Genomic DNA, 144,179 nt, shown 5'->3' with positions numbered 1-144,179 from the left:
AATAATAATAATAATATAAAAGTATATAATTTATTACATAAATTTTTGAATTGAAACTGGATCAATAGTCATCTTATTGATTGAAACCTTATTATGTCTCCTAATATATTACACAGTAATAATTAAAAGTATAAAATATTATTACTCGGAAAAGTAAAATAAGGGCACCTCCAATGCATCCCGTGTGTGGAGGCCATCCGGATTAGATGGAAAGACACATATGACCCGATGGCGGACGAAGCCGCATTGTGGTCATGACGTCCAGCAGTGAAATCTGGCTGTGTAGACGAGCTTTGGATGAGTTTTGAGGGAGAGGGGGTGGTGACATGGTGGTGTGTCGATGTCCAAGCAACGACAATGCTCTAAGAAAAAGCTCTCGATAGTAGATATACAACATTAACATTTTTTATGCAAACATATTGATTTGTGCGTGAGAAGATCAAAGTTAAAAATTTCTATTTATTAAAAAGCCTTAATGAATACCATTTTTACTCAAAACCCGAGCCAACCACTAAACTAGGTCACCGGTTATCAAAACCAGTCGATCTAACCGGTACCAGTTCAACCTATGTCGAGTTTAATTAATTAAACATAAAAAGGACAAAAAAAGAAAAAAAAATGAGTCATGATATATAATAAAGTATATGAGTATATAATTATTAATTATATATAATCATTAAATTGCAGTACACCATGTCCAATTTGTATTCTTGCTATTATTTTTAGACGTTTCTTTCGCTTTCAGCAAAAGTTACAAATATTCATCAACGTATGCATGCATCATAATAATCCATAATTCATAAAACAAAAATAAATAGAAAAAAAAAATTAACGACTGCGTTATTGACTGACTGGCATTTAAGGTTGATATTTATCTTAAACACTAACACTGCATTTCTGAGCAAGCTGGTACTTAACTCCAGTAACAACTCCGGCAATCCCAGAGTTCTTATTCCCAAATGGAATATACGCCGGACACGTGACGTGGAGGTGGTACCTACGTGAAATAAAGCTGCCAACTTTCCATCTGACCCGTCCATTGATCTTTATCACAAGAGAGATTGCACCGTTGGATTGATCTTGTGATAGGGCCACCCCATTGTACGGAGCCACAGGGACGTTGGTTCCGTACACAAAGGGTGACCATATGTTGGTGTCCTTGTGTCCTTGATAGGTAGGTTGAATGATTGTGAAGTAGGTTATTTGTTGGCTATGGTAGGTGGCAAAGACGTCAAGTTTGTCGTAGTAAATACCTATTTTGCTATTGGGGTTTCGGGCGGAGACAGTGACTTGGAAGTTGGAGGAGAGGAGGACGGGGGCGGAGACGTTGAAGCCGTAGATAGTGGCGTCTTGGAGGACGAAGCGCGGCTTTTTGGGCTGCAGGATGGCCCAGGTGATTAGGAAGATGAGAAGGACTAAGGCAGTAAAGATTCCAAGTCCAATGAGGACTCGCTTTATTATTTTCTTCTTTTTGTCTTTATGGTGGCCACAGTCTTTGATCGACATGGTGACAATGGTGGTGGCGACGACGACGGTGATATAGAAATGGAGAGGAGGGAGGTGGGTAGAAGTGTGGAAAATGAAGGGAGTCTTTTGGTTTTATGGATACAAGAGTGTGTAGTCACAAATTTGAAATATAAGTTATTGTTTTGAAAATAAAATAAAATATATTATATTATATGTTAAACTAATAAATTCATGTTTTAATAATATTTCGATGGATAAAAAGCTAACGGCTTTTTTGGGTGTTATTTCTATAACAAGTTGTAGTTATACTTTTTATCATATTTTTTTTGCATTTATTAAAACAATTAAAATTAAATAAAGTTTTAACACCTTTTCATCATTGGGACGTAGAGTAAACGCATAGATCCATAAATATGCCACGAAATTCTGAAATGAACTTTTTTCTTCTTATTATTATTATAGTAAATAAAGATTATAGTTGGCACGGATATATAGAATTATAGATAGTCAACCATTTAAAAAGTGTAAATATGTAATTTTGTAGTGAATTTAAAAGTTGGTTTTATTGTGATAGAAGCAGGAAATAAGTATAAATAGTAACTATAGTAATTTCATTGATATTTTATAGTTTTAAACTAAAATAATTACATCATAAAAATGAAGTAGAGTAAAATAAGTAGTCTAGTTCAAAACTTTTACTAATAACAAATAGTCTAGTGTTATCATAATTAGTGTATTTATTTATACGTTTGTTCCTAACACCTATGTAATACGTTTGCATTTTATCCGAACACCTATGTAATATGCTTTTAGCTTTATACTCATTTAAACATTAAATTACGCTAATGGTCCTTTCTAATTACTCTGTTTAACATTTTAAGAAATTCTCTATATTACTTTTTTCTTTAACGTTATTCTTTTTATTCTTATAATAAATGATGGACAGCCTTTCTTGTTAAATATTTAAAGATGTCATTCTTTAAAAAGAAACTTGACGACCCTCGGCTTCTTCTTCTCCGAAGAGGTTTGTGTTATCCTTGAAACCGACAAATAAAACTAGACAGAACAAAACAAAATTAAAAACTCGTTTATCATTTTCTTCAATACTCCCCACTATATACTCGTGTAACCTGCACCTGATTCACATTTTGTGTGCAAAATAAATGGTAACGTCGGTGCAGTTTTAAACTATTTTAAAAGCACACTTGGAATTTTAAGAAACAAATTTCAAGAATAAATATTTGAGTATGAATTTGAGATCCCATGTTGTTCGAATTGTGTGTACAGATCTGATTGCCTATTTAATAACACGCTAAAAAAGTGTGTGCGAAATTAATTAAGTTGATTTTTAGATTAATAAAATAGACTTTATCAATTTCCTTTCCTTAATTTGAAGTTTACTTTTTAACTCAATTTATTTATTGATAGATTAATGAGGCAAGACAAATAACTTTAATTTCTTCGAAGTACGGAACTCCTTTTTTTATTTATAATTTTACTTTTTTTAAAGGACATTATTATTATTTTATTATAAATAATAATTAGGAAGTTTGGTGCCGCTAATGCCGATTGGGCCATTTGGCGGCATCGCATTTATATAGTTCCAGTACCGTAACGAACGTAAGGGATTGAATTTGCATAGACTCGCAACCATAACGACCGTAACCGACAACGTTCGGGTTTTAACAATGTCCAAGTTTACCGATCGACGCCATCCATTGGTCCATCTCAATTTTTATATTTTTATCATTTTTGTTGCTTCGGTACCGTAACGAAAATAACCTAAACCGGCCGAATTCGTATTGAGTTACCGTTTCCAGGCCCTGGACCGACAACGCTTGGGTTTTACCAATGCCCGAGTTTACGGACAAATAAACATCGAATATTTTATTTTATATGTTAATTTGACAAATTTATTTTTTTTGGTTAAATGTGTAGGTTTTACAAACAATGTCTTATGTCTACATCTTAACGACTAATAACGAACATAATCGATAATGGCTGAATTCACGTCGACTTACCGATTTACCATTGTAACACGTGAGGTATTACAATACCTAGGTTTCAACGCTGGGGTTTTACCAGCTATCCCGACGCAACGCGCTGGGTAAACACTAGTTAATGATAATATAATTTTAAAGTTATTTTATGATATTTGGCTTTTCTTAAATCTATATTAGTTATAAATTTTAAGACTATAGCCACCTTTTACGACTTGGATATTATAAGCTATACGAGTAGACGACAAACTATACATTAAACACAAAGGTACAATATTATATGTATGCTTGAAGTCCGAAACACGTTAAGATTGAAATAGTCGGTAAAATACATCGTAGAAAAACTTGCACATGTAAACCGAACAAAAATGAACAAATGTTTGTGTGTGAAGAAACACTAATTGACCCCGGGCAGATTACGGATAATCTGGGGGTTAAATAGATGCTTCCCACGAGGGGTTAGATCCGGCAAAGATGGTTCTTCAGATGACCTGCAAAACAGACACCGTGAGCTCGTCACTGAGAAGGGGGGGTACCTCCTTGTGACCACCCTCCGGCGTGAGAATCAGACTAGATTGCTCTTGAATATGTGTATATTAAGAGAAATGACTAGAGCAGATATGATGGTATGAGATGAGATCATAATACCGTTCCAAGGTGTTGGAGTATTTATAGTCGAAGGTAGGTTTCCAAGAAGGTACAGCCGGCTGAATAGTATTCTTGTTCTGCCAACTGTGGGCTACGCACATGCCATGCTAGTGGTTGGTGGGTAGGCAGCGGCTGATAGTGACCAGGCCGGCTGTGTACTATTCCTGTTCCACCAACTGCAGGCTATGCACGTCCTCCGACAGGTTGGTGAGTAGGCAGCGGCTGATAGTGACATACAGTACAAGAGCGTGCTGCTCGTCATACTGTTGTCAGTGAGCTGTCGTATCTTTGGTCAGATCTTTTGTCCGTACCTCGTCAGGTACAGTACAAAAGATCCTCCAGTATCGTACGGACTGGCCCATTTGAGCGGGAGTTTTCCCGGCTTTGTGCGGGAGTATTCTCGGCTTGCTCACTCCTTCTTCAGGTGACATTACTGAATTATTTAAGAGTTAAGTGCCTTGTGCGTGTAGCCTTGCTGCGCAGGTAGCCTTCCCTGATGGCTTGTATCCGCAGCTGCGGGAACAGGCGGGGTACTTCACCATTGGGAGGCTTTTCCTGCGGGAACAGCTTGCGTACTGCGCGTAAGGACGTCACGTCTCTGAGCATGGTGGGTCCTGCGGATCCAGTTGGTTTCCGCGCAGACGTCTCTCTTCAAGATGAGTCTTGCGAGTTTAGCCTTTGCGCAGACGTCCCTGTTGAAGGTGAGTCTTGCGGGTTCAACTGCGCAGACGTCCCTCTTTGAGGTGAGTCTTGCGGGTCCAACTGGGCTCTGCTGGGACCTACCTCTTCAAGTCCCCCCAGTCCAATGTTCTTCTCATGAATTGTTAATAAGTGAGGTGAACTTTTGGACTTAAGCAAAGGGTTTTGAAAAGGGTTTAGTTTTAAGGTTTTCCATGGGGATTCTTCCCGCGGAAGTCCTAATGTCACGTGCAGAAATTCCCGACTTTTCTGCTTGATCTTTGGTTATGATGCGGGTAGGTCTGTAACCTCCTCGCAAGTCAGGAGCGTTGAGTTCCACTTGTATAGATTCTCCATGAGGTTTCGGTAGTTTTGAACATAGTGATCAATTATGTTAAAACAACCAATTCCATCTTGGAGCTTCCAACAATCTAGTTCTCGACGTTCCCGCTATGCGGGGATGTTATTCCCGTTTCCGCAAGCATGGCCCAGAAGATCCTTCTTGGTTTCAATTCCCTGCGGAGTGCTAGGTATGTGAAGGGTTTCGCCTTGACACTGTACCCGCACCCGTCTTATAGTTACTTGGTTGCCGAGGTATTCTTGGCTTCAATTCCCTGCAGGTGCTAAGTATGTGAAGGGTTTTGCCTTAACACTGTACTCGCACCTGTCTTATAGTTACTTGGTTGCCAAGGTAAGGGGTATAGTCCCGCTTACTTTTGAATCTTTTTTGAATCTTTTTGAATCTTTTTGAAATTTGAAGAGTTGGTGAAAGGATAAGAACAGTCCAGACTGTTGAAACGTCGTCCGACGGTTTCTTCTGACAGTGTCAGGACGTGCAGGAAGTTATGGCGACGTGACAGTATATGGTCATTCCATACGCTTTTTCAGGCGCGTGGGCGTGAGTTTTCGGGCGCGTGGCCGCGAAGTTTACGGCACGCGTCCTGTCAACAGCTGTTGCCAGCTTGCTTTATCCACGTGTCATAGTTTCATTGCACCAGCGTTTTCCTCTCTCTTCCGCATTAAATTCATCGCATTCATTGCGATGAATATATAAAGGGAGGAGAGGTTGCATCTCAACTCACAGTTTCACCTCTCTTCTTCTTCTAAACGATTTCCGGCGAATACTCTAACTTTTCAGTCGAGCATTCTCCTGAAATCGTTCTTGTTTACATTCAAAACATGTCTTCTCATGATCTTGAAGTTACTACTGAAGAGTCGGACGTGTATTCTGAGAACCCGACGTCCACTTCTGATAGGGACGATAAGAGTACTGCTAGCGAGTGCCAGTGTGCTCTTCCCGTCGACCAGTATCAGTACATCGTCAGGAAGTTCATGCTCGAGCCTTTCGAGCCTGAGTTTCCTGAGCCACACCAGACGGTGTACGATGCCCCCAAGGGCAAAATAGGGGTGTATGCTGCATTCTTCATCTATGGGAATCTCAGGTTCCCATTGACGAAGTTTGTATACCGTGTTTTGGAGAGACATGGTGTGCACCTGACGGAGGTACACCTAATGGCGATCGCAAAGATCCGCCATTTTGAATGGGTGTGCCTCATTTTGGGCGTGGAGCCCCATGTCGACTTCCTGATGACCTTCTATTCCTGGAGGTGCATCCAGGGGTGGTATACCTTGGTCACTCGGATCAAGGGTTTGAAGATCTGCGCTACCGAGCGCAGTCTTCGGTCTTGGAAGCGGGAGTTCTTCTATATCTCCGCTCGCGTCGTCCCCATAGCGATGACGTTCAAGAATGGGAGAGCTCTCCCGAACCTTCACGCCTTCAACTACGAGGAGGCGGAATGGTTCTCCAAGATTTCCCGGGTCCAGTCTCCGGTTTACCGCTTTGCGGAGTCCGGGATGGTGATGCTCGGGATGAGCCGGGTGTGGAAAGATGCTGGGGCGGAGGCGCCACAGATCCCCATCGTCCTTGAATACGGTTTGAACTCTATCCCTTACGGTATGCTCCGTCTTCTTTGCTGACTTAAAGTTTTCTTCTAACTGTTTTTCTTTTGTTTTCAGAGGGAAACGACTTAAACGGAATAGGTATTAGTTTGGTAATGGTTGGAGCAGCAAACTCGGATTCGGCAAGAATCTCACTTTTTGGTAGTACGAAGGGGGAATTGGCCCAAAAATTGGATAGGGGTCAAGCGAACGTGAGAGCAAGGGATCACCCAACGAATGGACGAGCTCAAAGGGGGGAGGAGAGAGGGGGGCAAGAACCATGTTTTCAGAGAACTGAATGAATACGAGCTATAGCTAATACCCGAGGCATAAAATAAGCATTTTCCACGGGATCTCGAAACCACCAGCCACCCCGACCTAATTCATGATGAGCCCACCAACTTCCTGGCAAAATGCCTACGGTTAAAAACCGCCGACATGTCAAGATCAAAATTCGAATTGGTTCCTGGTCCTGGTCAGAGACCACAGTGTTCGCGCCGGCGATCCGTGGGAAGCTGGTAGTCCCGCTCGGATGGGTACCCGTGCTCTTGATGAGAACGAGTTGCCCATATTGGAGCAAACGGCGGATCGGTTTGTGGAGGTCTACCCGCCGGGCCACCCGATCATGAGCGCCACGTGGCCAGGTAAGGAGTTATTTAACCCTCGCCCTGTGAATGCTCAAACCTCTGCTGGAATTCCTCTAATTTTGTCATCTTCTGATGAGGAATCCGCAGATGGTCCTTTCTTGGTGAGGAAGAAGAAGGCTGCTGGCGCGAAGGGCAAGGCGAAGGTTACCTCTACTGCCGATCCGGTGAATCGGTCTGACTCAGAGACCGAAAGCGAGGAGGTGGTGGGGAACCCTGGTGGTGGTGAGACAACAGTCTCGGAGGTTGAGACAGCTGCCACTGCCGCGCGACCAAGTTCTACGACGGTGACCGGCGTGAAGAGGCCGGCTCCGTCGGGTTCGTCCCCGCCGGTCAGAACCTTCAAGTTGAAGAGAACTCGTAAGTATAAATTAATCTTACCCGCAATTTCTTTCCGCCATTGTTTTTAATATCTTGTCTTCATGCAGGCGTGGATGCTACCGCATTCCAAGGTGATGCGGGGAGGAGCAGCTCTGGACCCATGACGGTAGGTTTGGTCAACCTACCCGAGGCGATGACCCAGGCTGCTGCGCCTGTTTGCAGCATTGGTTCAGTTGCTCATCCGATTGAGGCAACTGTTCCAATTGTGACGTCTCCGCCGGCTGTCAGTGCCATATTGACTGCGTCCTTCACTGAGCTGGCGGTGAGTTTTTCTGCGGGTTCGTCCGCAGCGGCGGCCACAGTTGTGAGTTCACCTCCAGTGAGTTCACCACCGGTGGTCTCTACCGCTGCGGCTTCAACCGTGCCTCCGGCACCGGCGACTACTTCGCCCCCGGCTGGTTCAGCAGGTATGTTTGGCGCTTCTAGCCAATCTCTGCCTCCTTCCCATCTGCCTGACCTCTTGGATGGATATCCGTTAGGCTCAGGTGATGGGTTCGGCGGCTACCGGCCTGTTGTCGATCCTACAGGTGCGTAGGGTTATTTTGGCCTTTTTATATATATTTTTGTTTTTTATCATCTTTTCCTAACTGCTTTTTGTTTTTGCAGTGTCGGATTCGAATGAGGTGTTTGTTCCGCGGTGGAACATCCGCCGGGGAACCACCCTTCGGACGGCTGTGGATTGCGTCGAGTGGGCGCGCCACGCCGCCCCCAGTGGTGCACTAGGAGAAGCTATGTCGAGCTACCAAGAGGGTAGGCTGACAAACGAGCTTCGAATTCTCCTTGCCCGGATGCAGCCGCGCGTCGAGCTGCTTTGTCGTGAAAATGACAAGTTAAAGGCGGCTCGTATCCAAGAAGTTGCTCAGGCGCAGGCTATCCGGGAGGAGAACAGGAGACTCTCCGCCGTTGCTACGGAGAAGGAGAAGGCCTTCAAGGCCCTCGAGGTTGAAGTTCAGGCCCGTCTCGAGGCCCGTTCCAAGGCTACCCAAGCTGTTAATGAACAGCTTCGGTTGGCTAAGGAAACTGCACGGAACGCAACTGAGAGGGCCACCAAGGTTGAAGCTGTTGTTGAGCCTCTACGCACTGAGAATGAGGAGCTCAAAGCCAAATTAGAGAGGCTCCAGCAGGCTCATGATGCCTTGGCCATGGAAGATGCCAAGAAACTCCAAGAGATCTTGGACCAGAGGGGGGTGCTTGACCACACTGAGCGTAAGCTAAAGGGCGTCGAAGAGGCTGCAGCCAAAGATGTGTTGCTTGCCAACCTTACAAAGAAAGAAGCCGAACGCGCCCGTAATGAAGCTCAAGCTGCCCTCGAGGAGGCTCTGGTTACCAAGGAATGGCTTCTACGAGAAGCGTTGTCGCAGGTATGCATAGCTTCATAATATCTTTACGCTTTTCTTTGTACTTAGAAAAGGTTTTGATACTTGTATTTTTGCTTCGTAGGTTGTGCATCGGGTCTTCACGGACACATCATATGACGATGCCATGAGCGCAGCCCTCAACGCTTCTCATGAGGATGGGGAAAAAGCTGGCTTCCTGCTTGGTCTAGGGTTCGTTGAGAAGGGCATCCCGCCTTCCAACTTCCCTTTATATGATGTGGATACTGAAGCTGCTTATGACTAAGCAGTGAACCAGTGGTGCCTTCCCGCATCTAGTGGTGGAGAAGGTGAACGAAGTTGCTGCTGCTGATGATGGGTTAACCATTCTCAAGACCTTCCTTGAACTGCCACAGCCAAGTGATGGTGCGGGTACAAGTGGGTTTGGAGGGAGTGGTCCTGAAGCTTGAACCTTTAGATCCTTCCCACTGTTAGGATAGGTTTATATCTTTGTATAGATTTATATTCTTGTAGGCGGGTAGATACCCGGCCATTCTTGTAACAGTTGAATTTTTATGGAATATAAATCTTTTGTGTGGGTAGGACCGTCACTCTTGCTTTATAAACGTTATACGACTTGCTCATGCATATTATAGTTTAATTTGGCACTTGTTTTGCCGCATAAACAATATATGATTCGCTTGTGCATATTTTAGTTTAACTTAGCAATTTCTTAAGTACTTTGGATAAGTTAACCTATCAACGTGGCAGATAATAGGTTAAAGTTTTGCTTCCTCTTTCGTGATTGTGCGGGTAAGACCGTCACTTGCACTTAGTAGGATGGCTAAACTTTACCTATATCTGACCTGCGTGGAGGTTTTCCTCATTTTTTCCTTGAAGAGATTTTCTAAGTGTTCTGAATAAGTTAACCGTTCGACGCGCGGTTTCAATAGGTTAAAGTTCAGTTTCCTCTATCATGATTTGTGCGGTTAGGCCCGGCACTTTCATTTAGTGGGATGACCGATCTTCACCTATGACTGACCTGCGTGAAGGTTTGCTGTTTTTTGTGTTTATGCGGGTTTTGCCGCCTTCCACACGCAACGATTTCTTCACACTTATTTATGCGGTGAAAACCGGCATATCAGTGTTTTGAATAAATTAATTGTTCGACGCGCGGTTGTCAATAGGTTAGTTCGGTGTCCTCTATCATGATTTGTGCGGTTAGGACCGGCACTTTCATTTAGTAGGATGATCAAACTTTACCTATGACTGACCTGCGTGAAGGTTTGCCGTTTTTTGTGTTTATGCGGGTTTTGCCGCCTTCCACACGCAACGACTTGTTTTCCCACTTATGTATGCGGTGAAGACCGGCATATCAGTGTGGAAAGTTCATTAAGTATAAATGTAAGACCATCAGCCTCAATGTGATAAGGAGAATCATTTCCATTAGAAGTGGCTCTGGGCCTTTTCTTTTACAATTTTGGAATTGATCTACATGCAGACTGTGTAATTGAGCTCCCTTCCATGTTCCTGGGAGTGTCATCGAGCCTTTCGAGCCGATATGCACTTGGTTCGGAATCTCGTTGTTTACGCAGTATGTAGTCTCCGACATTGAAGCTGCAGTTTTATTCGGGTTTTCCCCAACTGGGGTTCTACACGCATTAGCCTGCTCAGCGTTCATTACGCCACGAGGTGCGTCAGCGTCCCATCTCTGACAAATGCTTCGACGATGTCCTTCAAGTCTACGCATTCCTCAGTGTTGTGGCCTCTTGTCCTGTGGAAGTCACAGAATTTGCTCTGATCAGCGTTGTGACGCTCTCGGATTATTGGAGCCTTTGGCCATGGGAGCCTCTCGGTGTCGAATATCTCGGTGACGCTTTTGGTGAGTGGCGTCCATCTGGAGTTCCGGTTCGACGACTGCATATTATCCTTTCCACCTAACCGAGGGTGCGAGCCGGATGAGGTGTCAAAGTTTACCCTTGACTGCCAAATGCCTAGCTTCCTCTTTTTGTTTAGTCGGGCGGTAAGGACATTGTTTTCTCTTGTTTTCTGGGTGTAGAGGTTTGTGCTCTGGGGAAGATCTCTACCCAGTTGCTTTTCCGTTTCCTCGAAGCGTTTAGCTGCTGTCATGATGGCATCCCATGTGGATGGCATGCCATCTTTACCCGTTAAGGTGCGGATGAGCTCTGGGTCTTTTGCGCCCTGGATGAAAGCAGCGCGAACAAGATCTTCGCTAATACTACCCAGACTTAGCTTCTTTGAGTTGAAGCGAGTGATGAAGTCTAGCAAAGATTCATCTTCCTCTCGAATGCAATTGAGGATTGTCCATTGCTCTTCGGTATACTTTCTTTGTTGGCTGAAGTGTTGGCTAAACTTCTGTTGGAAGTCTGCCCAATCATAGATGTGGTGGACCGGTAGACGGTCAAACCACGCTCTAGCCGCTCCAACTAGCGTCATCTGGAACATATAACACCACGTGGGTTCCGTCCAATTGCTGACGGTTGCCCCCGCTATGAATCTCTTCAAATGATCGTCTGGGTCGGATATACCATCATAAGTGCCGATGTTGGGCATCTGCTTGGCACTCTTCGGGGCGATTGCTTCCGCAATGTCCCTTGCAAACTTGGACGTTCCCGCATTTGCAACAGTTGGTCTAAAAGCTTTGGATAAGTCACGTAGGTTTCTACCCGCGTTTTTTGGTTTGAAAGTTTCTCCAAAATTCCTTCTCGGTTGGAAGTCCGTGTCTTTACGCTTCCCTTTCGCCCTATGGCGAGGGTTTACGTCGGTGTCGGATTCCTCCCGATCATCGTCCGAGTACTCGCACTCACTGCTCAAGTTGAGCTGTTGTCGAGTACTTCAGAATTCTTCAACCTGTTGAAGTGAACGCAAGCGTTCATCCAACTCAGCTTGGAATTCCTTCTGACGTGCTTCCGCCCACGCTTTAACTTGTTCAAGTGTTTGGCGGGGGGGCCTTGTCTGTTGTCTTTCCACCTGGGTATCAATGAATCCCAAGGGAGGATTGTTTACTGCACTTGCCCCGGCTCGGGTAACCGGGGTAGTGTTCGTAAAATTTACTGCACTTGCCCCGGCTTGGGTAACCGGGGTAGTGTTCGTAAAATGTGTGTATTCGCCGGTGTTCCCCCCAGTAGCTGGGGTTGTGGTTACCGGGGTTTCTTGGTTATTCCCTGGCCTGGGGACCAGAGTAACGTTAACCATCTTTTCGGAGGTTTTGAAAAAACTGAGAATTAGTTCTAGCTTTTATGCACGGAAGGCGCCAATGAAGAAACACTAATTGACCCCGGGCAGATTACGGATAATCTGGGGGTTAAATAGATGTTTCCCACGAGGGGTTAGATCCGGCAAAGATGGTTCTTCAGATGACCTGCAAAACAGACACCGTGAGCTCGTCACTGAGAAGGGGGGGGGGTACCTCCTTGTGACCACCCTCCGGCGTGAGAATCAGACTAGATTACTCTTGAATATGTGTATATTAAGAGAAATGACTAGAGCAGATATGATGGTATGAGATGAGATCATAATACCGTTCCAAGGTGTGACACCCGGTAAATTCCCAACCCCTTAAACTAAGTAATCAACCTAATAATTAGGTGATTGTGAATATTAAGCGCGCCATATTAGTCAGCGCGTGCATTTGTTATGTGCGCCCTGCGCGAGCGCGCCATATTAGTCAGCGCGTGCATTTGTTATGTGCGCCCTGCGCGAGCGCGCCATATTAGTCAGCGCGTGCATTTGTTATGTGCGCCCTGCGCGAGCGCGCCATGTTAGTCAGCGCGTGCAGTTGTTACATGCAACCTGCGCGAGCGCACCATGTTAAGAACCAGCGTGAGCATGTTATATGCGCCATGCGTGAATGTTTTGGCTTTATGTTTTCATGTAACTTAACGTTATGTTGTCTATGGGTTGACCATCCCGCATGATGCTAAGGCGGGTGCATCCTACATCATTTATGCGCGTGCGGAAGGGAACTAACCTCCCCGCATGGCGGGAACATTGAGAGCTAGTTTGTCTGAAGCTCCAAGATGGAATTGACTTCAACATGACTGATCACTATGTTGAAATACCAAGACCACCTGGAGAATCTACAAATGAAACTCAATATCCCCAACTGCGAGAAGGTTACGCACCTACCCGCAGCAAAGAAATGTCCTACACGCAGAAAGCTATGCGCACAAAGTATTACGCGCAGAACACTTAGTCTATTCTCCAGACATAAGGAGATTACTCCCGCCCAAAAGGAAACAGTAGCGTGTTTCAGAGATTTTCCACTTTTTACTGTACACTGACAAAAGTACCTGAAAAAGCACACTGTAACATGAAAAGTCAACTGTCAGCCACCCTATTCTCACCAACCCCAGACCTGCATGTCCTGTCCAAATCAAATCAAGATCTTTTATCCACTCCTCCACTTTTAAGTAAACAATAAACAATAATAATTTCCATACTTTATCATCATTACACCTAGATATGAAAAGATTTCAATCCCCTAAAGCAAGGGATTGTGTTCCCTTGAGTTTGCCTATAAATTTGTAACCTAAATTATCACCCAAAACACACTTCAAAGAACTACAAACTTGCACTAATCCTCTCCCAAGCATCCGTTGTTTCCAGCTCCGATCCTGTTACTAGACCTTCGATTCCGAGGCCAACACCAAGAAAACCCGAATCTCGATTAATCCCTTAACAAGAACCTCAGGTGAGTCTCACAGCCCCTATTTTCACTATTTTCACTATTTTAAACTGTTTTCGGGGCGAGGGACACGTACCTAAATAATGTTTTATCATGGTATACTTACAAGCTATGTAAGCGATTATGTGTTTAAATTATATTTCATGATGAGCAATGCGAACGGTTATCTAAGGTTTTCGATGTATGTGCGCTAGAACTCGAGTAAGTGATCACTTTACCATTGGAACTCTAAGGGTAGGGACTGCTGGTTTGATCCACCCACTCGTAGGGGTCGCACCTCTTTGCATGGACGAGTGCCTAGTATGGTCATGGGGCAGTACTATGGGTTTGAGCCCGCTCGTAGGGGTCGCGCCTCTTTGCATGGACGAGCGCCTTGTTTTCCGGCACAACGTCCGCGCGTAACCCGCGGGACGGAATTATTGATTTGCTCGTAGTGGCAGTGCCACTTTGCATGGACGAGCACATGTTCCTGAAACGTTCGCGCGTAACCCGCGGGACGGTATTACTTATTTTAGCTCGTAGTGGCAGCGCCACTTTGCATAGACGAGCACAGTTCCCAGAAATGTTCGCGCGTAACCCGCGGAACGATTTTATCAGAATATGTTGATATAACTATGTTTTACCAAGCTTGTGCTTTAATGATGCTACCAGAATTATGTTTCAGAATGATTATGATGCAATACGATTTATCAAGTTGCAAAAACTTGTGAACTCACTCAGTTTATACTGATTCAAATGTTTCTACGTGTCTTTCAGGAGATAATTAGGTAGCGCATGGAGTCACACTTAGAGCACCTCACGCTGAACATCTAAACTAGCTTTTTGGAAGATTTTAGTTCTATCCCTTCGATGCGCGTGGTTGTTCCCGCCGCGCATGGGGATATGGCGTGGAAATCTTCAACAGTTTTTATACTTGAATGTTTTTATGTAATTTTTAAACAATGTAATGTATTGTATTAAACATTTCATGCGCAATGAAAATCTTTGAATGTTTGCAATGGCCCGTGCTTAATTATCAATCCCCACTCGCGCGCGCCCGGCTGTTTCCGCCGCTCAGGGCCGGGTGTGACAGATTGGTATCAGAGCACTGGTTATAGCGAACTAGGAAAAGAAGTTTTAACCTAGACTATAACCGTTGGGGAATCGCATGAAATATTTTTCAAAGAAAATATTTTCAAAAGAAACTATACACACACTTAGGAACACGGGTCACACTGTCTAGTAAATAATGATAACATTATGTGCTCAGAGTACATGCGCTAAGTTTAATATATTTCCACTCTTTTAAAGCGAGAATGCCTCCAACTAAAGCCAAAGGAATTACCATGACACCCGAGGAACTCGCGGAAATAATCGCGCAAGCGATTGCGACACATGAGGCCAGCAAGGCCGAATCAAGTCAGGGTCGTCAGAATGAGACCCCAGAACCCGAATCAGGAGCCTTGGACAAAGGATGCTCCTATAAGACATTCATGGCCTGTAAGCCTTGGCCATTCAAGGGAACCGAAGGGGCCATTGGGCTCTACAACTGGATTGACAAGATGGAGACAGTTCTCTCCATTAGCGGATGTAGTGAGAACCAGAAGGTCCTTTACGTGACCTGCATGTTCCAGGAAGCAGCTTCGTCTTGGTGGAAGCTTCAAACGAAAACATTGGGGCGAGAAGTTGCTCTCCACAAGACCTGGGAGGAACTGAAGGAGATGTTGATGAGAAAGTTCTGCTCTCGCGCAGAAATCCAGAGCCTACAACAGGAATTCTGGAACCACACCATGGTAGGAACGGATATCGACGCCTACAACAACCGGTTCAACGAACTTTGCCAGTTGGTGCCAGATATGGCAAACACGGAGGAAAAGAAGATCGAGAGGTATATTTTTGGGTTACCTCCTGTTGTTAGGGTTCCGCTCAACGCCGCAGCGCCTCCAACCTTTGATGAGGCGGTAGCGCGGGCCATCACCCTCACAAGGGATACGGTCCGTGCGGGTTTGTTAACTACGCGCGGAACCGAGCAGCGAACCTCTGATCCCAAGAGGAAATGGAACTCTCACCACCGAGGGTCCGACTCCAAGCAGCCACCGTTCAAGAAGCAGGAAAGCGCAAGGGTTTACGCGATTCAGGCCGCGGAGCCACCACGAAAAGGATACAGCGGGCCTCGCCCATGGTGCAACAAATGCAAGTACCACCACGAGGGTGAATGCGCAAGAATCGAATGTGCCAAATGTGGCAGACCAGGGCACAAGACGATGAATTGCCGTGTCAGAGAAGCTGGAGCCAGTGACAACTGCTACGCATGCGGAAAGCCAGGGCATTTTAGTCGGGATTGCCCGCAAAAGGGGAACCAAGCTCGCGGGAGAGCTTTTGTGATCGGCGCAGGCGAAGCTAAAGAAGAGCCGAATGTGGTAACCGGTACGTTTTTGCTTAACGGACATTTTGCATCTGTCTTATTTGATACTGGCGCTGACCTAAGTTTTATATCTGCTGAGTTTAAAAACTCCCTAGGCTTAGCAACCAGTAGGCTAGACACGCCTTATACTATAGAACTAGCCAATGGTAGGCAGTTATGCGCGAACGAAAGAACTGAAGAATGTGTAATAGTCATGGGAGGTTACGGGTTCAATATTAACTTGTTGCCAATAGACTTGGGAAGTTTTGACATTGTGGTAGGTATGGATTGGTTAGTCGAGAACCACGCGGAAGTTATTTGCCATGAGAAGCAGGTTCGGATCCCACTGTTGAACGGAGAAACCTTGGTAATTCAAGGGGAAAGAAGGGGAGTTGCGACGAAACTGATTTCGTGCCTAAAGGCGCGAAAGTGCCTAAGGAAAGGGTGCTACGCCTTCCTGGCGCATGTCGTAGAAAAGAAAGGAGATGAGCGAAGAATTGAAGACTTACCAGTAGTGCGCGAATTTCCAGAAGTTTTTCCTGAAGATTTGCCCGGATTACCGCAGCCGCGACAAGTAGAGTTTCGTATTGATTTAGTCCCAGGAGCTGCGCCAGTAGCTCGAGCGCCTTATCGACTAGCTCCATCTGAGATGCAAGAGCTATCCAATCAGTTACAGGAACTATTGGATAAGGGTTTCATACGCCCAAGCTTTTCACCTTGGGGAGCTCCAGTACTGTTTGTTAAGAAGAAGGATGGTTCGTTCAGAATGTGTATTGACTACAGGGAGCTGAATAAGCTGACAGTCAAAAATCGGTACCCCTTACCGAGGATTGACGACCTATTTGACCAGTTGCAAGGATCCAGTTATTATTCGAAGATAGATCTACGGTCAGGATACCACCAACTTAGGGTCCATGATGAAGATGTGCCGAAAACAGCCTTCCGAACTAGATACGGCCATTATGAGTTCTTAGTGATGCCTTTCGGGCTAACTAATGCGCCGGCTGTATTCATGGATCTGATGAACCGCGTGTGCAAACCATACTTGGACAAGTTTGTGATTGTGTTTATAGATGATATTTTGATTTACTCTCGGACCAAGGCCGAGCATGAGCAACACCTGAGATTGATTTTGGAATTGTTGAGGAAAGAAAAGTTGTATGCGAAGTTTTCCAAATGTGAGTTTTGGCTTAGAGAAGTTCATTTTCTCGGTCACGTTGTAAACGAGAAAGGAATACACGTTGATCCTTCTAAAGTCAAGGCCATCGAAAACTGGGAAGCGCCAAAAACCCCAACTGAGGTGAGGCAATTCCTAGGGCTAGCTGGCTACTATCGACGCTTCATTGAGAACTTCTCCAAAATAGCTCTACCTCTGACCGCGCTAACTCAGAAAGACAAGAAGTTTGTTTGGGGCGAAAATCAGGAAACAGCATTTCAAATGTTGAAACAGAAGTTATGTAGTGCGCCAATTTTGGCTCTGCCCGAGGGGACGGATGACATCGTCGTTTACTGCGACGCTTCACATCAAGGACTCGGATGTGTCCTTATGCAGCGAGACAAAGTCATAGCGTATGCCTCGCGCCAACTCAAGACCAATGAAAAGAACTACACAACGCATGATCTGGAACTTGGAGCAGTTGTCTTCGCGCTAAAGATTTGGCGCCATTACCTCTATGGTACAAAGTGTGTAATCTTTACGGATCACAAGAGCCTTCAACATATATTTGATCAAAAGGATTTAAACATGAGGCAACGAAGATGGGTTGAATTATTGAACGATTATGATTGTGAAATCAAGTACCACCCTGGAAAGGCGAATGTGGTAGCAGACGCGCTAAGTAGGAAGGAGCGAATAAAAACGCTACGAGTCAAGGCTCTAAGGTTGACCATTCACGCAGATCTCTCTACCCGCATCCGAGACGCTCAGCAAGAAGCCTTGAAACCAGAGTTTATTAAAAACGAATGCCTTGGGGGTATGGTTAAGAATTTGGAACTGAAAGAGAACGGCAATCTATATTTCGCTAACCGCATATGGGTCCCTCTCAAGGGAGGATTGCGTGAGCAAGTATTAAACGAAGCTCACAAGACGCGGTATTCCGTACATCCTGGCGCAGACAAGATGTACCAAGATGTTAAAACGCTGTATTGGTGGCCCAATCTTAAAGGCGCCATCGCGACGTATGTCAGTAAGTGCCTGACGTGTTCGAAGGTAAAGGCTGAATACCAGAAACCATCAGGGTTGCTTCAACAGCCAGAAATTCCCATGTGGAAGTGGGAACAAATCTCTATGGACTTCATCACCAAACTGCCAAGGACACCTGGGGGTTATGACACAATATGGGTTATTGTGGATCGGCTAACTAAGTCAGCGCACTTCCTGCCGATCAAGGAAACCGATAAGATGGAAAAGTTAGCCCGACTGTATATTCGAGAAGTAGTTTCAAAACATGGAGTCCCAGTGTCCATCATTTCTGATAGAGATAGTCGGTTCACATCAAGGTTTTGGAGATCGTTACAAGGGGCTTTAGGTACTCGTCTTGATATGAGTACAGCTTATCATCCTCAAACGGATGGGCAAAGCGAGCGAACAATCCAGACATTGGAAGATATGCTACGCGCGTGCGCAATCGATTTCGAAGGTAGCTGGGATACTCATCTCCCATTGGTTGAATTTTCTTACAACAACAGCTATCACACAAGCATTAAGGCTGCGCCGTTCGAAGCTTTGTATGGGCGCAAGTGTAGATCCCCACTGTGCTGGGCTGAAGTGGGTGACAAGCAAATGACTGGTCCAGAATTGATCCAAGAAACAACAGACAAGATTTTTCAGATAAGGGATCGCCTTAAGACAGCGCGCGATAGACAGAAGAGCTACGCAGATGTGCGAAGGAAACCATTGGAATTTCAAGTAGGGGATAAAGTACTTTTGAAAGTCTCTCCATGGAAAGGAGTCCCCCGTTTCGGCAAGCGAGGAAAGTTGAATCCGCGCTACATTGGACCATTTGAGATCCTGGAAAGGATCGGTCCGGTTGCTTATAAACTCCGTTTACCCGCCGAACTCAGTGGAGTTCATGATACGTTTCATGTGTCCAACCTCAAAAAGTGCCTATCTGACGAAACGTTGATTTTGCCGTTGGAAGAGATTCACATCGACAAACAGCTGCACTTCGTAGAAGAACCTATAGCAGTAACCGATTGGAAAGAACAAAAGTTGCGCAGAAGCAGAATCAAGTTAGTAAAGGTTCAATGGAATTCGAGGCGTGGGCCTGAATTCACTTGGGAAAGAGAAGACCAGATGCGCATGAAATACCCACACCTCTTTCAGAGCATGGCTTCTGCCAGCAACGTCTCCTAAATTTCGGGACGAAATTCGTTTAACGAGGGGAGAATGTGACACCCGGTAAATTCCCAACCCCTTAAACTAAGTAATCAACCTAATAATTAGGTGATTGTGAATATTAAGCGCGCCATATTAGTCAGCGCGTGCATTTGTTATGTGCGCCCTGCGCGAGCGCGCCATATTAGTCAGCGCGTGCATTTGTTATGTGCGCCCTGCGCGAGCGCGCCATATTAGTCAGCGCGTGCATTTGTTATGTGCGCCCTGCGCGAGCGCGCCATGTTAGTCAGCGCGTGCAGTTGTTACATGCAACCTGCGCGAGCGCACCATGTTAAGAACCAGCGTGAGCATGTTATATGCGCCATGCGTGAATGTTTTGGCTTTATGTTTTCATGTAACTTAACGTTATGTTGTCTATGGGTTGACCATCCCGCATGATGCTAAGGCGGGTGCATCCTACATCATTTATGCGCGTGCGGAAGGGAACTAACCTCCCCGCATGGCGGGAACATTGAGAGCTAGTTTGTCTGAAGCTCCAAGATGGAATTGACTTCAACATGACTGATCACTATGTTGAAATACCAAGACCACCTGGAGAATCTACAAATGAAACTCAATATCCCCAACTGCGAGAAGGTTACGCACCTACCCGCAGCAAAGAAATGTCCTACACGCAGAAAGCTATGCGCACAAAGTATTACGCGCAGAACACTTAGTCTATTCTCCAGACATAAGGAGATTACTCCCGCCCAAAAGGAAACAGTAGCGTGTTTCAGAGATTTTCCACTTTTTACTGTACACTGACAAAAGTACCTGAAAAAGCACACTGTAACATGAAAAGTCAACTGTCAGCCACCCTATTCTCACCAACCCCAGACCTGCATGTCCTGTCCAAATCAAATCAAGATCTTTTATCCACTCCTCCACTTTTAAGTAAACAATAAACAATAATAATTTCCATACTTTATCATCATTACACCTAGATATGAAAAGATTTCAATCCCCTAAAGCAAGGGATTGTGTTCCCTTGAGTTTGCCTATAAATTTGTAACCTAAATTATCACCCAAAACACACTTCAAAGAACTACAAACTTGCACTAATCCTCTCCCAAGCATCCGTTGTTTCCAGCTCCGATCCTGTTACTAGACCTTCGATTCCGAGGCCAACACCAAGAAAACCCGAATCTCGATTAATCCCTTAACAAGAACCTCAGGTGAGTCTCACAGCCCCTATTTTCACTATTTTCACTATTTTAAACTGTTTTCGGGGCGAGGGACACGTACCTAAATAATGTTTTATCATGGTATACTTACAAGCTATGTAAGCGATTATGTGTTTAAATTATATTTCATGATGAGCAATGCGAACGGTTATCTAAGGTTTTCGATGTATGTGCGCTAGAACTCGAGTAAGTGATCACTTTACCATTGGAACTCTAAGGGTAGGGACTGCTGGTTTGATCCACCCACTCGTAGGGGTCGCACCTCTTTGCATGGACGAGTGCCTAGTATGGTCATGGGGCAGTACTATGGGTTTGAGCCCGCTCGTAGGGGTCGCGCCTCTTTGCATGGACGAGCGCCTTGTTTTCCGGCACAACGTCCGCGCGTAACCCGCGGGACGGAATTATTGATTTGCTCGTAGTGGCAGTGCCACTTTGCATGGACGAGCACATGTTCCTGAAACGTTCGCGCGTAACCCGCGGGACGGTATTACTTATTTTAGCTCGTAGTGGCAGCGCCACTTTGCATAGACGAGCACAGTTCCCAGAAATGTTCGCGCGTAACCCGCGGAACGATTTTATCAGAATATGTTGATATAACTATGTTTTACCAAGCTTGTGCTTTAATGATGCTACCAGAATTATGTTTCAGAATGATTATGATGCAATACGATTTATCAAGTTGCAAAAACTTGTGAACTCACTCAGTTTATACTGATTCAAATGTTTCTACGTGTCTTTCAGGAGATAATTAGGTAGCGCATGGAGTCACACTTAGAGCACCTCACGCTGAACATCTAAACTAGCTTTTTGGAAGATTTTAGTTCTATCCCTTCGATGCGCGTGGTTGTTCCCGCCGCGCATGGGGATATGGCGTGGAAATCTTCAACAGTTTTTATACTTGAATGTTTTTATGTAATTTTTAAACAATGTAATGTATTGTATTAAACATTTCATGCGCAATGAAAATCTTTGAATGTTTGCAATGGCCCGTGCTTAATTATCAATCCCCACTCGCGCGCGCCCGGCTGTTTCCGCCGCTCAGGGCCGGGTGTGACACAAGGTGTTGGAGTATTTATAGCCGAAGGTAGGTTTCCAAGAAGGTACAGCCGGCTGAATAGTATTCCTGTTCTGCCAACTGTGGGCTACGCACATGCCATGCTAGTGGTTGGTGGGTAGGCAGCGGCTGATAGTGACCAGGCCGGTTGTGTACTATTCCTGTTCCACCAACTGCAGGCTATGCACGTCCTCCGACAGGTTGGTGAGTAGGCAGCGGCTGATAGTGACATACAGTACAAGAGCGTGCTGCTCGTCATACTGTTGTCAGTGAGCTGTCGTATCTTTGGTCAGATCTTTTGTCCGTACCTCGTCAGGTACAGTACAAAAGATCCCCCAGTATCGTAATGACTGGCCCATTTGGGCGGGAGTTTTCCCGGCTTTGTGCGGGAGTATTCCCGGCTTGCTCACTCCTTCTTCAGATGACATTACTGAATTATTTAAGAGTTAAGTGCCTTGTGCGTGTAGCCTTGCTGCGCAGGTAGCCTTCCCTGATGGCTTGTATCCGCAGCTGCGGGAACAGGCGGGGTACTTCACCATTGGGAGGCTTTTCCTGCGGGAACAGCTTGCGTACAGCGCGTAAGGACGTCACGTCTCTGAGCATGGTGGGTCCTGCGGATCCAGTTGGTTTCCGCGCTGACGTCTCTCTTCAAGGTGAGTCTTGCGAGTTTAGCCTTTGCGCAGACGTCCCTGTTGAAGGTGAGTCTTGCGGGTTCAACTGCGCAGACGTCCCTCTTTGAGGTGAGTCTTGCGGGTCCAACTGGGCTCTGCTGAGACCTACCTCTTCAGTGTGTTTGTTTATTTGGATCTAACCAAACAAATGAATGAACACGAAACTTTAACAGACTTCTTTGTTTGCTAAAAGAATAAGTGCATTCATGTCCGTTTATGTCGCTCATTAATATTCTAATTAAAGAACATAAACAAACTTACAAACACAACTAACGCAAACAGACAACAAGCAGGTCTATGTTAGGTTTATAAGATGATGGTCTAAACAATTTGTTCTAAAGTCTGAAAATAAAATTGGTTCTGAATTAGTATTAGTAATAATTAATAATTGAACAGATATGTAAACGGCATAAACAGATTGATATAAAGAAATATAAATGAACGAACATTAGCGAATGTTAATAAATCAACAATGAAACGTTAATGGTTTTAAATAAACGAATAAGATGAATTTCAGTGATTATTAATAAATTAACATGAATAAACGTGAACGAATGTAAATAAACGAATAAAGCATGTGCAAGTTCGTTCATTATATACAAAATATTTTATCTATATTTATCTCTTTGTTAAATACAAACTAATATCGGCGGAACTTTTTTCAAACATTTACTTATGTTGCTGCCATGTAGGTAACTAGTCATCCGTTAATTTAAGCTAGTTATCGTGTCATGTCACTGCAACGTAGGTAACTAGTCATCTCGATTTAAGTGTTGTGGAATAACTAACCACTACCTCATTAAAATAATAAAATTAGACAGTTTAAAAGAAAAGAAAAATAAATAAAATAAATAAATAACAACTTGTGATTAGGTGTTAGTGAGGTGAACTCGCTAAAAGTTTGTGATGGCAGCCCATTTGACCTCCATAGCGCCCATTTGTTTAAGGAGGCTTGGTGTTCACAGCACCATTATGTCAATGTGGTATGAATGATGCTTCTAGAACGGAAAGCCTTTTTTTTTCCTGAACTGTCAACGAATTCTTCAAATGGGCTACTAAACTGGCTAAATTAATCATATCGAGATGACAGGATATACTCTTTGATCCTGGAAAAACATTCACCCTAAGGGCAAAGACAGTAAACGCTCAACCGAAGACACAACAGTATAATAAGATAAAACTCGTTCAGTTTAACACGAACGTTTATTAAATTAAACAACAAAAAATAATCCTCATCGAACGGCACCTCCTCACTTTCTGCGCCCATTTAATCATATTTCAAGTGTTTAAATGATTGGGCGTTGTTAGGAAGAAAACAAATGTTTTATTTTATTTTTATTTTTTGTGATAAAGTATTGGAATATCTAAATAAATAACAATTGTTGTTCGGTACCAACTACAAAGCATTGAAACCAAAAATTGGGTTTAAAAACTTAGACCGACACTTTAGTTTGATAGTAGGGTCGACTACTTCATGGGCCCATAGTATTTAATGGTTATGGTTGCTATTGGAAAATGATAGAAACATCACTAGCTTGGTATAACGATAAAGATGTATGCCTTCCATTAAATGGTTAAGGATTTTAGTCTTACTCGAACTCAAGACACGATGTAAAAAGTTGGAAAAATAAAATTAGTTATTTAAGAAAAAGTATAATTTAAAGTTTTGTTTTTCATATTTAATCACTAATTTCCTCTTAGGTTATGAGAATGTGTTTTGGATTATTAATGTTGGTACAATTTAATTGTTTATATATAGATATAGGATTCCAAAACTAACAACGCCCGAAAAGGCTAAACTCCTAAAGTTCAGTAAAAAAACCTTTTATGCCCCTTATGCATGGATGGATCAGAAACGAACCTTCATTTGTTTGGTGAATGTAACTCTGTAAAAAAAGATTTGTGATTTGATTTAAGGTTGGTTAAATTCGAGTTTTCTGGTCTTAAGATGTCCCTCGGATCTTACGATGTGGCTAGAAAATTCGATGTTAAGTCTAACCTAAAAAGAGATTGTGGGAGCTATATTGTTTGTAGCGTGGTGGATTATATGGAAACTTCGGAACGACGCGGTTTTCTTGAAGAATCTTATTAACAAAGAATTTCTTTTTGACCAAGTTGTTTACTTTTCTTTTTATTGGTACCCGAGTAGGAAAAAAAGTGTAAGTTATCTTCGATAGGATGGTTGAAAAACCTTCTTTTAGTCATGTAATTTTTCTTGTTTTCGTACATCTAGTTTCTTGATAGTTGGTGCTTTCTAATATATTACCGTCATTAATAAAAGTAAAAAAACATTTTTGTATTTACATCTAATACAGCCCTTAAGTTTATAGATGTAACGTTACTATAATAATTTTGTTCCCAAGAAGGTTAATAGTTTAGGTTACCGTTAAGGAATAATTTTCTGCAAAGGTCTGAATGTTTCATCCATTCTTTGTCTACTTATTTATTCGAACTCGGTGGAGATTTTGGAATTGGATCATGTGTTTTGTGAGTGTATTATTGCATCCAAGATTTGAAACTCTACGGGTTATGGGTTGGAGGCAGATTTTCCTGTTGACTAAGGATCAAAAAACCTTATGAACTAGTTGGATTCGGCTAGATGGCAAAAGAAGACATATGATGTTGTTGAAATGATTATTTTCTCTACTTGTTAGTTTATATGAAATACTCGAGATGAGACGATTTTTGGCTCCAAACTTGATAAGAAAGACTTTCATTTCGAATTCACTGTTTCGGTTTCTTATTTATGGATTTCTTTTCCCTACAGTTGTAAATTTAAATTGAATTGGACAACATGGTTGAAAACAAAACTAGTTGCTTAGTATGTACTTTTGATTTTCCTCTTGGTTAGGAATTTCTAACCGCCTGATAGTTTTTTAATTCAAATTGTTGTTACAAAAATATATGTAATGATATGAAGTTTATACCATAATGATACAATTGTAAGGAGTTTGGTGAAAAGACAATCGCAAGTTGGTCCTTTGTGGATACGAACAAAACTACCATAATGATATGAACTTTATATGCCAGGGAAAATTCTCAAAATAAGTATTTATAAAAACAAATTTCTACTTTCAGGTATTATTTGTAAAAAATTCTAAAAGTAAGTATTATAAACTAGTCGTTACGAGTAGTTTGTAGAACCAATTAGAACTTGCCACGTGTCCTAAAACTAACCGTAACGAGCACGTTCATTAATCATTTACTCGTTACGACTAAATAAGTTTCATGCCCCGTAATCAACGCCCACGAGTAATTCATAAGTCATTTAGTTGCGACGAGTGGATTACCTGGTTTACATTCCTTACACGAGTAGTTTATTAGTAGTTAACTCGTCGTGACTAGTTTAACCTTATAGTCTACTCGTCGCGACTCAAGGACTTATGAATTACTCGTGGGCGTTGATTACGAGGCATGAAACTTATTTAGTCGTGACGAGTAAATGATTAGTGAACATGCTCGTTACGGTTAGTTTAAGGACATGTGGCAAGTTCTAATTGGTTCTACAAACTACTCGTCATAACTAGTTTGTAATACATATTTCTGGAATTTCTTACAAATGATACCTAAAACTAGAAATTTGTTTTCATTAATGCTTATTTTGGGAAATTTTTTTCCCATGTTATGCCCACTTTTTCTAACACAAGAGACAATTTCGACATTTATTATGTAAAGCTTTAATATTATATATATGTTTAAAAAGCAGATGTCGGCGCACTCACATAAGTTCCTGTAGCTGAGAGTTACAACTTTTCGTGCAGCTGGTACAACATCTATTTGCAGCAGATACACGTATCTTCTCCTTTACCTATACGTGTACGATAATGGTTCTTTCCTGGATTTTCTCTCCATCACGCTTCAATCACTTTCTCTTCGTTTCCTTCCTCCTCCATTAAAGCTCTCAACATCAAAGATATCTATATTACATATAAAAGATATAGAGTGGACAAAATGGTAATTTGGAAGAATTTAGATGCCGCTATTCTATTATGTTGAGACGCCGTAAAAATTCAATTACTTTCATCGCCGGCGTCATTCCATCTCCTTGTTTATATTAAAACTATACTATACCCCTGTATTATTGGGGTTATTTTACGTTATTCGTTTATAATATTTATATATTTTTTTGGGATTTTAATTTATTTATTGTAAGCAAGTTAATAATAGTTTGATGATGAAATAGTTTCACAAACAAATAAGATGTTATACCAGGTTTAAAAGCTATCTGGGCTTGGTGATACCCATGACCCGCTTATTTTTTACTATAAAATTGTTTCTTAACTATGAATAATATCATTTTAAAAAAATGGGATATTATTCTTTAGCATATCCCTATTTTATAGGATTTTCATATCAAATATCTGGTGAGATTATAATTTTTAATTTAATGAGATGTTATAACCCGTTTAAGGGCTATCTAGGTTTGGTGAGACCCATACCCGTGAATTCGGGTCAAATGCATGAGAAACTTCTATTTAAAAATAAAGCAATCTAGTGGTTTGAGAGAATATAGGAAGAAACAGAAAACTTTTAAATATTTCGTTTATATATATTTAAGATAAGATATATTTGATAGAAAAAAATTGATAACAAAACCCATTTAAAATAAAAAATAAGAAAAAATAAACCACAAAACTTGACCATATATCAAAGCGGTAGTCCAAATTCAATGGACAATCACCCAAGTCAAGCGTCCAACGCGGATGCATCATTTTGGTTTCAATATTCATTTTAGCTAAATTACCAAACCCCATGTGAACTTCACATATAATAAATAAAGATATACTTTTATTACTCATAATAACTATTTATATAATTATATATTACACGTACACGGTCGTAAACCAGCCGAGTCACTCGAGATCGGCTCATGAAAAAACTTGATTAAGCCGAGCTTAAACAAGTTCAAGCACTAGCTCAATCCTAAAAATAAGTTTGTTTAATAAGCTATGCAGTCAATCTCGGTGGTATCTCGATTATCTGTCCTCATGTGAAATATCGGTCAGAATATCGGTATTGATAATAACGGCGATATTGACCGATATTTCACCGATATCAGTGTTTTAAATCTTAATTTCAACTTTTAGTGTTTAATGTTAGTGTTTCGAGTCATAATCAGTTCCTACTTGCTATAATTGTTAGTGTTGCAAAAGGTTAATTTGTTAATAGTAGGAGAATATACTGAATTGTTATGTGTTAAAGTGTTATATATATAATAATAACTGCATGATATTAAAATTACCGACACGTCATCGCGATAACCGGTATCTCAAATATCGGTCCTCGACCGATATCCGATATTTTTCCGCATTAACTGCTTAGTTAATAAGTGAGCCTGATGCCGAGCTTCACTTATCGAGCTCGAGCCGACTCACGAGCCTATCAATTATATAATTTTTATAATATATATATATATAATTATAATTCCAATTATTAATTAATATATATATTGTTATGAAATAGTAACTAAATATAATATATTTGTTATAAATTATAATTAGAAAAAAATGATAAAATAGTTATAAATATATATGAAATAATAATTAATAAATAGTAGACGATTGGAGCTCGAGCTTGAAAACCTACTCACAAGTTAAAGTCGAGCTTTAAAATTAGAGATCAAAACTAGTCGAGTTTTAACTTGGGCTCAGGCTTAGCTCAATTACACCCAAATAGTCACACACATGTCATCATACAGTTAAATTTGTAGAAGATGTTATACCTAGAAAGTTTTTTTATTTCAATAAGTAATTAAATAACTAAAATTGTTATATTCATGTGAACCCGACATTATTATTTTCCACAATATTTTGTGGAAATAATATAGTCAACTTAAGAAAAGTTAAGGTTCGTGAGTTCGTGACAATAACATTAATATCGAAATTTTGTTGTCATTTATCAAGGTCACTATTAAAGAGTTTAGTATAGTCTATGATGAAGCCAATTTGGTGTCAAATTTAGGGAAGTTTACGAGCTGGGCCCGAGTCGAGCCAGGGTGTTTTCGAGCTCGGGCTCGAAATTAAACGGGGGTAACTTAGTTAGGCTCTAGCTAGATTTTGAAGTTAAACGAGCTTAAGATCGAGCCAACGAGCCGAGCCATGACTCGAGCCGAGCCAGAGTCGATTTTGGCTCGGTTACAAAAATGATCCAAATCAGCCTAGGATGTTTCAAATCAACTTTTTATAGCTAGTTTTAATCGAGCTTTTCTCGAGCGAGTCACGAGCCCGAACTTCAAGCCTCGAGCTTTTTGAACATCCAACTGTCAATAGTTTAGTACTTGTTTAAAGACAAAAACGGACATTAAACCTTCGTTTTCTCTAAATTAATCGTATTAGTTAATCATGTTTCTTTAACATCTCTATTAAATTATATTTCTACAGAACAACTTTTACGTAATTGTGATTTTATATAGATGAACAATCAACGTTCATGTATATTTTTTCTTTTATCTCACAAACAATTTTGAGTAAGGTAAAAAGGGTGATGGCATGCTATGACGCTATGTAACTAGCCGAAATGAATTCGGTTCAAAACAAACTACTTTAGAAAAGATATATGCTGGGTTTATAAAAATGGGTTAGATAAAGCATAACTTTAAATTTGCTCATAATTTTTATATTCTTCTTCTTATATTTATTTATTTTTTTTATTGTTTATAAATTGGATGATATTGTTATTGCAAATAGAGACTATGCGGTGAAGATTACGCATGCTAAAAATGTGTGAGTCAACAAATCGTTTAATAATGAGTTCGGTCGAAGAGGCGTGCGTAGTTGTTCGTGTGTTTTTCTTATTCATTTTGAAATTTTTTGCATGACCAAAATTTGAAAATAGAGCTAGTTTAAAACTCAAGAGCGCCCATTTTGAATTTGGTGCATTTTTTTCACCTCAACTTCGCTTTTTGTACACAGCACCCGTTGTTTACACAAAACCTATGAAGCCTGCGCATAGACGTGCTTTTTAAAGCACGCCATGTGTGGGGCCCTTCCGAATATTAGAAAAGTCCAATATAAGGCTTAAGTCCAGCCCAGTAAATTAAGCTTCCTAAGCTAATCTTGGGTAAGGCCCAAATCAAAAACTAATGATAAAAAACTAAAGGAGCCGATTCCATTTAATTTTACATCTTCAAGCCTAAGAATCTCTTTGTTTACCACCAAATGGTTGTTAAGAAAACCGACGCTTAAAATTCATCTTCATATTGTTCAATGTTGCTCAAATCAGTGGCAGATCCATGTTTTTTTTTCTTGGTGAGGGGCAAAAGACGCATCGGGTAAATCGAGTTCAAACTAGGGCATAACCCATGTAATACACGGATGATTAAAAAATACAAAAGAAAATTTTTTTAATTTAATAATATACATAATAACATACCTTATGAATTCATAAGATACAAACAATAATAAATAAAATTTTATAATTCATAAATATCTAAAAACCGAAGCGACTTGACTGTAAAAAAAATTAGTTGAAGTCTGGGCCCAAATTTAAGGCCTCATTGTTTTAGGCTTGACTATGATGATCAATTAGCACTAGATTCCCATTATATACATCCTACCCGTTGTGGGTAACTTTGGGCTAAACAAAAATAAATAAATAAATAAACAATTAATTAAAAAACAAATAAATAAACATATAAAATAACAGACAGAACAAAAAAGATGCATCTTGTTAAAATATCTATGTTTCTTGTTCTTTCAAGTTTCAAATCAACCAAAATATAAAGAATGCATATGAACATATAAGTCCAAACTAACAAAACTTTTCAAATCATCAAAACACTAAAACATAGTTAATTAACACCAGTCACCAGAACCATCTTTCACAATGGTCGACAAATCGGTCCAGCTGGTGACCTAAAAACCCCTTCAACAACTTCATCATAAACACAAAAGTGAAACTCCGGCTTCACACCGTTCTTATTCACTTGCATGCAATCCTCACACAATGCTCGGGTTTCCACCAAGGTTTCCGCCCTCTCAACCGTTGGATGAGTTTCCAATGGGGTTTCCGACCTCTCAACCGTCGGATACGCCTCGTTAATACTAGGAAAATTCGCATCATTCGAACCAAAATCATTGTTCGAATTATCATTCATCATGCTATAATGTTTTCCTTTCTCCATCTCCAACTCGTGCAACCAATATTCAACCTTAGAATAAGAATGATCATAATAATCAGGAACATGTGTTGTAACCGTTTCATAAGGATAATCATAACCATAACCATAATCAAACAAGTCAGCGGGCGATAACTCGACGCAGTTTTGGCGATAACTTTTCCTCCTACGGTCTCTTCTTGACCGCTTTAGTACCACAAGGAAGTAAGCATTCTTTTCTTGCATTAAAACCATGAAATCAACTTTACTAGTGATGAGAATCTTGTGTGGACTCTCCGGACGCCGGTTTTCGACTAAGTAAGTGGTAAGATTATTATAGGATATACCGATCATCTGTTTCAGCATTGTTCGGAACTCTTGAAAGTTAATGGTGGGGTGGAGCTCGATCTTGCCGATGCTTACTTGGCGCTCTCCGTTGTATAGAACTACTGGGAACTCGACAGCCATCTCTTCTTGATCTATGTTTTCGATCAATTACTATTATGTGAATTAGGGTTTGTTGGTTTGTTGTGATAGATGCTGATTCCGTAAGGGGTTTATGATGTATTTATAGGGTTTGGACTTGTTTTAGTTTGGTAAGTTTGAAATTTTAAATGGTAAGATTTGGTTTTAGCCTCTCGGGATCGATCCTTGGGGCTCAAGTTTGGTGGTTTTATTATTATTTATTTATTTATTTATTAATTAATTAATATTGATATTATTAATGTTATTATTCTTTGGGATTATTGTTACCAAAAATTATGATAGCTGGTTCATTAATTGTTTTTTTTTCCTTTTTTTTAAAGAACAACAAAAATTTAAATTAAGGCGGAATTAGCCACAAGCTAGATACACCACACCAAAAGGCCACAACCAAAACAAACAACACGAACAAATGAACAACATTCAGCCCCTACAAAACGTTACACGATGCTAATCCTTCTAAGTAACCCCCCTCTTTCTTCCCCTATTTTCTTAATATAAAGGAGACTCAAAACTTTTCTCTTTTCCACAAAGCCTGAGACTTGAGCCAGAATTCCCCTATGAACAAGTGTATTCCTCCTTTCTCATAAGCACCGTGCCGCAATATCAGACACACCCATGAAACATCATTGGTTTTTCCTTCCCAAACGACGCAAACTTGTGGAGCTCTAACACGTACATCACAAAAGCTAAATAAAAATATTGAAAGCAATTTACACCATTGAGCGAGCACGCTCCACATAGATTAAGGAAGACCACATGAAACCAGCACATGCTCCATCGTCTCCTCAGCCTCCCCCTAAAACGGACAACATTCAAGGCGATCTGAATATATATATATTCCTTTTTCCCAACGCAACAAACGTAAGCCGCCGGCCTAACATCGTCCTCAGCTCCAGGCCACAAAACTAACTCTATTTTGCACCAACCAGTTCCATTCGATCTTGTGATATGACTTAACCATTACGTTGGTCATATGATCATGTTCATCCAAGTGTTAATTTAAAATGTCTTTTGACACTAAATTGTTTGATTAACTGAACCGTCGGTGATTGGTTGTCGTTTCCATGCAGATGTTATTTTTAAAATACTTTTGTGTACATATTAACACTTGTAGGTAGATACTAAGTATGAAAACTTATGGTCATTAATTATATTAGAAGATGTCCCATATGCCCCTTTTTTGTGTCAAAATTATTCTCCTCTTCACATTTTTTGTCCACAGTACAAGACATAATCCTTAGGTCCAACTGATGCTCTTATTTGACATATTAAATGAACTTAATAAATTTTGAGATTTTCACTATATGTTAACATATGTCTTTTTAGGTTTCTAAAAAGTATGGATCGTAAAAAAACTTATTATAAGTTTAGGGTATCCAAAATGATTATTCTTTACAGAAAGGTCAGAGTGACATTTTCTTTGGTCTGTTTTAGGAATCCAAGTTTACCAAGATGTAGGTCCCGAAACCGCCGGATCCGACAACGAATGGCTTTGTTCTTGATAAACGCTCAAGACGGGTGCGGTGAAACAAACGACCGAACATAAATAATATAACAATAAAATGAAGGAACGATCTCGTAACCGGTACAAAAGATTCATAATGCTAAAACGAACCGATCTCACCCAATGTGAGCTCCACTTGGGTGGTTGTTTACACACTAGAAAACACACCCTTACATATGACAACAAATGACATATATATAGCAAAATAAAAACATAATCTAGAAGCTTTCCCGTTAAACTTAAATGCATGTTGAAGTTCTCGTCTCGTATCCAGTTTTGCTTGCCGACATTAAATATTATCTTGACCATAAATATATAACGGGTTTTGTCATTTGATATCGCAAGTCACTTAAATTGGCTTTACACAAGAAAAATAAAGTCAACGAATAAGTTATGATTTTTCTTACTGGGACATAACAATATGCCCAAATCCATCAGCTTTAATCCTTGATCATAAAATTGGCTTTTGAGGGTTCATTTGATATCCAAATTTCATGAAACGTATTGAGTTAGACATTCAACTAAATGTAGTATATTTTAGGCTCAAGAACGGGTTAAAAAGGTTCTGGGATGTAAGAGACATGACTTCATAATCTCGTACTTTGTTTCGGCCAACACTGTTTTGAGATTTATTCACCCGTATAGTTTTACTCTTCCATTCAAAACCCATTCAGTCTCCATGATAATGGCATATGTTAAATATATTATACCAGGGAACATATTAAATCTCTTATTTATGCAAAGTACTTGTTACAAACTGATTATAGAGCTTAGTTTAAGCTATTTAAAGTTAAGTATGCTTTAGTAATGTCATGAACTTTTGGGTTCTCTAGCTAGTATAACCTATTGGATGAATGAAGAGGTAGGTCCCAGCAGAGCCCAGTTGGACCCGCAAGACTCACCTTGAAGAGGGACGTTTGCGCAAGGACCAACAGGTTCCGCAGGACCCACCATGCTCAGAGATGAAGACCTTACGCGCAGTACGCCAGCTGTTCCCGCAGGGAAAGCCTCCCAATGGTGAAGTATCCCGCCTGTCCCCGCAGCCGCGGATACAAGCCATCAGGGAAGGCTACCCGCACTAATAGCAAGGCTACACGCACAAGGCGCTAAATAATTCAGTGTCACCTGAAGGAATGAGCAAGGCGGGAATACTCCCGCCCAAATGAGCCAGTCCGTATGCTTCTGGAAGATCTTTTGTACTATACCTGCCAAGGTATGGACAAAATAGACAAGATCTGACCAAAGCAGCCCATGAACCAATCACAGGGTGACAGCTCACCGACAACAGTACGAGGAGGAGCATGCTCTAGTACTGTTTGTCACTATTAGCCGCTACCTACTCACCAACCCTTGTCGTGGCACGCACATAGCCTGCAGTTGGTGGAAAGGGAACAGTACACAGCCGGCCTTGTCACTATCAGCCGCTGCCTACCCACCAACCAGCATGGCACGTGCGTAGCCCATAGTTGGTAGAACAGGAATATTATACAGCTGGCTGCACCTGCTTGGAAACCTACATTCGGCTATAAATACTCCAACACCTTGGAACGGTAGGAGCATCTGGTATTTTACCTTCACTAGCTATTTCTCTCAATATACACCTATATTCAGAGTAATCTAGTCTGATTCTCATGCCGGAGGGTGGTCACAAGGAGGAACCCCCCCCCCCCCCCCTTCTCAGTGACGAGCTCACGGTGTTTGTTTTGCAAGTCATCTGAAGAACATCCTTCTCTGCCGGACCTAACCCTCGTGGGAAACACCTACTTAACCCTAAGATTATCCGTAATCTGCCCGGGGTAGATTAGTGTTTCTTCAATGAATAATGGGTTATGGGTGCATAAAGAATGATTCTAAAGAATGTTCTTACCTATAATAACTTCGTAAGGATGTAGGATCTCTGATTTTGAAGCTTGTCTAATGGATGATTACTCGGTTCTTGATAGAGTTTTGAAGAAAGAAAGAAAGAAAGAACAGAACAAGTTAGGGGTTGTCTTAAGGGTGATAAGCATGGACCTTAAATGAGATGATCTTACCATGTAATAGCCTATACTTAATGGTGGAAAATTGAGGAAAGAGGGGCTGAGATGATGACTCAAACTAGAGTGTACTTGTGTGTTTGCATCAGGTTGAATGTGGGAGAGGGAGAGCCAAGAGCTGGGTTTTGGGTTATCAAAGATGGCTAATCAAGTGCTGGCCGGTTATATAAGCTTAAGTTTTAACTAAGGTTAGTGGCTGACTAAGTGGGTTAAGGATGTATGTGTGATGAGAAAATCTTTGGGAAAATTTGTAAAGATTTAGCCTAGTGATTATGAGTTTCCATATTGCTAATCCTAATGGTTTTTGCAACACTCACTAGAGATTACTAATCTTACATTTAACTATCATGACTAAAAATTATTAGTTACATAATGCAAGGGTTAACCATGGAATGTGGTGGAATTTAGCATCTAAGGAGGGTACACTGAAGTAAGAAGATGATATTTGATGTGTAGTAGGTTGTCATTATTTTTTTTTTGAATAGATTTATATTTATAAAACAAAACCATGATTATAAAAATGATGGGTGATTTGTGAATAAAAGGAAACATAAAACGAGTTCGAGTTTTATTAATGTTAAAAATATATTAATATATAGTATGTTAATGCAATTCAATATTTTCTATTTTTTGGTTAAATAAGTTCTGATATGTTTTTTGTTGTTTGATAACATGAGTATGCTATTGGGCTTGGATATATTAAAGAAATGGGCCTGTAGCGGGCTTGGAGCTGCTGGATCTGGAATGTTTGGTCTGGCCCAGGTGCTGATAAAAACAATCGGAGTATAGATATTTGAATTGACGTTCATCACTCAAGTCTTCTCTCTGGTTCTCATCTCATTCATCTGTATTAGGTTTAGCGATTGATTTCTGGAGTGTATTCGTGTTAGATCATCACAACGATGATCTAATTAAGATCGTTCTGGTTTCGTTCATGTATAGTTTGTTGTCTGTTGAAGATTGGAATTGTGTTCTTGGTTAGATCTGATTCAATAAAGAGTATCTTGATTTCTAACAATTAAATTTCGAGTGACTTGTAAGGCAAAACTGATCGGTTTATATGGCTTTTCGGGGCTGGTTTTGAGTGGGAAAATTACTAGTTTGAGGCTTAATTATAGTAGATATATTGGTCTTGTGTATGCATAAGATCCGAATGGGTTGCATGAGATTAAATTGGTATCTACGTATGGACTTGCATCCAAGGGTTTTAAGGAGGCTTATTTTTAAGATTTTTTTCTGAACGGCTACACATACAAACTCATATACTCCTACTCCTAATCTAAGAGAAAGCACACTCTCATGCCAGATTTTGAACTGATGTTTTTACTCCCAAAGGCGGGCACCATTACCACCCAGCCAAGCTAGAATGGCTTTTTCAAGAGCTAAACTAGCAATAAAATAGATATATTTTCTTAAAGTTTGAACGTAGATTAACCAAAAGAGGTTTTTAGAAAGGTTTTGCTGGACGTTTTGTAAATGAGAACCCAAGCAATAGATCCATGGATTTACTTGGCCTTTTTATAACTAATCTTGATTATATTTGGGTTATTAAAATTACCATTGGGATTAATTATAAAATAAATTAATCTTATGTCCTGTATCATATGTTTAAAACTTTAACATATTTGTGCATACTTATGACTTTGAATTCTAAAAAAAACATAACCTGGCGTGTAAGCATATTTGTTTGCATGAACCTACGAGTGATGCATTAAAATTTTGTCTAGCACGAGAGATATAACAAGATTTTATTTAAGCGTTTATACAGATATTGACCTGTAAGTTGTCGATTGTCACACTTAGCATTTGTGTTGTGCACGATGGGTTTGCATTGTTGGCTTGGATTCTACCCACTTTTGGGGCTTCTCTATATTGTTTTCTTTTTGTACGCTATTGTCGGGGTCTTCCAACCGTCTATGGCGGCTACGTATTGCTTGAGTCGGTTTGGATGATAAAAGCTATGATGATTAAATATCTGAACCCGTTTTTGATTCTATTTCTTAAAGTACGGCGACTTTAAGTCACTTTGGGTGATAAAGACTATGATGATTATGTATCTGGGCCTATTTGTGATTATACTTCGTAACATACGACTTTGAATTCGTTTAGATGACAAAGGCTATGATGGTTACGTATCTGAGCCTATCTGTGTTTCTATTTCATAACGGTCTTTGATTCTTTGATGGGTTCTCTTTTGTTTGATGAGTGAGTTGTTGGGAAAAACGACCACCTAGCCATTAACGGTAAACAAAAAATGCGGAATTAATCTTCTTTTGGCTAAACTTTTTCCCGACCTAAATGAACCAATGAGGATGCAAACAAATCAACCTATTCTAATAAAGTAAAATAAATGTGGACACTTGTCATGTTTTGGTTAATTCTCACAATTTTTTTCCCTCCAAAACTAATATACTCTAATATATGTAATAAATCAGTAATTATTCACTTTCCTTTTACACTATAATATATAATATCTATATATTTTTATAAATATAAATATTAACCTATTATTTTATTATATATTTCAAAATACTTGGTGAATTCCAAAAATCAACAACAAATCATGTTTCTCAAATGAAAATTGTTTCGGGTTTTTTGTGGAAGTTAAATTTGATTTTATGGATTAAAAGTTAATAAATAGATTGTTTGGTACAAGTTGACTACATTTATACATTTAGGTCGAAATTTGCTACGGGTCAAAAATGAAAATTTTGAGTATTTTTAAAAGTTTGATAAATGCAAAATAGATTTATCATCAAATTTGTTATGAGTTCAAAGTATTGACTTTAAAATCTCAAAAGTATAAAAGTTAGAATTTTAAACATGATTCGGGTTTCAAGTTTATTTTTAAGGGCATTTTTTGAAATAATCAAAAGGTTCGGGATTTGGCAAATTGACTATTGTTCCCCCAACTATTAAAATTTAAGAAAAGATTGCGAACACTTTCGACATGCTACCCCATGCCTATTAATGCTAATAACTTTTAACAAATTTGAAATATTTATGTCAACATTAATTTTTCCGAGAATGAATTTTTCAATAGAAAGAAGCATTCTCGGGTACGATTTTGCACGAGCATTTTTTTTATTAAGTTCATATAAAAAAATCATTTTGTGATATAAATAAAATCAATTTATGTACAAATTGTATAGATACAAGCATAGATGTAATATATTTTTTTTCATATACACTATGTAATTATTTGTTTTACTTATAATTTTATAATTTGAATTATCCAGTGTGTGACACGGGCTTTAAAACTAGTAGGGTAATATAAAAGTAACAAGGGACTAAAAAATTTTAGCGTGGAAAACCTCTCAAGGCGAGAGTAAAAACCACAGAACTACTAAAGCCGCTTCAAATCCACTATCACCAATAATGAGCAATACAAAGTCTTCTCTAGGTAAAACTAGAGGCATACACAAATCATCATATACTTGGTACAAACAATCTTCAAGTATATAGAACCAAATACAAAAGAGTAAACGAGTAAGAGGAATCACCAACGAGAGAACGAATCGATCTCTTGGCACGTCTCTTATCTTCACAAACACTAAAAAAACTTTGGAGCACCCTTTCTTCTCTTTGTAATCTTCTGTCGAAAACAACAGAAGAGAAAACTAAATAAACCTCAATTCTTTCGAATGTTTTATGTGTTTCGGCTGAATGAATGGTTCCCAAATTACAAACCTTTTATATATATGTGTGTGAGTGTGTGTGTGTGTGTGCGCGCGCGCGCTTTCTTGATCCCTACGTGAGCTCCAATTAAAGCCCGGGGCCCACCAAACGACAATTTGCAATTCTGGTGGACTAATAAGAATACACACACATATATATATATATATATTCCTTTTTTTTCTTCTTATTATTAAAACATAATAATAATAATAGAACCCATGTACTATAATATTTGTTGGGCTTTCTCATAGGCAAAAAAATACCCCAACAAATCTCCCCTTTTTTGTTTATGAGAAAGAACTCACCACCCCGGCGAGCGAGCAACATATATTCAGCTTCTCCCTTACCAAAGCTTTGGTCAACATATCGGAACAATTATCATCGGTGTGAACTTTATCAAGTTCAAACAACTTGTCTTAAATACCATCTCTAATCCAATGATACCTCACATCAATATGTTTTGTTCTTCTATGATACATAGAATTCTTAGCAAGGTGAATAGCACTTTGACTATCACAAAGAACCATGTAGCGCTGTTGCATAAAGCCAAGCTTATGCATAAATCTTTTCAACCACAATAATTCTTTGCATGCTTCTGTTGCTGCCATATACTCTGCCTCGGTAGTAGACAAAGCAACACACTTTTGCAGTCTTGACTGTCATGACACGGCTCCCCCTGCAAATAACATCAAATATCCAGAAGTGGATTTCATGTTGTCCTTATTTCCTACCATATCAGAATCCGTGTAACCAACAAGCATCGGCTCCCCATTTCCAAATGTTATACCCAATTTGGAAGTAGCACGTAGATATCTAAGAATCCACTTAACTGCTTCCCAATGCTTCTTATCAGGATTTGACAAGAACCGACTAACAACACCTACTTCATGGGCAATATCAGGCCGTGTACAAACCATTGCATACATCAAGCTTCCAACCACTGATGCATATGGAACACCGTTCATCTCTTCAATCTCTTTCTCAGAAGTAGGGCAATCTTTTTCAGTTAACTTAAAGTAGGGAGTAAGAGGTGTACTAACCACATTAACTTTAGACATCTTTAATCTGCTAAGCACCTTTTCAATGTATTGCTCTTGTGAAATGTGTAACTTCTTTGAAGCTCTATCTCTAGTAATCCGAATGCCAAGAATATTCTTAGCTGGCCCCAAGTCTTTCATAGAAAACGACTTGCTTAACTCTTTCTTCAGCTGAACAATTCTTTCTACATTCATGCCAACAATCAACATATCATCAACATAAAGCAATAAAATGATGAACTCATCATCACCAAACCTCTTAAAGAAAACACAGTGATTAGACGCAGTCTTTCGGTAGCCTTGCTTCCCCATAACTAACTCAAACTTCTTGTACCACTGTCTCGGCGCTTGCTTTAACCCATAAAGACTTTTCTGAAGTTTACAAACATAGTCTTCTTTACCTTTAACCTGAAAACCTTCAGGTTGCTCCATATAGATTTCTTTATCCATATCACCATGAAGGAATGTTGTCTTGACATCTATTTGCTCAACCTCAAGATCAAGACTAGCAGCTAAACCAAGAATCACCCTAATGGAACTCATCTTCACGACCGGATAAAAAAATCTCATCAAAATCAATACCCTTTCTTTGATTGAATCCTTTGACCACCAATCTTGCCTTATACGTAGGCCGTGAGGTATGTTCTTCGGTCTTCACTTTGTAGACCCACTTGTTCTTCAAAGCTCATTTGCCCTTAGGCAACTTGACTAACTCAAAGGTATTGTTCTCATACAAGGAATCCATCTCATCTTGCATGGCTTCAACCCACTCTCTTTTATGCTTATCTTCCATGGCCTCTTTGTAATACTCGGGCTCTCCCCCATGAGTGAGTAAGACGTACTCACCAGTCGAATAAAGAGTTGAAGGTTGACGGTCTCTCGAAGACCGCCTGAGTGGGAAAAATGCAGGCATATCTACTGGTAACTCGGGATGAATATCCTCATCCAACTCTGCCTGCTCTTGATTATCAACATTATCGGTACCATGTTGTTCGTCATTCTGAATATCATCTTCGTGATGTGGATCAGGTTGCTGAGTAGGAATAGGATCCAAATCAATGAGATCATCAGTGTACTGAGGAACTACCTGTGTCTTCTCAATATCTTTAAAACTCTGATCTTCCACAAACACAACATCACAACTTCTTACAAGCTTCTTTGAAACCGGATCATATAGCCTGTATCCAAACTCATCTTGCCCATAACCAAGGAATATACATTGTCTGGACTTCACATCAAGCTTTGATCTTTCATCTTTGGGAATATGCACAAATGCTTTGCATCCAAAGACCCGCAAATGACGATATGAAACATCTTTGCCACTCCAAACCCTGTCTGGAACATCATTATGCAAAGGAATACACGGAGTAAGATTAACAACATGTACCGTTGTATTTAACGCTTCTCCCCAAAAGGAATTAGGCAACCCTGCATGTGAGAGCAAACACTTAAACCTTTCAACCTACGTTTTGTTCATCCGTTCCGCTAAACCATTCATCTGTGGTGTCTTTGGAGATGGCCTTTGGTGTCGAATACCCTTCTCTCTACAATAAGCATTGAAAGGACCAATATGCTCACCTCCATTATCTGTTAGAATACACTTGAGCTTCTTCCCAGTCTGTCTTTCAACTAAGGCATGAAATTGCTTAAACATATCAAACACTTGATCTTTAGACTTCAAAGTATAAACCCATACCTTCCTCGAATGATCATCAATAAATGTGACAAAATATAAGAATCCCCCAAGTGTTCTAGTCTTCATAGGACCACATACATCTGAATGCACCAAGTCAAGTATACTTTCTTTTCTATGTGGCAGATGACTATGAAAAGAAACTCTCTTTTGCTTACCATTCATACAATGAGAACACTTCTTCAAATGTACATTTTTCACACCGGATAATGCATCTTTCTTCTATGAAATAAACATCCCTTTTTCACTCATATGAGCAAGTCTCTTATGCCACATATCAGTTACATCAGAACTCGTCAACGAATGAACCGAGTCCCTAGAAATCTTTGGATGTGCCATGTATAACTTTGAAGTTCTTTCACCTATTTCCACGATCAACGAACCACGAGTGAGTTTCCAAATTCCACCACCAAAGGTACTGTGGAAACCATCATCATCTAATGTGCCTGCGGAGATCAAATTAAGTCTAATATCCGGAACATGTTTTACATTGTGTAAAACTAAACCCATCCCAGTATCAAACTTCAAGCAAACATCCCCAACACCAACGATCTTTGATAGCCCATTATTACCCATCTTGACATTCCCAAAATCACCAGGAGTATAAGACGAATAAAAATCCCTTTGTGATGTCACATGACAAGTAGCACCACTGTTAACAACCCAACTCGAATCATCACGTTCTACGTTCACCCTATCATAATCACAACAAATATGAAATTCTTCGGTGGCAGTGTTAGTTTCAGAAGTACCTTCATCATCGTCATCTTTCTTGTGGTTGTTCTTTTTATTGTTGTAATTAGCCTTTCTGTTCTCCTTTTTCAATTGTCTGCAGAATTTTACTGTGTGCCCTTTTCTACCACAATGATAGCACTCAAATTCTTCAAACTTCTCTTTGGACTTACTGCGGTGCTTTGCTCTATAACTCGAACCTCTACTATGGCTTCTCCCCCTACTTTCGGTAACTAAGGCATCTGAATGTGAAGAGGAACCTTGTGACTTTCTTCTCATCTCTTCATTTATAATGCTACCTTTAGCCAATTCCATAGTAATAATACCGTTTGCTGCGGAGTTGGACAAGGATGTCCTAAAAGTCTCCCACGAATCTGGCAACGTACCAAGAAGCCATAAACCTTGTATCTCGTCTTCAAACTTAATACCCATACCAGCAAGTTGATTAATAACACCCTGAAAAGCATTCAAATGATCAGTAACAGGAGTACCATCACAGTATTTCAAGTTTATCAACTATTTAATCAAGAACAACTTATTGTTCCCGGTCTTTCGAGCATACAACTCTTCAAGCTTGGTCCATAAAGTACGATCATGAATCTCGTCGCTAATATGGTTCAAAACATTATCATCAACCCACTGCCGAATATACCCACAAACCTTTCTATGCAAAATATTCCACACTTTTATCTTCAGGTTTATCGGTAGTGAACACAGGCAAATAATAATCCTTCACGTAAATAAGGTCTTCCATCTTGCCTTTCCAAACATGATAATTAGAACCATTTAAATTCACCATGCTACTTATATTAGCTTCCATCATTCAAACAAGTCTTAACCCAAGAACAAGAGTCGAAGCTCTGATACCACTCTGTTGGGAAAAATGACCACCTAGCCACGAACGGTAAACAAAAAATGCAGAATTAATCTTCATTTGGCTAAACTTTTTCCCGACCCGAATGAATCAATGAGGATGCAAACAAATAGGGTAATATAAAAGTAACAAGGGACACAAAAATTTTAGATTGGAAAACCTCTCAAGGCGAGAGTAAAAACCATGGGACTACTAGAGCCGCTTCAAATCCACTGTCACCAATAATGAGCAATACAAAGTCTTCTCTAGGTAAAACTAGAGGCATATACAAATCATCATATACTTGGTACAAACAATCTTCAAGTATTTGGAACCAAATACAAAAAAGTAAACGAGTAAGAGGAATCACCAACGAGAGAATGAATCGATCTCTTGGCACGTCTCTTATCTTCACAAACACAAAAAAAACTTTGGAGCACCCTTTCTTCTCTTTGTAATCTTCTGTCGAAAACAGCAGAAGAGAAAACTAAAGAAACCTCAATTCTTTCGAATGTTTTATGTGTTTCGGCTGAATGAATGGTTCCCAAATTACGAACCTTTTATATATATATATGTGCTTTCTTGATCCCTACGTGAACTCCAATTAAAGCCCGAGGCCCACCAAACAACAATTTGCAATTCTGGTGGACTAATAAGAATGCATATATATATTCCTTTTTTTTTTCCTTATTATGAAAACATAATAATAATAATAATAATAATAATAATAATAGAACCCATGTAATATAATATTTGTTGGGCTTTCTCATGGGTAAAAAAATACCCCAACATGAATTACATTTGTTGCCGAGTTGATATTCTCGTCGCAATGCATGAGGTATCAAACCTAGTGACTTTATGATATACAAGTATTGATACCTTTTTAAAATGTCTAAGCCTTATACAAAAAGAAAAGCCCACCGACCCCACCCAAAGAGAAAAAGAAACAAAAAGCCGAGTCTCACATGAACATATCCAAAAAAGAAATGAAGAGTAAAACATTCGGGTGAGGTTCGAACTAGAGGCGGGTAGAAAAAAATTGATTAGTATCATAAACCGGAATTTGAATTTAATTCTTTTCTAATAGTGAAACCAGATTGTCTTGATCCAAATCTGGATGCAATACATTGATTAGGGACTGGTTGATGTAGGGAGATACGAGTTTGAGATCCGGTTTCTGACTAGCCATTAGTTATCGTTGATATGGATATTTTTCAACTTTTTTCAGAAAATGCCGTTATTTTGAAAAAAAAATTGCTCTTTTATTGTTGAAACTGCCCAAATGGCCATTTTGTCACACCACTTAAAAACAAATGTTGGACGTATTAAAAACAATTTCTAAGCCCTTAAAAACTAAAAGATGCTCTATAATCTATCAAACTTAGAAACGATCTCAAAATAGTTAATCACAATCTTTAGCCAGTGTTGGATCTTCGTCAACCAACTTAAGGGTTGTTGGCGGTCTCATGGTGCAAAAGCTTACTTATAAAGAACTACATAACAACGCTCCCAATGACTAAACTCCTAAAAACATCGCTGCCTACTTTAATTAGAGAATGTTTGGTTGTCTTCAAGCTTAAAATGTGAATGGAAATTTATTATTTTCCTTTTCTATAATTTTGAAAAAAGGTTTGCTTTTTTTCAAGTGGTCTGGTGATTAATCTCATGGTCGGCTGGAGGGTGACTCCGGTCGGACCGTCGGCCGGGGCACGTAATTTTTAGGGGCCAAAATTTTTTGTATCTATATTTTTTATATATAGATTTAAAAATATAAAAAATATAAAATATGAATTGCTTTTTACATTCTCATAATTATTTGGCCTAAAATTCTTTTTTTATCCATAGTCCATTTAATCAAGTTCAAATTATTTGACCCAAACTAAAACCAAAAACTAAAAAAAAATAAATAAATAAAAATCCGATGCAAAATAAAAAAAATAGCGGTCGATTGAATTTCTCTTTGGTTCCTTTCTTCTTTACAAATGCTGAACAACGACCAACCCAGCTGACCACCGCTGTTGGTTCGCTGTTAACCGCCAGGCTCCTCCACGGTTGACAAAGCTAGCCACCATGGACCAAGCTATTTTTTTCCCAATGTTATGAGAGTTTCACGGATCATTCGTTGATCGTTAGTTATTACGGTATTTGATTTTGATAATATATTTTTCTATGTTTATTGCTATAACATTAAGCATCGTTTAAAAAATTAGCTTATATATTTCGTATTCGTTAAGGCTATGGGCCTTTTTATTTCGGCTTGGCCGAGGTATTTAAATCCTCGGAGACGGCCCTGATTAATCTAATCCAAAGCAGATCTTATCAGTCCGATCCATTATGAACCCAGTCTGATGTTGACTTTTGTTGACCAAATTGGCCGAAAATCTGGTTTGTGCACCTCTAGTTCATGCACGCATCCTTTGATTGACGAGAGACGGGTAAACCACTCTAAGCAAGTAAGCATGTATCGCCATCACCACTTTGGTGGGATGGTAAAGGCTTTGGCCTTTTGGTGAGAGGTCCAGGGTTCGATTCCTGGCATTGACGGTATAATGTAAATAGTAGGAGGAAAGCTTGAACATTCATCCAAAAAAAAAAAAAAAAATAAGCATGTATCAACCTTTATCGCACAAATTATTTAAAGAAAAGATATTTTGTAAAATGTCAACTAAATTCGGTATTGTATTCACGTATTAAAAATTCATTGGTCCTTTTGGCTCTAGTGCCATAGGCCATAGCCTTAGGCTCCCTTCTTTTAGTTTTGTCAAATAAAAGTAAAGATGAATCATAATTTTTTTTTAATCAAGAATTATAATCCTTTCTGATAAAACCAACCAAACGATTTACAATGAAGTGGTAGGTAAGCAGGCAACAAGCTGCGCCACAACCCCCTTTTGGATAGCAAACCCAATCCTACTAAAAACAAAGTTTTGATTCTTATGAGCCGATAAATTGCTATGCATGACTTTTTGAACTCTATTTAGAAGGTCCACGGCATCTGGAGCTAAGTAACCAAAAGTGTCAAAGGCAAAGGGGATAAACACGTGTTGATTCTCCAAACAAGCTTTCTCGTGTTTAACAACCTTACCCGAGGCCGCCTTCAATGCTGTCTGACAGGCAACAAACCCATTGTCCCTTAGCCCAACAAGAGGGGAGACTCTTGTGAGGTCCACACAAGCGTGTTTCCCCCCTACCCACCCAAAAACAAGAATATCGGCCGGTCGTTAACGTAGATCTTCCTTCAAGAGGATCCGTAAGAAAGTTTACGGGAGCCTCCTTTTTAGCTGAAATTTCGGCCCGTTTAAGAACATCGCATAGAACATCCCTCACCAAATCATGTTTGTATTTAAACCCAGGTAACTCTTTGCAATGAATTGCATGCTCGCCAAAAGAATCCAAACAGACCTTGTGGCAAACTGGGCATGGCTCATCTATTGGGAACAAAGGAATCATTAACCGATACTTAAGGATGGTCTGGTACTCCAAGGCCGACATATGTTGGCCCAGTCCTTCAATAGGGATAACACTTAAGAAATCTTGAGCCCGTGGAGATCGAAGGCACTCAAACACCGCTTTTTGACGAGGAGATAAATCAAACTTCACTTCCAAACTCTGGATGATTCCACTATAAAGGGCACTCGCCAAAGCATGTTGGGCTTTAGGTGGGGCGGTGTCTTTATTAGAGAAACCGCTAATATTAAAATCAGAAAGTGAAATATGCAACCGATCTATCGCACTCCCATAATCGGAGTCAAACCCATCAATACCACAATCTCGAAGAACGTGGTCTTGCAATTTCCAAAATTGTGCCCTCGAGGCCACAAACGCATATGTAGATACGTCTGAAGCTGAACATAAACCCAAACCTCCAAAATGAGTCGGAAGTGATGCCAACCGCCATTGAAAATCTCCAAAGAAGGCACCACCACAAACCACGATGTCCTCAACCGCCCTCCGAAGGCCATTGTTAAAAATAGAAACAGCTTCCCCCACATACTCGGGCTGGCACGTTCTGAGGCCGAAAAACAACTTACCTACTCCCATACATGATCGAAGCAAAATGAGCTCGCATTGAGGGTCCCGCAAATGTGGGAGATGGCTCATTAGTTCTACAGCCCGCGAAGCCCTTTTCACAGTAAGTCCGCTGATGAATTTTGCATCCCTGCTAACGGTTCCCCCAAGGAGTTTCACACCTAACATCGGCCTTCCAATCTCATGGGAAAACATCCCCTGCTGCACCTTAACCCCATTGCATGACGTCCAAAATACTTCTGTTTTCTTAATGTTAAGTTCAAGGCCCAGTCGGGGGCCCTCTACCCTGATAATATCAAAGCTTTAGTAACCTCTTTAGTGTCTCCAATAATTGTACCATCATCTAAGTACCAAGCATGGAAGAGGAGCTTACAGGAATCCTGGACAAAATGAACAAGTGGGTGCAGAACTAAGGCGAAAAGAAGAGGTCCCAAGGGGTCCCCCTACTGAACCCCAGTGGTGGACCAAATGTGGTCATCCCCCACATATAGCTTAGACGGCTGCCCATATAAAAATTTTACCCATAAGGAAATAGACGGGCATCGAGCACGAACCTCATTCAGAAGGGCAGTCCTATCCACCAAGTTGAAAGCATTACAAAAATCAACGGTAAGCATAGCCAACGACCCATTAGAATTGTAACATCCCGGATTTTTTCAACCTGTATTTGGTACCCATGACCCGACCCGTTCGGGAAATTTATCACTAAAAATGGCACATTTATCGAGGAAGTTCTATTTATTTAGAGTTAATGGCCATTTTCGTCCCTTTGGTTTGCTACTTTCGCCACTTCAGTCCAAAATTTGTATTTTTGTCAATTTAGTCCTCATAGATTTAAATATTAGCCAATTACGTCCTATCCGTCTAACGGCATCCAGCTATGCCGTTAGTTTAAGGGTATTTTTGTCTTTCTCCTTTTTATTTTGAGTTATTGGTCATTTTCGTCCCTGTGGTTTGATACTTTTGCCAATTCAGTCCAAAGTTTGAATTTTTTTCAATTTAAGTCAGTTTTTTTCTATAACCCTAGAGAGTATTATCCAAGCCCAAAACAAGTCTGCATTTACTCTATCTACAACAATAATCACACCCCTCCTCTCATATTTAGTTTCTAGACGGTTCCTAAACTCTCCCCCATGGTAGAATTCAATGGTAAAGTGGTCAAAGCAATTCCGTGAAACCGAATTGTACGCAAAAACTAAAAATCGTTTCTTTGATGAATGCATAATATTTAGGGTTTAGAGATTAACATATCATAACGAAAATCTGGGTCGTAATCAACTATTATACATTAATCTACAAAATAATTTTTAGTTTTTTCTGTATAATTCGGTTTCAGGGAATTACCTTGGCCACTTTACCATTGAATTCCACCATGGAGAAGATTTTAGGAAATGTCTAGAAACTAAATATAAGGGGGGGGGGGTTATGATTACTGTTGTCAACAGAGTAAATGCATACCAGTATTTGAGGTTGCTCGATGGGTTTGGGCTTGAATTATGCTCTTCAGGGTTATAAACAAAAAACATAAAAAATAAAAAAAACTGAATTAAACTGAACATTAAATTGACAAATTTTCAAACTTTGGACTGAATTGGCAAAGATATCAAACCACAGGGAATAAAATGACCATTAACTCAAAATTAAAAGGAGAAAGACAAAAATACCCTTAAACTAACGGCATAGCTGGATGCCGTTAGACGGATGGAACGTAATTGGCTAATATTTAAAACTATGAGGACTAAATTGACAAAATTAAAAATTTTGGACTGAAGTGGCGAAAGTAGCAAACCATAGGGATGAAAATGGCCATTAACTCATTTATTTATTATATATTTAACTTTCAAAAATGTATATTTTTCACCCAAAACTAAACTTTAATTCCTTATTGCCTCCATCACCAAACTCCAGGGACTAAAATGCAACTTTTTAACTATTATCTTCTTAACCCGTTTACCCAGACCCGATATTCATACCCGGTTACCCAAACCTTGACCCGTATAGATTTCTTGAACCACAATTATCGTTCTAAAACAAGAATTGGATTGTGTTTATGATTCTTCTAACTATTTTCGTCTTAACCGTCATAGTTAATTAGGAAATCAAGATTGTTTATAATAAGAATTGATTTATAAACCCAAACCATCCTACCCTAATTTGATTATATAACCTACGCTTGTTCATGACTCAATTCCTCGTGCATGCACCTTCCTCATACCAGCGTGAGTTGAAGCCCCATGGTTAATTGTATTATCAACACCTTGTATAACCTGTTCATCATCCTCACATCGCCGGCCCTGTTGTGACTTAATTAAGCCGTGTGTAATCATCAAACTAGGTAATGAATTATATGTATGAATTCGTCTCTGAACGTTTACAATAGCCCTAACTTTAATTCAATTAACATTGAACGGATTGATCGATTGTGTTATCTAGGGTTTATGAATCAAAATTGATTTGTTTCTGTATAAGTTAAACTATTTACAAGCTTGTGTGTGTTAAACTCCTGAGCCGGCCATAGGTCGCGGGTTCGAATCCAGCCAACCATATATTTTGGTATAATTTTTATTTTGATTGTTTTGAATTGTTTTAGTTATTTATAATATATTATAATTACTATTAAATATCAAATAAATGATATTTTATTTAACCGACATCATAAAAGTTAAACGTATCGTGTCGGCTAGTTTCGTTACAAGTTTTCGTGTATATACATATATATATGTATATATATATTTCTTATTAATAAAAAATCGTTATATTTTATTTAAAACCGACACTAATATTGATGTTCTTGTTATAAAAAAACTTCTTTATAAACTCGCTCGTGTTTATATTTATATATATATATACATATGGATGTATCTATGTATGTATTATTTTTAAACAAAAACTATAATAAACGTATTTAACATGATAGAATATATTAAAGATATTTTTACCACCAACTTTCGTTAAGGAGTCCAAGATATAAATTTTACTATAATTACATATTTAAACGATTATTATAAAAGAACTCAACTTATATTTATTTAACTAAACTAATTATTTGTAAGATTTAATTATACGTTAAACAATGATTTTTATAATTAAACGATAACAATAATATGTAGTGATCAATCGTTCAATCCATAACGTATCCAACATAATTGTAACTCAACTCACATCGAAATCCCAAATCCATTATACGTATTATATCATTTATAATTCACTTATATCATCATTTACTTAGGATTCTTGTCGGTAAATCTCGAAGGGCGTGATTATCGTTCTTGTCGTATTCATTTCAGTTTGGCTTAATCGATCAGGTGGGTTTGATCATTCCCCTTTTTATCTACTGTTTTCAAACGTTTTGGGGACATATGCGTACTTACTCATAATTTCTATGCTATATATATACTCACAATCGCAAACATAATTATTGTGTGAATATCAGTTGAATGTTATTTGCTAATTGCTACATGTTTAATTGTTTACTTGATAACGTTTCGGAGAGGTCCAACATATCCCCTTTTGTATAGGGTTCTCATTAGTATGATCATACAACCGTCTTAGTAATCGAAGCCCGATTCGCTTGGCAAAGGTAAACCGACAACCTTAGTCATTGTAATCAATGCCCTATTCGCTTGGCAACGATTTCATTGGCACACACGATTTGGTTATATGCATGATTGTTATGATTCGATTGATTATTATCACATGGTTGATTTGCGCATTTATCATTTATCATTTATCAACTATATACATATATTAGCTATTATTTAATGTTTCAAAATTGGTGATCATCTCACTCAACATGTGTTGTTGACAAACTCAATTTTCTACGCATATGCAGGTTGCTTAGGTTGAAGTATGGATATTTAGTCAAGACCATAGGTTATAATGAAGATGAATGTTAAATCATGTTTATAATCAGTTATTTGAATTGTTTTGTAAACGTGTGTGAATATTTGAATTAAAATAATTAATTAGATATTGTCATTTATAATTATGATAGTATCTTCGAGCTGTGAGCAATCGGATCACGCCCCCGCATTTCCGCCTTAGGTTGGGGTGTGACAAGAATGAAACTTATTTAAAAACATGTTCACACTATGAAGCACAGCCTCCGCACCACTAGAGACTCTCACCCCAAACTGAAAGTCACAAAGGTATTAGGCAATTTCCTTTCCAACACCCCTCATAGCTACCTTAAAGATCAACCTCCTCCAAATGGCACCTATGGCAATGGGTCTAGTCCCATTGTCCGGTTTGAGCAACGGTGTGAGAGGAGCCGACGCAATGAACTCCGCGAAAACCCCCGAGCACCTCCCCCCCAAACATAAATTAATCACTGCGGTAATAGATTTTAGCAACCCAATAGCGATCGTCGACCCCTCCCCACAAAAGGCATCCAAAACGTGTTGGGCCCTCAATCCATCTCGCCCCCAAGACGTCCCTTTAGGGAAGGATTTAATGCATCCAAGCACACTATCCTTGTCAACAACAAGAGGAGGCTTAGAAAGCAATGAAACAGGCATAATCGGCGGAGGCAAGTTGGGATGCTTAGCCGCTAATGCTTTCAAAGTATCATTGCCGAAAGGTGCAACCCCTGAAGAGCACAATACTTTAATCGCGGCGGTGAAATGCCCGTCCGCCACTTTTCGTAAACATTGTTTCATATTAATGCAAACAGCAGAGTCATCGTGCTTAGCGAGAGGCCCATCATGACTCGAGTCCACCCTCAAAGGTTGAGCAAAAAGGGATAAAATAAGTGCATCAAAACCATCCTTACCACCCCAAGCCGTTAGTGCCGCTGAATACTATGACATTGCAAAGACTGCCTCATACCTGACCTGCGCTCTTGACGAGTAGAAGGTCTGAAAACTTGCAATGTGCACCACGGTAACAACAAAAGTCTCACCCATGCCTCAACAGACTCTGGCATAGCAACCACCTTTTCCAGAGCCGCAGTTAAGGCCTGAGCAAAAGCCATACGACAACTATAAGGGATGCTCTTAACAGTCGTGATAGGAAGAGAGAAGACGCGGTCAAGGAGAACCCCATCCACCACTATCCCTTCCAAAGGAGCAACATTCCTCATAACATGCAGTTTATCAATCCCCACAATAAACTCATCCACATCTCCCACGCCTTCCTTTAAATTAGCAACCCTATCAACATGACGACACGCCCGTTTAAGAGCATTTACACGCATACACAACCCACATAACCACTGGTCCGAAGCCTTTAAAGCCTCCCCAACCGAAATAAATAAATCATAATCTGTGGAGACGGCGTCCCGAAAGGCTCATTTCCGCTCATCCGAGGACAAATGAAGTCATTTGATATGCGCAATCAACCGAGAAAACCCCTTGGACCCTGCCCGTCCGTCCTGGCAACAATGAAACCCCCGAAAAGGACACGGCCAAACTCCCCCGAAGGTCGAACAACCACATCCATTGCGGAACCTACACTACTATCTAGGGTCTTAGACATAGCACCCTAATCAACCAATCCACCATGAGAAATGATGCCGAACCGACAACCAAGTACCAAATGGGCCACTTAGAGCCGGGCTGGAAAACTAGTTGGTTTCCAAACCCCCAATTACAGCTTCAATCACAATGTCTTTAAGCACAAATCCCATAAAACGGTAAAAAAAAAAACCAAAGGCATTATGTCGAACACTTGGTGGGCATAACTGAAAGCTCACCAAATTGTGCACTCGGCTTGCTCAACGACTGAAGTAGTGCCCGGGTTGTATAATGACGAGTCACCAGGAGCGGTAGAGGGGCATGGGGCAGTGGCGGGTGGTGGTGGAGGGGCAGGCTGTTTCAGGTCGCAATTTAGAGGCAGGGGCAGTGGCGGGTGGTGGTGGAGGTGGGAAAGTGGTGGAGGTGAAGGTGGAGCGGTGGAGTGGCTGGGAATTAAGCAAATTAACGAAACGAATGCCAAACGGTGTTCAACACATTAAATTTCGAATGCTTGAGTTACTTGAATTTTGAAAATGGGTTTAAATTCGATTATCGAACTAGCTCCCAAAGGTTTTTAGGGTTCGAATGCCAAACGGTGTTCAATGAATTGAATTTCGAATGCTTGAATTATTCGAATTTTGAGAATTTGAAGGTGGGTTTAAATTCTATTCAAATTTTGAAGCCTGGTTTGAAATTTGATTACTGAACTCGAACCGAATTGAATTTCGAGTTTTCTCGTGTCATATTCGAACAATGAACACCCCTAGTAGATAAACTGATCAAGAAATCAAAATCAAATAACAACCCATTAAAGGAAATAACAAACTAAATAATATACATACAGATACTAGAAAACTAAATACTGGATACAAATTCGTTTTAAAATACTTTGAATAATAATAAGGAAAATTGGTTTTAAATAATCCAAACTATGTCCTATTGGCAAATAACAGCCCCAACTTAACACTTGGCCGGTGACGGTCCCAACTAAAGGTGTATTTGTTTCCAACGGTCCGCGACTAACGAGAGGTTAACTCCGTTAATTTTATGCTTATGTGGCACGCATAGTTGTCAAGTTTGTGGCATATTATGTGGCATTTGTCTTTTAATATTACATATAAATATTATATAACACTTTAAAAAATTATTTAACCCAACCCAGCCTCCCGTCACCCCCTTCTATCACCGCAACTTCATCTTCAGCAGCTCGGAGGGCGGCAAGCCACCATCACCACCTTCACTATAAAGCATATTTTCTACATAAATATTATATTAAGTTAATCATTAAACTAAGCCCAAAAATTGGATTAACCTTACATCAGGTTATTTTTTTAAACCCAAAACAAGTATGCCATGTAACACCCCGACCGATGGCGGATTATACATCGGGGCGCCACGTATTGTTTCATTACTCGTGACACTATTTGGGTGTCAATATTTAATAAATACATTTTCATTGCGCACGCGCAGAACACAAATCGTAAAGTAACATAGATCATATCATAACTCAAAATATTCAAATATCATAATTTGTCTTGTTACATTTTAATCTAGGTCCAAAGAAAAAGAAAACATCCTACGTGTCCTTGAGATTCCCAAAAGCAGCTACAGCAAACCTGAACATGTGTTAAAATAAAACGTCAACACTTGCGTGTCGGTGAGAAATCAAGTTTAATAGTTATAAATAGATAATAACAAATACTGTGCGCAACATGTGCTTAACTAGGGTTTAACATAGGGTGTAATCAGATTGTGATCAAGCCTAAATAGATCATAGCTCATAGTTCAATCCGTGCTCTCAATCGAGCACAAAAACGAATAATCATACGTGCATGTGTAAACAAAACAAGAAAACCGTAAACGATAGGTCTCCCGTGTTCATCTAATGGATCCATGAAAACTTCGGAATAGGCCGAACAAAGCGGTTAATGATTCACACATGCTAATAAACAGCCAAGTAAACGTCCATAACACATGGGGTTTTGCGCACATAAATTTCATAAACAAGTTTAAGACTCAAGTTGTACGAACACATGAACATCCCAAAACGTTAAAAATAAAAGGGGATTAAGTACGAGATTACTCACCTGAAAAAGGTGCGTTGAAAGATAATGCAAGAACCAACTTTTAAACAAGCACAAGTTAACCTATAAATAAGAGGTTATTGGTTTAACGATTGGTTTTGTCTTGAATATATGTAAGTTACTTAAACAAATTAAAACTAAATATATATATTTATAATTACCGAGATCTGGGCAGAACAGAAGAGAAGACGGAGGCAAGAGAGTGGTGGCGCTGCAGAGAAACTAGGGCAGAGAGCAAAGGGAGAGAGATTTGGGGAGTGTTTAAGTGTAGTGTGTGTAGTTTTAATAAACAAGAATTTAGCTTAATTTATAGGAAAACCCAAGGGAACACAATCCCTTGAAAGGGGAAAAGATTTTATCAAATCAAGCAAAAGATATTAAAAAGCACAAGAAAACAAAAGCAAAAGATATCAAAAGATATGCCGGCAGCTGCAGGGGATGGGGAAAAGCTGACAGGTTACAGATCAAAGCATGGGAGGTGTCAGATAAAGCACTGTTCAAGACATGCAAAAGAAGATTTCAAAAGATTGTCAGTCACTTTTTCTGTCAACCAATAGGATTGGTGCGCATGCTGCGCCGAAAGTGGCTTTTCGGACAGATGTCGGAACTGACCTTCAGTGCTCAACCCAAAGATAAGATATTTCAAAAGCATACAGGCTGACCTAAACTGAAGAAAAGACTTAAGGTCTAGCGCGAGAAGACTCGAGCGCACGCGAGGGCGAAGGCAGACAGAGAACAATCCTTTGCGCGCCGCGGGAAGAACTACAATCCTTAGCGCGTCGCGGGAAGAACTATAATCCTTAGCGCGTCGCGGGAAGAACTACAATTCTTAGCGCGCCGCGGGAAGAACTACCATTTTTAGCGCGCCGCGGGAAGAACTACCATTCTTAGCGCGCTGCGGGAACAGTTCGCCTCGCGTATCGCAGGAACAGCTGGTCCTCACGCAGGCTTCCTTGTAAGAAGTCTGGCGCGTGGAGCTGTGCAGACATCCTTAGGCGGGAAGAACCAAAGGACAAGCAAAGAGTTAAGAGAAAAAGGGGTTCAAGGCGTAAGGGTTAGGCAGAGGGGCGGGACGGCGACAAGAGAGAAAAAGGGCGAGATAGCGACAAGAGAGAAAAATGGCGAGATGGCGACAAGAGAGAAAAAGAGGCGGGACGGCGGAAAGGAATTATTATCATTAGTAAGTAATATAAAAATATATATATATATAATTTATTTAATGTTAAATTTACAAAGAGTAATAATCAAATTTTAAATCATAAAAAGAATCGGATTCGAAAACGGGTACCTGGGTCGGGTCGGATTGGGCAGATGTCACATGCCACCAGTTCATCGGAGAAGATGTAGAAGTATTTCAGAAAATTGAAGCTCATTCATTCGTGTTTCACATAAATACTGCAATTAATCGAAGCTCTCCAGATTTACAAAACCTAATTTAGATCTCAGATTGAAGACGGAAACCCGCAACTCGATTTTCCGGTGACGCAGATATGAAAATACAGTGATTGATTACAGATGTTATGAGAGAGGGAGAGGGGGTGTGACATCCCTCAATTTCGGGTCAAATTATATTTATTTTGTATTTGTTTTTATGTTGTAAACCGACCCGATTTATATCCCGAACATTTCAAATATGTAAAATATTGGATTTTATGTTACTAAAACATTCCCGCTTGTCTAATTTGAAAAACCCCTTTTACGGATTCGAAAACGGACTTAAAACGCTCAAGATACATCAAAAACGAACTTCCGGACGCGAACCGACGTGCAGACCAGCAGCAAACCAGCAGCCCCATCTTTTTTTTGTTGTTTTGTGACTTGTCTTGACCCCTCTTGCATGCAAACCTTGATATCACACCCAATGCTTGACCATTTCAACCCACCCTATATATACACCTCTATCCCTTTCATTAATCCCTGCTCATTCATCTCTTTCTCTTCCAATTCTCAAGCATTCAAAGGTGTTCTTTATATTTTTTAGCAGTTTGACTTTCCAAAGTCAAACTGACCATAGTCTTACATTATAATCAACTTGTTAACACTTATTTATACTTGAAGATTGTTATACAACATATATATAATAGCACCCTTTGTACCTTCGGTGGGCATTTCTCCGGTCTCGGTCGGTTAAGTGTCCGGCCCATAAGACAAAGCTACATGGAGGACTCGTAGTAGTCCTTGATTATATATATTTTCCGCATCTAACCATCAAACTTGTTATACTTGTTTAACTTATGCTCATCTTAGTTCTATTTTACATTTTGAGTTCCATGGTTATGGGTTTGTAGAGACTAGCCTTGGTTATTCCGTAAATAGCTCCAAATCGGAAGCCGAAACTCTTGTTTACTAGTTTGTTTAAATAGTTGTATAAACATGTTTTATGTAAGATTTGAGTTTCTAAAATCATTTTAATTAGTTCCATGGTTATGGGTTTGTAGAATCTAACCTCGGTCTTATCCCGAAACAAGATCCGAACCGAAAACTGAACTTTCGTTTAAAGACTTTGTTGTTGACTTTTTGTATGTAAAACTTTGGTATTATTATTTATAAATTATTTTACAAGTTCTATGATGTTTGGACATGTGGTAACCATTCTTGGCCTTATTCCAAGATAAAAACCGAACCAAACCGAACTAAACCAAGTTTACTCGCTTAAGACACACAAGTGTGTTTTTAACCATTAAAGCTTATATATTTCTTTAAAAATACTTTATAAACTGATTTTAATTATTTTCACAAAGTACTCGGAATGTTGAATCCAACTTGATCCTATAACAAAGTTTGGACCGACCAAACCGAACACTCGCTTAACGGACGTTGTTAGTTCTAAAATAATAGAACTACATACTTGGTTAAGTCTCTTTAAGATTTATTGAGTTATCTCATACATTTATTATTTTGTGAAAGTTGACTTTGGGTTTGGTCAAGTCACCAAGACCCGAACCGACCACCCGAACACTCGTTAAAACCCGTTTTAGTGTCTATATTATAAAGGGACTTGCTTTCTTGCATTTTTACCCACCTTATTACTTAACATAGGTTGAGTAAAATTAAGGGCTAGATACTTTAACCCGGTTTCGAGCAAACTTACATTTTTAAAGGACTATTATTATAATTTCTTAAATATTTACATTTTAAACCTTAAACTTTAAATTGTTTACATTTCTTATCATTTATTTTCATTTAAAGACTTCCAAGACAACTTTTCTAATACAAGACTTCTCTCCTTTAGGCTTCGTTCGTTAACTCATCATTCCGGTTAATCTCCAAATCATCAAATCTTTCAAGTTTATTACTTGAACGTGAGTACTTTCATCCCCCGTTTTCACTCTTTATATTTTGGGGGTGACATTGCAAATTTATTCAAATCCAAATGATTTATACTTGAGTCTTAAACCACGAACTTTATTGTATAATTTACTTAAATAAATGCTCGATTTGGTGTTATATGCTTAAGTGCTAATGTGTTTACCGCTTTTGGATGGTTGATTCACAAAATTCGAGTATATCTGGCATCCCCTTATAGAAAGGTGTCGTTAATGTATTCTTATAACGATTTCATACAAAATCCGAGTACATTTGGCATCCCCTTATAGAGAGGTGTCGTTAATGTATTCTTATTAACGATTTCATTTATCTAAATTGTTGCTATTATTTATTGTTTTGTATACAAGTTATGGAATTTCATATTATATATCTATTGTTCAAAAACTATGAAATTGCTCACCAACCTTTGTGTTGACAAAATCTATTTATGCAATGTTACAGGTTTGACTTTAGGTTGACTCGAGGACTTGAAGAAAAAACGTTATCGAGACTATTAGGATATTAGCAAAACGAACAATATATTATTTACTATGATTTGAATTCGGTTATTGTATGAACAAGTTATGTGACTCTTTGTGTTTTTATGAACTTAAATGAGTTGATTAAATATTGACACTTAATATTGTCGTGTGCGATGAACAATCGGTTGCACCCCGACGTTTCCGTCATGGTCGGGGTGTGACAGGGGGGGACAAAGCGGTTAGGGTTTCACCCCACGTCGGTGGCTCCATGGTGATGAAAGTGGTGGTCGGAGGAGTCAGATAGTCGACCACCACCAGAGGTTTTTCATGGGGTTCGCAGTGACCGGAAAATTAAGCGGTGGTGGTGGTGGGTTGAAGATGGAGATGGTGTTGGTGAAGGGATGAAGATGGAGATGGTGGTTGTGTGTTGAAGATGTGTTTTAATATATTATATAACATATTTATAAATAATTTAAAAAGATGCACATGCCACCTAAGCTGTCACATAATCAATTTTTGACAGCAATGCGTGCCACATAAGCATAAGACTAACGGAGTTAACATCTCGTTAGTCGTGGACCGTCAGAAACAAATACACCTTTAGTTGGGACCGCCACTGGCCAAGTTATTTGCCTGCAGGGCATAGTTTGGATTATTTAAAACCAATTTTCCTAATAATAATATTGGGGTCTGAAAATCAATCAAATGGTGCAAACGAAGAAGAATTTAACTTACCCATTTCAAAATCCACCGAGAGTTGATAATCAACAAATGTTAAAATTAGAGTTTGTTCATGGGTATTTTAGGGTTCGAATTGGTGAATTTGTGTTAACCCAATACATATATATTAATGTGGAGCCTAGTTGTTCCAATTTGACCCGACTAATAACATGTTTTAATCGAGATTACGCTCACTTTAGAGATTGGTTTAATTATCGTATGTGTTGCCAAATCAATGAAAGAATTGAAATGAAAAAACAAAACAATATTTAAGGAATAATAACGGAAACTAAATCTTTGAGTGATTACAAAGCAAAGGATAATGAAAAGGCAACTATCCTGAAATTCAAGCTGTAGATAGAATAATGATTAAAAAAATAAACTTAAAGATGAATTTAATTGTCAACATGAATACTTTAAAGCGACAAGTAAACGAGAACCTAAAATAATTTTTGTAAGATTTATGTATGAATTTTAGATAATAATACGGTTTTTCACTTTTTAAGTGTTAGCTTTGAAGACAACAACCTTGTAGACAAAGCAAAACAAGTAAAATTGTTAGGGTAGATGAAGCATGTGCATTGACACTTACCTAAGACTTGGTGGGGATTTAGACCTCCTAATAGAGGAATCGCCAAACATTCGTTCCAAATCATGTTCTTCTTTGACGTGTTCTTGTCGCATTCATTTGTATAGGCCCCGGGTTTGATAAAAGGCTTATTCAGCGTGTGAAGCAAACATTTTAATATTTAAGATGAAGTCATTTATACCGTGCTAATTTCAAGTGGTTTAAGGGTTGTTATAATGTGTATGGTGCACCGTTGGAACCGCACAATTTATTCATTAATCTAATTAGGGGGGAAAATCAACTTTTCTTTTCTTTTCTTTTTTTTTTTCAAAATTAGTAATAGTATACTCAAAGTAAAGAGTATAACATACTAGTTTCATACTATATCTTTTATCTTTGATCAATTGACTCGGATTGTTTTCTACACTTATTATGATTTACGAAGCCATGTGCCGTGTATATACGTAAATATCACTTGTATGTAGCGTTGATCATATATATAGTGGGAGAGAGAATGATCAACGGTTATCAATCACCTTGGATGTTATTCTAGTCTTGACTGGGTGGTAAAGATCTTTAATTTTTTGGAGAGAAGACCATAATTTAAATCCATTATTTTGATGTAATATAGCATGAAGTAGATGGATTGGTGAGTTGTTCAAAAATATAAAAATTTAACTTTTTATTAAATGCTACTTGGGGCAAACACTGTTTCCTAATATTAGGAGGTTGTTAGTGTTAAAGGTATCGACATTTATGAAAACCTCAAACATAATATAATACATGTCATCGTTCTTGAACAAATAAGTACTTGTATGATGAAAGATAAAAATGTTTTTCTGCCTTTTCTTTTTAGATTATAGAACATAACAATCAAAACACGACTCTAAAATTTGAATATGATATTTACAAGTGCCACTAAAATTACAATACATGAAAATATCATCATTTATGAGTCATTTAAGACATATAACTCTAAACTTTAACAAAATCTGAAAAGTTATATCTTTTAAGGTTGTGTGCTATGGTGCGGGGCTTCGAAGCTCCTCCACAGTGTCACGTCAGCGTCACGTGGGCACTGGGGGCATCGAAGCCCAAGGGCATAATGCCCCTCTATGGTGAGGGGGCTTCGAAGCCCAACATTTTCTTTTTTTTTATAAAACAAAAAAACCAATACAATAATATATAACACAATAAAAAAATAAAATAATACTAAAATACAAAATAAATTAAATAAAAAAAACATATAAAAAAATTAAAGCTATGTGATGTGGTTAAAATAGCAAGGGCTAGTTAAAGCGCCACGTTATTATCACTCTCTTTTGGCCGTGTAACATTCGTTACTTTTCAAACCCGAAAACCCGACCCATTTCAAATTTTCAATTTTGTTTATAAATATATATTTTGTAATATTCTCAAGTTTCGTTTATCATTCGTTCATTTCTAGTTCATTTTGTTCAAATAACAAATCTACGGGATTTAAAGTTTCTGTTAAAACGAGTCTCAATAATACATTAAATATCCAAATTATAACTTGTCATTACATTTCAAACACGTCTCAAAGTACAAGGTCAATTGGTAACTTTATTTTAATTTTCTGTTTTAATAAAGCTTCAAAGATCAAGGGCTAAAAGTGAAAATACATTTAAATTATATTATTAATATAATATAACTAATCAGCCATCTCCTTCATTCCCCCTTTTCCGATTTGGGTTTCCGGCGGCCGGAATCCGACGCCGGCCACCTTAAAAAGCCTCCTTAAATCGCAACTCTATTTTGTAGCCCATTCACTATACATAGCCTTACAAACAGAAAAAAGGAGGAAAAAAAGAATATAAAAATCGGATTTTTTAAACCGAACTAACAGTTAAACTAAGAAACTAGTTTTCATTTTTCAAACGGGATATGCGAAAAGAATCCTTTGGAATCGTATAAATCTCAAGACAAAAAAGAATAAAAAGATCTTCATGTAATTAATAGCCGATAAGAAAGAACCCTAGATACCATATCTGGTGATTTAACTAAAAAGTAAAAAAAAAACGTGAAAAATATCCAACCACATTGCTGCCACATAGGCATGTAAGCTCTCACTAACCTTTATAAAAACGCGTAACGGTTTAACCAACATTAAACTATTAAACTTATTACTTAATACTTTTATTAAATATAAAATATGTATGGGTGAATATGATTGGTTGGAAAAACACCGAGCCGATATTCGCTTAATGAAACACCGAGCCAATTCTTTTAAATCACTAGCCTCTTCTTTCGTACCGGAGTCTCGGTTTTCCGATTTTACCCCTGGACCCAACTTACGCATTGGCGTAAAGAATAAGAAAGCTGATGGTCGTGAAGGGTATTTTGGGGATTTTAAGGTGGGGTTAAAGAAGTTGGAGAGGAAGAATAGTGAGTTTATGGTTAAAGCTAAATCTAGTCTGGTAAGTGTTTTTTTAAAGGTTAATCGGTTTATATTATTTTTATGGTTTTGTTCTGTGTACCGGTGTAAGTGGTATTACTTACGCGGTAAATAGAACAAACACATCGTAAAATGTAAATATAATAATATTAGAGCATGGACACGTGGTTGATAAGATGGTTTTTTTTATAATCCCGAAAAACGTCACATCATCTGGTTTTACCATGGTGTCTTTTGTTTTTTTGCTGAGCTCGGCTTGTTTCATGTTTTTTTTAAAAAAACTAACTTTGGTTGCGGGTCATTTTTCAAGCTTGGGCTTGTCTGGTTTGTTTTTATTAATTAATTTATATGTACATATTTAATTATTTTTTATATTTTGGGAAAAGCTTAAACGAGCCTAAGCTTGAGCTCGTGTGGTTACTGTGGTACCTTAAACAAGCCAAAGCTCAGCTTGCTCGTTGTAGTTTGAAACTAATTTATAGAAGTCCAAAAGAGGTGAAACTTAAAACTTTTTTATATTTTGAGAAAACCTTAAACGAGCCTAAGCTCGGCTCAAGCTCGTGTAGTACCTTAAACAAGCCAACGTTCGGCTCACTCGTTGTAGTGTGAAACTAATATATAGAAGTCTAGAAGAGGTAAAACTTAAAAATACACAAGACTCGAGCCCTTGGCTTGATAACTAAACAAGCTTTATTTGAGGCTCGGGCGTGGCTGTTTCGAGCTTTCTATCGATCCAAGCTCGAGTAGCCTGCGAGTAGCTCGGCTTGTTATCTAGTTCTTGGCTTGAACTAGAAAAACCGGATTTTGGTGGGGCCATTGTACTTTTAATATATAAAATACCGAGAGAAATGGTCGGTTAAAAGTAAAAATATCGTGATGATGTGGCAATGTTTTAAGAACTCTTTAGGCTTATTTTGTTGGGTGAGCTTTTAAAGAATTAATTTTTTTATGTGATAGCTGACTAGGCACTTTTTTTTTGGTGTTTTCGGGTGTTTTTATCGTCAACGGTCTTGTAAATTTTATTTTTCTATTTTTGCAGAAATCTATTTGCAAGGAACCAGACAACTCAAAGGTATGAATTTAGTTTTAAGTTTTAACATATAAAATCACTTTCATTATATTCATAATGTTTCTATGTCACAGGACATTCCACCATTGGATTTCCCAGAACTTGTTGCATATTTAGTTAGGCAATCAGGACCACTTTTAGATCAATTAGGTGTCAAGAAAGGTAATTAGTTATATATATATATATATATATATATATTATATTTTGGTTACATAATCCTAAGCAGTTAATGCGGAAAAATATCGGATATCGTTTGAGGACCGATATATGAGATATCGGTTATCGTGGTGGGATATCGGTAATTTTAATATCATGCAAAATTTATATATATAGCACTTTAACACTAACAATTCAGTATACTCTCATACTATTAACAAATTATCCTTTTGCAACTTGCAAAACATTAACAATTGTAGCAAGTAGGAACTAATTAAGAATCAAAACGCTAAAATCACTAAAAGTTGAAAATTAAGTCTTAAAACACTGATATCAGGAATATCGGTGAAATATCTGTCAATATCGCTGATATGATTGGTATTGATATTCTGACTGATATTCCACATGAGGACCGATAACAGAGATACCACTGATATTGACTGCATAACATAATATTCTGATTTAAATTCTTAAGCATATATTCTGTTGCACAATACAGATGTTTCTGACAAAATAATCCAAAGTTTATGCACCAAAAGAAAAAACCAACTTATGTTAACTCCTATTCACGCTCGCGAATCCTTCAGTCCTGAAAACGATATCATAATCGAAGATTTAGATACACGAATTGCTAGTGTTCTTCATAGCACAGGACATAATTATGATAGTGGATTATGGGATGATGTTAGTAATCATGAAAGTGGTAAAAGGCATGTAGCCATTGTGACAACTGCTAGTCTTCCATGGATGACTGGGACAGCGGTAAATCCTCTGTTTCGAGCAGCGTATTTGGCAAAATCTAGGAAACAAAGTATTACATTGTTGGTTCCTTGGCTTACAAGGAAAGATCAAGAGTTGGTTTATCCTAATACTATTACGTTCACTTCACCGGAAGAACAAGAAGTTTATATTCGGAGTTGGCTTGAAGAACGAATCGGTTTCAAAACCGATTTCAAAATTTCATTCTATCCGGGAAAGGTAAATTTTTGAATAAAAAGACTCATGCTTTCAAAAAAAATTCATTTAGTGTGGTCTGACCCTTAAACTGGTCAAAATAAGAACATGATAGTAGACTGGCGGTAACTTTGACCATGTTGACTTTTTTTATATTTGGTGTCTAAAAACCGGCTAACTTAGGTTTAGAGTAATCTGACTCGGTTAACTGGTAAAAAATAAGGACATGGCAGCAGACATGTCGGTAACTTTGACCATGTTGACTTTTTAACGTGGTGTTTAAAAACCGTCAAACTTAAAAGACTGACATAAGTGACAACCTTTTTTTTCAAAGTTCGAGTCTTTACATGGTTAAGACAAAGTGTGACCCGATATAGAAACCGCACCAAATGTTTACGTAGCTACCTTTGTATGCAAAGAGAGTTTCAAAATGTTAGATTTAAAATGACCCGCTAAGCCAGACAAAACAAGGAGACATGTCGGTAACTTTGAGCATGTTGACTTTTTTAAAGGGCAGTTAAATGAAAACTTCTTTCAAAGTTCGAGCCTTTATATGGTTAAAAACAAAGTGTGACCCGATATATCATTTAGAGTAACAAGGCCTGTTTTCGGGTCACACTTTGTTTAAACCATAAAAGGCTCAATCTTCCAAAAAAAACTTCATTCTGTCCCTCTTGCAGACATGTTGGTGACTTTGACCGTGTTGACTTTTTAACGTGGCGTCTAAAAACCATCAAACTTACAAGACTAATCTAAACGAAAACCTTTTTTACAAAGTTCGAGTCTTTGCATGGTTAAAAACAAAGTCTGACCCGATATAGAAATCAAACCAAATGTTTATGTAGTTACCTTTATATGCAATAACCTTTTCAGTAACGCGATAAGTTTATCTATGCGAAATTATACTGACAGATACATTTATTTGTTACGATATCAGTTTCAAAAAGAGAGACGTAGTATTATACCCGCTGGAGATACATCGAGTTTCATTTCATCTAAAGATGCTGACATTGCAATTCTTGAAGAACCCGAGCATTTAAACTGGTATCATCATGGTAACCGTTGGACCAACAAGTTCAATCATGTCGTTGGCATCGTTCACACAAATTACCTAGAGTATATAAAGCGGGAAAAGAACGGGACCCTCCAAGCATTTTTCGTGAAACATGTAAACAATTTGGTCACAAGAGCATACTGTGACAAGGTACTTATTATCTACTTATTACAGACTTTTATAACGTGAGTATCTGGTATTTAATATTATATGTTTAGGTGCTTCGACTATCGGCTGCAACCCAAGATTTACCCAAATCTGTAATATGTAACGTGCATGGTGTGAACCCGAAGTTTTTGAAAATCGGGGAGAAAACGGCTGCAGAAAGGGAAAACGGGCATCAATCGTTTTCGAAAGGAGCGTATTTTTTGGGCAAGATGGTTTGGGCTAAGGGATACCGTGAGTTACTTGATTTATTAGATAAACAAAAGGATAACCTTAATAGTGCGTTTAAGATTGACGTTTATGGCAACGGTGAGGACGCTAACGAGGTAAAACACGCAGCCAAAAAATTGAAGTTGAATGTGAACTTCATGAAAGGCATAGACCATGCAGATGATTCACTTCACAGGTAACTCTTACACAGTTACAATATTTATATTTTAGGGTGTTTAGTTCGGTTACGGTTTTATCGGTTTTACCATTTGGGCCTGAATTATATGAACTGAAAAAACTTGTCACAAAACAGTGAATTTAGGCATAAAACTTTGGGCCTAAATCTTTTTGTTAATTCATGATTAATTGATTATTATACATGTTGGCTCAAATTCATGATTAATTTGATTATTAATCAAATTCTTATAAGTTACTTATCATTCATAATTAAAAATGAAAAACCATATATTTGATTCGGTTCGGTTCATTTTTACCATTTAGGATTGAAATATTTGGGTGGCTGAAACTAATGAATTTGGGCCTAAATCTTTTTTTGTTAATTAATAAGTGATGGATTATTCTATTTTTTAAATTCTTACTAATTTACTTCACATTCGAAATTAAAAATGCAATATCCATACATTTAATTTTTTTTTTCTCGGTTTTATTACACACAAAACAAAAACGAGCCAAAAATTCGGTTTTCACGAAAACATAAAACCAAATTGTTAGTTATCTCAATTACATATAAATTTTTATCAATTTTTTTGTTTCATGCACACCCTTAATTTATGATTTCACATACATTCAAATGACTAGTCGTATGCCCGCGCGATGCAGCGGGTAACAGTACTTAAAGGTTGTTAGCGAACCAAGCCTAGGTTAGCTTGAGTTCGACTCAAACTTAATGCCCTGCCGATTCAACTCAGCTCGAAATTAAAGCTGAAATCTTAAATTCGAGTTCGACTTGATTAAAAATCAAGCTGACTCGCTCGACTCAATTTGGGACTACGATATATTTTAAACTTGTAATTATTTTAACTCTTAAGTTTTATATAAACTTACCTTTTTGTTTTTTCATATATGTTTCATCGTTTTATATAATATAGTATATATTACAGTTAATTTTTTTTACTTGAAGTTGTTTCACATTTAAATATAGCTTGCAATCTTTTACCTAAAACTGCATCACCTTAAAAAAATTTATCTAATGGTAAGAGAATTATTCAACACATGCTATCATGAAACTTAAATAAAATTAAATTGATTAGGACAATTTTAGAAATAATTTAGAAACTTACTTTATGCTTGAAAATTTCAAACAGAACATTCATGAGGATATGTAGTTTGTTGTCAATTTGGTAGTCGGTGTGAGGCAAAGAATCAGGTTCTCTCGACTTATATGTTTGACAATCTCGAACGAAACATCCATGAGGATACTAATCTAAAGTGATACGGGAAACAAATTCTTATTTGAACACTTCCTATGGAAGTGCGATAACATTTTATACATAATAACATAAAAAAAAAAACAACTGCATGCATTTTAATCATTGTAATATGTGTGCTATATAATTGTTTGTGACATGTTAAACCGATGGAATGATAGCTTTATTTTATGTGATTATACATTTACGCCAGTCAACATAATGCATATATTCTTTTTGAAGTAAAAATGCGTCTGTATTTACTCATATATAGTTTTAATATTTATGATTATGTGATTTTTTTTAATTTTTATTTCATCATTTTCCCTCATTTTTGCTCATAAACAATTGAAAATAATTTCATCTATTCAAAATATACATGCTTTGAAGTGGAATGATGTTTCACATATTGGTTATATAACAAATAACAGACGTGATTTTAAAAATATAAGAAAGGAATCTGAATTTGGTCTATCATGCTTTAATTGTGTTTAGTAAAAATAAATATGTGAAATTATGATGTATCTCATTTGACATTAGATTATAAGAATAATATCTTAATAAACAATTTTTAATTTTGTTAGCTTCAAAGGGAAAACTGGTTCATTGTTATAGGGGTGTAATTTGAAAGTTTGTAACTACCAACCATATTATAATAATGCTTAATTAACTTGTACAATATTGCATAGTAAACTTGTACGTTTTAGTTGATAAGTTGATATTGAATAAAATTTACATCGAAACGTTGCAAAAAATATGCACTTCGCAATGGTAAGTCCACCATTTTTTATAGTATAATATATTAAAATATATATAAAGAATAAGAATTTTAAATGAAACTGTCAAAATGAGTGTTAAAGATGAGGGGGTAATTATGTAAGAATCTTTAAAATTTACAAAAGTTAACTGTAATTAAAGGGTATAAATTGTAACTATGCTAATTAATATGGAGAGACACGTTATATTTGATGTTGCAGTTACCTTTTTTGCCTATCTTGAAGCTTGTAACATGTGCTTTATGAGTTGTAAAACTCTTAAATTTACATTCTTAATTTTGCCAATCACTCATGCTTTATATGTAGTAGAGATATAACAAAGGTAAAAAAGATAAAATTGTTTACAATTTGTACTTTTTCGCAGTTATAAAGTGTTCATAAACCCGAGTGTGAGTGATGTGCTATGCACCGCAACAGCCGAAGCACTCGCAATGGGAAAATTTGTAGTGTGTGCAGACCACCCTTCAAATGACTTCTTTAGATCATTTCCCAACTGCTTAACTTACAACTCACCACAAGACTTTGTAGAAAAAATCAACTTAGCCATGAACAACGAGCCACACCCTCTCACATCGGACCAGCGGTTCAGTCTTTCATGAGAAGCCGCGACCCAACGGTTCATGGAATATTCTGACATTGACAAGATACTAAACAAGACTAGCCGGTTGACTAGGAAGTCAAACTTGGTTCCTGACTTGATCGATGGAACCTTAGCTATTGCGCATTATTGTTTTACTGGTAACGAGTTTTTGAGGCTGTGCACCGGTGCAGTACCGGGTACTAGGGATTATAACATGCAGCACTCTAGTGATCTTCGTCTTTTACCGCCACGTGTCGAAAACCCGATTTATGGTTGGTAAATATAGGTATAGAAGTAAAGTAATAACCATATTCTCCATATTCTTTATGTATAAAGTATAAAATAGTTGTTTTATAATTAAGCCTTATATGGTAGTTAAGTTGGTTTAGCACATATGACTTTGAGTGTTGTGTATTAGTTGTGTTGGACTATTGGGTAATTAATCTTTCTTTATAAAGCTTACTTGCATAGAAGATATTTTATATTTAAACTAGAATCACTTTAGTTCCGTACATATACGCTATATTTTGTAGATTATTAGACTGTCTAGTGGAAGGCTACAAAATGAGAGAAAATTTAACATGTGACGCTATGTTAGCAGATGGACTATTTTTATTTTACGGGTATAGTGGTTTATAGCCCCCCCACCCACTTATTTTATTATTTAATTCATCACACCAACGACCAAGGTATGCGATCGACTATAAAGAAAGCTCTAAACTCAGGAACGAAGTTACAAATTAGGTCGAGCAGTGCACGAGCCATGTAAGGTGTAAAATTAAAAGGGGTGGATTTCATATATATCCCTATAAACATACAAAATATCATCTATATCCAGCCAAACTTCAAAATATTAAATATACTCTTTAAAACCGATTAAAATATCATGCATGTCCTTCTTCACTTTATTTTATTTAAAAGATTATAAAATATGACCAATCTACCCTTCGTTATCTTAAAAACTTAAATGTTTCTTATTTATCGAGCCTTTTTAACATTTTACTACATCTGCATCTTCATCTCCAACAAAACTAAACTTTCATGTCCTTTCCGACAACCATGGAAAGGGTTTCACCGCCGCCAAAACATTTTCGTTTATTAATAATAATTAACTAATTCATACGATTTTAGTTTTAATTTTTTATATTTTGAGAAATGACTATGCACGAGCCTAAGCACGACTCGAGCTCGTGTAGCGCCTTAAACATGATTGACGAAAACCCTCTTCAAGTTTGAGAATTTTGGTGGTGTCCAGTGGTGGTGTAGACTGTAGAGAGCGAGAAAGAAGAGAGGATCCAATTTGCAATAATATCATACCATAGGGTTGCAAATTGCAAGGGTATTAGTGCATTTTTATAGAAAACTCGTGTTGTGACTTGACGATGGATCCAATTGCGAAAAAAAGACCACGAGAACTATAGTTGCGTAAAAACCACATGGGATTAAAAGTTGTGTTTTGGGTCTCACCATAGGGACCAAAACTGCAATTAAGTCATTAAAGATTTATTGAGCAGATTAGGAAATTAAAACTCAAATATAAAGAATTTTCAAATGAAACAAGTTAGATTGAGACACTACAAGAAATTAGGAATAGTTGTTATGGAATAAACCTATGACTGATTGGTCCATGTGAAACGGGTGTGGGGTAATAGAGCAAGAAAAGAAAAAAGAAAAAAAAAACAAAAGAAAAACTTATGCAATGTGGAAAATTTGTAAAACATGATTACCCTTAGTCCTATCCCTATCAAAATTATTCCTGCTAAACATTATTCAACAGAAATAATTTTGGTACTTCACACCTTCCATTTTGGTGTTATGTATAAATTCTCAAGTATTCTACATTATATGTGCCTTATAGTTTTGGTGTTATGTATAAATTCTCAAGTGTTCTACATTATATATGCATATTTTTTTATATTATTTTCATTTGTCACGCCCAAATAATCTCAATTGTAAATTTGATATGACTTACACACCAACATCTCCTTATATAACTTGATTGTAAAGTCATATTCTAGAAAAGAGAAATGTGAGAAGAATGTGTGACCATACATAAAACCCCTTAATTTTTTTTTTAAATTAGTAATAAAAAAATCATAACTTAAAATATAAATAAAAAATAAAATATAAAAAAGAAAAAAATTAAATGTTTCCTCCGTCATTTCCGTTAAAAAAAAGACACAATGACGAACCTCTGGAAGCAACCTCTCTATTCTTTGGGATAGATGTACGGTATGGCTACAGCCCACCCTCCCCAGACCCTGCTACACTTGTGCTATTAATGGGATTTTACTGGGTGTTATTGATTGATTGAATAACGAAAATAAACAAAAATCATAATGATAATTAAAAAAAGACACAATAAATCACAAATATAATACAATGCCGTCTAAAATATAACACAATGTTGAGTAATATAACACAATATCAAGAAAAAAAGACACAATGTCAAAGAAAAAGAAAGACACAATCAATGACGAAAATAAACACAAAACACAATGATAAATAAAAAGGCACAATGATCTTTTTTCCTAAACTTTTTGTTCTTTTTTTTTTAGAACGAGGAAGACGGTGGAAATATTTTTGTGTTTTTACTTTTTCGTTTTTTTTTTTATAAAATTTTGAGTTATGATTTTTTTAGGTTCTTTTTTACTACAAATCCTTCTTATCATTCTTATTTTTGTCTTCCTTTATAGAGTAACTTGACTATTTAATTACTTAAACGAAATGTTGTTGCTCGACGGTTAAAAAAATCACAAGTGCTTCTAACATTTTGTTTGGATAAGCACGACGTAGCTTTATGGGTTTTCCGTCATATTCACTTTCCCTATATGTAAAGTGTCTTTTCTTAATATTTTACAAAAGTAAAATGTTCAAATACAACAATTCAAGATTAATGATGTAATTAAACTGTTTAGAAGATATTTTAGACAATAAAATTCTAAATCAGCTGCCAAACGATTTATTTGCTATTTTGATTTTTCCCCCTTTTACTTTTTATGATACCTTGTAGCCGCCAAATCTTTCTTGTTTCCTGATTAATTTAATTCAAGTAAATGAAAGTCTTTTTGTAAATTCAAAAAAAAAAAAAGAATGTTTACGAAGACTTTGTTAACTTATTTCTGATTTTCAATGTTCCAAAAATGCCCAACATGTTTAGCATCAACTAAACATGGTGAAAGTATCCACATTACAATCTATTTTCCTGGCTTTACTAAAATGCTCATTCAAGGTTTGATGGTTTATTTTGAAAATCTCTCTTAATATTCATAATATATACCTATAAATTAAATTCAAGTTTCAACAAATTAATAATTTATCAGAATTAATTTTCTAATTTAATTTCAACATAATCGTTTTAGTTTCAACAAATTAACAACCATATTCGATTAAAATATCAAATTCAAATGGAAATTAGTTTACCTTAATGAAGTTATGCAAAATTGGAGATTCTAGATCGGATAATCTAAATCGGCGGAGTCGTGGAGCCATCGGTTGTGGAAGGATGGATCAAACAGTCCAACGAAGGTGGTCAAGCGCAGGGTGGAATTCGGGGGGAGGAGGGCAATAGAGTTGTGGAATATGCGGCGAGGCAGTAGATGGTAGGCGGCGGTGAGCGACGCGATGGAATGAAACGTAAGATGAAACACGTAAAATGTTAAAGTGAGCACTAAGGTGCAGTTTTTATTTTTTAAGAGGTAAAATATCTGCAGTATACGGACCACATCTGCAGACCTTTGTAGAAGAAGAGGTGGACCAAAGGTCTGCAGTCTGTAATAAGAAGGCTGCTTGTTTTTTAACTTTTGCAGACTGTTAAAATAAACTGAAATATAAATAAACCGATTTTTAATGATTCAATCTCCTCAAGCAAAATCAAACCTAGGTCTTGTCAATATGAGTTCACAAATGCTATATATATTGATTTTAACTTTCAAATACACGAAAACCTAATGAATAAAAATTTTAACAATTAAATTCTAAAGAGGCGGCAGGAGTTGGCGGAGAACAACGGGGATGAGAGGTAGCGAAGTAGGGTACAATAGGTTTATGCCCCGAGTGTTGGATTTCGATAGGTGGTGTAGTAGGGGTTGTGCAGGGACGACGTTGGTGGAGGGGCGACGACTAGTGAGGACCGAGGGGGTGGTAGCTAGGGTTGAGAGTCTGTGAAGGAGAACAATGGTTTATGAGGTTAGAACGAGTAAAAATGGTTGGGCCGGATCTGTACTAAGAAAAGCCCACACAAATCTGTGAGAAAACAAACACTCTGTAAAAGCTCATGTCAGTGCGTGATCTATACAATAAAGACAGAAAAGCTCTCGAAAGGCTTTTTTTTTTCCTAAAGCAAACACCACTTAAAGAAACCCTTATTAGTTTTAGTTAGTATTATAAAAAAATCTAAAAAAGAGGTAATTTAGCATATTTGATCTTGGGACCCTCACTTAGAAGTCAAAGGCTTACCCACTAGCTCCCTTATTCATTCATGTTTTATATAGGGTTTACTTCAGTGTTTTATAACACCTTGTTTGTGCGCATATAATGTATATACTGTGTGGGCCTTTGGGTGGATATAAAGTGAAATTGCACTAATTTTTACGCATTATTTTATTAATTTCGTTAAAATAGTGTTAAAAGTGGCGGAAGGTTAATCAGGCATCATGTGGTGGCGCTGATAGCCGAAAGACAAGGGTACAAATTGGCTGGGATCTTGATGGTTGAATGTTACGTGCCTTATGTCCATGGCTTGATGCAACGTCACCATCAATGTGGGGGTCTCATTGAAGCAGCCTCTCTATTTCTATGGAGTAGAGGTAAGGCTGTCTGCATCTTACATTCCTCAGACCCTACCATAGCTTTGCTATTGGTTGGATTTACTGAGTATGATGATGATAATGATCCAGTTTTTATATTGACGATTTATTAAAATTCTGAAACTCAGTGAGTGCCGGTAAACCTAGGGCCTACATATGTAGCTAAAAAGCTAAAAAATGTTTTAACAATATTCGAAAAACATATAAATGTTTACTGGATTAGGCAATTATTTTGAAAGGTCATTGAAGGCAACTTCTGATAGTCAAATGCACCTAACTTGTTTTCAGATCAGTTTTAGAAGCTTCGTTTTCCGAAATCAAGTACAAAGAGAATTTCCTCCGCAAATAAACGAAGTCTTTGGTTGTCATGTCACATGTGAAAGTCATCATCATGGAATGAAAAATGAGGTTGTGCATTCTTCTCACAATCATATGTTCTTATGTCTTGTCGTTTTATAAGCATAAAATAACATGTTTTATGTTGCATTTTTCGACTACAATAATGACATAAGTTGTTACGTTTTATATGTGTAAAACAACATACTTTATGTCGCATTTTTCAACTACAATAATGGCATATGTTATTATGTTTCATGTGTGTAGAACAACATATTTTATGCCACGTTTTTCGACTATAACAATGACATACGTTGTACGTGTTGTATGCGTAAAGCAACTTATTTTATGTTGCATTTTTTGACTACAAAAAAAACTTGAATAAAATTAAGTTTATACAAGCTTGAGCCAGGTCTCGAGCTCATTTTATGGACAAGAGCATATACACATTTTTACTAGGCTCAATAATCTTGAGCCTAATCTAATAAGCTTATCATTTGTATAATTATAATAATATCTATTCACATAATAAGTAAACAATTACATAGTAAGTATGATAATTATAATATAATGTTGAAAATGTACAAACTATGTTACCTTGATTGATGACTTTAATAAAATCGTAGGCCTCTATATGTTATTGTCTAAGAATTCTTCTTGGCCATAGTACTTACATTAAGGACTTGCATTGACCCATATATGCCTCCTCGAAACTATCTTCACAAATCATGGCATGTAAGTTGGCCTATTTGGGCATTCATAAGCATAGAAGCATCAATATTTTTTTACGCAACGGGGCTTTCATAGTACCCGAAGAAAAGTCTTTGACACCATGATGTTCTAACCATGTTTCGGCTCATATCTGCAAGCCATTGAGAAAGTAGTAAAGGGACTCTCAATAAGACATTTGATTCCAAACCAAGAAGATTGTGATGCATAACATACATGAAGAACACAACTATCAAGTCATCTCTGTAAGATATATTCTTGTAATGGTTATATCGCGAAAGATGCATTGTATGCACGAACTAAGGTTTCTTCAAAGCAACTAGTAAGCTCTTGCACTCATAGTATGCGTGAACTCTTAAGTTCACGCATTATCTAGTACTAAAAAATCTTCTCATAAAGATCTAAAAATAATAATTGCCGTATTAATTGTTTATTGGATTACATCGAAACAGAAGGCAAGCGGGCAACAAGCTGCGCCGCTACCCCTTTTTGAATCGCAAAACTCAATCTTTTAAAAACTATATTTGCTGATCTTGGAGTCATAACATTACTATGCATGACCCGCTGAACACGGGTACTTGCATGGTAAATTGCTCGCTTAGGTAGTACATGCATAGAATAGTGTTTGCTTAGTCCAAGTAATCGCATAAAGTGTAGTATTCGGATAGAGGAGTGCTCAACATGTGTGCAGGCTATGGTTGTATATATATGCGTACTTTAATTAAAGCGCATACTTACGCTTTGGCTTATTCTTGACGAGCGACTACATGGGAGTTTTCACCTAAGGGTATAGTGCTCGCATACAATGGAGACTGATAGTTTCAGATGTGAACTTTGTACTGATTTGCCATGCAATACAATGGTAGCTTAGTATACTTCAGTTATACCGATATGTGAAATCTAGATCCCCTCTTTTACATGTTTTTTGGACGGTATGCATACTAGACAAAAAACGTAATAGCCTGTTTTATAGTAAAGTGAAGTGTTATATTAAAATAAGCATGTTTTATAGTTAAATTGATAATTTTGAAAGTAAATACAGAGGGTAATGATTTTCAATGATAATACAATGTCGACTTTGTTATATCTCTTCATCGATGAATAGATATAATGGATGTTGTATAGCTTTCTTTTGGGAGAGTCCGATATAGGCGGTTTATCTACAAGACTTTAGTTATAGGGCAATGCCTTTGTAGCTTATCATAGTTGTATAGCTTGTAGTTATAGTTGGAAGGATAACGGCCATTCCTGATATCATTATAGTTGCAAACCTTTACAAAAGGAGAATTTGACTTAGATGAAGAATGACAATATGGCAGTTTAGTGTTATAGTTAATAGAAGTGTGTTGAAATACTAGTTAAAGTTTTTGCTAAAGTAATATGAAAATGATACGTTTGTGTTTCATGTTAAATCTTTATTTTTTTTTTAAGTATGACTATAACTCATTCAGCAACACTAACTTTAAGTATGCTTTACAGGTAAAGTACATGCCCTTTTGGGGACATTTGGTCATGACGATACTGGAGCAGGCTACCTGACCTAGACTGGCATCTCTTTATGTTATCATTTATAAAGAATTCTAAATAAGGATTTGTAATCCATTTGTGTACATGGGATGTTTTGAGACATAATTCCGTTGCTAATAGTGAAGTTTAAGTTTAAGAACTATGTTGCATGTGTAAACTCTATCGATGTGACACACCTCAGATTTGAGGTGTTACATTTTTATTTAGGTAAGGGGTAGTGTGCGACATGGGCGAGAACACCCCCCCCCCCCCCAGCGATAAGAGGGCGACAGGGGGCGACATGTATTTGTCGCTATTGACCGTTGTAAAATATTATTATTTGGCCGTTTTCCAACGGTCGGACATATTTAAAAAAACTAATTTATAAAATTAATATAAATATCAAACCAATTCAACCATTTTCACAATTTCATATATTAACTCATCCTACAAAAACCAATATCATTCAACTTTCTTTACTAAAATGGATTCAACAAATACTTCCAACATGGTGAAACAATTTATTGAGAATAAGAAGAAGATAGATCAGATTATGCAAGAGACGGCAAAATAGGGAGGTGAGAACGTGAGTGCATTTCGGGCCATGACAAATAAGATAGCTTCTAGTTCCACTAGTTCTCGGCCGCGCATAGGCGATCGTATATCATTCGAGACCGTGTGGATGCGAATGATCGTTGATGAAAGACTACTTCAACGACACGCTTAGATACGAGGACGCTAAGTTTGAACGTCGTTTTTGAATGTCTAGACGTTTGTTTTTGTGCATTGCGGAAGATTTGGAGCGCGAGTATCCGTATTTTCAATAAAAATGCGATGCAAGAAGATATTTATGATTCATCGTCATCCAAAAGTGTACTTCCGCACTACGCATCCTCGCGTACGGAAACACAACCAACATCAACGACGAGTATTTAAAGATGGCGGAGAAAACGATACGAGACACATCAGAGAATTTTTGCAACAGCAAAATTTAATTTGTTTTAAATAATTATTTTTTAACCTACTTGTTTTAATAATTATTTTAAATTGTTTAAATTAATTTTTTTTAACCTACTTGTTTTTAACTTAAATTGTTTTAATCATTTATATATATAGGAATAATACAATTATACGGTGATCGTTATCTGAGGATTCCAACTTCAAACGACCTAAGTCGCATATTCCAGTACACGAAAGTAAACATTCTTTTCCTGATATGATCGGGAATATAGATTGCATGCATTGGGAGTGGGCTAACTATCCAACCGTATGGCGAGGTCAATACATTCGTGGTGACCATGGAGTACCAACGATTAGTCTTCAAGTCATTTGTTCACAGGAACTTTGGGTTTGATCGGCCTACTTTGGCGCTGTCGGGTCCAACAACGACATAAGCGTTCTCAACTCGTCGCTCGTGTTAGAGCATTACATCAGCCGTAGCATACCGGTCTTACCCTTTTATGCCAACGGTACCTACTACCATCACGGATACTATCTGGGAGATGGGATATATTCGGAGTACTCAATCATCGACAAAATGTTTTAAAACCCGATCGAAGAAAAAAGATAATATTTTAAGAAGAAACAAGAGTTCGCGCGAAAGGATATTGAGAGTTGTTTCGGGGTTTTAAAAACGTTGGCATTATGTGAAAAAACCCCTTTCGTGTACACTCGATGGGCGAAAATGAGCGATGTCATGTATATGTGTATCATATTGCATAATATGATTTTAGAAGACACAGGCAAAGCAATATACCAAAACTATATACAAGGTGTTAAGGGTCATGTTATCTCGAACATGATACCGACAAGTATTCTGGTAGTTGGGATTCCTAGTAAGCTCCAGTATTCTGAACTAACCAACTATAAGTTGTATTTATTTTTGCTTGCAGGCTACTCAAGTCTATAACGGCTCACAACAGCTAGGGTAACTAATTCTTACCTGAATAATGAATAATCGGAGAACCAGTTAAGGAGCATGTGGGTAGAAGAATAAGTCTTCTAACGATCTAACAGCTAGGATTTCCAGGTTTATAGGGCATTTAGTTAATTTTGCTTTCTATATAATGAGGCTTGATGAAACGATTTAGAACACATTCTCTGCACTCACAACACTCACTATTCTACTATAGTCGTCGCTCTCATCAAATTTCTGGAGCTGTAATCACTTTTTCGTTATTAATAAATTGAGGTAGGAGATGTTTTTCCTCTCCTGAGGTTTTTTCTGAGTATCCTCACCAGGATCTAAGGCTTTTCCTCGCTACATCGCCGTGTCACCCTTTTACTTTGACGAGCACCCTACCTCACTTAACGAATTGGTTCAATTATTGCTTTAGTAATTTTTGACCAAAACACCAGGGAGCGTTTCCGAACAATTTCCTAAACCAACTGAAGAACAACAAACACAAAACACTCATAACCTATCATTAAGTGAGATACTTAATCAACATAAGGTGGATTTAGTAAAGGTGCAAGCTTCTTAGATGGAAGTCTTTCGTTAAATGCGAGTGGGGAAAATTGGAGTTATTTAGAAATTAGTAAAGATAGATGTAACATTTTATGTGATATTCATTTATTTTGTAGTGCTTAGAATGGTTATTAAAAATATGCAATTCCAAAGTCTTCTAATGAGTGTCAATGCTGCAATTATGATTTTATTGCCTTGCATGATGTACTTGAAACATAATCAATGTGAAACAAGTACAATCTATTTTTCAGGATGGTTGAAACTAAACATGCATGCATTTTGTTTTCATTGTACATGTAAAAAAATCTAGCACTTAGTTTTCTTGTTTATTGGTTTTGCGTTTCTGGTATTTCTATTCACAAAATTCAAACTACTTATATAAGACCAACCTCATTTCTCCTGCAAGTGATCCGTTACTAACTTACTAGCACATTTTATACCTTGCTACCTAGTGCCATATTAGTCATGGTCATGAAGAATGCTTCTTCAACTATCAAACATGCCATAGTCGATTTTGCGATCAATATCAAAAACATCGGGGTGGCAGATCCGAGAAGGATTACACACTCGTTGAAAGTGGCACTAGCCATGACAATGGTCTCTATGATTTACTTTCTACAGCTATTTTATAACCGCATGGGTGATGCTGGAATATGGGCTATCTTAACTGTTGTATTGGTTTTTGAGTACACTGTTGGTGAGCAACCTTTTCATATCATCAAAAGAAAAGTTTTTAACCTTTAAATGCGGATTATCAAATGCGAATGCATATGATGACGAGAGTATATACGTGCATGCCCATTGATTCTTAAATAAGTTTTGATTGACAAATAAAATTTTTGAATGCATATACATATATATAGTAGTTTAGGGGAAAAGTAACGTATAAATTAAATTAACGTGCTAACTATAAGAATCAAGTAGTGCGATTATATATACAAATATTGTAATCATGTAATTATATCCTAGTGTAATTACACTATGTTGTATATATAATTACACTACTTGATTCTTATGGTTAGTACGTTAATTTAATTTGTATTGATCCAAACCCTAGTAGTTTAATCAAGTAATTATTTTCATTATTAAATAAAACTTTTTATTTCATTTTGTACTAGGGGCAACTTTAAGTAAAACTTTGAATAGAGGGCTTGCGACTCTCGTGGCGGGTGTATTAGGTGTTGCGGTTGATTTGTTTGCTAGCATATTCGGATCAATAGCTAAACCCGTTATTCCTGGTTTCTTTCTCTTTCTAGTAGGTAAAATTCATTATTCTGGTTTCACTAGTAAACACTCGTGATACAACCGATGTATTTATTGGTATGTTGATATTTCTTGATAATATTTGTTAACCGCAGTTGCTCTTGCTACTTTTACAAGATTCGTGGCCAACGTTAAGAAGAGGTACGATTATGGGGTTCTGATATTTATACTTACTTTTGCCATGGTATCCGTATCGGGCTATCGAGTTGATAAAATCATAAAGTTTGCTCATCAACGGTTAACGACCATAGTTTTTGCTGCTGCAACGTGTGTACTTATCTCCATATTGGTTTGTCCGGTGTGGGCTGGTGAAGATCTTCATAACCTCATTGTTAATAACTTGGAAAAGCTTGCTAGTTTCCTAGAAGGCGCGTTTTAAATTTATTTACACTCACATATTAATTACTTCACTTAGTTACAAATCCTTTTGCATCTAACAGAGATTAACAATCATTTTATAGGATTTGGAGATGAATACTATAGAATTTCTGACAGTAACAAATCATGTATTGCTGCTTATAAAAGTGTTATTAATTCTAAAGGGATAGAAGAATCGTTGGTGGGGATACTCTATTTTTTCTAACTTTTAAATAAATTTCACTTTTGTTTGTGTGTGTGTGACAAGCTAGAATGTTTGTTAGTTAATGTGCATACGTATATATTACATAGGTTTTATCCTCCCGTTTTACGGGGGTTGTTTCCGTTTTTCGTTTATAATATTTATAAATTTCTTTTGGATTTTAATTTTATTTATTACAATAAAGTTAATAATATACTTAGGGTTGATGATGAACGGTTTCACAAATAAACGAGATGTTATAACTAGTTATTTGGATTTGATGAGACCCATGACTCGCTTATTTTTTTTACTATAAAAATGTTTCTTAATTATAAATAATATCTTTTTTAAAAAAAAAATCAGATATTAACTTTTAGTATATTTCTATTTTATAGGATTTTCATATCAAATATTTAATGAGATTAATTTTTAATATAATAAGATGTTATAACCCTTTTTAAAGGTTTTCTGGGTTTGGTGAGACACATACCCATGAATTCGGGTCAAATGCATGAGAAGCCTCCATTTACAAATAAAACAATTTGGTGACTTGAGAGAATGTAGAGAGCAAGCAAATAACTTTTAAAGGTTTCGTTTATATATATTTAAGACTTCCTAATTTCTATTGAATTATATTTGAGGCAGGCAAATTTGGCGTGGTGGGAAATAGGTCATGGAAAATTTCGGTTTCGTCATCCATGGAAAAGGTACATTGAGATTGGGGTTTATACACGACAATGCGCATACCATGTCGAAGCTCTTAATGGATATCTTGAAGCCAAAGATGAAGTACTAAATTCATTTTGATACACGTATGCGTGTATACATGTTACCAACTTTCCATCATTAGTCAAGTTTCATCTTTTGTTATAGGCACCTTCAGAGTTTCAAAATACAATCAAAGAGCCGTGCGTAAGAATGAGCTCAGAAGTAGGAAAAGCGTTGAAGAATTAGGATTATCGATGAAGCGAATGATTTATCCTTCTAGTTCGACCCTTCATATAGAAAATTGCAGAAGAGCGGTAGATGAACTCAAGACCACATTAAAAGTCTCAAGGGTAGCTGAATGTGATATACTAGAAGCCATACCGGTTATTGCAGCCACTTCGATACTCGTTGAGATCATAAAATGCGTTGAAGCGATATCCGAGGCCATCAATGAACTTTCTAAACAAGCCCACTTTAAACATTCAACTGATATAAAACCGGATAATGCCGAAGAACATAATTTTCTTAATTGTGGTTCGGATTTAAAAGCCACCGGTGCTAGAGAAGATGAAGAATCCATTATTGTCACGGTCTTGTCTGATGATAAAATCCCTCAAGAATTGGATCATGATATAAGCAAACGAGAAATCAACTAAGTTTTTTTTAAATAAATTTCAAAGGAAAGGAAATGTGTGAAATAGTAATTTTTTTATATAGTTTTATGCATCATTTTGTTTAAATATCAATAATCATCCATATATACTAACCAATAAATCATTGTGATGTACTCATGACCTAATGACATAATGGTCTAGTGGTATGGTTTTTTTATATAGTTTTATGCATCATTTTGTTTAAATATGAATAATCATCCATATATACTAACCAACAAATCATTGTGATGTACTCATGACCTAATGGTCTAGTGGTATGGTGTCCACCTTTTAAAATGGAGGTGATGGATTTAAATCGTTGCAAATGCAAGGTTAAAGAGATTTTAGATGAAAAAGAAATTTGTTGTTTAAAAAAACAGTTGTGGCGTCCAGGGTTTTATCATATGCATTTATTTTGAAAATTTTAGTATAAAGAAGACGACATTTACCATGCGATAAGACAGTCGCTTTGTTATATGTCAATTAGGTTACCAACAGTCGATAATCTCTCATTGAAATCAGGTGAGAAATTCATTCGTACACAAAGGCTTCACTAGACGGATGTAGTTAAACAGCAATATGAAGTGATCGCTGTTGGGAAAAACGACCACCTAGCCAACGGTAAACAAAAATTGCAGAATTAATCTTCGTTTGGCTAAACTTTTTCCCGACCCGAATGAAGCAATGTGGGTGCAAACAAATGGGGTATAATTTAAATGTAACAAGAGACACAAAATTTTAACGTGGAAACCTCTCAAGACGAGAGTAAAAACCACGGGACTACTAGAGCCGCTTCAAATCTACTATCACCAATAATAGCAATACAAAGTCTTCTATAGGTAAAACTAGAGGCATACACAAATCATCATATATTTGGCACAAACTAACTTCAAGTATATGGAACCAAATACAAAAGAGTAAACGAGTAAGATGAATCACCAACGAGAAAATAATCGGTATCTGGCACGTCTCTTATCTTCAAAAGCAACACTTGGAGCTCTAAAGAAAAACTTCCCTTCCTCTCTGTAATTTTAGGCCAGAGAGGAATCTCCAAGAAAAATACTCTCTCTTTTGTGTGTCGGCTGAATACGATGCACACCACAAAACCTTAACATATAAACCAATTAATATATATGTTTGTTTGTTTGAAGTCCACGCAAAGGAATATGGGCATGGCAACCAAATCACAATTAGTGATTTTGTGTATACGGTTGGTTGGAAGTAATAAATCACATTCTTTTTTTTCTTTTTTTTTCTTATTATTAAATAATAATAACACTAATAACCCATGTATAATAATATTTATTATTGGGCTTTCTCAAGGGCAAAAAATACCCCAACAAATCTCCCCTTTTTTGTCTATGAGAAAGAACTCACCACCCTGACGAGCGAGCAACATATCTTCAGTTTCTCCCTTGCCAAAGCTTTGGTCAACATATCGGAACAATTATCATCGGTGTGAACTTTATCAAGTTCAAACAACTTGTCTTCAATACCATCTCTAATCCAATGATACCTCACATCAATATGTTTATGTAACATCCAACTTTTGTTAAATAATAAATAACGGAAAGTTTTGTTGTTAACTGTGTGTCGTTAAATTAGTCGTGTGTTAAGTGTTTGGATAAGGATTGGGTTTGGTAAAGGAAGTGGGTGGTGGGGTCCATAGCCCTCTATATAAGGCCATCCCCCCATCCTTTCACCATTTTCTTCCCACAACACACACACTCCCTAGAACACACACATACTCTCTCTCAAGACCCGAATCCGAATCCGGGCTAAAGTAAGGAAGATCTTGGCGTTCAAGTGTCTTCAAACAACAAGAACACGTCCAGATCCTCAAGTTGTCCAGATCTGAACCGAACCCGGAGCAAAAAGGTAAGCTTCGGCCAAAGGATTAAGTTTTACGGTTAGAATCGACATGCAAACCGATGTAATGATAGATCGGGCTGTGAAATGTAAGAAAAATATGAACTTGGTGAGTTTTAGCCTCACGGGTGTATTATAGAACAAAAAAGGTGACGTCTGGACTATGAGAAACACGAGTATACAAAGTTGGTACAACCCAAAACCCATAAAAAGAGTAGAATCGGGTCCTAAGGAGGAAACAAGGAGAAAAATGGCTTTAAAATGGTAAAAACGACGAAAGGCAGGAATTTCGCATGCGAAGCGAAGAAGTCATGCGAAGCGAAAAATTCCTGCGAAGCGAAATTCCATACGAAGCGAAAAGGTCATGCGAAGCGAAATTCCATGCGAAGCGAAATTCTTCCATGCGAAATTTCATGAAATTCATTTTCTGATGCATTTTTGTTAAAGGACTGTTAGTAAAAATAAAATTTTTCCGAGCTGACCCCAGCCAGGGGCTCTGCCCCTTGGACCCTGCTAGGGGCTGCCGCCCCTAGACCCCACTACCAGGGGCGTTGCCCCCGGACCCCCGTTAGTTGTGGGTTTAATTAACTTAGATGTAAGAAGTAGTAGTAATGGATAATTGATGCGTGTAATGTATTGTACAGTTAGCCGTGCACAGCTAAGGAAGGGCATTACCATTGATGGTGAAATAAATCGTCTCCATGTGAGTTCTAGCCCCATTTCTCTTTGAGATGGTTTCGGGGCTGTGTGCATACTTGTAAGAATGGTAACATATATATACTTATGTGCTTAACGTGAATGATTAATGCAAGAATGAAAGAAAGATATATATGTGATTAATGCAAATGATTAATGTAAGAATGAAAGGAAGAGGTTAGAACTTGTATATGTTAGTTATTTAACTTAACATGTTTGTAAGAATCTAGAAGGAATGTGAAGTAAGAGTCAGGGTGGCAGACCCTTCTAATGCCTGGGCAAGAATAGTAAGAGTCAGGGTGGCAGGCCCTTCTAATACCTAGGCAAGAATAGTAAGAGTCAGGGTGGCAGGCCCTTCTAATACCTGGGCAAGAATAGAGTGGCCGACTCTACGATATCGGTGCAAGAAGTTGGGTGGCAGACCCTTATAATATCTGTGCAAGAAGTCGGGTGGCAGACCCTTATAATATCTGTGCAAGAATGTATGTATAATTGTATGTTTGAAAGAATGTGTAAGAATAATCCTGTAAACTGTTAAACTAGAACTCACTCAGCGTAGCTGACCTTTAGTATGCATGCAGGCAAATAAGCTGAGGCAGCTGGCGTGAGGAGGGACACATGGCAGGGACTGGAGAGACTGGCATCTTGGAATAGAAGTGTTATGAATTGTGATGTTATGTTAAGACAATTCAACTTTGTTTGAGACAAGAATTGTTGTTTTTGTAATATGATGGTGAATGTTTAATTATTCCGCAAGAGTTTTAATTAACTCTGATTTTAGAACTGTGTTTATGAGTAAATCCAACGTCAAAGTAGGGTTACCGGGAACGGGGCCTTACAGTTTAGTTCTTCTATGATACATAGAATTCTTAGCAAGGTGAATAGCACTTTGATTATCACAAAGACCACGTAGCGCTATTGCATAAAGTCAAGCTCTTGCATAAATCTTTTCAACCACAATAATTCTTTGCATACTTCTGTTGCTGCCATATACTTTGCCTCGGTAGTAGACAAAGCAACACACTTTTGCAGTCTTGACTGCGATGACACGGCTCCCCCTGCAAATAACGTCAAATATCCAGAAGTGGATTTCATGTTGTCCTTATTTCCTGCCACATCAGAATCCGTGTAACCAACAAGCATCGGCTCCCCATTTCCAAATGTTATACCCAATTTGGAAGTAGCACGTAGATATCTAAGAATCCACTTAACTGCTTCCCAATGCTTCTTACCCGGATTTGACAAGAACCGACTAACAACACCTACTGCATGGGCAATATCAGGTCGTGTACATACCATTGCATACATCAAGCTTCCAACCACTGATGCATATGGAACAACGTCCATCTCTTCAATCTCTTTCTCAGAAGTAGGGCAATCTTTTTCAATTAACTTAAAGTTGGGAGTAAGAGGTGTACTAACCACATTAACTTTAGACATCTTGAATCTGCTAAGCACCTTTTTAATGTATTGCTCTTGTGACATGTGTAACTTCTTTGAAGCTCTATCTCTAGTAATCCAAATGCCAAGAATATTCTTAGCTGGCCCCAAGTCTTTCATAGAAAACGACTTGCTTAACTCTTTCTTCAGCTGAACAATTTTTTCTACATTCTTGCCAACAATCAACATATTATCAACATAAAGCAATAAAATGATGAAATCATCATCACCAAACCTCTTAAAGAAAACACAGTGATCAGACGCAGTCTTTCGGTAGACTTGCTTCCCATAACTGACTCAAACTTCTTGTACCACTGTCTCGGCACTTGCTTTAACCCATAAAGACTAGTCTGAAGTTTACAAACATAGTCTTCTTTACCTTTAACCTGAAAACCTTCAGGTTGCTCCAGATAGATTTCTTTATCCAGATCACCATGAAGGAATGCTGTCTTGACATCCATTTGCTCAACCTCAAGATCAAGACTAGCGACTAAACCAAGAATCACCCTAATGGAACTCATCTTCACGACCGGAGAAAAAATCTCATCAAAATCAATACCCTTTCTTTGACTGAACCCTTTGACCACCAATCTTGCCTTATACCTAAGCCGTGAGGTATGTTCTTCGGTCTTCACTTTGTAGACCCACTTGTTCTTCAAAGCTCGTTTGCCCTTAGGCAACTTGACCAACTCAAAGGTATTGTTCTCATACAAGGAATCCATCTCATCTTGCATGGCTTCAACCCACTCTCTTTTATGCTTATCTTCCATGGCCTCTTTGTAATACTCGGGCTCTCCCCCATGAGTGAGTAAGACGTACTCACCAGTCGAATAAAGAGTAGAAAGTTGACGGTCTCTCGAAGGCCGCCTGAGTGGGACAAATGCAGGCATATCTACTGGTAACTCGGGATGAATACCCTCATCCAACTCTGCCTGCTCTTGATTATCAACATTATCGGTACCATGTTGTTCGTCATTCTGAATATCATCTTCGTGATGTGGCTCAGATTGCTGAATAGGAATAGGATCCAAATCAATGAGATCATCAGTGTACTGGGAACTACCTGTGTGTTCTCAATATCTTTCAAACTCTGATCTTCCACAAACACAACATCACGACTTCTTACAAGCTTCTTTGAAACCGGATCATATAGCCTGTATCTAAATTCATCTTGCCCATAACCAAGGAATACACATTGTCTAGACTTCACATCAAGCTTTGATCTTTCATATTTGGGAATATGCAAAAATGCTTTGCATCCAAAGACCCGCAAATGACGATATGAAACATCTTTGCCACTCCAAACCCCGTCTGGAACATCATTATGCAAAGGAATACAAGGAGTAAGATTAATAACATGCACCGCCTTATTTAAAAGCTTCCCCCCAAAGCGAATTTGGCAACCCTGCATGTGAGAGCAAACATTTAAACCTTTCAACCAACGTTCTGTTCATCCGTTCTACTAAACCATTCAACTGTGGTGTCTTTGGAGGTGGCCTTTGATGTCGAATACCTTTCTCTCTACAATAAGTATTAAAAGGACCAATGTACTCACCTCCATTGTCTGTTCGAATACACTTGAGCTTATTCTCATTTTGTCTTTCAACTAAGACATGAAACTGCTTAAACACATCAAACACTTGATCTTTAGACTTCAAAGTATAAACCCATACCTTCCTCGAATGATCATCAATAAATGTGACAAAATATAAGAAACCCCAAGTGTTCTAGTCTTCATAGGACCACATACATCTGAATGCACCAAGTCGAGTATACTTTCTTTTCTATGAGGCGGATGACTATGAAAAAGAAACTCTCTTTTGCTTACCATTCATACAATGAGAACACTTTTTCAAATGAACATTTTTCACATCGGACAAGGCATCTTTCTTCAATAAAATAGACATCCCTTTTTCACTCATATGAGCAAGTCTCTTATGCCACATATCAGTTACATCAGAACTCGTTAACGAATGAACAGAGTCCCTGGAAATCTTTGGATGTGCCATGTATAACTTTGAAGTTCTTTCACCTCTTGCCACGATCAACGAACCACGAGTGAGCTTCCAAATTCCACCACCAAAGGTACTGTGGAAACCATTTTCATCTATGCCTGCAGAATCAAATTAAGTCTAATATCTGAACATGTTTTACATTGTGTAAAACCAACTCCATCCCAGTATCAAACTTCAAGCAAACATCTCCCACACCAACGATCTTTGATAGCCCATTATTACCCATCTTGACATTCTCAAAATCACTAGGAGTATAAGACGAATAAAAATCCCTTTGTGATGTCACATGACAAGTAGCACCACTGTCGACAACCCAAATCGAATCATCACGTGCAATGTTCACCCTATCATAATCACAACAAATATGAAATTCTTTGGTGGCAGTGTTAGTTTCAGAAGTACCTTTATCACCGTCGTCTTTCTTGTGGTTGTTCTTTTTATTGTTGTAATTAGCCTTCTTGTTCTCCTACTTCAATTACCTACAGAATTTTACTGTGTGCCCTTTTCTACCACAATGATAGCACTCAAATTCTTCAAACTTCCCTTTAGATTTACTGCGGTGCTTTGCTCTATTACACGGACCTCTACTATGGCTTCTCCCTCTACTTTCTGTAACTAAGGCATCTGAATGTGAAGAGGAACCTTGTGACTTTCTTCTCATCTCTTCATTTATAATACTACCTTTAGCCAATTCCATAGTAATAATACCGTTTGCGGCGGAGTTGGACAACGATGTCCTAAAAGTCTCCTAAGAATCCGGTAACGTACCAAGAAGCCATAAACCTTGTATCTCGTCTTCAAACTTAATACCCATACCTGCAAGCTGATTAATAACACCCTGAAAAGCATTCAAATGATCAGTAACAGGCGTACCGTCACAGTATTTCAAGTTTATCAACTGCTTAGTCAAGAACAACTTGTTGTTCCCGGTTTTCCGAGCATACAACTCTTCAAGCTTGGTCCATAAAGTACGAGCATGAATCTCCCCGCTAATATGGTTCAAAACATTATCATCAACCCACTGCCAAAAATACTTATATACCCACAAACCTTTCTATTCAAAATATTTCACTCTTCAACAGTTTTATCTTAAGGTTTATTAGTAGTGAACACAAGCAAATAATAATCCTTCACGTAAAGAAGGTCTTCCATCTTGCCTTTCCAAACATGATAATTAGCACCATTCAAATTCACCATCCTACCTGTATTAGTTTCCATCATTCAAACAAGTCTTAACCCAAGAACAAGAGCCGAAGCTCTGATACCACTCTGTTGGGAAAAAACGACCACCTAGCCACGAACGGTAAACAAAAATTGTGGAATTAATCTTCGTTTGGCTAAACTTTTTCCCGATCCGAATGTACCAATGAGGATGCAAACAAATAGAGTATAATTTAAATGTAATAAGAGACACAAAATTTTAGCGTGGAAAACCTCTCAATGTGAGAGTAAAAACCACGGGACTACTAAAGCCGCTTCAAATCCACTATCATCAATAATAGCAATACAAAGTCTTCTCTAGGTAAAAATAGAGGCATACATAAATCATCATATACTTGGCACAAACTAACTTCAAGTATATGGAACCAAATAGAAAAAAGTAAACGAGTAAGAGAAATCACCAACGAGAAAATAATCGGTCTCTGACACGTCTCTTATCTTCAAAAACAACACTTGGAGCTCTAAAGAAAAACTTCCCTTCGTCTCTCTGTAATTTTAGGCCAGAGGAATCTCCAAGAAAAATACTCTATTTTGTGTGTCGGCTGAATACGATGCACACCACAAAACCTTAACATATAAACCAATTAATATATATGTTTATTTGTTTGAAGTCCACGCAAAGGAATATGGGCATGGGCCCAAAACAAAAATAACTCCAAACCAAATCACAATTAGTGATTTTGTGTATACGGTTGGAAGTAATAAATCACATTCTTTTTTTTCTTTTTTGTTCTTATTATTAAATAATAATAACACTAATAACCCATGTATAATAATATTTGTTGGGCTTTCTTATGGGCAAAAAATACCCCAACAATCATGGCCATGATATAGTTAAACAACAATAGGTCATATTAGAATTTGCATTTTTATGTACTTAAGCATTTGCATATGTCGATGAAGATTATGAATGAAAACGATGATTTAAGAATCAAATCTCTATCAAAAGTCTCTATGTTATCTCTGTCAGTGGCGAAACTTGGACGAATACACTGTGGTGACCGGACTTAATACGAATAATTTTTTTCATAAACTAGGGTGATCGGGCTCAAAATATTCAGACGAAAACGCGTAAATTTACACTGCGTATAAAAGTTTTCGGACGAAACACATAAATTTACAATACAAGTTTCCCCTTGCTCTCCGGCTTCAAACTATTTTCTTGGAATATCAATCTGGTACACATCAAGCTCACACAAACGTTAAATAACCCACACTAATTCTGATGTGTAATCTATTAGATGAATTTGGCGATTGTCATATTAGATGAATTTGGCGATTGTCATGTGTTTTTGTTATGAGTTTATGTGAGATTTTAATAATTGACGACCCTATCCAGTCAAAACAATGCCTAAAAGTCAAAGCAATATTGAATACAATATTAAATCAAAACTCATAATCTAAAACCAAATAAATGGTAGGGAAAATGAGCCATTTTCTGTTAAACTAAAATAAGGAAACCTTTCATCATTTGTAGGAAATAGTATAGTATAATACCGTATGCAATAATGAACAAACATATATATAAAACACATGCAGTTTTATATAAACAAAATTTAATTCGAACTAGAAACTTCAAGGATGTTCTTGGCTATAACGTCTTCAGCTACGCACACAATTGAACAAAGTCTTTGAGATGACTTCGTGTTCAGCATGTGTCCTTTAAAACATATTACGTGTTTTTCGATATGGAAGCTTTTCATGAAAATTATCATCTCTATTTGGCTAAAAAGGTTGCTCTCTGTAATTTCTTTAATAAGGCAAATTAGGTTCATCTTCGTTGTCTGAACTTTCATTTGGATCTTCAAGTTCTTTATTCTTCCTCGTCATTAGCATCCTCACCATATTAGAACCAACGACCAACGTACATCGGTAACCTGCCATGCATGTGAGATGGCACAGAGGATCATCGGTTCTTCTTAACTTGAATTTTATATCGACTTAACAATGTTGCGGGTCAATTAAACCCTTACCTATTGTCAAACCAAGTAAACTTGAAGATCACAATAACACAATGAGTCAATGACCGACACATTAATATTCCACATATAACACCTCACCAGTCACCAGGCAATTCATTGTAGTTCTCTAAACTCATCTTCAAAGTATACATGACTGTCATACTAAATAATATTATGTTACACCCCTAACTCTTTAATTAATAGTTTTTGTTGCACATTAATACTTATTCACTACTCCAGCTTTGGTTATTTTTGTGTTCTATTAATGTGAGTTCATGTTGCACAACATAAAAACGTTACCAAAAAATTTATAAAAATTTGGAGAGTTCATTGATCAATAATTAATTGAATTTGCTCTTATAAACTATTTGGAGTTAAATGGTTATTTAAAATATGCGCCTTTAAGTCTTCTAAGTGTCAATTCTGCAATAATGATTTTACTGGCGTGTACAAGAAACCTAATCAATGTGATAACAAGCCCGGCTTATCTCAAACTTCAATTACATTGTTTTTAACCACGAATTTCTTTTTAATCTTTTTGTATGCTTATATAGATGTCGTGCTCTAATAAAAAACATGTATTTATAAAACTTAAATACATATGACTAGTACGGGTAACTAAGGTCATCTTCACAGAGAATCAGTGGAAAGTGTAAGTTTGACTCATGATTTTAAAAGATTAATTAACTAAGCGGATAGACGATGTCAAGTAGTTTAGAAAGATGTATTAGAAACACACAATTACATTTAACTTTTGTAAACAATTATGAAAAATGTGATTCACTTCAGGTTCAGGTAATGCGATAACAAACTAATCACGGATTCAATTAATTGATTGTGCAGTAATTACTAGACCTAGTAGTTTGGTTGTGATGACAAACGAAACCCTATACGAATTGTTGACACAACTGAATGCGATATACCCAATTACCAGTTTTATGTTATGAAAACCAAGTGTTAAGCAATGACTAACGAATATCGGTTCAATGACACAAGAACCTAGTCCTAAATGTTGATGAACACAATCAGATAAATGATGCAAGATTCGATAACCAAAAACACAAACTGTTTAAACAATCAATTGCTAAGGTAAAACAAGATCAAATAACAAACTTAATCAAGTTCTTAATCATTAAAATACAAAGAATCCGATCAAAGTCAATTTACACAAAACCCTAGCCTAAAGTGAACACAATGGTGTTTAGCCTGACATTAGCATAACAATTAACTCGCTTATCAGATGAAAGGATGGAAGCATATGATGATTGGATGAACCGAGGGCTTCGTGATGATGCAAAATCGTGCTAGGTCTTGTTCTTGGCAGCTGGAGTGAGAGATCTCGAATAGGGGCTGAAAATACTTTTAAACGATTTAGATTAATTTTCCTTGTTTTAATTGGTTCGCGTAGCGCTAACTGATTCTGGCTTGGTCCTTCTCGCTACGCGAAGAACAAAATAGTCGGGCCTAATTTTGAGTTGCTTCGCGTAGCGTGAAGCAATATATCCTCATCCCTTGGCGCGGTGTGAAGGGCTTCTTCAGCAAGGATTTTTGGCATTTTCATATTTTCTGCATTTGGAAGCGTGTCGATCAATTTCACTCTTCTAAATCATTATTTAGAGCTCGTAAATCATCCCAATAAACATCCTTAGTGTCCAATGACCTGAAACACATAAACATGTTTGAAGTACCAATGTTCACAGTTTAATTAAACTAAAACCAGACAATTAATATAATTATTTACATAGAATACACGTGACCATCATATGCGAAACTTGAAACTGAGGCCTCCTCCTTTCAAACCCAAGTGTTTAAAGGTTTTTCCCTTGCTAATGGACCACGACCCCATTGGTCTAAACTTCGGTTACATATATAATTAACAAATTTGGGTTATGATCGATGTCAAAAGGTCAATCAAAAATATTTGTAAAATACCTTTACTAGCAAGGGCAAGTAAGGTGTCGAATCCACAGGGAATCAGTGGAAAGTGCTAATCGAGCTTAATGTTTAATAAATAATTATGCTAGGCGGACAGACGATGTCAAGCAGATTAAATATTAATTTAGTTGTAAAACAATTAAAAGAAAAGTAACCAAACTCCAGGTTTCAGGTTGTGAAGCAACTAGACCAATTGATTAAACTTATTTGGAAAACTCGTTTGCTTACACCTATAATCAAAAGACTAGATATTTAACCTTACTGATTGACAGAACTTGATCTGAACAATTGGTTTGGTTGAATAATAACCTAATTGATTACCAGTTTTAGGATTTGATAAATGTAAGTGATTTAATGGCTAGAGATAAACGGGTCAATGACTCTAAGAACCTAATCCTAAAAGTTGATGACCGCAAATCAATTAACTGATAAAATCACAAAACATTTAATTACGAAAAACTGTTGAATGCACAAACAAACGCAAAAGATTAATCAACCGAATGACTAATCAACTATAGTTCCAATGCAAAGATTCAAAATACAAAAGGTCTTGCTTACAAACACAACCCTACTCCCGGAGATGGTCACAGAAGCTTTAGCCTTGCATCTTCATCTTGAATAGCTTGATTATGGTGTGGAAGGATGAAAGCATGGATGATTGTGGTGATTGGTAGGTGTTAGGATGATGGAAAATGGCTTCCTAATACCCAAAAACGGTTGGGAGGGGTCCCCTTTTCGTAACCCTAAGGTTATATTTATATATGGAGGCAAAAACCTAAAATCCGCGTCTTTTTACGAGCTAGGCCGCAATTTGTGCTCAGAGGACCGCAACTTGCGGCCTCCTTTACCAAAATTCCCTGATCTGCGCCCCTGCATGCGGCCTCTCTTACCAGACAGGACCACAAATTGCGGCCCTGACTGCACAATTTGCGGCATGTATGGTCTTCTTCATTTTTTCTCCATATCTTGACTATCGATCTCATTCATCTTCGTTCTAACTTTCAAGTATCATCCCAATAGTTTCCATTAAGCTCCATTTGGCTCCATTAAGCACCAACACACCTGTAATCATAAAAGATCTCAAAGTAATCGTGTTCGATATGTATAAATAGCTAAAACACACGATATTAGACATTAAAAACGCATTCTTCTACCCACTCATCAGGCTAATATGATATACTTAGGTTAATAGGTGTTACTTTTCGTTATAAAATGTCCTGACGTAAGACTCATACTTTTCCAATTTGCTCAAAGAGCATCATCTCTAAAACTACATTTATTCACAAATCAATTCAACACAATCTTTAATAAAAATATAATTTTTATTTCTTCCACTTATACAACCCCAACCATTCCAACTTTTTACTCCCATTCACAACCCTACCTAAACCAATATTTATTTATATATATAATTTAGTTTTTAATTTATTTTATAAAATTTATTAAATAAAGCCATGTTCTTAGATTAAAAAAAAAACTAAAAACTTAAATTTCATTTCGAACCTTTTAATATATTTACAAGTTTTAACAATAAAAAATATCTTACAAATTCAGATTAAAAAACTATTTGTTTTCAAAGGTACTCCCTTTTTAATAAAATTTATATCGACATATTCATAAAAAAATTTATACATTTTTTATTTTTTTTAAAGTTAAATAATATAAGTTATTAAAAAAATTAAATTATTACTAAAACTAATTGTTACTAAAGAAAGAGAAATAAAGAAAGTTATTTGAAACCATTCATTGATGGACACTTGTAAAACAACCCAAGACAACCTTAAGGTTGTCTAGCTGGATTTGTGAGTTTCCATGAGTTTTTTCATTTTTTTTAAATATTTAGGCAAATTAGAAATAAAAAATCTTTGTTTATTGGTCGATAACAATTCCAATTTTAAAAATCACCACCAGCGGTTCTAAATTTCAATTATTTTTATCTCAATTGACCTCCAATAAAAAACACTAAACACGGTTATGTTTTTTTCCGAGTTTCAAACCGATGTTTTAGAGCTTTTAAAGAACGATATGATTTTACTAATGTAAAACTTATCTCGAAACGATGATTTCATCTACGAGTTTTTACATTTTTTTAAGTATATACATTTTTACTCTGTATTAGATTTGACTGATGTAATTAAAACTTATCTAGAAACAGTGATTTCATTTACGAGTTTTAACATTTTTTTTTAAGTAAATACATTTTTATTAAATTTGACTTATGTAAAACTTATTTTGAAACGGTGATTTCACATAGTGTTTGACTGATGTAACGTCACTTTAAGTATATACATTTATTTTTAAGTGACAACTCTTTGAATATATAAAATGCATATTTCTATGCTGCAACTTTTTACAAATAGAAGGTAAAGTTTTCAAAATTAATCATGCAATAAAACTATTTAGAAGATGTATTATAAAATAAAACATAACATGATGTATTTATTGTAAAACAAAATTTTGTTTCAAGTGCTTTCTTTCCCAAACTTTCATACTATTATAAAAGATCATGTTCCTAGCTTTACCTTGTTACATCTCATGTGCATTGGAAGGTCACAACTCGTTAGTATCCTTTTTCGTTTAAAACGTTTTTTAACATCTTCACAATAAAATGTGTCTCTTGGGTAGATAATTAGTTTGGTTCATGTTCGAGTTGTTTTATAGTTATTTTCTTTGTTGTATAATATGTATCGGGCTTTTCACTAGCTCAATGATATGGCTCACCGGAATAGTGTTAGCTTCGTTCACACTCGTGATGGAAGCTTTTCTTGACTGTGACAATGTCGGAAGGTGCAACGAAGGGTACGCAGGCGTGTGTAGAAATATGATGTCATCTAGTTAATTATATGTAACCCCACTTGTTATTCGCTGGTTAACACCTCCAAGTCTTTACTAGCCGCTGGATTACCGCGCGATGTAGCGATCTGTGCGCAAACGCGACCAATGTTAGTATGTTTGTAACATTGCAACGGTACGTGCCGGCGATGGTATGCATTTAACATGGCATCAGAAAACACGTAGCTGATGTCGGTAAGCGTGCCACACAACGCGTATGCGCGAGCAATCCAGTACGTATAAACATTGTTATCTGCATAACTGATGTCTGAACGCGTGTAACTGGTGGCGACAATGAAGAAGCAAAGATGAAATGTGCAGCATTCTCAAATAAACTACTTTTTAACCCAATACTACAACCCGAAAATGTTTTAACCCAACGCCCGTTTTGACATGACCCCTTTCTATCTAAACCCATCCTAACATGAACCCAATTAACCCTTTTTTTGTATTGACCTGTTCCGAACCTAACCCGTTCCGACACCGTTAGCCGAACCTGCCTGACAAATTGCCAGTAATAACTGGCAATCACGTACATGTTAGTTTTTTTTTAAATTAATAAACTTTAGTAATACCATACTTAAATTAAAGAGAATAAAACGCTCAATTTTATGATGTAATTTTTAAAAAAAAATATTAGTGTGTGAATAATAATAATATTATTATTATTATTATTATTATTATTATTATTATTTAACTTTAGAGTTTGAAAGAAGTAATACGTACAAGAATAAAATACAAAGTTTTCAGGTTAAACTTGTTTCTGTGTTTTTTTTTTAAATCTTGAATGTTGCTATTTCTTATTAAAACCAAAACGATTACAATAAAGTGGCAGGCAAACTAGCACCAAGCTGCGCCGCAGCCCTCTTTTGAATAGCAAAACCAATCCTACTAAAAACGAAGCGTTGGGACTTAGGAGCCGAAAAAGTATCATGTACGACACGCTGAACCCTGCTCAGAAAATTTATAGTCTCTGAAGCCAGAAATCCACCCATTTAGGTTCATTCTTGACATGATTTTTGGGTTCGTTTCATGTTTGAATTCAAGTAACATTTTTAGGTTAATTCGCGTAAAGTTCAACCCAAGAACACGTGCACCGTCCATTTAGCTGTCCTATGTTGTTCTTTCTGTTAGGTATTATGTGTACGCGGCTGACCCGAAAGGAGTCGGATAGGGCTACAGAAATCAATACAATACAACGGCTCGGGCCTTAAGAACTTAACGGTATTTCTAATTGATTTCTAAAACGAATAACGTGCAGCGGAAACACGAGAAATATAACTGTCAATTAATTAACCCAAACAACCAAGCTAAACCGGAATATAAATCAGAACCTGGACTTGCTTACGTCTTGTTCAATCCTGATCGAACAAACCCACGGATGCAACTGTCAACAATGTTCTTGACTTTTGAGCGATGACTAAATTGAACCTTTACTTGAATGGCGTTGGTTTAATAATCCACGGACACACAGCAACAATTCAAAACCAAGTAATAAATTATTGGTAGTGGCGGTGACTAATCTCAATACACACAATAAATAAACCAATCAATATAATAATGTTAGATGACGGAGGCAGGAAGATTCTCATAAAACACACAAACCAAACAAAAATAATAATAATTGTAAAGAAGTAAAGCAGTAAATACGAACACGAGATTTATGTGGTTCGGTCACGGTGTGTAACCTACGTTCACGGGCAACGAACAGGGTCTCTTCTTTTATTGAGGTGCTCACAAAAAATACGTGATACAATATGGTTTATACAGGGAGGCATCTAGGGTTATTTTCTTTCTCCACAAGTTACAAGAAATAAAATAAACGGGTCACTAAAGTTGAGTGGGGGGGCCAGCCCATTCAACCCTTCAAGTCTTCAACCGCCCAACCCAAGACAGGCCGGGGCTACACCCGTATAGAACCCAACAATCTCTCACTTGGAGCCTCGGAACGTCTTCACTTGCTCGGCATCTAAACCAACCTGTACCAGTAATCTTTAGTCTTCAATATATACCATGTCTTCCACCTGTTCGTCGCCAACTCCTCAACACTATTCCTGGAGACCAACTGAAGCTACACAGAGCTTCAGTTTGTCCAAGGTCACAACCTTGGTAAACATATCCGCCGGATTTCTGTCTTCCCTAATATTTTTCAACCGAATAGTCTCATCACTGACTAAACCCCGAATGAAATGATAACGCATATGAATGTGCTTCGTTTTACCATGATACACAGGATTCTTGGCTAATTTCACAGCACTTTCATTATCACAGTACAACGGATAATCTGTTTGTTCCCAGCCTAATTCCTCTAAGAAAGTCCTCAACCAAACAAGCTCCTTACTCGCTTCAGCAGCTGCCATATACTCAGCTTCTGTGGTTGAGAGTGCCACACTCTTCTGCAGTCTAGATTTCCAACAGATTGCAGTGTCCCCCATAGTGAACACATATCCCGTAGTACTCTTATAAGTCTCTTTGCACCCACCTAAGTCAGCATCTGAAAACCCTTTAAGAATTGCATCTTTACCTTTAAAGCATAAGGCCATCTTTGAAGTTCCCTTTAAGTACCTAAGAAGCCACTTCACTGCTTCCCAATGTGCTTTCCCTGGATTTGACATAAACCTGCTAATAACTCCCACTGCGTGAGCAATATCAGGTCTCGTGCACACCATAGCATACATAAGACTACCCACTACAGATGCATAAGGAATCTTTGCCATCCCTGCCTTTTCTCCATCAGTACTAGGAGACTGATCTTTAGAAAGTTTAATATGACTACCCATAGGTGTACTTCGAGTAGTGGTTTTCTCATCACTCATGTTGAACTTCTCTAAAATTTTCCAGATGTATTTCTCCTGAGATAAAGTTAGAGAACTGTCCTTCTTGTTTCTGGTGATGCTCATGCCAAGAATTTGCTTGGCTGGACCTAAATCTTTAATTTCAAATTCTTCAGACATCTGTCGCTTCAACTTATTAATCTCTGACATGTCTGAACCGGCAATCAGCATATCATCTACATACAGCTCGAAATTCTTGAGATAGCAACAGTGGTCCATCTCACATCTTTTGTATCCATTCCTGCCCATAAAATCATCAAACTTGATATACCACTGCCTGGGCGTCTGCTTCAATCCATAAAGACTCTTCTTTAACGTGCACACCATGTTTTCTTTACCAACTGTTTGAAACCCCTATGGTTGTGCCATGTAGATATCCTCCTCAAGATCACCATGCAGAAAAGCTGTCTTCACATCCAGCTGCTCCAGATGTAAGTTTTCTGCAGCCACGATACTAAGCACCAGTCTGATTGTAGTCATTTTTACCACAGGAGAAAATATCTCATTATAATCAACCCCCTACTTTTGTTGAAACCCTTTCACTACCAATCGTGCTTTGTATCTCTTTGTATCATCACTTTCATCCTTGATCCTGAATACCCATCGGTTCTGAAGAGCTTTCTTCCCGGCTGGAAGCGGTGTGAGAACCCAAGTCTTGTTCTTGTTTAGTGAATCCATCTCTTCTCTCATAGCTCGCTCCCACTGAGAGGAGTCTTTCAAACTCATTACTTCAGAGTAACACGGTGGTTCACCGTTCTCTGTCAGTAGAAGGTAATTAACAGAAGGGGAATACCTCTTAGGAGGTCTAATGGTTCTGGAAGACCTCCTAACCTCTAGCTGAGGAGTAACCATTTCTTGTTCCAGTGGAGACTGTTCAGTATTAGACTTTCAATTCCCACTGTCAGAGAAATCCTCAAATTCATCTGCATTTTCTTCCTCAACCTCTTCTGATGTTTCTGAACTCTGACTATCAACTTTCTCACTTGTATTTTCAAACTCTACATGTTCTTTATCAACTTCTTGTGTGAATGACTTTCTATCTTTGTAAAGTCCTACTTCATTAAACACCGGATCACGAGCCCTGCATACTTTTCTGACCTCTAAAAAAGTACACTTCTTCGCCTTAGGGTCAAGCTTGTCCCTCTCAGTGTCTTTTATCCCAACGTAAGCATCACAACCGAACACTTTAAGATGTTTGAATGTAACCTCTTTTCCACTCCATACTTCCTCTGGAATTCTGAATCCAAGAGGAACTGACGGTCCTCTATTTATAAGATATGCAGCAGTGTTGACTGCATCTGCCCAGAAAGTCTTTGGAAGCCCTGCATTTAACCTCATTGCCTTAGCTCTTTCATTCAGTGTCCTATTAATTCTTTCGACTAATCCATTCTGCTGTGGCGTACCAGGAACGGTATTAATCATCTTTATACCCCTCTCAGCACAGTAATTAACGAATTCCTTGCTGATGTACTCCCCGCCATTGTCAGACTTTAAACACTTCACTTTCAGATTCATTTCCATCTCCACGACTGCCTTCCATTTCTTGAAAACATCAAATACCTCGAACTTGTTTTTGAGAAAATAGATCCATAGCTTCCGTGTAGCATCATCAATGAAAGTGACGTAGTAGTTGGAGCCTCCTAATGATGATACTGGTGTTGGTCCATACACATCAGTATGAACAAGCTCAAGCTTCTCTACTTTAAGTGTTTTTCATGATTTTACAAAGGTGACTCGTTTCTTCTTGCCAAGCACACACGGTTCATAGAACCCTGTATCAAGTTCCACCTTTTTCAAATTAGGGAATTTACCTTTCTCTGCCAGTATCTTCAAACCCTTCTCACTCATGTGACCGAGTCGTTGATGCCACAAACATGATGGACTCGGTCCACTAGACACTGAATTTACCTCTCCCGCTGAGATTTCTGCCATGTACAACGTACCCTTTTTCTTCCCACGAGCAATTACCAAGTTACCCTTTATGACCTTCCATTACCCTCCTCCAAAAGTAACACCATAACCTTGATCGTCAAGCTGCCCAATAGAAATCAACATCTTCCTTAATCTAGGAATTATTCTGACATCTTTCAGAGTCCATGTAGTTCCTAAAGGAGTCTTCAAGTCGATATCCCCAATCCCGGTAATGTCTAGAGCCTCATCATTCGCCAAACGAACTTTGCCAAAGTTTCCTGTTCTGATATTCTTAAGGCTCTTTGTGCTAAACGTAGCATGGAAAGACACACCGGAGTCCATGATCCAAGACTCAACTGTGTTCTCAACACAGCAGACTAGGGCTTCATCATCTGAAACTTCTTTTGTAGCAGCATTTACTTCCGAAGTAGAATTTACTTCCTTTTTCTATTGAGGTGCCGGAGGGTTAGTACACTGACTTCTGAAATGCCCATTCTCCTGGCGATTCCAGCAAGTAATATCTTTTCTTGGCCTAGACTTGCTTCTTTTTTTGGATTTTGATCTACCCCTGTTGCCTCCTCTGTTCTTGCTCCGCCCTCTACCTTCAGCACTTAGCAAAGTGCTTGATGATTCTCCATTATTCCTCCTTCTAGAATCTTCATTCAAAATCAAGTCACGAACTTTATTAAAAGTCAAAGGATCCGATCCAACTGAACTGGTGACTGCAGTGATTGTTCCTGACCAACTGTCAGGTAATGAAGATAAAAGTAGGCAAGCTTGCAATTCATCATCAATCTTGAACTTCACCGATGATAAACGTCTCAGGTGAGAATTGAAGGTGTATATGTGTTCGGTAACAGAACCTCCCTCTTTCATGCGTGTGTTAACCAACTCCCGGATTAGGAACACCTTGTTTGCAGACGATGGTTTCTCATATATGTTTGACAACGCCTCCATGATTCCACGCGCTGTGGTTTCGTCTAAGATGTTGTACGCCACATTCATAGACAAGGCAAGCCTAATCGTTGACTTCGCCTTCTTGTCAATAGCTTTCCACTCATCTGAAATCTTCTCAGGCGGTTCCTCCAAAGCCACATCCAAATCCTTCTGTATCAGCAAATCCATAATTTGCGTCTTCTACCATCCAAAGTTTTGTCCATCAAACTTCTCGATTTTCGTTTTACCCTCATCAGCCATAATACCGGAAAACAAAGAGTGAGAGCCAACACTGTCTCTGATACCACTTGTTAGGTATTATGTGTACGCGGCTGACCCGAAAGGAGTCGGATAGGGCTATAGAAATCAATACAATACAACGGCTCGGGCCTTAAGAACTTAACGGTATTTCTAATTGATTTCTAAAACGAATAACGTGCAGCGGAAACACAAGAAGTATAACTGTCAATTAATTAACCCAAACAACCAAGCTAAACCGGAATATAAATCAGAACCTGGACTTGCTTACGTCTTGTTCAATCCTGATCGAACAAACCCACGGATGCAACTGTCAACAATGTTCTTGACTTTTGAGCGATGATTAAATTGAACCTTTACTTGAATGGCGTTGGTTTAATAATCCACGGACACACAGCAACAATTCAAAACCAAGTAATAAATTATTGGTAGTGGCGGTGACTAATCTCAATACACACAATCAATAAACCAATCAATATAATAATGCTAGATGACGGAGGCAGGAAGATTCTCATAAAACACACAAACCAAACAAAAATAATAATAATTGTAAAGAAGTAAAGCAGTAAATACGAACACGAGATTTATGTAGTTCGGTCACGGTGTGTAACCTACGTCCACGGGCAACGAACAGGGTCTCTTCTTTTATTGAGGTGCTCACAAAAAATACGTGATACAATATGGTTTATATAGGGAGGCATCTAGGGTTATTTTCTTTCTCCACAAGTTACAAGAAATAAAATAAATGGGCCACTAAAGTTAAGTGGGGGGCCAGCCCATTCAACCCTTCAAGTCTTCAACCGCCCAACCCAAGACGGGCCGGGGCTACACCCGTATAGAACCCAACACTTTCTATGTGTGGTGATGCATTGTGACACCTGTTTTTCAAGGAACTTTTGGAGTTAACTCAACAATTAATTGAATTTAATATGTTAATCAATTAAGTAAATGGTTATTAAAAATATGTGTACTTACAAGTCTTCTAATTAGTGTCAATTATGGTTTTATAGCCCGGTCTATGTATGGGAAACTTTATCAACGGGAAAACAACTTCTCTATTTGTCTATATAAAGGAAGCATAGAATGATTAAAACTAGACATATATTCTCTAGCTATAACTAATTTGCTACTATAACCATGGCCATGGAGAATGTGTCTTCAAAGATCAAACATGCCATATTCGAGTTTGCCATCGATATCAAGAACATCGGGATGGCAGATCCAAGAAGGATTACACACTCGCTGAAAGTTGCATTAGCCATCACAATGGTCTCTATGATCTACTTTCTACAACTATTTTATAACAGCATTGGTAATGCTGGAATATGGGCTATCTTAACTGTTGTCATGGTTCTTGAGTACACTGTTGGTGAGTAACTTTTTAATGTAATTAAAAGGTTTTTAAAGTTTAGACAAAAGTAAAACATATAATAGATCATTTAGAGTATTAAATGCGAAGGTATAATTTAATATTAACACTTATTAAAAAGAGTATGCGCATGCATACCAATTAAGTGTTTTTTTTTGAATGACTAATTTGGATCACTCACAACCACTGAAGTATCATCGTGCAACCAGTGGTACCACGCGATCATATCCACCACCAAGTCACCAATTCAGGAGGAAACTCAATATTTGAGAAAACCCCCCCTGTTATGAGATTCGAACCAAAGACCTTATGGTCACTAAGTCTTATTCCATCACTACCATTAGACTAGAAGTCCTTTTGGTATTAAATTCAATTAATAACCATGTTTTTTTTTTAAAAGTAAGTGTCAATTAGGATCACTTACAAATAAATTTAGCATGTTAAATATACAAATAGTTAGAGTAAAACGGCATACGGAAGACATTAAAATCCTTAGTTTTTTTTGGGTGAAAAATAGTGTTTGTTTTCCTTATTGTGGTCTATTTGAAAACGGGTGTCCTTGTACTTGGATGTGTTGTTGTAATTATGCTAGCATCTTGCTGGTATAGTTGTTTATGTCAACAACATTGGCCGTTTAAATATATATATATATGTATATTTAGTATGTTAATTTTATTTATTTTAGATCTCATCCTTACTAGTTAAATACGTTGTTGGTTAATTTTGTAAGTGTATTATATCCTAAATGATCTCTTTTTTTTAATTTGTTTTGCACTAGGTGCAACTTTAAGTAAAGGCCTGAATAGAGGCTTTGCGACCCTACTAGCGGGTGTATTAGGTGTTGGGACTGAATCATTTGCTGACCTATTTGGGTCAACTGTTAAACCCATTGTCCTTGGTTTGCTTCTCTTTATCATAGGTAAAATCAATGACTTTTTCTCTTTATTTATGCACATGCATGATGCATGCACCCATAACTTTATAATCAATAACGATAATGATGTTTCTTAATTATGATTTTTATACTGTAGTTGCTCTTGCCACATTTTCAAGATTCATACCCAATGTTAAGAAGAGGTATGACTATGGGGTTGTCATATTTATACTCACGTTTGCGCTAGTAGCTGTATCAGGCTACCGAGTTGATAAAATCGTAAAGTTGGCTCACCAACGGTTAACGACTATAGTTTTTTCTTGCACAACTTGTGTACTCATCTCAATGTTTGTTTGCCCGGTGTGGGCTGGCGAAGAGCTTCATAAACTCATTGTTAATAACTTGGAAAAACTCGCAAAATTCCTAGAAGGTTCGCTTTATATAAAGTTTATTATTGTTTATATATTTATTTTCATCTAATGAAAATTTACAACCATTTTATAGGATGTGGAGATGAATCCTATAGAATTCCTAATGGTGACACATCATATATTGCCATCCTCAATTCTAAAGGAATCGAAGAATCATTGGTGAAAACACTGTATTTGCTTAACTTTTGAATGATAATATTTTTATTTGTCTGTACATACATACATACATATATAAATACATATGTGCATCCGTACGTGCATACATGCGTACATTACATACATACGTATGTGTGTATAGGTTGAGATTTGTTCTAAGTTTTTAAGAACAAAATTAAATCATCTTATCTTTCGTTAACACTGGCTTATATCTTTTAAAAGATTTAAATACAAATGTGTATGTTATGTGCATAATAAAAGCCCATTAAACTAATTTCCTCTTATGTTTTATAAATTTTAAACATTTACCTACAAATGCATATGTTAAGTACTTATGTGTAGGTAAAATAACCCACACATAACTTGTACATAGTACATACTTACGCTTAATAAATAAATGATACTTTATCATTTGAATATTTATTGCATTTCAACATTCTTCTTGTATTTTGGAAATTTTTAAGATTGAAAAATTAAGTAATTTTTTTCTTAACTTCACGGAAAAGATGTGCTATAAGTGCTATGCATAAACCCTCGTACACATGTGCATGTATATGTATGGCAAACTACAATGTTTATTCTTTTAGTATACATAACTTTGTTACTTTTTGCTCCATTTCTAATGAACAGTATTTGGATGCGCAGGAAATTTTCGCATGGTGGGAAATAGGGCATGGAAAATTTCGGTTTCGTCATCCTTGGAAAAAGTACTTGGAGATTGGGGTTTATACGCGACAATGTGTATGCCATGTCGAAGCTTTCAGTCGGCATTTAAAAGCAAAATATGAAGTATTAATTTCATTTTTTCTACAAATGTATGCACACACACGCATGCATATATATGTAAACACAAATTGGCATCATTATTAAAATTTATCATTTTGTTATAGGCTCCTTCAGAGTTTCAAAAAGCAGTTAAAGCATCGTGCATGAAAATGAGCTTAGAAGTCGGAAAGGCTTTGAAAGAATTAGGATCATCGATGAGGCTGATGATTTATCCTTCTGGTTCCGTCGTTCATATAGAAAATTGTAGAAAATTATTAGACGAACTTAAGAGCACATTAAAAGTTTCAATGGTAGCTGAATGTGACATACTAGAAACCATATCGGTTATTACAGCCGCTTCGATACTAGTTGAGATCATAAAGTGTGTGGAAACAATATCTAAGGTCATAGAAGAACTTTCTAAACAAGCACACTTTAAAAGACCGAAAGACATAACATCGGATAAAACTGAAGAACCACACTTTCTTAACCGTGATTCGCCTAAAAAACCTGTTGAGGATGGAAAGAATGAAAAATTGATCACTATCACCGTCTTATTAGATGATGGAATCGGATCTTGATCAAGCAAACGAGAAGTTATTGTAGGTAACATTTTATACTAATCGACGAAATTGTCGTGGTGTCGAGTGTTTCATCGCATGCTTGAGTTAATTAGGTATCTTTTTAGTACAAAGCAAAATTAAGCTTGTATTCATCGCTTAATAATATGTTAGTGAAGATCACAGTCAATAATCCATTATTAAGATTGCATGGGATCATGGTTTTCCCTGACTGGACGCATAACCGATGGAATATCTACAGATGGATATTAGCAATAGTCGACGATGAAATATTCACCTACAAATTAAGGTTTGCGCCCGGTCTATTGCTTCACTGATGGAAAGTTGTTAGTAATCCGTTAATAGTAGTTGCTATTAATAAAATAAGTTTCTGAAGTATTTATAATTTTCTTCTTCCTTTTATATGACTACGTAAATACCACCATCGATAACAAACGTACTACAACTAGTTAAACAACACCACCAAGTTATAATCATAAATTCGTACAACAATGAGTAACTCAAATAATTTTTCTATATGGTTATGCCTACAGTAAACATTTTTTTAACAACTGCAATTTATTAAATACCAACGACTAGCAAGAAGTTAGCCGTGAAATTAAAGGTGCATGAGGGCTTTTGTAACCACTTGACCCAAATAGTATTCAACTCTCTGTTCCTACTGACAAACCACAAATACGAATAATTAACAATTGTATCAAAAGTCGCCTCCTTCAAAGTCTTGTTATCTTGTAAGACACCCATCATTCATGAAACGACATAAAGTGATAAAGCCCTCAAGTTCTTTCATCAATAAAACACCATCCCATCAAGTGATTCATAGTCTCGGGATCCTTTTCCACACGACGGGTACAAAACCATATCTAAGGCCATCCAGACTTTCTAAACAAGCTTACTTTAAAAAGGAAACAAAAGACATAGCATCTGATAAAACTGCAAACCACACTTTCTTTATCGTGTTTTACCTATATAAACCAGTTGGCGGTGGACACGGCTCGCTATGGAAGAGGAAGGGGGGGTTGATCGTCCCCGGCCCGATCATTCCAGTCGGACTGATTTTTTTTAATATACAAAGGGGATGGTTCAGGAGAGAAATCATCTTAATTCGAGAGGTGCGAGAAGTGAATACTAACCCTTGATTAAGTTTGATCTATGGCTAATATTGAAGATGGCAATATTGTAAATATTGGGTTCCTATTTGTAATTTGTTTTAATAGAAAAGGTACTTTTGTAATTTGGTTTATAGATTAACATTTGAAACCGGTGATTGACAACCAAATCCACCACATATCGATGCCATCATCTCTTCAAAATCCAAGCTTCCTAGACTACCATACCAAGAAGAAATCGTCACAAGCAACTAGCGATTCAAGAAATCTTCAATGTAACATCTCGGATTTTCCGTATCCGTATTCGTTTATATTTAACTTGATTCGGGAACATTATTCGGATCTTTATCAATAATATTATCATGCATTTATAAGTATTTAAGATTTGTATTTTCATTTTATACCTTTTATACTTTCTAAGTTGTTTATTCTTTGTTTTAACTCTAAAATATTCAATATTTAATCATTTTAGAAAGTACAAGGACCTAATTTGCCAAAAAACAAAATGTTTCCCTCCCCCACCTGGGGCGCCGCGCGGCCACAATTGCGCGCCACCGTGGCAAGTCTGTGCAGATTATAATGTTTGTTATGCTTTCCAAGTTTGTTTTGGCACAAAATCGATTATTTTTGGACTATATCGAGTAAATTAAGCCTCAAGAAAATTTATATAGACTAAGTATATGTCCATATTCATTACCCATTGCTCAAGACGAATTTTATTGCATATAATGTTGATTTGGTCATTAAAAGCTTATTAGGTTTCTTAATCGAGTAAACTAACCAAAATTTGTTCGTTTTTGCATATATTATATAAACAACACATATATCATCTGCCACAAATTTCCCTAAACCCTAATTACACATTCCCGGTAGTCATCTACCTCTGCCCATCATAATCTTCTTCGTTTTGGCCATTTTACTTGAAGATACAAGCTTCGGTGTTTGACTTTGCTATTTTATTGACCTTTGACTTCATCTTTCTATCGATTTATATACTTTCCGGGTAAGTTGTTCACTGTAAATCATTCATTTATATTTCCTAGTCAATAACCCTCAATCAATTTTTTAGATTGAAGGGTGTTGACTGATCAATTCGTTTAAAACCCGTTCAAGGGCATCATAGTCAACAAGTTTGACTACTCGTTTTCTCATGCTACTAGTCGGAACCGACGTTCGGTCTAGAAGACTCTTACTTTCGTAACGAGATTTTAAGGCTACTGACCAAAACCTGACTTCCGAATCGCTGTTTGGATTCTGGTCAGTACCAGTTCGCTTAAACGTTTAATCTATCATAACCGGAGTTCTAGACATCCGTTTGGAACGATTCCAGCAGCAATGAGTTCGGATTTACTCATCTTTATTTATCTCAAAGTTTCAGTTTTATTTTATTTAATTCGTTCTACACATTAATGGACGATTCATTTATTTGTTTATCATTTACTCATATTCTTGTTCACTCGCTTTCGCAATAAGGTGAGTTTGATCATTCCCCTTTATTTTACTGTTTTTAAAAGTTTTGAGGACATATGCGTACCTATTTATATTTTATATCATATATATACACAAACTCGCAAACATCGTTATTGTGTGTAATTCAATTAAATGCTAGTTTCTATTTATTTAAGTGCTTATATTCTATCATGTTTTGGAGAGGTCCATTTGAAGTCTAGCAAGTCAGTATGATCATACGCCGTCTTAGTAACCAAAGCCCGTTCGCATGGTGATGGTAAACCGACAATCACTTTTGTATACTAGTCATGGTAGCCAATGCCCAATTCGCAAGGCAACGGCCAATTGACACACTATTTGTTTATGGTTTGATTGACTATTACCCATATATGTTTGTTTACGCATTTAACATTTATCATATATTATATATGTATATATTTTTATTATTCATGAAAACCGGTGATCATCTCACCCAACATGTGTTGTTGACAAACTTTATTATTTTCTACGCATATGCAAGTTACCATTTGACTTGAAGTTTAAGGTGAAGCATGCTTAGAAGGACCTTAGGAATAATCAATGAAGACTATTTATAATTCTATCATGTTTGAAATAATTTATTTGTTTTTGGATTATTTGTTTATGATATGAATGATTGTGCACTTAAATTGAATAATTAATTAAATAGATATTGTCATATTTTTATTGATGATAGTATCTTTAAGCTGTGAACAATCGGCTCATGCCTTGACATTTACGTCTTAGGTTGGGGTGTGACATTCAATACTTTCTTGAAGATTCTTTTTAAATTTGTATACAAAGGGGTGGTTCTTGTTTTCAACTGTATCTTTTTATGGAGTCGGAAGTGTAGGAATCAACGACTAAAAGGTTAGGGTTTTGTTCTTGATTGATATTCTTTATTTTGACTACTTAATTGAATGCATGCATAAACAATTTCAAAGTCCGAATTCCTACATTAATTTATCGATCACATAATCTAATGATTTTGGGTCCAATATAGGGCTTGTATGTTAAATTTTTGGTTCCATTTTAGGGTAAAAAATATTGGTCTTGTGTAGAGAGCTGTTGTGGTGGTTTTTCGTATGTAGGATGTTGTGTTTTTTATTTATACAAAGGATGTTTATATCTAATAATACTTTTCGGTTAGTGATGGTTGATTAGACAAATGTTTCTGTTAATGATAAACTATTGAATATTGATACACGGTTTATCTTGATTGCTAGTGTAGGAGTTAAGATGGTATGCATGAGATGATGCATATCAATAACTTTTGTGTGTAGGATGTAAATTTTATGCTATGTATGGTATGTGGAGTATAATGTTAGTTTTATAGCATATACGCTATGTTCTAGACACTGAATACTTAACTAGATGTGCAACTTTTTTGTTATTTTGACATTGGTTCTATTGTTCTAATACGATTATTCATAAAGTTTTTTTTATCTACTTGTATTGCATGCATTTTTATTAATTGTTTTTTGTATGTTTGAACATAAATAAGTTATTTCATTGATTGAGTTATAACATATAAGTTATTATAATTGGTTTAGAAACAGACATGAAATTTGGTGCACTAAGGATTAAATTAATGTAAGTATAATTTATGTACTGGTGTTGGAATAACAAAAATAAAATAAAATAAAACTTTCTTTACTTTTTATTAATTTATTGTTTTGGTATGTGTTCTAGTGTAGGATTAATAAGGCTATAGTCTACGAATAAATATAAAGTAGCTAGTGTATGGACAAATTGTTGATATGCAGGTTTTACATGATTTCTATGAATCTTTGGTGGTTGTATATAGTAGCAGTATATAGTAGACATTGAATTGTGGAGGTTTTATTTAGGATGTATGTCTAATATGGCTTTGTTTAGGATGTGTATATTGTTGGTAAGTGTTATCCTTTATGTGTTGCTATTCTCTTTATGTGTAGGATCCTATCCTTTGGTAAACGTTAAAGGCATACACACAAAGAATCCTACCATACACCGTTGGGACAAATGCTACACACTGTAACGAATTCTACACAAAGGTTCATAGAAATGTAAAACTTCGATTTTAGCAGGATTGGCTTTGCTGTTCAAAAGGGGGTTGCGGCGCAGCTTGTTGCCCGTTTGCCTGCCACTTTATTATAATCGTTTTATAGTAAATTATATAAAACTTCGATTATTTAAAAAAAAATGTAAAATTATAATTCAAACCTGCACATCAGTAATTTTTTTCATACATTAGTTACTTTATATTTATTCCTACACTGCAACCTAATTAATCATACATTAGAACACATACCAAAACAATAAGTTGATAAAAAAAGTAAACAAAAGTTTTTTGCTTTATGTTATTCCAACACAACTTAATCTAGCTAATTCTACACTAGTACATATGTCTAGAAATATCCCTACACAACCATCACTACAAGAAAATGAAACTATCGTAACCCCAGTAAAAAGTTGCATTAGGCCTTTAAAAAGTTGCGTTAGGCCTATTGCAACTTTTTATCAAGGGCTGCATTAGGTGAAATTGCATTAGATATAATGCAACTTTTTTGTTAGATATTGCAACATTTTTTAAAGTGTCGCGTTTACTACTCGAATGCAACCTTTTTGACATGCTGATGCAACCTTTTTGACATGCTGATACAACTTTTCTAACACACAAATGCAACTTTTGCAATTTGAAATGCAACCTTTATTATGCTTTTAGTAGAAAAATGCAACCTTTTTTACATCAAATGCAACACTTTTTTATGATTTTAGTTGCGACAAATGCAACCTCTTTTTACAAAAAAAAATACAACTTTGTTTGAAGTACTAAAATTCAATTAATATGCAATGATATCTCAATTACAATAACATAAATATAATAGACAATTGTATATCGCAATTTACCATATTTTTTATCTCAAATAACAAAGTAATCAAAATAGAGTTGTCAACTACAATTATAAAAAGTAATGAAAACCTCTTACCTATCTCCAAGATCCTGAAGTACTCTACTAGATAGCTTTCCATAATATTCCGCATCATAGCTTCAAACTTTGTTCATTGGCTGTCAAATCTTCCGACGTAACTTCTAGCTAAACTTTTTTTTCCTTTGATGGTCCTCTCCGATGTCTTTTCTCATTTTAAGCATTTTTGTTTTTTACAACATTAAGGCTCGCTTTGAATGATTCCATAAGCTCCCTGAATCATGTATGGTTCCTCACCACCATCATTTTTACCATTTTTAGTAACGCCTTTGCCATTAACTCGAAAGGAACCATCATGATCCTTGTTCATTACAACTGAAAAGGATCGACCAAAACACCTTCATCTTCCTGAGGTTTGTACTTCTATATTTGTTGCTTTTAAAGAGAACAAGAACATATTGTAAAAACAAATCAGCCAATAAACCAGCAATATAGTTTGCTTGTTGAAAATTCTTCAATAACAAGTTAATAATGGAGTTCAATCAAGCTAAACATTTAATAGTAGAGATGATCTTGACCTATTTGACTAATGTGAAAAAAAAAAGGACAGTTTGGTTATACAATTAAACGGAAAAAGAAGTAATAGAACCAAATAATGTTTACCTTTTAAGTTTACTTTATGCTTGTAGTCAATTGTTGTTACAAATTATATAATGGGTTAAAGATATTAAATTTAGTAACAAATAAATCTATAATATATATAAACGAAAACCCAAAAGTCCCAATGTGTCAAAATATATCTATTATAAATCTATTTGGGTCTTCAAATGGGGGTCAAACTATATCCTCTGAAACCCTAATTCTAAATCGATCACCTCTGAATCATCTCTAAATCGAAGTATCCTCATCGCATCAGAGTCTCTTTCTCTCTCTCTCATCGGTAGGTACGCTTCTTCATCAATTTTATTGTTTTTATTTAAAAAAAATCCAACTGTTATCATAAACTGGGTCATAATGCGGACTGTAAAGAGTGGTGTTTTTTAAGGTTCCAGATCTTCCTAATCCAACTTCCATAACTGTCACCGATCTCGATTGTGGGGATTTGATTTTTTAATGCATCTTGATGATTTAATTTGGTTAATAATGGTTTGATGGCATTGGCAGTTTGATGGTGGAATGGCAGTTTGATTTAATTTGATTTTTTAACAATCTCGATTGTGGCGGAATGGCAGTTTGATGGTTGAAGGGTAGAATGGGAATTTGAAATTATAGAGGAAAATTCTTTGAATGTATCTGCAACAATGAAATGAAGGTTTCTTAATTTATTGCACCACCAGATCTACATTGTATAGGGTTGAAACCATTTTAATTTTGTTTAACGATCATATAACTTGCTGATTATTGTAAATTCTTCTAATGCGGGGCCAAAAATCACAAGTATATATTACCACTGCATAGATGAATTTTTTGTAATCATATTTAGCATATCATTTATTTTCATGTTTCTTTACTGTAACACCCACAAATTTTAGGTCCAAATTTGACAAGTTTATAAAGGTTAAGGACCAAAAATAATTATGAGAAAGGTAATAGGTAAAAGGATGATAAAGAAAAGAAAGCATATTATGTTAAGGGACTAAGTAAGGAAACTCCATCCCACATGGAAAGTGGGAAAAAAATAAAAGCACTTTATAAGGAAGGAGTTTTCCATGGTAATGTTCTTATGGGGCTAACCACTCTCACTAGTCCTAGCAGAGGGTGCGAAGCACCCGACGCGCACGGACACGGGCTCAGACTCGGACTCGGGCGATGGGCGTAATGTGGCGTTTTGATGGCGCACTTCGCACGCTCGCATCGCCGCGAGCCGCATAAGGGCCGCTTTAGTATTTTTGAACTATGGAAGATCGACCAAGAAGTGACAAGATACTAAAGTTCAAGGACTAAAAATAAAAATTATGATTTCCAAACCCATCGCGCTACGCGACAGGTATACTGATTAGATCATCTCGCTACGCGATGCAGTTTCCCATGAGTTTAGAAAAAGGGGCGTCGCGCTAAGCGATGGTCCAGAAGAAAGGAAGTATCGCGCTACGCGATGACCCGGTTAAGTAACCGGATCAACCACGTGTCAACACGTGGCAATCTCTGGTGGATTGCGGCGTCGCGCTACGCGACGGTCCCCAAAACTTTGCCTATAAAAGGGGGCTACGGGTTCGAAGTATTCTCATTCCAAAAACACTTTTCTTTACACACACATAACCTAGGGAGGCGTTCCCGACGATCGTGAGGTTCCGAGACTCTGATTTCTCGTAAAACGTGCATGAATTGAAGTTCTAACGCTCCGTCGAGTGATTAAGCGAGTTTGAAACAAGGTTCTGACGGTTTAAGTAGAAGTGTTGCTTCTACAAGGCTAAGGCAAATCAAAATACCCGCGTAAGATAGGGATTCTGCTTAAGTTATTATTTTATATTATATAGCCTGGACCCTAGTCAAGGGTATAGTCTATACCTTGATCAAGTAAGTAAGTAAGTGAAATATAAGCTTTCATAAGAAGATTATTGATGAAATGTTGCGCTTTATTTTTATAAAGATATTACTTATGAAAGAAGAAACTTGATATATATACGTTTCTTCATGATGAAGAAACGTAGCATATAAATGTTTTGTAAAATAAAATGAATATCAAGGTAAAGGTTATGCAAATAGACTTAAGGTCTATAGCTATATTGTAGATCTAGTTATTTATAGAATGTTATTCTCGTACTATAGGTCCGAGATAAAGATCAGACATCTGTTGGTGAGAAATCTTGAAATCAACAAAAGGTGAATACGTCCAAACCTTTTCATAGTGTGAAATGTTTTATGACGTGAATACGTCTATGTACTATATATTTTGAAAAGATATTTACTCTTTGAAACTATGGACTTTTATCCATATGTAAAAGAGTTATGGAAATATTTGCATGAGGGTTGGTTCAAATCCTCTAAAACGTTTTGATACAAGGTAGTACTAAACACTCAGACTAAAATACACATGTGTCTGGATCCTTACATATATGTACTGTAATGGGCACACTACAGACATACTGACCATGAGGCAAGTGACTGTCTCTAGGGTGAGTGAAGTCCGAATATGTGGTTTGTGCGTATGTTTAGTTCCGATGAGATGGGATTGAGACCCACTGAGTCGTTGAACACTATTGGTGTTGTGTCATTACGAATTGTGAAAATGTTTTATTGAGTTAGCGTATTCACTAGCATATAGCTGACGTATTTTGAAACTGTTTTCAGGTAATCAGGAGTAAGGAATAGTAATGAATATGCCAGTGAAGATAGAAGAACACTAGGCATAGTTTACAGCTGGTGGCTCAGCAAATTTTGTATTTAGGCATATATATATTAAACTTGTTTTTAAACAAGTAATTTTGTAAAACAAACAAGGGTATTTAATTCCCTATGTTATGAAAGTAAATATTTTAAATTAACATTTTCCACTGCAAACTTTGATAAATTGACAAAAGTGGTACCAACTGTGAGTCACACGCCTAGGCCAGAAGGCGGGGTGTGACATTTACTTAAAAAAGCATTATTATTATTATTATTATTATTATTATTATTATTATTATTATTATTTGTATTTTCTTTATTTTTGCAACGTTGGGGACTTCGGGCTAGCAAGATGGCAGCCTGATGGAGATACAAGGGAATCAACCCGAGTAATTGGAACATTTGGGTAATTCTTTAATGCATTTACTATTATAACCCTTCGCACCGTCTCCATTATATTGTAAATAAAATAATCTATATCTTTAAACTGGTTTAGATATTTAGCTCCAGAATATGCAGAAAGTGGCCAGATCACTGAAAAAGTTGACATATATTCCTTCGGGGTTGTTTTGGTGGAACTTGTGTCGGGAAGAAAAGCAGTTGATCTTAAGCGACCCAAGGGCCAGCAATGCCTCATCGAGGGGGTAAGATTCAATTTCTATTATGATAAAAAAAAATTTAAGCGGTCCGTTTTGATCTAAGTACATTTTCACTTCAACCTGTTTGGCTCGAACCCTTTCAGACCAGTGTCCATTCTGACCCCACTCATAGTAATACTTTTCTAAGCGGTCTGTTTTGACCAGAGGACATTTTCACTTGAACCCATTCTGACCCGAACCATAGTGATACTTTTTTATTGCAACCTGTTTTGACCCAACACATGTTCACTTGAACATGTTTTGACCCCGCAGCCAATCCAACCCGCCCATTTTTCTAGGCTTAAATAAAAGCATAGCTTTTTGGAGCTTCTGTAACGCGTTCGTAATGTCTGAAGTTCAAATTTTGAATTATAGAAAGTGTATGTAGTTTGCTTCAACCCAGACCGATTGGATTAACACTGAATTTACCTGTTTAGCGGGTCACCGACTTCTAATTTTTGGTCTCATAATGATAGTAACATTAAAAAAATGAAACACATTTTAGCATAGGTGGAGTAATTTGTGGGTCGATAACAAGTCAAAACGGGTTCGACCAAAATGGGTTATATATTAGTCCAGATTGGAATAGATCGGGTCGTGTTGAGCTGTAAAGTGTAAACCCTTTTTATCCGTTCTTTCAAATTTCTCTAAAACTTAATGGTTTGTCAAATGAGTCATCTTTCAAAATGTTTATTTGTAACTTGGAAGTGGGAAGTTGAAAAGGACTAAAAAAAAGGGATTCATTCGTAAAATCTGAAAGGTAACAAAGTCATTGATGAACAACAAGGCATTTTTGTCCAATTTCAATGTACAATATAACAGAAACAGAACCGTCTCAAACATTAAAGAATGGTCAATGCATTGGTTTTCTTTAACATTACAGAATGATCAATGCATTAGTTTATAATTATGCAGCATGGTTTGTGAAGGTTCTTAAACCAACATGTAATAATCTAACTATTCATTCTCTATGTTTTTGAATCTTAATTTTAGGAGACCGACAGGCATGTGGGTCATTGCAGTTTACAACTACTGTGCAGATTGCTTTGCTGGTATGTTTCACGGTTTAAGAGTACTTCTTTTTGTATTAGGTAGTTGACGTTAAGGGTATTATGGTTCACATATCCGTTTGTGAATATGCAAGTTTTTAGTAAATTGAGGATCTGATACAGCCCACAATAAATGGTCCGACCGTTGCAGCTCAAAAAACCTTAGTTGTTAAAAGGGTCATATATTTGGTGAATTGCACAAACAGTGTTAGTAAGGCTTTTTAATGTGTGATGCTTTCTTTTTGTAATCTTTTTGCTATTTTTATAAATAATAATGAATTTTAATTTCGTTAATATTATCAAATGCCTGAAATTGGATTCTGGTCTATATTTGAGATAAAGAAACATAACTAATTTTTTTATTTATAAATAATGAGGAGCATTCAACTCAGAAACATTTTGCTAAAGTATAATATCAAAAGGGTTGAAAGCTATAAAAGAACTTGATTGTTAAATGGGTCGGGTAAGATTGGGTAACGGGATGTTGGGTATCATGTCGAAACAGGCTGTTTTGGGTTGAGCCGTGAACGGTTTTCTTTTATCTAATTTTTTTACGAGTTTTGGTATATCCTTCTTTGTTAGATCACATGTGAGGAAAGAATGTTTCTTGATCACAAACTGGTCCCAGAGGCAGTTACAGAAATTTGCAGAATTACTTGACCAGGTAAAAAATAAACCATTTTGAGGTTACCAGGTCAATTTTGTCAATTCTAAAGTAAAAAACGCATTACTTTGACCCATATCGGGTTATTTTTGACCCATTAAAACACGATATTTTTAACCCGGTAGAGTTTGGATTACCTTTTTTTTAAGAAGTTAGTTTGTTTTTCTGGTTAATCCTAGGCTATATTGGGTTATTCAAAACCTCTCTTTTGATATAGACTTTGATTTTGGAAGCCATTTGTTGTGGTGGTGCTAGATTAGCCACTATAGTTTGTAGGTTGAGTTGTCTGTAGGTGTTGATCATTTGGTACAAGCTTTAATCCGAATAATTAAAGGTTTTTTAGGTACTCTTTTTGCTGAATAAAGAAAAGTTGCTTCTCCGCGTTCTGATGCCGGCCCATGGTCAGCAGGCTCCACCACCAAAATCCATCATTGACGCTTCAGTTAGCCCAGGTAAGATAATTCTGATTCGATTGAAATCGAGAATTATTTGCAAATGAAGAGATGTCAAAGGGGCTTCTTACTCCCTAAAAAAATCCTCCTACATCTCTATATAAACGTTGGTTTATCAAGAAAACGCAAGAAAAGCACTTAGAATTGTTGATTAATCGCCAAAGATGGCTTAGAACCAATCGTTCATTATCTAATGAATCTTTCCGTCCTGACCAGAAAACTAAGAAGACCAATCAAAGTATCAAACTAAGACTGATAAGGTTACTAAGACGGCAAAGAAAACTGACAATCAAACTAAGGCAGTCAAGAAGAAACCTCTATGATCTTGTCATAAATGATAGATAGAGGTATGCTATGAAAGATTGATATTAAAGTTTAAGATGCTGCCAAAACGATTGATTCAGTTCATCTGATCCTCTCTTTCCAGCTCTTGCCACTCTGTTTGCATTGGTGTGGTACCTAGGCTTTCTGACTTTCCAGAACGTGTTATTCCCGTTCTAAACATCCAAACTTTCTTCTTCTTGCTGATCGATTTATTCTAGGTCTTGAAACGCATAATCCATAACAGCATCTAGGGTAACTGTGTTTTGTTAAGTTGTTGTAAGCACTGGTATTAATGGTCTCATTTGTATCTTTTTACCTTTTGAATGTTACTGATCTTCCATTCTCATGTTCTTTGTTATAACATATCATAATCATGTTGGTTTGACAAGCTTTAATTTGCTCAGCAGAAGTCACTCAAGAGTAACCTGGGTAACTTTCTAAATTAGCTTAGAATCATTTTCATTTTTCGGCATGCTAAAAGAAGTCTTTAAATTCACATAAAAATTATTATTATTATTATTATTATTATTATTATTATTATTATTATTATTTATTTCTCTCTTTTTGTAGTAGCTAATATGCCATGTCTACGTGAAGCCTTTCTATCCAAGGTTCAACGAGAGAGCCGCTTACAAACATATATACAAGAAAAACACAAACTAAACTTCATAAAAGTAAAATATATAATAACTCTCACAAAATGAAATGAAAACACATATGACAAGAAAACAAAATATTCGACTTGCTCATTTGAGATAGATGTCAAAGTGTACTTAGGCTTGACAAATTCATATCCATTAATTGAATAATGTTAGGCGATATTAATTGATAGATCCATGAGAAACCATTTAAGGTGATCTGCTAAACAATAATACGTTCCGCATCACCAAACAACTCTGACAAGTCCCTATAAACGCAAATAAAACAAACTAAAATTTAACTCCAACTATAAACATAAAATACTTTACACATTAATGTAACCTTTAGTTTTAATACATAAACACATCATACAAGAAAATATATATTTACAATAATACAAAAAAAAACTAAAAGTAACTCGCGTGACACGAGGGCTAAAAGCTAGTATAAATATATATATATATATATATATATATATATAGGATCAAGATCATGTGAGAACTTTTTGAGAATTGAGAACTATGAGAACCATTCTGGACCAAAAAAATCCCAAAAATAAAAAAAATCAAAAAACAAAAAAAACACAAAAATAAAAAAAGTAAAAAAACCAAAGTTCTTATTTATCATCCCGGTTTCTAAAAAAAACGTAAAAAGAAAAAATTATCGGTTTAGCTAAATTATACATATATGTATAATATGTACATATATATACACACATGTTTTTTCCTATACACATTTGTATAATTTAAGGTAAATGATAATGTACATACGTGTACGTTACGTAACTAGAGATTAAATGAAAGTATACATACGTGTATTGGTATAATACGAATTAAAAAGAAAAAAATCGGTTTTTTTTAATTATACATATATATATAATATTTACACACATGTTTTTTTCCTATACACATATGTATAATTTAAGGTAAATGATAATGTACATATGTGTACATTACGTAACTAGAGATTAAATGAAAGTATAGATATATGTATAGGTATGATACGAATTAAAAAAAAATCGGTTTTTTTTAATGAAACTGGAATAAAATATAAGAATTTTGGTTTTTTTACTTTTTTAGAATTTTCATTTTTTTTTGTTTTATAATTTTTTAAATATTTTTTAGAGATTTTTTTAGTGGTTCAAAATGGTTCTCAAAGTTCTCAATTTGCCAATGGTTCTCTCTCTCTCTATATATATATATATATATATATTTTGAGAACCATGTTGAGTTGTAAGAACTTAAGAACTCCCATTTTAGACCACACATTTAATTAAATGAATTAGAATATGTGGTTGAGATTAAATATGACAAAAAAGTCAAAGTAAGAGAGAGAATAAATATGTAACTGATTACACTAACTTTTACGTCCGTTACACATGTGTAAAATGTCGACTCGGTGCGTAAAAAATTCTGTAATTTTTTTACGTGTATGTAACCTACATATATTACGCATGTGTAAAAAAAATCGTTACACTGAGTTCTTTCGAGTTCTTAAAACTCAAAGGGGTTCTCATTTGAAATCTCCCCTATATATATATATATATATATATATATATATATATATATATATAGGGTAAGGTTAAAATGAAAACCCACTTGAGTTGTGAAAACCTGCGAAAACCCTATGTAACATCGTTTTTTTTGTTACATGTAATATATGTTGTAACATTTAATACAAAACATCGAAACATCAAAAAAAAATGTTTTGCTATTTTTTAACATTTTTTTACTAATTTTTTATATATGTTTTCAGGAGAGAGAAAAAGTTATATTTATATTTACATTTTTTATTCACTTTAATTGTGGACCACAAGATTTAAACATTAATTAAAAACATGTGGCTGAGAATGAGTTTATAGATTTTCACAACTCAAGTGGGTTTTCATTTTATACTTAGCCTCTCTCTCTCTCTCTCTCTCTATATATATATATATATACTAGATTTTATCCCCCGTATTACGAGGTTGTTTTACATTATTCGTTTTTAATATATATATATATATATATATATATGTATATATATATATTCGAATTTTAATTTTATTTATTGTAAAAAAAGTTAATAATTAATATACTTGAGGTTTGATGATAAAAAGGTTTCACAAATAAATGATATGTTATAATCCGGTTTAAATGATATCTGGGTTTGGTGATACCCATTACCCGTTTATTTTCTTTATTATAAAATTGTTTCTTAATTATAAATAATAGGCCTGTAAACGAACCGAACGTTCGGTGAACTATCATGAACCGTTCGGCGGGAAGTTTGTTTATTTAATAAACGAACGAACATGAACAAAAAATTTGTATTCGTTTAATTAAACGAACGAACATGAACACATGTTCCGTTCGTTCATTTATGTTCATGAACGTTCGTTTATGTTTGTTTATTTATGTTCATTTATGTATTAATATTAATAGAAAACAATTAAATATTATCTGGATATGTCATCAGCTTAAAGGTTTTATATTTGTTATTTTTTGTTCATTTAAGTGTTTTCATTTAAGTTCGTTTATATTTGTGTTCATTTACGTTTGTTCATACATGTTCGTTTATCTTTATTAAGCTATGTTAGTTTAGATTTTAAACAAACGAACACAAATGTCCATTTTTAAATAAACGAACATGAACATAAATATTTGTTCGATTAAGTGTCCGTGTTCTTTTAAAGTTAAATGAACGAACACGAACATGTCCTTGTTCGTGTTCATTTGATTCGTTTACAGGATTTCATTATTCACATTGATGAATACATCGGTCTCAATCTCTAGGCTTTGCCGATTTTATTTGTGTTCGTTTGTGTTCGTGGACCGTTCGTGAACACATTGATTTCCTTAATAAACGAACACGAACATAAAATCTCGTTCGGTAAGTGTTCATAAACACATTATTTACTTAACGAATGAACATGAACAAGGTCTTGTTCGTGTTCGTTCGGTTCGTTTACAGCCCTAAATTAAATAATATCTTTTTTAAAATTAAAATAGGAAATTAATTTTTAGTATATCCCCATTTTAGGATTTTTCATATCAAATATTTGATGAGATTAATTTTTAATATAATGAGATGTTATAACTCGTTTAACAACTATCTGAGTTTGGTGAGACCTTTACCCGTGAATTCGAGTCAAATGCGTGAGAAGCCTTCATTTACAAATAAAGCAATCTGATAGCTTGAGAGAATGGTTGTTTTACATTTTTCATTTTTTAATATTTATTTTTTGGATTTTAATTTTCTTTATTGTAAGAAAGTTAATAATATACTCAGGGTTTGATGATAAAAGGGTTTCATAAATAAATGATATGCTATAACCCGTTTAAAAGTTATCTGAATTTGGTGACCAATGACCCGCTTATGTTTTTTACTATACAATTGTTTATTAATTATAAATAATATCTTTTTCTTTTTAAATTGGATATTAAAATTTAGTATATCTCTATTTTATAGGATTTTCATGTCAAATAATTGGTAAGGTTTAATGAGATGTTATAACTCATTTAAGAGCTATCTGGTTTTGGTAAGACCTATACCCATGAATTTGGGTTAAATCAATGAGAGACCTCCATTTAAAAATCAATCCATCTGGTGGCTTCCATAAAAAGGGGGAGCGACCACATCGTGACACGTAAGATTTTAGGAGTTTCATTTATATATATTATAGATAGATATATATAAGGGGTAGCGATAATTTTTTTTGATTTGGAATGCTATGTTAACCTAATACAAAATAATTAGATATTAAATATCTAAATGATTCAAACCTAGTTGATACATGGATCAGGTTGAGTTTAATATGTCCAGCCCACGGTGTTGTCAAATTTTAAACTAATCAAATCCACAAAATGTTCCAGCTACTATGCGTGTAGAATTCAGCCTACCGCAATGCAATTTAAAGACTAACATACTTACATGTTATAATTGTTTTTTAATAAAAATTTTGTGTTTTGTAAATGAATTTCAAGATGGAGATAAAAATTGTTTCATGCATTGGGTATAGGATTTGATTGTCGGTATCTCAATGTTGAGTAGTTCTGTTACACCTGTTTCTTTATGTTAAATTCAAAAGGAAATCAATGCGGAATATAGGTCCCAATTTTTTTTAAACAAAATACTACATACATGACTAAAACCTTAAAGTAGAATTCAAAACATTTATATGCATCACTAACTTAGTTTATAACAAAATCTTTTTATAACTGAATCAAAATCTTTTCATAATCGAATCAAAATCTCTTTTGGGAGTTCGTACATCTATTAGATGCACTATGCCTAGGTAAATTCTTTTTCATTCACCATACAAGTCACATGAACTTATGGCCCGTTATGATAATAAATATCAAATAAATGATCTCATTTTTCTCACATCTTCATCTAGCAAATGGGCTACTAAATGCAAAATAAAGGATACAAATACTCACATTAGTTTTACTCGCTATATGAATTATCCTAAACTTTCATGTATTCGTTGGTTTTTTCATAAAAATATAGTTGAGGCATTCATCGAGCACCTTATGTGCATGTAATCTAAGACTTCTAATTTTACTGGTAAAAGGAAAGGCTTAATCCTCCAAACTTAATTCTTTCAATCCAGGTAATAAAAGTATGTTCTCAAGTTAACGATGTAACTAAATTCACATAAATCAACAATTTCACAAAACCAAATCAAAAGACCTAAAGTAAACAGATTTTTGGAATGAACAAAATAATCAAATCAAATTAACTACTGACCATGATGTACTGCAATTGGAGAACAAAGAATGATCTAAATCAGCAACAAGCGAGGGGATGAATGGTATCGCGCTTGTAATTGGAGAACAGAGGAGGCAAATAGCAATCAGGTTCTACAACAATGATGGCGACCTTGGGCTTGTAATAGGTGAGGTGCTGATCCAAATCGGCAGTGGCGGTGCGAATCGAATATGAAGGATGATGATGATGATCTTGTAAACGTTCAGAGAGAGAGAGAGAAAGGTTTCATCGGGTTGAAAAAACAATATTTGGGCTGTTAGATTTTATGTGGGTCGGGTAAACCCAATGATCCGAGAATATATTGAAAAGCTTTGAGAAAGTGCCCTGTTAGAATCTCGAGACTCTTCCTCATCGCGGCCAGCCCGTAGAGTGGCTCGAGGACGGTCACCACCGACGCACCGCCACTGAAAGTTGAGATTGTCACTGGTTAGATTGTTAGTCGGGATTATTATTCGTTTGGGGCGGTTGTCGTGCACGGGGGGAGTACGGGTACGGGGTGGTTTCGAGGATTGTGGTCGGGGGGTTCCTGGTTGGGGTTCTCGTGATTGTGAATTTGGTCGGGCTTTTGGTGCAGAGTGTGTTTTATTACGTGTGTAAAAGCTACCACCATCAAGGGATTGATAAGAATGCGTTGTATGATCATTTGGGCGGTTATCTCGGAGAGTACGTGCCTCTTAAAAGCAGCATTCAAATGGAAGATTTGGAATAATAATCTCACTAAGGTATGAATTTGATTCATATTATAATACTGTTTAGGGCTGTTTGAATTATTATTATTATTATTATTATTATTATTATTATTATTATTATTATTATTATTATTATTATTATTATTATTAATAAATGGCATTGATACGGATGGAACCAATATGATCTAGCTGATTGACTTAAGGGTTGTTATTTAGGCAATGTGAAATCTTGTGGGTCCCGCTTTACTATGACGAGTATGTTGGCGCGTCGGTCGTATCTAGCAAAGTTGGAGTAGTATCACTAGAGTTGTTCACTTTGTGTTGTTTTGTAACGTACGTTGTAGTACTGTAATAATAATCATGATTGTAATATACACAGTTTCTTTTGCATCAGGAAAGATTATATGATGATATCATGCTTGTTTTTAACCATCTTACTTGTGATTTTTGTCTTGGAAGTTGGAAACTTGTTTTACGGCCTCTTTTGATAGATGGCGTGGACTGCTTAACCAGATATTGTCCCATTTACATATTTACCTTCAAATAGTAATTCAACCAGGTTTAAGGTTAGCGAGTTTCATAAGAGTGATCCATTACTACCCATTGTATAGTTTAAGTAGACCCAAATCAACCAATTTTAGGAAACTAAATCTACCAACAAACGTTTAGATTGAGTGACTGGCCTGCATCAGATGCAAGGCCATTTTTCCCCATTCTGTACAAAGCAGATTCTTGTTTTCTCTTCAAAAGTACTTTCTCGTGTAAGAGCTTGGAAGTGCCAGTGGTGTCATCAATGGGGCCTGGTGTAATCGCATTCACTCTGATTCCATAATCTGTTCACTAGCGAAAGTGCTTACCGATTTTCTATATCCTGGTCGCATATCTATCCAGGTAAATATTAACCTGTTGTTACCAAAATAATCTTTCTCGAAAAGGGTATGAATTGCAGTAATCTTACCAAAACTATAAATATTTTTGTGCAGATGGGCTGGGAACTGAAGTCAACAAGGAAGGGATTATGCATTACAATAATCTTATAAACTACCTTCTTGAAAAGGGTATGAACTACTAAAGTTTGTTGCTTTTATTCTTGAGTTAAATACGGTTTTAGTCTATGTGATTTGACTGTAAAAATTATTTTAGTCCAAAAGTTTAAATTTGACTTTTTTAATCCTTTAGTTTCATTTACGTATCAGTTTTAGTCCAACCCACCAAATTCATGCGAACCCAAGAAACTCTAAGAAAAGGAATGTATAAAAAAATTTTAATTTTAATTTTAATTTTGTTTTTTAGTTATCAACGGTAGTTTGGTCTTTTATACAAAGTTTACATAAATTTTGGATGAGGTTAGTGGGATGGACTTTAAGCGTTATGAAAATGAAACTTTTAAAAATGTTAAATTTAAACTAACGGACTAAAAGGGTTATTTGGGTCAAACGTGACTAAAACCATATATAACTTTTATTTATTTATTTACTTTGTTTTTATGAGGATTAAGTAGTTACGAAGTAAAAATTATACATTTATATCATTGCAGGAATTGAACCATGTGTAACATTATACCATTGGGATCTTCCATTGCATCTTGATGAGTCAATAGGAGGGTGGTTAAGTGACTCAATAGTGTAAGTTTTTATTACAATCTTATGCCAAAATTACCCTTGTTAAACATTATAAAAAGTTAAGAAACATTATTAATCTGGACTTATAATTGCAATATTACTTAACAAATTTTGAGTCCTCCTCATTATATGTATTTACAAACATGCAGAGAGTATTTCGCGATCTATGCAGAAACATGTTTTGCAAATTTTGGTGGTCGCGTGAAGAAGTGGTTTATGATCAATGAGCCGCTTCAGACAGCAGTAAACGGATATTTTACCGGTGGAAATGCACCTGGAAGATGTGACCGTCAGTCGGCTGAACCATATTTGGCCGCCCATCACCAACTCTTGGCCCATGCAGAAGCTGTTTCAATATGTAGAACAAAATTTAAGGTGAACATTATTATTATTATTATTATTATTATTATTATTATTATTATTTAGTATTTCCTAGTTATAAAATCGGTTAGTAATACAAATATTTATTAAATTCAATATTAAAGGATCTGCAAGGCGGAGAAATAGGATTGGTTCTTGACTGCGAATGGGCCAAGGCGTTAACAGATAAACAAGAAGATATAACTGCTGCAGCAAGGCGTGTTGACTTTCAGCTCGGATGGTAGGTTGACCTGTACATTATATTTCAACAAGCAGTAAGGCGCAGCTTGTTACCTGTTTGCCTTTTGTCTTGATGGAAACATTATATTTTATTATGAAACAAAATTCAACTGAAAAAAAAAAACTGTACATTATATCTAAATAAGTAAATATTTATATGTGAAGTTTTTAATAATGTGAGTTGATTATTTAGGTACTTGGATCCAATATTTTTGGAGAATATCCTAAGTCTATGCAGGAGAGGCTTGGAGACAAGCTACCAATATTTTCCGAAAAAGATAAAGAATTATTAAGAAACTCATTGGATTTTGTTGGCTTGAATCACTATACAACAAGATTCGTGTCACACCGTACTAACAACAAAGAAAACGATTATTTTAGAGTGCAAGAGGCAACAAGAATCGGTACGCTACTTCCATTGCCTAATATTTGTGCGTGTGATACTGTGACGGTGTGTGTGTATATGATACATATGTAAATGCGTAAACATTGAAGGCTTGCCATTTTCCTTCATTTTTGCTTTTCAGCTGAATGGGAAAACGGAGTGACTGGCGAAAAGGTGATCTACTATATCTCTAATCATACATGATATGTATATATGTGTGTATACTAGAGGTGGGAGTTTCGAGCCATTACTTATAAATGGGTCGATTTAGATTGAGTTACATCGGTCAAACTAAAAAAATAAGCTAAGAGGGAAGCAAGTAAAACGTGTCGAAGCAGAAAACTCCCAAAATATTTTATTCAAAATAAGCTAAGAGGGATTGCATACAACGGGACACCGTTGCTAGTTTGTTCTGCCACCATGGTTGTATGTCGTTCCATGGGGTCTCCACAAAATTCTTAATTACATAGCTCAGAAATACAATAATCCGCCAATATACATTACTGAAAACGTTGTCTATTGAGTAATTTTGAATTAATTTACAAATATCTTGTTAATATATGCATTCTAGTCCACTTCTGAGGCGAAATAAAATGAATGATTCATATTTTTCAATTTTAAAAATTTTATAAAAAATATAGAAGATTATTTAATGTTTATTCTTTGCTCTTACAATTCAAAAATAAAGATGAAAATTTTTCGCTTATAATAATCATGTGTAGGTTATAATAATCATGGTTGTATAATATACACATGTGTAAGTCATGTGTAGGTTATGTTACCTACACATAACCTATGCGTATGTATGCAAACGTTTATAATTTTAAAAATCACGTAACAAATTAATTTGATGGTTTTTTATGTATGTAATATTCACATTTATATTTAATAACTATAAAAATTAAGAAACAGGAACCATTAATCAAAATATTAAGGTTTATTGGATTTTAATAATCCCTATTAACTGGTATTAGCCGATAATAATCCCTATTCATTTTATCACCACTGACGGTCCTAAATTTAAAAAAGTTGGCCCCCAATGGTCCCCTGTTAAAAATGACTTAACGAAGTTATATTTTTTCCAAATTCCAAACTAATGTTTTAGGGCTTTTGTACGGAGGGATGATATGAGTCGATTGATGTAAAACTTAGTTCGAAACGGTGATCCAGACGACTTGATTTTTGTTGATTGTAAGTTCAAACACCTGAATTGAAGCATTGTTTCGTCGTTTTGGAGCACCGTTTTGAACGAAGTTTTACATCAATCGATACGTATCCTCCTTCCGATCAAAAGCCCTAACACATTAGTTTGAAATTCGGAAAAAAAATATAACGCTGTTAAGTCATTTTTAACGGGGGACCATTGGGAGGCAACTTTTTTAAATTTGGGACCCCCAGCGGTGATAAAATGAATAGGGATTATTATTAGCCAACTACTCAATAGGGATTATTAAAATCCAATAAACCAAATATTAAAAGATTTAGGTTTGTTCTTATTATTCTTGCAATAATTTAGTGTTTTGTATTAAACCTCACCCTAAAAAAGATATAGATATTTATTTGTGTGTATGTTTGTTGAATATATATTCTCCTATCGATATGAAATGATGCATCTCCCCTATATGAAATGTTGGATGACAAGCTAAGAGTTGCTTACTATAAGGGATATCTTGCATCTGTTTCTCTGGCTATCAAGTGAGTTCTATAGTGAAGTTTCGGTCAGGCGCGGATCTAGCATAGGTTGAAGGGTGGCCTACACTTTTTTGGCGAAGTATTCTGTTTCGATTTTTTTCTTCTCCGTTTTATGCATCCCCGCACTACCCCTCAACTTTTCTTCTAGATTCGCCACTGATTCTGGTTTTATTATTTTTAGCATGATATCAGTAGTTAATGTGATAAATATGATTAGAAAATTATAAAAAAGTGTTTTACTTGGATATAATATACTATAAATTGATCCATTTACAGGTGAATGGGTCAAAATTGCAACCTATACAATTCATGTATACACAATATGTTAACTTTCTAACACTATGCAAAAATATGTGTTGTTGGAGGGACGGAGTGGACTTACTCAACTCATTTAAGCCTATTTTTATTAAACAAAATAAAAAAAAAGTTTTGTGCACAACGCAAATCATAACCAACAAAGCTCATTTAAAAGTTTAATTGTTTTAAACCTAATAAAGCACCCTTTTACTTGAGACCCAAAAGTTTTTTTTCCTTCGGCCCAAAAAATTTAATGATTTTCAGAAGCGGCCTTGCAATGAAGAAGATGAAGAATTCATCATTGCCACTCGTTTATCAGATGAACGTGTTTTGCTTTGATTTATGGACATCTAAATATCGTGTAAGTGATTTTGTAAAACCGAGTGCTTTAAGTTGGTGTCAATTTGAGGTGTACAAAACCGGTTTTTTCCCTAACCAAACCGGTTTGGTCAAAGCATAGTCAAAACCGATTTGACTTAAACTGGTTCGGTTAGAAACCGGTTTAGAAGCAAGAGATGTCGACCTGGTCCAGGTCAGGTCAGTTCGGTTTAGAACCGGTTTTCCTTAAACAGGTCCGGTTTTGAAACTGGTTTGGTTGTTCAAAAGAGGAACCGGGACCAAAACCAACGATTTGGGTTGGTTCATAAACCGATTTGAGTGAAACCGGTTCGGGCCGGTTTTCCATGAACTGGTCTCAAACTGATTTTTTTTTTGTTTTTTTGGTACCATATGAAAAAACACATATCGCGCTTTGGGTTTATTCGGGCTGAGCTTTGGATCAAAAATCTTGATTCTAGAATTTGTATTACTTTTGGTTAAATGAAGAGTAATTCAAAATATAATTTGTGTTCGAAAACTAATTGGATTACATCGAAACAGAAGGCAAGCGGGCAACAAGCTGCGCCGCTACTCCTTTTTGAATCGCAAAACCCAATCTATAACTTTATAACTTGAATCCACAAGCTATTGGGTTTCCGTTGTTATTTGGGCTGGGCTTTTGATTTATCAAAACAAGAATAGTTTAGGCTTGTTTTATTAATTTGTACTTTCCAAAACATGTTCTATATTATGCCCCAATAGTCAATAGAGGTGCACAAAATACCCGACCCGGAATCGGACCCCAAAAAATTACCCGGAACGGGTTTTTTATACCCGGGTTTTTAATACCCGAACCCGTACCCGACCCTAGCCGTAGGGTACGGATAGGGTATGCATTTCAGTACCAAAACCCGTACCGGAACTAGACCCAATTTATACCTGGTAATACCTGAAAACTGAAACCGGTTCCATACCCGGAACTGGGTTTTTCCAATACCTGAAACCGGGTTTTTCAAATACCCGATCTATACCCGAAATTACCCGAAAATACCTGAAAAATACCCGAAAATACCCCTAAAAATTGTAACCCCTTAAAAAATTCAATTTATACCCGAAAAAAGCCCCAAAAAAACCCAAAAATAGGGTTTTTCAATACCCAAAAATAGGATATTCAAATACCCGATTTTAGAATACCCGGTTTGATACCCGACCCGAACTCGATGCATAGGGTATGGTTTTTAGAGAGAATACCTGGACCCGAGCCCAACCCGGGTATTGCCAATACCCGATTTTCCAATACCTGGTCATACCCGAACCCGGTTCTATACCTGAACCCGGGTATTTGAAAAACCCGATTTGTGCACCTCTATGCCCCAACGTTTATTTTCCTACATGAGCAAAGAGCCCAATAAAGTTTCCGATAACAAGTTCTCATATGATTTCAATAGAGTGCTTAGGTAACTAAATTGCATTATAATACATGAACACGTATATGAACTAATAGGACTATAAGACTATCGATCCCTACCGATATAGAGCAAGTAGACGTTAATTTAGAAAAAAAAAATAAAAAAGAAATTGAATAAATATAATCAAATGACATTGTCGTGTAATGAATAGATGTTGGGTCCGGAAAGAAAAAATCAAAAGGGTTTATGAAGACATGTAGGATACCACCTCATCTTCAAGCTTTAATGGCGTGGAGGAGATTTCCACTTTGCTCAAAATTTGGATGTACAATATCCTCAAAGTCTCAAAATTGTAATATAATGTTATTGTTATTACGTTTTGATTCGTGTTGATTACGTTTTGATTCGTGTTTGTTTTGTTCATCATGCTCGGTTGATTCATATCATGTTAAATTTGCATATTTGGTGTATTTTGCGTGTCGTTTAATTCAAGCCCTTTGTTTTGTCATATATGCAATAATTAGCATTAGTGATCTTTTGAGAATTTGTTTATCACATGTTATGTTCCTTAGGATATTGATTTGATATTTTGAAATCCATGTGTTTATTTGATTTGAAAGTTCATGTGATAAACTTATCGAACCTTATCCTCCATTATTTGATAAGACGTTCTTGGATATAACGTGGTTGTTACATTAATGAAGACATTTTGGTGCTCTCTATTGTCGGAGCTAGCCACCTTCAAATGTAGCATAAAGCACATAATTGCAGCACTAATAATGGACACCATCCATGTAGGTAGAATCGATCTATCTATGACATCCCCTTTTGTGTGCTTTGGGAACACTCGGATAAGCAACTTCAAAAGAAGATCTACGAGGTGGTTCTATGGTAAATGTGTAACATGCGAAAAATTTGAAACAATAAAATAATAAAAGTAATAAATGTCAAATAATAACGAGTTGATAATTATTAAAACGATCGAATACTAGCGTCAAGTAACCGAATTGTTTATAATAATAATGACTTTGAATACGTTATTAATTTTAAAGTACAGTGTTCAAATGAATTCAAAGCTAAGGTAGAGGGTTGATTTAGAAATTTGTCAAAACTATCAACAAAACAAATAAGTAATATAAGATATGCTCATGCAAGGGAATTAAATAATGGTTATGCATTTTAGAATTTTTAAAGTATAACATATATATGTATAATAATATAATAAACATGCAGTTAGGATATTTGGATAGATACCATCGTTTTAAATTGCTTATCCCCAACAACAAACATACGGAAACATGCAAGGGTTTTTGAGTTTAGCGATAACTATCACATATTTAAACCCCTGGATACCTAAACGAACTCCATCGAACCCTACCATCTCACCTATAATATTCCGTGACCTATTCTGTTCTAAATATCAACGGCCACCGGAGACAACTATCACCATCGTAGACGCTGCTGAACTTGCCGGAAATCATCAGCACCAACAGTACCGCCGCTTGACTAAAACCCGTCGTAAATCACCACCGATCTTTACCGCTGCCCTCTGTCACCGTTCGAACGCCGCCACAGATATTCACCGACGCCACCACTTCCCTGTAACTCGCCGGAAAGCAGACACTCGATCAGTCGCTGTGTCTCTCGCTTCCGCCGTCTGTTACAACTACTACATGCAGCCTCCACGTACCGCCGCCGCGTACCATCACTGTTGCTCACCATTTGATGTCTTGTTCCGTTATTAAGACACCGTCAGACGCCCGTAGTCTCTCACCGTTCTCGCTCTGTTATACGTCCGGTTTTGTCGGCTTGTGAGGTTATCATACTCTTTGGAAAAACTTAGAGTTTAATTGACTATGCTTACTTGTGTCTGGCGAACTAAGGTACGGTTTCTGTTTTTGTCCTCTCAGTATTAATTTATAATTCGTAACTTCGTTGTACGGTTTCTTGTTTTGTTTCCTCTTAGTATTAATTATATTCCGTTACTTCGTTGTACGGTTTCTGGTTTCTGTCACTCATAGTATAAATTATATTCCGTTACTTCATTACGGTTTCTGTTTTCGGTTACTTATAGTATTGAATCTATTCCGTTACTTTGTAGTACAGATTTTTGTTACGCGTCAGTTATATTTTGAGTTAAGTTATTTTATATAATATATTTTAGTTATATGCTTTAGTACTCTGTTACCCGAGCAATTTCTGACTTGTCGTTGGGGCGTCAACGGCATGGCACTTGTCGTGACAGTGCGTAATTAAAGTTCACGGCGTCTCTAACTAGTACTTTTGAAGTATTAGGGCCACTTAGAGGCGTATAGATCGATCTTAGCTCCGACTCCTGACTCCTGACATGGCACTTATCGTGACAGTGCGTAATCAAAGTTCACGGCGTCTCTGAAAGTACTCATGTAGTACCTTGGCCACTTAGAGGCGTATAGATCGATCTTAGCTCCGACTTCTGACTCCTGACTCCTGACTCCTGACTCCTGACTTCTGTTTGAGATGGAACAATGTGTGCACGCTGTGACATCTGACCCGATCCGACCCGACCCAGGTACCCGTTTCTCTGACCCGATCTCTTTCTTTTATGATTTAGTATTTATTTATACTTATACTTTATTTTTAATAATAATATATATATTTTCCTTCCCGCCTCTTTCTCTCTCTTTCTTTCCGCCGTCCCGTCCCTCTCCTTCTCTCTTTCCGCCTTCTTTTCCCTCTTGTCGCCGTCCCGCCCTTACGCCTTGTTTCCCTCTTTTTCTTCTAACTCTTTGCTTGTCCTTTGTTCCTTCCCGCCTAAGGTTGTCTGCGCAGCTCCACGCGCCAGACCCCTTACAAGGAATCCTGCGTGAAGACCACCTGTACAGCGATTCGCGAGACGAACTCTTCTCGCAGCGCGCTAAGAATTGTAATTCTTCTCGCAGCGCGCTAAGAACGGTAGTTCTTCCCGCGACGCGCTAAGGATTTGTAGTTCTTCTCGCAGCGCGCTAAGAATCGTAGTTCATCCCTCGACGCGCGAAGAATTATAGTTCTTCCCGCGGCGCGCTAGGAATTTTAGTTCCTCCCGCGGCGCGCTAAGAAATGTGATTCTTCCCGCGGCGCGCTAAGAAATGTAGTTCTTTCCGCGACGCGTTAAGGTTGTTTCTGTGTCTGCCTTCGCGCTCGCGCACTTTTGCCTTAGCGCCTTAGCCTTCTCGCGCTAAACCTTTTGAGTTTTCTTCTGTTTAATCTAGCCGTTGCTTTTGAGTTGTCTTATCTTTTGAGCTGTTGACCTAATCTGCTTTATGTCTGAAAAGTTACTTTCGGCGCAGCATGCGCACCAACCCCATTGGTTGGCAGATAAAGTGACTGACATTATCTTTTGAGATCTGCTTTTGCCATGCTTGACCAGTACCTTTTTCTGATCCGCCCATGCTTTTTACTGTTCCCTGTCAGCTTTATCTTGCCCCCTGCAGCTGCCATATCTTTTGATATCTTTTGTTATCTTTTGTTTTGTCTTGTTCTGTTTGTCTTGGAATCTTTTCCCCTTTTTCTGGATTTATGTCTCCTAGGGTTTCTCTATAAATAATAACATTATTTTTCCTAACACTACACACACAAAACACTTAATCTCTTTTATTCTCTCTTGCTCCTTGCTCTCTCTGCCGCCTCCCTCTCTGCCTCCGTCTTCCTCCCTGTTCTGCCCTGCTTTTCCGGTAATATATATATATATATATAATAATTTACTTATTAATTATGCTAACTTATAATCAAGACTTAAAACCGATCGTTAAAACAATAATCTTTACCTATAGGTTAACTTGCTTGTTTGGTTCTTGCTTTATCTATCATCGCATCTTTATCAAGTGAGTAATCTCGTACCTAATCCCTTTTTGCTTTTAATGTTTTGGGATGTTCATGTGTTCATACAAACTTAGAGTCTTAAACTTGTTTATGAACTTTAGTCGCGCAGTATCCCATGTGTTGAGGACGTAGACTTGGCTGTTATTTGTATGTGTGGATCATTAACCGTCTTGTCGGTCTATTCCGCAGTTTTCATGGTACCATTAGATGAACACGGGAGAACTATCGTTTATGATTTTCTCTTTTGTTACACTTGCACAGTTAGTCTTGTTTGTGAGCTCAATTGTGAGCACTGGCAGTCTTGTCTCTTAGAGTTGGTCCCGATCTGATTACACCCTTGTCGAAACCCAGACATACACATGTTGCGCGCAGATTTATGGTTATCTATGTATTGTATTAAACTTGATTTCTCACCAACACGCAAGTGTTTGACGTTTATTTTAACACATGTTCAGGTTTGCAGTAGCTGTTTTGGAGCTTGTGGACACATAGGAAGTTTTCTTTATTTTGGACCTAGATTAAAATGTATCAAGACAAGTTATTGCTGTTCGAATATTATGATTCATAATATATTGATTTATGTTGATTTATATTATTTGTGTTTGCTTTGCGCGTGCGCGAACGAATGTATTTATTAAATATTGACACCCAATAGTGTCACGAGTAATGAAACAATATGTGGCGCCCCGATGTATAATCCGCCTTTGGTCGGGGTGTTACAGATTGGTATCAGAGCTCGTTGACTTTAGGATAGGTGGTTAGACGTAACGGCCTAGAATACCTAAGAGTCCCTTCTCGCGCATGAGAGAAATCTCATGTTTGCGCGCTTATTGTTAATTACTCGTTATTTATGAGTATGCTCGCGCTTGCGCAGTATATGATTTTATGTTTTATTTCGCGATATTTCGATTTTTGTTGAATTTCGATTTTTATTGATTTTACTTACATATTCGTTTGTTGGGATTGAAAATCCGAAAAGTCATGGTGATACATGAATAGTTGATTTTCAATTTCCATTTACGATTATGTTCTGAGGTTGGAGACTTGAAAAGTCATGGTGATACATGAATTGTCAACCTCCAATACTCATTTTCTTGTATGTTTTATATTGAGGATTGAAAAGTCATGGTGATACATGAATCGTCAATCTCCAATACTCGTTTGCTCGTATATTTTAAATTGGGAATTCGGAAAGTCATGGTGATACATGAATTGTCGATTCTTGATTCGAATTTGTTACCTTTATTAAGTCTGCATTTAGGATCATTTATTTTACTTTAACTTTTGACTGTAACTGACTCCGTGAAACCAAGCTTTATAAGATTAAAACTTTGCGCTAAAATCAAGATATTAACTAAAATTAAAATTTTTATAGAATGCCTCCGCTATCTCGCCGATTTCAGAGAAGAGAAGCCTCGCGCATGCGTAGACAGCAACGTTCCCAGGAAATGGCCGCCGCGATAGCCCAAGCCTTGAGCCAAAACAATACCTCGAGTTATAACATTAAGTCCTTTAACGCGGGTAACCCTCCAAAGTTCACAGGTCTTGAAGGAGCCACCGTGATGCTCCAATGGCTCGAAAAGATTGAAAACACTTTCCTCCATACCCAATGCCCCTCAGACAGACGAACCCTGTATGCTTCCAGTGTCCTGGAATCTAGAGCGCTTACATGGTGGAATGGAGTAGCTCATGCGCGTGGCGCAGAGGCTGCTTCCAGCATGACATGGGAGGAATTCAAGGAAATTCTTACGCGAGAATTCTGCCCTCCCAACGAAGTTAAGCGCCTGGAGGAGGAATTTTGGAACCTTAAGCAATACAGTGGCGAAGCGCGCGAGTACGCGACGCGCTTCCATGAACTAAGCCTGCTTGTCCCTCACCTTGTTACCCCTTCCCGCCGAGCCATCGAAAAATTCCTTGGGGGTCTCCCCATGGAAATTCAAGATTCTGTATGGGCCAGAAACCCAGTAACCCTCCCTGACGCTATTGAGTTGGCCGCTGTGCTCAGCGACAACCATGTCAGAGCAGGAACCCTGTTCCTGCGGGGAACTGAGAAGACCAAACTCACCAAGACCGCCCCTGAACCAACAGAAACCAAACCTGAACCCTCAAACCGTAACAACCTCAAGCGCAGGCGCAAGGCCTATGCGCTTACCAACCCGCCCATTGTCCAGCAACCCATCTACCAACCTCCAGTTTACGCGCCTAACCCACTGTCAGCCTACCCAACTCCCCCTGTAGTTCACAACTATGCCCTAACCAATCCAGCACTCCCTGCCCCACCAACTAAGAAACCTTACACAGGAAACCATCCCTTCTGCCCAACCTGTAGATTTCACCACCCAACCCAAACCCCGTGTCGACTTTGTACCCGATGTGGCCGTACTGGTCACCTTGCAGAAAACTGTAGAGTCCTTCTCGCCAATCCAATTGCGCCAACACCACCAGTCTACCCGCAGAACCCACAACCAACCTACCAAAACCCACGACCCAGATCGTGCTTTAACTGCGGTGATCCCAGTCATTTCCGGAACGCGTGCCCGAGACTACAAGTGCAAATCACACAAGCGAATCCGGTGAACCAGATTTCGAACCAAGTGACGCGTGGACGAGCTTTTAATATAACCGTGCACCAAGCGCAAGCGAATAATGACGTAGTTAATGGTACATTTTTGCTTAACGGATTTTATGCTTCTATACTTTTTGATACTGGCGCCGATCGAAGTTTTATCTCTCGCGCCTTCGAGCAGAAGCTTGCGCGACCGCGCAACGATTTAAAAGAAAATTTTTCAGTTGAATTGGCTAATGGTGAAACTGTTTTAATAAACTCAGTGATTAAAGATTGCACGCTTAACCTTAACGAAAACGATTTTCTGATTGACCTCATCCCTATGCCTCTTGGAAGCTTTGATGTTATCATTGGTATGGACTCGCTCTCGAAGAATCGCGCCGAAGTTATTTGCGCCAAGAAAATGATTCGCATACCTCGAGAAAATGGTGATCTTCATATTTACGGCGAAAAACCCTCCCGCGGTCTTAAACTTATGTCTTGCGCCGAAGCCCAAAGACTCATGCGGAAGAAGTATGTTGCATTCTTAGCCCATGTGGTCAAACCTGCTGAAGAGAAGAAGCTTCGCGATATCCCTGTTGTGCGTGATTTCCCTGAAGTTTTTCCTGATGATCTTCCTGGTATCCCTCCCGCTCGTGAAGTCGAGTTTCGTATTGATCTTGTCCCTGGTGCTTCCCCCGTAGCTAAATCTCCTTACCGTCTTGCGCCCGCTGAGATGCAAGAATTGGCAAGCCAACTTCAAGAGTTGACTGCTAAAGGATTCATTCGCCCTAGCTCTTCGCCCTGGGGTGCTCCGGTGTTGTTCGTTAAAAAGAAAGATGGATCGTTTCGCATGTGTATTGATTACCGCGAGTTGAACAAACTCACCATTAAAAACCGGTATCCCTTACCGCGTATTGACGACCTCTTTGATCAACTCCAAGGTGCCTCTTGTTTCTCGAAGATTGATCTCCGCTCTGGCTATCACCAGTTGCGCATCCGCGATGAAGATGTTCCGAAGACTGCTTTTCGAACTCGTTATGGCCATTTTGAATTCTTGGTCATGTCCTTCGGTTTAACCAACGCACCCGCCGTTTTCATGGATCTAATGAATCGGGTGTGTAGGCCTTTCTTGGATAAATTCGTGATTGTGTTTATCGATGATGTTCTGGTGTATTCTAAGACCAAGGCCGAGCACGAGCAACATCTTCGGTTGGTGTTGCAAAAGCTTAGAGCTGAGCAACTCTATGCTAAGCTTTCCAAGTGTGAATTCTGGTCTGATGAAGTACAGTTTCTTGGCCATGTTGTGAACAAGATGGGTATTCATGTCGACCCATCCAAAGTTGAAGCAATCAAGAACTGGATTACGCCATCCTCTCCTTCTGAGATCCGTTCCTTTCTGGGCTTAGCTGGTTACTACCGGCGATTTATTTCGAACTTCTCAAAGATCGCTTTGCCTTTAACAGCTCTAACGCACAAAGGTAAACCGTATATTTGGGGCTCGAAGCAAGAAGAAGCCTTTCTGACGCTCAAGCGATTGTTGTGTGAAGCTCCTGTTCTTGCGCTACCTGAGGGTAATGATGATTTTGTCGTGTATTGCGATGCATCCAACCAAGGTCTCGGTTGTGTTCTTATGCAACGAGGCAAGGTTATCGCTTACGCATCAAGGCAACTTAAGGTTCATGAAAAGAATTATACAACTCACGATCTCGAACTTGGTGCAGTTGTTTTTGCCTTAAAGATCTGGAGACACTACCTTTATGGTACTAAGTGTATCCTTTACACTGACCATAAAAGCCTTCAGCATATCTTTGATCAAAAGGAACTTAACATGAGGCAACGCCGATGGAACGAACTCATCAGCGATTACGATTGTGAGATCCGGTATCATCCTGGTAAGGCTAATGTGGTAGCCGATGCGCTCAGCCGAAAACCCTGCCAGCTTAACTGTATTTTGCCGCGCACGCAGCTTCACTTCGCGCCGATTCAAAGCAACCTTGAATCGCGTATTCGTGACGCGCAGCGCGCATCCATCAGTAATGGTAACCTTCGCGCCGAGTTAGCGTGTGGCGCGGAAGCGCATTTTGTGCCCAATCTGAGTGGAATTCTCTGTTATCTCAATCGCATCTGGATTCCCTTTGATGAGAATCTTCGCGCTGATATCCTGAGTGAAGCACACAAATCTCGGTATTCTATTCATCCTGGCGCTGATAAGATGTACAAGGATTTGCGCATAACTTATTGGTGGCCCGGTATGAAAAAGGATATTGCTGTGTTCGTAGCTAAATGCCTGACTTGTTCTAAAGTGAAAGCTGAACACCAACGCCCATCTGGTTTGCTCGAACAACCAGAAATTCCTACGTGGAAATGGGAATGTGTAGCGATGGACTTTATTACCAAGTTACCTTTGACAGCAAGCAAACATGATAGCATTTGGGTAATAGTGGATCGATTGACTAAGTCTGCTCACTTCCTGCCCATTCGTGAAAACTACCGTGTTGAGCATCTCGCGCAGCTTTATGTCAAGGAAATTGTCTGCCGCCATGGTACTCCTTTGAGCATCATATCCGATCGCGATGGCCGTTTTATATCTCGCTTTTGGAAATCTCTCCAATCTGCGCTAGGAACTCGCTTGGACATGAGTACGGCATATCATCCTCAGACTGACGGTCAGTCTGAGCGAACTATTCAGACTCTTGAGGATATGCTCCGATCTTGTGTTCTTGATTTTGGAGGTAATTGGGATTCACACCTGCCTTTGATCGAGTTCTCTTATAATAACAGCTATCATTCCAGTATTGGTATGGCCCCATTTGAAGCACTTTACGGTCGTAAGTGCCGCTCCCCGATTTGTTGGAGCGAAGTGGGTGAAACTCAAATCACAGGACCCGAACTTGTTCAAGAGACAACCGATAAAATCGCCAAGATCCGTGATCACCTGCTGACTGCCAGAAGCCGACAGAAGAGTTACGCAGATCGTAGGCGGAAGCCTCTCGAATTTCAAGTTGGTGATCTTGTTCTCCTCAAAGTGTCGCCCTGGAAAGGTGTTGTCCGCTTTGGGAAGAAAGGTAAGCTTGCTCCTCGATATGTTGGTCCATTCAAGATTCTCGCGCGTGTGGGAAAAGTTGCCTACAGACTTGACCTGCCGCCCGCGCTCAGTAATGTGCATCCAACGTTCCATGTATCCAATCTCAAGAAGTGTTTAGCTGACGAGAACCTTCACATTCCACTTGATGAAGTTCAAGTTGATGAAACTATGCATTTCGTTGAGAAGCCTGTTGAGATTATGGATCGCGAGGTTAAGCAAACCAAGCGCAGTCGTATCCCTATCGTGAAAGTTCGCTGGGAGTCCAAGCGCGGAGCCGAGTTTACATGGGAAAGGGAAGATCAAATGAAGATCAAGTACCCGCACCTGTTCTCTGCGCAACCTATTTCGAGATAAATTTCGGGACGAAATTTCTTAAAGTAGGGGAGACTGTGACATCTGACCCGATCCGACCCGACCCAGGTACCCGTTTCTCTGACCCGATCTCTTTCTTTTATGATTTAGTATTTATTTATACTTATACTTTATTTTTAATAATAATATATATATTTTCCTTCCCGCCTCTTTCTCTCTCTTTCTTTCCGCCGTCCCGTCCCTCTCCTTCTCTCTTTCCGCCTTCTTTTCCCTCTTGTCGCCGTCCCGCCCTTACGCCTTGTTTCCCTCTTTTTCTTCTAACTCTTTGCTTGTCCTTTGTTCCTTCCCGCCTAAGGTTGTCTGCGCAGCTCCACGCGCCAGACCCCTTACAAGGAATCCTGCGTGAAGACCACCTGTACAGCGATTCGCGAGACGAACTCTTCTCGCAGCGCGCTAAGAATTGTAATTCTTCTCGCAGCGCGCTAAGAACGGTAGTTCTTCCCGCGACGCGCTAAGGATTTGTAGTTCTTCTCGCAGCGCGCTAAGAATCGTAGTTCATCCCTCGACGCGCGAAGAATTATAGTTCTTCCCGCGGCGCGCTAGGAATTTTAGTTCCTCCCGCGGCGCGCTAAGAAATGTGATTCTTCCCGCGGCGCGCTAAGAAATGTAGTTCTTTCCGCGACGCGTTAAGGTTGTTTCTGTGTCTGCCTTCGCGCTCGCGCACTTTTGCCTTAGCGCCTTAGCCTTCTCGCGCTAAACCTTTTGAGTTTTCTTCTGTTTAATCTAGCCGTTGCTTTTGAGTTGTCTTATCTTTTGAGCTGTTGACCTAATCTGCTTTATGTCTGAAAAGTTACTTTCGGCGCAGCATGCGCACCAACCCCATTGGTTGGCAGATAAAGTGACTGACATTATCTTTTGAGATCTGCTTTTGCCATGCTTGACCAGTACCTTTTTCTGATCCGCCCATGCTTTTTACTGTTCCCTGTCAGCTTTATCTTGCCCCCTGCAGCTGCCATATCTTTTGATATCTTTTGTTATCTTTTGTTTTGTCTTGTTCTGTTTGTCTTGGAATCTTTTCCCCTTTTTCTGGATTTATGTCTCCTAGGGTTTCTCTATAAATAATAACATTATTTTTCCTAACACTACACACACAAAACACTTAATCTCTTTTATTCTCTCTTGCTCCTTGCTCTCTCTGCCGCCTCCCTCTCTGCCTCCGTCTTCCTCCCTGTTCTGCCCTGCTTTTCCGGTAATATATATATATATATAATAATTTACTTATTAATTATGCTAACTTATAATCAAGACTTAAAACCGATCGTTAAAACAATAATCTTTACCTATAGGTTAACTTGCTTGTTTGGTTCTTGCTTTATCTATCATCGCATCTTTATCAAGTGAGTAATCTCGTACCTAATCCCTTTTTGCTTTTAATGTTTTGGGATGTTCATGTGTTCATACAAACTTAAAGTCTTAAACTTGTTTATGAACTTTAGTCGCGCAGTATCCCATGTGTTGAGGACGTAGACTTGGCTGTTATTTGTATGTGTGGATCATTAACCGTCTTGTCGGTCTATTCCGCAGTTTTCATGGTACCATTAGATGAACACGGGAGAACTATCGTTTATGATTTTCTCTTTTGTTACACTTGCACAGTTAGTCTTGTTTGTGAGCTCAATTGTGAGCACTGGCAGTCTTGTCTCTTAGAGTTGGTCCCGATCTGATTACACCCTTGTCGAAACCCAGACATACACATGTTGCGCGCAGATTTATGGTTATCTATGTATTGTATTAAACTTGATTTCTCACCAACACGCAAGTGTTTGACGTTTATTTTAACACATGTTCAGGTTTGCAGTAGCTGTTTTGGAGCTTGTGGACACATAGGAAGTTTTCTTTATTTTGGACCTAGATTAAAATGTATCAAGACAAGTTATTGCTGTTCGAATATTATGATTCATAATATATTGATTTATGTTGATTTATATTATTTGTGTTTGCTTTGCGCGTGCGCGAACGAATGTATTTATTAAATATTGACACCCAATAGTGTCACGAGTAATGAAACAATATGTGGCGCCCCGATGTATAATCCGCCTTTGGTCGGGGTGTTACACACGCCACCCACACCGTCTCCTTGGTGCATGGACTAGCTAGCTGTGTACCCCTCTGTTTAGGCTCTGGGTGTTTCCGTATTACACGACCTATTTATTTTAACATCATCGTCGTGTATTTTAGTAATTATATTTTGTTTCGCTATATTTCTGGTCCGTTTTGATATGTGTATATGCATTTGATTAAATTTGAGTATATTCAGATTACGTCCCGATCGTGTATCGGATTATGTTTCGCATTTAATTATAGTTCAGTTAAATGTTACACGTTATATGTTACACGTCACACATTATATGTTACAAGTTATATGTTTCTGGCTCTGGGTGTTTTTGTTATAGTTCTGATATATTTCCGCATGCGTTTGACCATGTTCTGGCCAAGTGTCGGATCATACATCCGAATTTTATTAAGTATATGTTTCGGTAAAAAGGGTTGGTTTCGAGTTTGAATTGAAGTTCGTATATTTATTCTCTTACGTCTGTCCTTACCTATACTATTGTTCTTTCCGTTACTGGGCAATTTTTGGCTCAGCCGTGTTTTCTTGTTTTGTTTTTCTTATTTTGTTTTCAGGTAATCCGGGATTCGGGGAATTTAGTGATGAGAAATAAAAATGAAGTTCAAGCTTCTAAAAGTTAATTCATTTTGTTTAATAATATGACGTAGGTTGCATTAATTTTTGTTGTATTTTGGATTGTGGCGTTGATTTGATATCTGTAATAGTAACACGTTAGCCTGTTCCGGGTTGGGGTGTTACAAAATGAGTGTGTGGTAGCAACGTCTCCATTGAGAAATTATTTGGTACATTTGGATATACATGTATACATTTGTTATAAGCTTTAGTTTGTTTAGTATACATGTAACCACATTACTTTGGTCTCTTATCAATAGTTCCAAAAACCCCAATCAAGGCAAGGAGTTTGACTTGTTTTATTCTAACACATCATATCCTTATTTCCGTTGGCTGAAAACATTTCTTGTTATAAATGATGATAGAAATTGTGTCCTCACACGAGAAGTGCATCCGAACAGTCTCTCAGATATGATCTAGACGTCTAAAATATAAAATATTAATTATATGATGAAAAGCTTAATTTCATTAAACATTATAGTGGCTTAAATAAGCCAAATTACAACAACCTTGACTAATGACTAGGAGAGTCTAAAGGCAAAGAATACGGTGGTCAAGGACTACCACAAATCCTATCCACAAATACACATAATATAATAAGGAAACTACTAAATTACATGGATATTATTTTACAATATTATTCTCTTTAATATGCCCCCACAAGATGGTGCAGCGTGGCGGATAGAGTTTCGAAAATAATGATCGGGTCATGAGATGGGCTTGGCGGCAGGATCCCAGATCATCGGTAGAGCTGAATGAGTTATTTGGGCTTCTGTCCAATATATATGAGTACGACTGGGTCGTTGGTTGTGATAAATGGATTTGGGCTGGATCTGAAGATGGCATGTTCTCGGTTTCTGCTGCAAAAAAACTTATTATTGACAGCCGACAATATGACCTGTTTTTTAAGTTTAAATGGGATGGGTGGATGCCGATCAAGTGTAATGTGTTGGCGTGGCGAGCGGAGCAAGATAGGATTCCTACTAAAATTGCTTTAAATAAACGAGGGATGGGTCTTAGCGAGGAAAGTTGTCCGTTTTGTGAATTGCATCAGGAATCCGCTAATCATATTTTCACAGGTTGTATTTTTGCAGCTGAGATATGGGATAGGATTGCCGTGTGGTGCCGTTTGGATCCTATTTTTGTGTTTGAAGTTCGGGATATTCTTGTGTTAGCGAAAGGTTTAAAGAAGCTGAAACTTGACAAAATGGTGGCTCATTGTATAGTGGTTACGACCTTATGGAGTATGTGGAATACAAGAAATGAGAAGATTTTTCAGGATAAAGAGACCAAAGCTTACGAGGTGGTGTCCAAGATTAAATCTTGTTCGTATTTTTGGATTTGAAATAGTTCTAGATTTAAATCTATAGAATGGAGCGATTGGTGTAAATATCCTTTTGGGTTGATGTAACTTGGTTTTCCTTGCGGCCCTCGTTTTGAGGACTTGCAGGTCGTTTGTGTTGAATGAAGCTTATTTTTCAAAAAAAAAAGATGGAGGAGCCATCGGATACTCCAATCTTGTATCTTAGACGAAGAAACGGTCCGCGGCCTAGAGGTTTTGTAAGAACATCGGCTAGTTGATCTTCAGAGTGGATGCGTTGTACACGTAATGAACCATTCCCAATTTTTTTCGCGAACAAAATGATAGTCTATCGCCACATGCTTCATACGCGAATGGTAGACCAGATTTGCACACAAATATGTAGCTCCCGCATTGTCACAAAAAAGTGTTGGTGATTTTGGCATAGAGAGACCAAGTTCCAACAGTAAGTTTTGAACCCATGAAAGTTCAACCGCACCATTTGCTAATGCCTTGTACTCGGCTTCGGTAGAGGAACGAAAGACAGATTTTTGACGGAAAGAACGCCATGAGAGAATGTTTGACCCGAGATAGATGATGTAGGCAGTAGTGGACCGTTTGCCAATGCTCTGATACCATATAAAATATTGATTGTATGATGAAAAACTTAATTTTATTAAACATTACAGTGGCTTAAATAAGCCAAATTACAACAATATTGACTAATGACTAGGAGAGTCTAAAGGCAAAGAATACGGTGGTCAAGGGCTACCACAAATCCTATCCAAAAATATACATAACTAGATTTTATTCCCCGTATTACAGGGGTTGTTTTACGTTATTCGTTTTTAATATTTATATATGTATATTTGGATTTTAATTTTA

At 37.2% G+C, this 144,179-nt stretch overlaps 4 protein-coding genes and 2 pseudogenes across 4 annotated transcripts; 5 read left to right on the top strand and 1 right to left on the bottom strand.

Moving 5' to 3' along the window:
- Positions 1-693: 693 nt before the first annotated feature.
- LOC143626834 (NDR1/HIN1-like protein 1) lies at positions 694-1,541 on the bottom strand. Its single transcript, XM_077096790.1, has one exon. It carries the CDS (start codon positions 1,504-1,506, stop codon positions 877-879), a length of 630 nt encoding a protein of 209 aa, XP_076952905.1. The 5' UTR covers positions 1,507-1,541; the 3' UTR covers positions 694-876.
- Positions 1,542-61,540: 59,999 nt separating this feature from the next.
- Positions 61,541-68,428, top strand: LOC143626832 (digalactosyldiacylglycerol synthase 1, chloroplastic-like). Its single transcript, XM_077096789.1, has 7 exons — positions 61,541-61,639; positions 62,657-62,689; positions 62,761-62,848; positions 63,342-63,820; positions 64,734-65,000; positions 65,069-65,421; positions 67,793-68,428. Exons 1-7 carry the CDS (start codon positions 61,616-61,618, stop codon positions 68,025-68,027), a joined length of 1,479 nt encoding a protein of 492 aa, XP_076952904.1. The 5' UTR covers positions 61,541-61,615; the 3' UTR covers positions 68,028-68,428.
- Positions 68,429-78,319: 9,891 nt separating this feature from the next.
- Positions 78,320-81,040, top strand: LOC143626882 (aluminum-activated malate transporter 8-like; annotated as a pseudogene).
- A 20,883-nt stretch (positions 81,041-101,923) lies between these two features.
- Positions 101,924-105,121, top strand: LOC143626880 (aluminum-activated malate transporter 8-like). Its single transcript, XM_077096822.1, has 5 exons — positions 101,924-102,314; positions 103,093-103,233; positions 103,346-103,634; positions 104,282-104,618; positions 104,666-105,121. The coding sequence occupies exons 1-5, from the start codon at positions 102,083-102,085 to the stop codon at positions 105,119-105,121; spliced, it is 1,455 nt and encodes a 484-aa protein (XP_076952937.1). The 5' UTR covers positions 101,924-102,082.
- Positions 105,122-105,267: 146 nt separating this feature from the next.
- LOC143626879 (beta-glucosidase 4-like) lies at positions 105,268-127,919 on the top strand (annotated as a pseudogene).
- Positions 127,920-142,703: 14,784 nt separating this feature from the next.
- Positions 142,704-143,339, top strand: LOC143626878 (uncharacterized). The gene has a single exon (XM_077096821.1). The coding sequence runs from the start codon at positions 142,704-142,706 to the stop codon at positions 143,337-143,339; it is 636 nt and encodes a 211-aa protein (XP_076952936.1).
- The last annotated feature ends 840 nt before the right edge of the window (positions 143,340-144,179 follow it).

Source organism: Bidens hawaiensis, unplaced genomic scaffold, assembly GCF_021521415.1.
Source record: "Bidens hawaiensis isolate Kalapana, Puna unplaced genomic scaffold, B.hawaiensis_p1.1 tig00004525_1, whole genome shotgun sequence".
Classification (NCBI taxonomy): domain Eukaryota; kingdom Viridiplantae; phylum Streptophyta; class Magnoliopsida; order Asterales; family Asteraceae; genus Bidens; species Bidens hawaiensis.
The sequence above is the reverse complement of the archived record's forward strand: the minus strand, read 5'-3'. Positions and strand labels throughout refer to the sequence as shown.

Coding starts and splice junctions, on each gene's coding strand:
- LOC143626834 (XM_077096790.1), bottom strand. CDS start 1,506: ATGTCGATCAAAGACTGTGGCCACCATAAAGACAAAAAGAAGAAAATA.
- LOC143626832 (XM_077096789.1), top strand. CDS start 61,616: ATGGTTAAAGCTAAATCTAGTCTG. Junction 62,690..62,760: donor AGGAACCAGACAACTCAAAG/GTATGAATTTAG, acceptor TCTATGTCACAG/GACATTCCACCATTGGATTT. Junction 63,821..64,733: donor TTTCATTCTATCCGGGAAAG/GTAAATTTTTGA, acceptor TTACGATATCAG/TTTCAAAAAGAGAGACGTAG.
- LOC143626880 (XM_077096822.1), top strand. CDS start 102,083: ATGGCCATGGAGAATGTGTCTTCAAAGATCAAACATGCCATATTCGAG. Junction 102,315..103,092: donor GGTTCTTGAGTACACTGTTG/GTGAGTAACTTT, acceptor GTTTTGCACTAG/GTGCAACTTTAAGTAAAGGC. Junction 103,234..103,345: donor TTTGCTTCTCTTTATCATAG/GTAAAATCAATG, acceptor TTTATACTGTAG/TTGCTCTTGCCACATTTTCA.
- LOC143626878 (XM_077096821.1), top strand. CDS start 142,704: ATGAGATGGGCTTGGCGGCAGGATCCCAGATCATCGGTAGAGCTGAAT.